The 144,179-nt window shown below is 38.7% G+C and overlaps 4 protein-coding genes and 1 long non-coding RNA gene across 10 annotated transcripts; 4 read left to right on the forward strand and 1 right to left on the reverse strand.

Moving 5' to 3' along the window:
• Positions 1 to 10,949: 10,949 nt before the first annotated feature.
• Positions 10,950 to 82,734, forward strand: LOC131012928 (intermembrane lipid transfer protein VPS13). Of its 6 annotated transcripts, none has more exons than XM_057940896.1 (50): positions 48,170 to 48,361; positions 49,116 to 49,338; positions 49,519 to 49,666; positions 49,850 to 49,927; positions 51,393 to 51,505; positions 52,014 to 52,107; positions 52,458 to 52,501; positions 52,977 to 53,045; positions 54,381 to 54,442; positions 56,410 to 56,614; positions 57,717 to 57,785; positions 57,887 to 57,966; positions 58,772 to 58,921; positions 59,659 to 59,722; positions 60,720 to 60,821; positions 61,239 to 61,427; positions 61,544 to 61,671; positions 62,448 to 62,598; positions 63,051 to 63,149; positions 63,270 to 63,371; positions 65,019 to 65,077; positions 65,206 to 65,308; positions 66,177 to 66,359; positions 66,434 to 66,547; positions 69,086 to 69,351; positions 70,027 to 71,546; positions 71,645 to 72,834; positions 73,921 to 74,046; positions 74,125 to 74,280; positions 74,439 to 75,035; positions 75,109 to 75,180; positions 75,276 to 75,740; positions 75,867 to 76,050; positions 76,135 to 76,383; positions 76,474 to 76,789; positions 76,874 to 76,990; positions 77,259 to 77,532; positions 77,863 to 77,976; positions 78,053 to 78,136; positions 78,542 to 78,592; positions 78,667 to 78,846; positions 78,957 to 79,279; positions 79,357 to 79,725; positions 79,809 to 79,872; positions 80,059 to 80,205; positions 81,020 to 81,124; positions 81,202 to 81,312; positions 81,390 to 81,494; positions 81,673 to 81,742; positions 81,827 to 82,734. In XM_057940896.1, exons 3-50 carry the CDS (start codon positions 49,570 to 49,572, stop codon positions 82,498 to 82,500), a joined length of 10,284 nt encoding a protein of 3,427 aa, XP_057796879.1. In that variant the 5' UTR covers positions 48,170 to 48,361; positions 49,116 to 49,338; positions 49,519 to 49,569; the 3' UTR covers positions 82,501 to 82,734. The 6 variants fall into 6 exon arrangements, with proteins under 6 accessions (XP_057796881.1, XP_057796879.1, XP_057796878.1 ...); XM_057940895.1 differs by having other exon boundaries at positions 49,116 to 49,189; XM_057940897.1 differs by lacking the exon at positions 49,116 to 49,338.
• Positions 40,808 to 41,967, reverse strand: LOC131012929 (uncharacterized). The gene is made up of 2 exons (XM_057940901.1): positions 41,616 to 41,967; positions 40,808 to 41,520 (listed from the first exon to the last, which is right to left on the reverse strand). The coding sequence occupies exons 1-2, from the start codon at positions 41,946 to 41,948 to the stop codon at positions 41,068 to 41,070; spliced, it is 786 nt and encodes a 261-aa protein (XP_057796884.1). The 5' UTR covers positions 41,949 to 41,967; the 3' UTR covers positions 40,808 to 41,067.
• Positions 82,735 to 102,265: 19,531 nt separating the features above from the next.
• LOC131012931 (uncharacterized) lies at positions 102,266 to 103,392 on the forward strand. The gene is made up of 2 exons (XR_009097528.1): positions 102,266 to 102,630; positions 103,162 to 103,392. It is a non-coding gene; the product is annotated as an uncharacterized LOC131012931 (long non-coding RNA).
• A 19,225-nt stretch (positions 103,393 to 122,617) lies between these two features.
• On the forward strand, positions 122,618 to 124,790 carry LOC131012932 (NAD(P)H dehydrogenase (quinone) FQR1-like). The gene is made up of 4 exons (XM_057940902.1): positions 122,618 to 122,812; positions 123,625 to 123,718; positions 123,804 to 124,066; positions 124,389 to 124,790. The coding sequence occupies exons 1-4, from the start codon at positions 122,715 to 122,717 to the stop codon at positions 124,618 to 124,620; spliced, it is 687 nt and encodes a 228-aa protein (XP_057796885.1). The 5' UTR covers positions 122,618 to 122,714; the 3' UTR covers positions 124,621 to 124,790.
• A 910-nt stretch (positions 124,791 to 125,700) lies between these two features.
• Positions 125,701 to 126,916, forward strand: LOC131007955 (uncharacterized). Its single transcript, XM_057934864.1, has 2 exons — positions 125,701 to 126,613; positions 126,714 to 126,916. Exons 1-2 carry the CDS (start codon positions 125,701 to 125,703, stop codon positions 126,914 to 126,916), a joined length of 1,116 nt encoding a protein of 371 aa, XP_057790847.1.
• Positions 126,917 to 144,179: the final 17,263 nt, after the last annotated feature.

Consider the following 144,179-nt stretch of genomic DNA (forward strand, 5'->3'; position numbering starts at 1 on the left):
GGTGAAGGCCTGCCAGTTGATCTTCCATGGAAGAAAGAAAAATAAAGATAAAACTGGGCAAAATGGAGGATCTCAACGAGGAGAAAGGACGAGGGAGAGAAAGATCAATACAAACGATACTTTTAATGAATGCAAATGACACTCTTAATAACAAAAAATGGTATTTTGCAAATGATACTTTGTATAAAAAATAATAATTCATTATAAATAATAATTTTAATGCATACGAATGACAGTTTTAATAACAATAAATGATATTTTATCTTATTGACCGAGGCAGAAAGGGCAAAAAGGAGTGGGTGGGGATTCTAAAGTTTGTTACGAAGGTAACGGACTCAACGTTGTGTGGGTGGGGATTCTAAAGTTTGTTACTGGGGTTTATTTTTTTCAAATTTTAATTTTATAATTTAAAATATGATTTATGCGTAATTGTTCTAAATTTTGGGGTTTGCATGTGCATGTTTTAAGTTAAATCTTCTGTAAATTGGTGCGTTTTATGGTGTATTTTATGCTTTGCAGGAGATTTAGGTTTTCGAGATGAAGAGTGCAAATTTTGGAGAGTTTGGGCTACGAATTACGTTTTTGTTCATACTCTGGCATGTCAGAGAAGTGAAGCCCTGCATGCCAGAGTAGCGAAATGGGAAGCCAGAGAAAAGCTCCAAAAGTTGCCAGAGAAATCGACAAGCCAGGCCAGCGAAGTCAAAAGTGAGACCAGAGGAATCAAAAGCGACAAAGGAATCATAAGCGCCAGCGGAATCACCAGTCAGAGAAACCGAGAGCCAGAGCGGAAGCCGTTCCACTGGCGAGAGCAGAGAAATCACCATTTCTCTGGCGCGACCCGTTCCCCTGGAAATAGCCATTTCTCTGGCGAGAGCGCGCGTCACAGCTGGAGAGTTGCCTTATTTTGCATGATTCTATTGCCTTTAGAGTTCTACTTTGCATGGCAACTTTCATGGCGATCCAGAGGGAATTGAAGTCTATAAATAGGGCCATACTTTTCATTGTAAAATATAATCCCTTGCCCTAATTTTTGGACGCCTTTGAGATCTTCCTTTGGCAGCCGAAGCTTAGGATTTACTTGCTTTCATAGTTCTTTATAGTTTTCGGATTCATTGTATTAAGTTAGATTTCAATTCAGTTTTTTAGTTTATTCTTGGATTGTGATTGAGTGTTACAATTACATGTTCAAGACGTTTACGGTATTTCGTATTTCAATTCAATTTATTTCGTTTAATCATGTTTACGTTTTTCATTCAAGTTCATACTTTCTTTTTAATTATGCACTTTAGCTTCACGCCTAGATTAGAAGTCTTTAAATTTACAAGTACTCCCTCCGTCCACGAAATGAGTACTCATATTTCCTTTTTTGTCCGTCCACGAAATGAGTACCCATTTCCCTTTTTGGCAAGTGTACCCCACACATCTCTTTAATTAATACACTCAAAAAGTGGGACCCTTAAACTATTCACACTATACTCCATACATTTCTTAAAACCCGTGCCGTCCACAAATGGGTACTCATTTCGTGGACGGAGGGAGTATTTAATTTCTTAAGTTAGGTTTAATTTGAGTTGTTTAAATTCTTGTCTAGGTTAAGTTTAAATTCAAGTCAAGTTTAATTTAAGTTCAAGTTTAAGTTTCAGTTTTTAAATTCAAACTCTTTATTGCTTTCTTTACTGTTTTTCCTACGATACTACTAAGAGCCCTTTAAGACTTTCCTTGAGAGATGACACTGGGTCAACTTACCATCACTAGGATGTCCTTGTTCTATTGCAAGTCAACTTAGAGGTGTTTCTAGTTGAGTCAAAATACAAATCTAAAGATGGTTAAAATAAAGTAACTTGTGAATCTATGAATCACAACTAAAACTATAATTCACAACCATTTCGATGCATTCACAACTGAATTATGAATTCACAATTGAATTACCAGCGTTGGTTGTGAATCACAACCAATAAAACTTGAATTCACAACCAACACTGTTTTTAGTTGTGAATTCACAACCAATATGAATTCACAATTTTTCTCTATTTCTCTCTCTCTCTCTCTAAATTTTAGTTTAAAATTTGCCTCTAAATTTCCTACAAAATCTACGACAGAATGCCAATTTTCTATTTCCTTTTAACAATTTCCTCTCACTTTCTATTATCCTTCCACATTTCACATCTCCAAACAAATAAATAAATAAAAACTAAATATAAAACTATACTATCTCTTTCTTTTCAAAGATTTTGAATACATATAAAAGCATCCACAACAGATCTCTCAAAATTTTACTCCTAAAAATACTTCTAAAGTCTTTCCTAAATTATTTTTAACCCATATTTTACAATTGCACACAGCAGCTCTCCTATTTTTCATTATCTATTTTATAAATTTAGGATTATATTTAGGGTTAATTGCCTATAAAATACTGAACTTTCATCCAATTCTGATTTTGCATACAAACTTTGAATTGTGGCGTGATAATTACCAAACTTTTGATTTTATCTGATTTTGCTACTAATCCAAATTCCGGCCAAATACCAAGCCAATATATAATATGGTGTGCCAATTTTGACATGGCGTATTTATTCTTGCGTGACAATTAGTTGGAAAAATAATATTTTTTATTTAATTTCTTATCAATAAACAAAGAACACAAAGCAAATAATTCAAATTGTCAATAATTTAATATATCAAATTAAATAATTTTATTTTTTAGTTGAATTAATTAATTGAATAAATTCAATAATAGAAAGGGGATTCTTCGAATTTAGGTGTGTCAGCCAAAGAACATTTTAATTATCAATAACTTAATATATCTAAAAATTATTTAGCTAAGTAATAAAGTTTATTAAATTTTCATTATCTAAAGATTAATTTTTTTATAAACTATATGTATTTATACTATTGAATGACTTCTATTTTATATATTGGAGTAATCAGTTGTGAAATAGTGAACTAGAAAAAATTGATTTAAACTTGAGAATTAAAAAAATACTATTATTTGATTTGATATATTAAGTTATTGACAATGTGGGTTATTTGCTTTGTGTTCTTTTTTTATTAATAAGAAATTAACAATAAATACGTCACGTCAAATATTGACACGTCATATATTGGGAACCCCATGAAATATCGTGTCTTGTATTGATGATATCAAAATCCTTAGGATTAATTTGTAATAGACTAGAACAGTTTGAACCCACGTGTTAGAGTTCGTTTCTAGTTTAGTTTGTGGTTCTGAAGACTGAAGACTGAAGAACTGAAGAACGAAGGACTGAAGACTGAAGACTGAAGTTACCAACTGAAGTATCAGTTAAAGAATCAGTCCTGAACTGATTACTTAATGCGTGCTCCGTGGACTCAGCGGACTGATACTAAAGTCAAGTATCAGTTAAACATTCTTCCTCGGACTGAACTTCCAACGTTCAAAGGAAGCCACGTGCTCACATAGTACAGCCGCATTAAATGTAGAGATCTCAGGATCATCCCTCTCTGCAGAGGTCATTCCTATTTGGTGGCTACTTTATCAGAGACGTCGCATCTCCTGCCCATCAAGACAGCCGTTCCCACCAAACAAGGAACCTCGAAGATTGAAGCCTCAGCCCAAATTCAAAAAGCTCTCCAACGGAAGAAATCTCGAAGACGTTCTCCGCCAACGGATCTATTCAGGATCTCTCCTATAAGTAGCGCTCGAGGATCACTTCAATCTTCACCGATTCAACGACATAAGCTGAAGCTCTGCCAAAATTGCTACTCAGCTCAAAGCTTAACCTCCCCAAAGCTTGAATCGAAGAAGAGAATTCCAAAGCCAAAAATCAGTCACTGTTGATTACACACATTCTCTTAGACTTTAGGCAAACCTCTGTTTACCCAGAAGCCTAGGTCAAACTTGCTCCAAAGAACTTGTTCTTTGAAGTATAGTTGGCAAGTTTTTCAAACCTCCTTTCGAGAGAAAGAAATAGAGTGTTTGAGTGGTAAAGGAGTTCAGGAAGGTACTCTGACTCCGTATAAGATCCTAGTGCAAGGTCGTGCTAGGAGTGAGAAATCCGACACGAGTGAAGTGTGGGTACTGAAGAGTGGAATCTTCAATGAAACGGTTGTGTGCACCCGGCAAGCACACGGTTCGGTTTGCAGTGCACCAGTTAAGCACTTGTGGAGTGGATTGTTGGTCTGATCAACCGACCGTGGATGTAGGAAAGTATTTTTCGAACCACGTAAAAGTCTTTGTGTTATTTACAGCTTTCAGTTTTTACATACTTACTTGTGTTCTTACTTTTGATAAACTGAATACTGAATAACTGCAAAGAGAAACCTAAGACTAACAACGTGCTCAACCGAGGCTATTACGAAACAAAGTTATTTCCGTTGCGTATGATATCAGTCTGACTGATCAATCCTCTGATAGTCAGGAAGATTTATATCATCTCTGTTTTAGCAAACTCGACTGAAGCCCTTACGTGCATCAGTTAAGTTCCAGTAACTTAACTGATAACTCCTTACTGAAGAGTTTTCAGTATCAGTCGTCAACCCTGTTGGTCAAAACTCATTTCAGTTAACAGGTGTCATTGTTTGCGTGTAAAGTTTCGCTTCGATCTCTATTTTTGAGATTCCTTGATTTTTAGAGGAAAGAAAAATAGCCCATAGGTGTATTCCCCCCCCCCTAGGGCTGGGAATCGGGTCGGGTTCGGGTACCCTACCCGAAAAAATCGGGTACCCGAACCCGAAAATACCCTAAAATCACTACCCGAACCCGACCCCGATTGTGAAATCGGGTACCCTAATACCCGACTCGGGTACCCGAGTCGGGTAATCGGGTACCCGAAATTACCCGGTCAAAATTGTCTATTTCAAGTCAACTGCTAAATTTGAAATCTGTATTAAAAAAAAAAAAAAAAAAAGAAGAAGAACGGCGGGGCGGCTGCTGCTGTCTAAATTCGAAGCTGTCGTCGGAGCTCGAGCATGGCTGCGGCGGCGAACGGCGGGGCGGCTGCTGCTGACTGCGGCGGCGAAATCTGGGCGAGAGTCGCGGTGGGAGTTGCGGCGAAATCTGGACGATGGTCACGGTGGGAGTTGCGCCGCCTCCCACGCCGGGCTAGAGACTGGAGTGGCGAGTGGGGCGGCGGGGCGGCGGGCGGGGCTGAGTTTGGGAATTGCCGATTGGGATGAATCGGATGATTTGGGAATTGGGGACTGGTGGGGATGGGCTGGACGAAACAAAACAGGAGCTCGGCCGCTGAAATTGGGGACTGGTGGGAATTGGGGATTGGTGGGGATGGGATGGGCTGAAATTAGGGTTGGGGCCGCTGGGCTGGGCTGGGGTTACTTTGAAATGGGAACGGGCAGTGGGCTGGGATTAATTTGAAATGGGAATGGGCAGTGGGCTGGGATTAATTTGAAATGGGAACGGGGGATTGGGAGTAATTTAAAATGGAGTATTAATTAAAAAATCGGGTAATTCGGGTATACCCGATACCCGATCGGGTATACCCGATACCCGATTTTTTCACACCCTAAATACCCGACCCCGACCCCGATCCCGAATTTTTCGGGTATAGGGTACCCGATACCCGATTTTTTCGGGTCGGGTATCGGGTACCCGATTACCCGATCCCGAAATTCCCAGCCCTACCCCCCCCATACACCTATTCGAGACCCTCCGGACCTAACATCATATTAGCCTGATATTTGATCGGAATTTGGATCAGTAGCAAAATCAGATAAAATCTAAAGTTTAGTAATTTTCACGCTACAGTTCAAAGTTTGTGTGCAAAATCAGAATTGGACGACAGTATTTTATGGGCAATTAACCCTTATATTTAAGGGGGTGTAAATTTATGATTAAATTTGAGGGGGTGTAAATTTTCTTGTGGGCCCAACTTAATATAGGTGATCTGTTGGATGATCATTTTATCTCACTTTTTATTATTTTAGCTCAAATTTAAAAGTGGGATTAATTTTGAGAGATCTGCTGTGAATGCTCTAAGGAGTCCAACAATTGTTGTCCTTTTCTAGGAATCATCAAATCCTTGGTCTTTAGCTTTTTTCATTTTTTTGATTAATTTGTTTTGTGACATTGAGGCATTATTACAGTAAGGTAATTTATACTGAAACAACATTACTTCACTTTTTTCATTTTTTTGATTCATTTGTTTTAGAAAAGGACAGTTGGGGTCATTGATGCATCTCACTCTTATTCTGAAAGGCTCATTCTTTTCAAATTTCAACTTGAACCTATACTTCACCCCATATAAGTTTATTGCTTTTCTTGCTTCTTTTGCATCACCAAACGTCATCCCTAATTGAAAATATCCTTGGCACCTTCTGCATTTTCTAAGTGATTGCCAATAAGCTCATATGCCTCTAACTCACTGCTACTACTATTTTCTCCGTGATTTTCAGGATTATGCTCATCTTCTTCACTAACATATCCCATAGGATTTACATATATGCTTTCAGGCCAACCATCCACTTCAAGCTCTATCCTTTCATTCAAATCTTCTTCAATCTCTTCGGCACCTTCAATTCCTCCATCACGACAACCCCATGCTTCATCCTCTATCTCTATCACTTCATAATCATCACGACCCCCCTGCTTCAATACCTCCACAACCATTACCATAATTCACCCTTTAAGTTGGTAAAATACTAGGCACTAAACTAATAGGCAGAGGCATCTCATCATCATCAATAAAGAATTCTATTTTATTTTCATTCACTATTTCCATATACTGTAAGTCTGTAAAGTCTTTCTACATGACTCTTCATCCTTAATTAGATACAAACCCTCTTCAAAATTCTTATAAGTGTCACAAACATATATCTCTTTAGGATTTGGGAATCCTAACTCAGAATAATGTTTCTTAATACGCTCGAAACTCATCAACTTCAAATCATCAACTAGAATGTCACGATCGAAACCATCAAAGCTCAAATTTTCTGTTTTATCCCAATATACACCAAAATGGGAAAAAAAACTACATTTTTCCGGAAACATGCAGTAACAAATATAAACAAGAAAAGAAGAAGTTTATTATCTCACCAAATCAGAGAAATCGAAGAGCAAAATCAGAGAAGTCTATAAATTTCGATCATCTCATTTAAACATGACAAAAGCTGAAAAATACACAAAGAAGATATTCAGGAAAGACTCACCTTTATTTGTTTGAGATTAATGCATATATGCAAAGCTTTGTATCATAACAATCTTCTACTTCGTGAATAAATTTATGAGTATGTGAAAGAGGGTTTTTGAGTTCTGCATTTGATATGTTTTGAGAAAGATGGGAAGATATCTATATGTCTCTTGAACTCCCGCTTTTATTTCTCATGCCTCTTTAATAATATAATTTTAAAAAAAAGAATCTTAAATCTGTTAAAGAAATCGTTTGTTTATGGAATTAATTATAATACTTAATGAACTTTGGGTGTTAGTTGCTATAGGTTAGGGGCTTAAGTGTAGTTGAGGTGGTAACGTTGGGGGTGTTCTTGCATATTAACCCTATATATTAAAAAAAAGTTGCAATGACTTTATTACTAACTATATAAATGGTTAATGGAATTATAACCAACCGAGGAGAGGTGGCGCAGTTGGGTGGGTTTGAATCTCAACGCCTACGCTATGGTGTCATTAAAAATATTATAGTATCAATTAAGATGTTATAGTGTAAATTTTAAATTAAGGGAAAAGGTGCAGATTGGCCCCCGAAGTAGTAGCCCCTATAGCGTATAACCCATCTTACTCACTGTGTGTGCAACTAAACCCCTGAACTCCGAGAAAAGGGTGCAAATTCCCCCCTCTGACCTAACGCCGTTAAGTGTCCGTTAACGTTTGGGTTTAATTGCACCCTCCACTTCAGGGGTGGATCTGCACCTTAATTTATTTATTTATTTATTTATTTTTATAATTTCAGCAATCCACCTCCGGCATCAACTTAACCGCCCTCGTACTCATCGATTCTGACTTGCACCTTGTCAGCTCGCACGCGCTCAATCTCTTGGTTGTCGACTGCCCACCGCTTACTTGCAGCAACGCCACCAGCTTCTTCACCGCCCCACACAACAGCATCTCCTCCAACACCTTAACCTTTTAGGCTTATCTTATTATATTAATTGTGTATATATTTATCTATATAATATATATTTAAATTTTATTTATTTATTTTTGAATAATTATTAAAACTCTAGATAATAATTACTCCCTCCGTCCCCAAAATAAGTTTCTCTTTGGGGACGGCACGGGTTTTAAGGAAATTAGTAAAGTGTATTGATAGTGGAGAAAAATATGTTATAATTAGTATTGGGAATGGTGAAAAGGTGAAAAAGTGTTATAATTAGTATTGGGAGTGGTGAAAAAGTGAAAAGTAAGAATAAATAAAGTATTATTAGTGGTGGGGTAGTTGTCCAAAAATAGAAAGAAAAAAAGAGGAACTTATTTGGGGGACGTCCCAAAATGGAAAAAGAGGAACTTATTTCAGGGACGGAAGGAGTATGATTTTATTTTTGGTTAATTTAATATTTGTAAATTTATTTTAAAAGAGAAAAAAGAATGGATCCAGGTTAGGACTTGAGACCCCGTGAATCTAATGGATATGGACATGAATCTCATTTTTTTTGGATCTAATGAATTTGGACCGGATCCTGACCTAAGTAAAAAAATACGGATATGGATTTGGACCAAGCAGAATTCGATCCAGGTCCACATCTCGAGTTGGTGATGCTGTTGCATGTCGGCGGTAAGCAATTGACGATTAAGAGATTGAGCGCGTGCGAGCTGACAAAGTGTAAGTTGGAGCCGATGAGTATGGGGGGCGGTTAAGTTGATGCCGGAGGTGGGTTGCTGAAATTATAAAAATAAAAATAAAAAATTATGGTGCAGATCCACCCCTGAAGTAGATGGTGCAATTAAACCCAAACATTAACGGACACTTAACGGCGTTAGGTCAGAGGGGGGAATTTGCACAATTTTCTCGGAGTTCAGGGGTTTAGTTGCACACACAGTGAGTAAGAGGGGTTATACGCTATAGGGGCTACTACTTCGGTGGCCAATCTGCACCTTTTCCCTTAAATTAATAACATTTTTTTTAATTCAGCAGCTTCAGCCATCTTCAATCTATAGCTGACTCCAAATTGAAGACAGCAACATAAGTTTATGATTATTGCACACATGAATTCCAATTCAGTGCTTAGCTCTAAGCATTTTTAATATCAATGATAACAAAAAAGCAAGAATTGTGATTTCGAAAGAAGAAAAAGAAAAAGAAATTCAGCATAGAATGGCAATGCCACTCTTAATTTGGTACATTCACAATCATATCCTCGTTGACAAGATTTTACAAGGAAAATAAACCCTAGAATTGATTCAACAAATTATGCAAACAACCTCAACAAGAACTCACATCATCCGTGGATAGTAACCACAAATTAAACAAAAATGGGAAAATAAAATGGACGCACACTACTCCAAACAGATAGGATGAAGATTTTAGAAGGCCCAGCCTAGGCCAGACCCGGTTTGCAGCAATTTTGCGCCGCCGCTGCCTCTTCCTCCGCGCGACGCGCCCACGACGTTGTCTCCGGTAGCGCACTGCCACCTAGCCGGCATTCATGCCCGTGCGACGGGATGTGGTTTCGAAAGAAGAGCAGCTTCATCATAGTCCACCGCCCACGGTGAACAAGTCCAGTTCCAGACAGTTTCACGCCGCCATCATGCTCTTATGGTCTTTGTCGGCACAGAGCTCCGGTGAGCGCGCAAGTCATCTGTGCGGAGAGACCGCGCTTGTGCACACAACACGACTCCGGCATGGCGTGTGTGTTGCCCAGCAACAACAGCCACCGCCATACCGACTTCGACTTCACCGGAGTGTTGCATTCTGAAGCGTGCCCTTGGGGAGTAGTCGGAGGCGGCGGTTCCCGACGTGTACGAGAGAGGGATGGAGAGAATGAGCTACAGCTGGTAGAGTTTAGAAAGAACAAAAATGTTTTTTTATATTTATATATACTAGGTCAACGGACTCGGTGCACGTCGGATCGGGTCGGGTGGGATCCGAGCTCATGGTGAGCGCCTAGTTTGTGCTGCGCGCACTTAAGTTTTTATCTTTTTTATAAACGTATTGTGACCAAAATTTATAATTTTACATGCATTTAACCGATGAAAAAGAAAGCTGGTATATTTAGAGGATTAAACGCTGCGTTTAATCCACAGCAGAGGATCCGCACCCAAATGAAACATGTAGCAGGACTACGCCTCTCTATGTTTCTGTTATGTTTCTTGAGCCCTACTTTTTATTAATTTATTTATTTTCCATTGTGTCCGCTGCTAGTAGGTGTCCGCGCCTTTTCTCTTTTTCTTTCAAGCTCTCCACATCTTCGCAACCCCCTTCTTCTTCCCCTCCGGCGGCCACTAGGGACCCCTCAGCTATGCCGAGGTAATTTTCTCCAGCCCCCGACTCCGCTTGCTGATTGTAAACTTTGGAACTTTAAATTAAGATATACATGATTGTTTCGAATAACACTATAATGTAATTCATTTTTTATATTTTTTTAAAACTTGTTCTTGTTAATATATGCAGTGTTGGTGAAAAAAAGTTAATCACTCATACTGGCTTGTAGTTTTCACCTAATAATAGTCTCCCCAATCGAACTGAGAAGAAGCTGAAAGAGAAGGAAACATAGAAATGATGTTTGAGGGATTGGTGAGGCAGTTAATATAGGGCTATCTGGGCAAATACATAAAAGACATCCAAAACGAGCAACTCAAGATCACCCTTTGGAATAGTAATTATGCTCATTTTCTTTAGTCTCTTTTCTGTAATAATTTGGAATGTCATTTTTCTCCTCGTTTCTTATTCCAATTGTTATATTGGAAATCTATTAGCTGCAAATGGAATTGAAGGTGGTTACCTTTTTTTTTTCTTTAATGATCGTGTCGTTTTAAAAAATATATATATTTGGATGCAGATGAAGTATTACTGGAAAATGTGGAGCTGATTCTTGAAGCCTTCGACTACCTCCGGCTACCGTTTGCTTTCAAACAAGGTAAAATTTTAAGTAGGGTTTTAAGCATGCGCTCTGATGAGCTTGAAAATTAACCTTGAATCTGACATGTTGTTCGGATGATTTATTTTTTATAAGAAACAAAGAAAAAGTCACTTTTAATGAAAAAAAGAAATAAGTAAAGGGACGAGGAATCAGAAAGTAGAACTTAAATGAGATACAACATACCACCAAAAGTCACATAGGATCCAATGCAAAGAAATACTTGAAATTTGTATGTTTTGAACCCACCATGCAACACTGAATCTAACCCACACTTCTCACAATTCTAGAAATGTATGTACTTTTTTTTGATAAATAAACAAATACCACTAGGCCAACACCCACAACGTTTCGACAATCACCCCCAATGATATGATTAGGTGTGTGGTGAGATAACGGCCTATTGGACCCTAGGGGGTCCTGTTGAGAGGTAATCCCCTCAAGATATTCTTTTGAAACTAGTCTTGAGAAAGTTCTTGAAAAGCTAGCTGAATGGAGAAAAGCTCACCTGTCAAAATCGTATTTCTAATTGTGCTTGTGGAAATTCATGCTGCTTTTAGTGGGACTCCTACGTTGTGTGAGACACAAACCAAAGCCCGGGGGGAGGGGGAAGATACACCATTAGGTTGGTTGGTGGATAGTATGACAAAATGGACAACATGAAGCTCATCACATGATTTGAGAGTCTGGGTTAAAAGAGGCTATTATATGATTCAATGAGGAAAGGCACTGGTATGCTTAGGGGTGTGCATTCGGTTTTTCGCTAAAACCCAACCAAACCAAATTTATATTTGGTTTCTAAAAAAAATACCAAAGCCAACCGAATTAACCGAAATTTTAAAAATTAAATCCGAACCAAACCAAGAAACCAAAAATAATCTGAAAAAAACAGAAAAAATCGAAAAAAAGGAAAAATTAAATTATATTTAATATATATATATATATATATATGTGGTGTGGTTCTAGAGAGAACTACATTATTTGTGAGAACGGGAGAACCATCAAATCTAATGCATCCACTGTAAAAATTAATGCATTCGCTGTTAAAATTAATGCACTAAAAAAATTTAAAAAAAATGCTCCCTTCAGGATTCGAACCCAGGATCTGCATTCATCCAACAAGATGATGCATCAACCGTAGATCTTGATGATCGAATGGCTGAAAATGGTTCTCCGGTCTTCTTTTATTTATGGTTCTTTCCTGAACCTCTCCCTATATATATATATATATATATATAGGGATGGGATCAAGTGAGAGCTACATCTTTTTGTGAGAATAGGGAACCAATCACAGCCCTTTATTTGGACATGAACAACGATTGTTCATGTGCGAACTGATGAACAATTAAATACATAAAATATATGAACAAAAACATATGAACAACGATGTTCATGGAGAACCGTGAACAAATACATAAAATACATGAACATAAGCACATGAACAACGATGTTCATGACTTAATGTTGAACAATCGTTGTTCATGTCCAAATAAAGGGTTGTGATTGGTTCCCCAATCTCACAAAAAGATGTAGTTCTCACTTGATCTCATCCACACACACACACACACACATATATATATATATATATATACTAGTTCAACGGACCCGGTTCACGTCGGATCGGATCGGGTCGGGTCGGGTGGGATCCGAGCTCTAGTGAGCGCTTAGTTTGTGCTGCGCGCACTTAAGTTTTTATCTTTTTTATAAACGTATTTTGACCAAAATTTATAATTTTACATGCATTTAACCAGAGAAAAAGAAAGCTGGTATATTTAGAGGATTAAACGTTGCGTTTAATCCACAGCAGAGGATCCGCACCCAAATGAAACAGGTAGCAGGGGAGTGCGGAGTGTGCCTTTCTATGTTTCTGTTATGTTTCTTGAGCCCTACTTTTTATTAATTCGTATAGCCCATTTAAATAAATATTCGAAGTCCAAATAATCAGCCCAGCCCAAAATCCGAGCTAATTCTAATTAATTCGGCCCATACGCCAAGTTATTAAGGCCCAATCGCATCAAACCCTACAAAGGGCGGCGACTTGGAGGAGAAGGCAAGGGAGGGAGACGATCCTGAAAATATCGGAACAACTAGGGTTTCACGGACGTCCCGGAGAAACCCTAGCCGTCAAGACACCACGCTATATAAGAAAACCAACTAGGTCACTCGACCTAGGCAGTCATTCGTACTCTCAGCTACTCCACCTATTCACGCTCTCAACTCTCTTCACTTGCTCGATCTCTACGCCTCCACGCTCTCACGTTCTGGATTAGGGCTTGCTCTGACCAGTCAGACAGACCAGCCAGACAGACCATTCCGACCGACGAGATTCACTATCTCATCTTTACTCTACTATTTAATCATCTTTACGCATTATATACGTTTTTCTTATCAATTAATCCAAATTGTTTGACTGACTTGAGCGTCAGAGGCCCTTCCATCGACACCCCCACCGGTGCTCCTTGAAGGGCTCTAACGTGTTTGTAGTTTCAGGTTGCTAGTGCCCGCCGACCCGGACGTGCCCGGCGTCCTATTCAAGTGATTGTTGGATCCATCCCTAACAATTTGGCGCCCACCGTGGGGCCCTAGCAATCAAGCGAATCAACGCACTTTCCGTAGATCTCTTCGAGCAACAATCATGTCTGATGGTCGTGACGGATCTGAAACTCCTGACGCACCCCACGTGGTTGCTCAAACCGATCAGGCTGACCTGGCCGCCCAGGTCGCCGCCCTGATTGAACAGATGAATCAGGAGCGGGAGAGATGCAAGAAGCTGGAAAAGGAGAACGCCAACTTGTATGACCGCCTCGAAGCTATGGAGCCCATCGAGATCGTCGAACCTCCCGGCTTCCGAGCCCGAGTGTCCTCCATGCAACCCTTGGGAGACACACCGATCAGTCGTAAGGACGGATCCAACCATCTCGTGATGGATCCGTCATCTTCGGTAAGAAGCCGTAATGTGGTAGGTAGTCAGACTGACCCTGGTCGTGCGACTTTGATTGCAGGTGTTAACACAACAACATCTGCGCTGGAGCAAGTACGGGAACTTGGTCAACTCAACCCAGACGCCAGAGCCGCAAGAACACTCCGACAAGATGGAACAACCACCACCGGAGGACAACATGCTCAAACCATCTTCACCACGCCGGGCGCAGCAGTGAGTAATGCCGCCGTTGGAGGCATACAACCTGCCTTACTGGGGCTCAACCAGACGGTCACGCCAACCCAAGTTAACCAACAGGCTGACGGACACGGTCCGAGGGAGTTCACCCAGGACCAGTTGTTTACCAATGAATTCGCCCAACCAACCACAACTGGCCCATATGCAATCACAGATGAAGACTTGGCGAGAAAGTTGGCGGAAATGGAGGCCTTGATTCAGTGAATCCCCGGTGTCCCAGCACCCATCCATAAAAGTTCGGAGAACTACTATGCCGACTCGCCATTCGTGGATGAAATTGCCTTGGTGGAAATGCCCATCAAGTTTAGCTTTCCGAGCATACAAATGTTTGACGGCACGACGGATCCGACCGACCACATCGCTCAGTACAAGCAAATGATGTTCACTGCCGCAATTCCTCGTGAATTAAGGCAGGCCTGCATGTGTAAGGGGTTCGATTCTAGTCTGACAGGACCGGCCCTCCAGTGGTACACTAACCTTCCAAATTATTCTATTTCAAGTTTTGCTCAACTAACAGATATATTTGTGCAGCAATATGCTAGTAGCAGGAAACTTGAAAAGATATCGGAGGATCTATACGCCGTGGTGCAGCAGCGTGGTGAATCTCTCCGAGACTATATCAGCCGATTCAACAAGGAGAAGGTGTCTATCACCAACTGCAACACCCAGACAGCGGTCACCGCCTTCCGAAAGGGTCTCCTGCCCGACTCAGACCTCTACAAAGACCTCACCAAATACCCTTGTAGAACAATGGAGGACGTGCTTGCCAAGACATGGGCACAAATCAAGTGGGAGGAAGATCAATACAGCCACCACCGATCTTCACCAAGCAGAAACTCTAGAAGAGACTCCAGGGTGGAAAGGAGGACGAGTGATAGGCGGTCTGAACCTTACCCGTCTCCACGACAAGACTACCGAAGGAGATAGTATGACCAACCCTACGAGACGCGACCACGTGAAAGGGCCAAGTTACCAGAGTACAACTTGTCTATCTCACCGGCTGAGGCAGTCCTAGCTCTCAAGAATCTAGGCAACAAAGTCAAATGGCCAGAAAAGATGAGGGCACTAGCCGACCAGAGAGATAGATCTAAGTGGTGCGAGTTTCATGCCGACCATGGACACCGAACGGAGGATTGCATTGCATTACGATTGGAAGTGGCGCATTTACTCAAAGAAGGCCACCTAACTGAGTTCCTAACAGAGAAGGGTCAACACACCCTCAAGCATGGAAGTGATAGACGAGACGAGTGATAAACATGCATTTTTACCTCTTGGTGTGTCATTTTTGATGCTTAGTTGTGAGGATTTTGTGTGTTTGATGGTCTATTTGAGCTTATATTCGTTTATGGTCAAGAACTTGTTACTTGCTTGTTTTTGAACGAATTTTCAGAAATAATGAAGCAGAATTTCGAATAATTGGCTGAAATACAAGTTTTATTTCGTCTCGATAGGAGTTCGTGAGCACAAACGGTTTGTAAATCGGAGTTCGGACGAGGGAGAACGAGCCAAAACAAAATCGCTCCGCAAAGCTGTCAGGAGTTCTGTTTCGTCACGCGGGCCGGCCATGCGGCCGCGCGACGTGGCCGCGCGAGTCGCCGTATTTCCGCCCAAAATTCGTTTTTTTAGCGATTTTGGGTATTTTTTAGAGCTACAAGACCTAGGGCATATAAATACTCCCCAAGAACTTATTCTCTGCACCTTTTATCATCTTTTATCATATTTTACTTTTCCTGAGAGCTGTGAGAGACTGAGAACGGAGCAAGAGCAAGATTGAAGATTCTCAACTATACTACGGTTTTATTGTTGAATGCTTATTTGTATTTTTGAGATATTGATTTTTAGTCATATGTCTATGTGTGGCTATAATCCCTTTTTCCCAGGGTTTAGGGAGTAGATATGATTTGAATTTCTAACTGTTTGATTCGATTAATTGAGATTGTTATTCCTTTTTATGTTCTTGTTATAATTGTTTGCTTTATTGATTGGCCACCAATTTAGCATAATCATAGGTTTTAATTTGAGATCGGGAGATGATAATTATTACCTGAACTAAGAACATAAAACACATTTATTTTAATTCTAAAGGGAATTGATAACTGTGAGGGCGTTAATCCTAGGAACTTTTAGGAGTTACATGTTAGAAGTGCGATCTAGGGATGGTAGCCTTGCATGTAATCAACGGTTTGTATGCCACGGGAGTGGGTATGAACTAACTTTGCGATTGCTTTAGGAATCATCTTATTAATTGAATTGAACATGTTAGTTAGGAGAATCTGTTGAAACTTTTACCTTGGGAAATCTTCTCTTATCTGTTTCTCTATTTCACAGCTTGATTTATTTTGTTTTCTGTTATTTATTTATTTATTTATTTAGTTTTAAAACCAAAACTCTTAATTTCGTTTGTCCAGATAGAGTAGAATAATTTAGGATAGGCATTGATAATAATTAGTCTATGTGGAATACGACCTTGCTTGCTACTGTACACAATTGCACCCGTACACTTGCGGCGTGTTAATAAAATAGCGAACAAGTTTTTGGCGCCGTTGTCGGGGACTGATTTTTATCAGTACTATATGTTAATTATTTGATACTAATCTGGATTTTTTTTTGTTTATTTAAATTCTGTTCTTTATTTTTTTTCATGTGGTCCTGATTTTTGGTTCTGAAGTTTGCTAGGTAGTTCTATGGCTACCGTAGAAGAAGTTCGTGCTCTCAAGGAGCAACTGCAGCGTTTGATTGAGGCGCAGGAAAACCGCGAGGTTCAAAAGCAGCCTCCGATCAATGAGGCGTTCACTCCGCAGTATCAGTACTACGAGCCTCCAAGAGTCAACGCAAACAATTTTGAGCTCAAGACTGGTTTAATCACGATGGTGCAGCAAAACCAGTATGGAGGCAAAGCTGTGGAAGATCCCAATGCGCATCTGGTGCAATTCCTGGAGCTGTGCAGCACTGTTAAGATGAATGGAGTCCCTGATGACATTATACGACTCCGCCTTTTCCCATTCTCACTCAGGGATAAGGCAAAGTCGTGGTATCAAACTCTACAGCTGGGAGCCAATCCAGTATGGGGGGACCTGGCAGATCTTTTCCTACGGAAGTTTCATCCTCCTGGGCTTACTTTGAAGTTGAAGATGGACATTCTTCAATTTCAGCAATTTGATGGAGAGACTTTGGCTGAAACATGGGAAAGATACCAGGAGAAGCTGAGGAAGTGCCCGTCCCATGGCTTTGATGAGGGGACTCTAGTGGTCATGTTTTACAATGCGTGTGGTGAGCGTTCGAGAATGTTTATGGATACAGCAGCTGGAGGTTCTCTGCTCAAGAAAGGGAGCTCGGAGGCAATGGAGATCATTGAAAGCATGGCTACTACAAGTTATCAATGGCCATCCGAGAGAGTTCAGTTGAAGAAAGTTGTTGCTGCGTCCAGCTCAGATCCCATGGCATTGATTTTGACTCAGCTGGCAGAGATGAACTCGAAAATCAATGTTATGACTGTTGGCAATTCTGAGCCAGCTGTAGAGATCCCGACAGGCGTAGAAGACGTCAACTACATTAATGGCAGAAACTACGGGAACTTTCAGCACGGGCAACAAAGCGGGTATAATAATGGACAACAGCTTCATCATGGAGGGCGTCCACATCCGAATTTGGCGTATGGAAATCCCAACAATGCAATTCAACCTCCACCAGGCTTCTCGGTACCCAATGGAATGATAAATGCAGAGAAGAAGCCGAATATAGAGGAGTTGCTGATGAAGTTCATATCCAAATCCGATGAGAGGATGGAAAAGCTAGAGTCCAATGCCGTTGCTGTGGGGACTCAAATGAAGATGTTCGAGACCCAATTGGGTCAAATAGCCACCGCCGTCAACAAACTCCAACAGTCGGGTAATCTCATAAACAATGCCAAGGTGAATCGAAAGGAGCAGTGCATGGCCATTGGAGTAAAGAGTGAAGTCACCTCTGAAGACAGCCATGGTTCTCATGAGATGGGGAAAAGAGAGCTCTCGTGGAGAGTCCATGAGGAAGGTCGACGACTTCCACCTCATCTGCGTCCGCCTGGGTGGATGCCGTTTCCCCAACGTCATTTTAAGATGGTTGATTTGCCAAGCGGGACTACACAGGAAGGGGCCATGACGGCAAAAGATGAGAGTGCACGGCTGATTGAGAAAAAAGCTGAGGAGGTCACTGTTGAGGTTTCTGGCAGAAAGAAGGAGGAAAAGCAGAAAGCTACTTCGCCAGCAACTGTGACTATACCATTCCCTCAGCGCCAGAAGAAAGAGAGGATGAAAGAGCGGCTCTCTAAGTTTTTAGAGATCTTTAAGAAGGTGAACATCAATATTCCGTTGGTGGAGATGTTACTAGAGATGCTGCAATATGCCAAATTTCTCAAGGACATAGTCTCACGAAAGAAGAAGTTGGGAGAGTTTGAGACGGTGAATCTCAATGAAGAATGCAGCGCAATCTTGCAGAGGAAGCTGCCGGCGAAGGTCAAAGATCCGGGTAGCTTCACACTTTCCTGCATTATTGGAGGCCAGCAATTCAGAAGGTCACTCTGCGACTTGGGGGCGAGCATCAATCTCATGTCGTTATCTATTTTCAAGCAGCTGGCGATTGGAGAGTTGAAGCCGACATCTATGAGGCTGCAGATGGCAGACAGGTCGGTCACCTATCCTCGTGGAATTGTGGAGAATGTGCTTGTAAAGGTGGGGGATTTTATTTTCCCTGCAGATTTTGTGGTTTTAGACATTGAGGACGACAACAAAATTCCGCTGATTTTGGGGCGCCCGTTCCTTGCAACGGGAAGAGCTTTAATTGATGTGGAGAAAGGAGAGCTCACGCTCCGAGTTCACGATGAAAGCCAAACCTTCAATGTCTATGAACCATGCCGCATCCACAAGGACGAAGTGCCCAAGAAAGTTAAAGATCCGGGCAAGGTAAGTGTTGATATTGTTAATACTTTTGATGAGGATCAGTTTTCTTGGCAGGACCCAGGTGATCAGAGTTCGCAGGAAGGGAGCATGACTGGCAAGAGTGGAGCAGGGAGCAGCTGTTCGCAGCACTGCTTGTACCAGCCTCCTTGATGAGTTTGTTGTTCTGTCGAGCTAACGACGTTAAAAATAACGCTTATTGGGAGGCAACCCAATTTTTGGTTAGTTTGTTCCTTTTTGTTTGTTTTTTGTTTTCGTGCCCCACAAATCCTTTTCAAACTTATTCTCCTTAGTGGTGAATAAGTTTGGGGGGATGTGTCTTTGTGGGTGCACTTTTTGTTTTGATTGTTTTTGTTTTGTCGTTGAGTTTGTTTTAGTCTTGCTTTGGTAGTTTCTCTGTGATGTTACCTTGATGATGATGTGAGTAGTGTAGAGATTTGTTGGATAACTGGTTCATGATGATTTCTGTTTAAAACTTGTGAAATTGCATGCGTTTGTGTCGATATTGTTGAGATTGAGCATGAATGATGAATGATAAGCATGGTCTCTGTGTGCTTGCAATCAATGAAATAAGCAATGAGATTTGAGCCTTGACTGTCATTATTTTTACAGTCTTATTTCTTATTCTTGAGTGATTGTTTGAGCATGCTTGTGTCTCACTAGAACTTGTCTTGGTTTCTCCCTCGAGGTCACATAGTGTGCTTAATAACTTTGAGATGATAGAAGGCCATCTTTGCTAGCCTATTTATCCCTTATTTGTCCTATATCTTTATATGATCCTAGTTCACCCCCTTTGAGCCTTATTTTTCCTTATTCTTTGATTTAGCTATGGGTGGGAGCTTGGAGATTGTTGTTATGGGGTAGTTGGTTTGTGGAGATGTGTGTTTATGAATTATATAATTTGATCTTGATTGAAAAAATCCTAGTACCCTACAAGTCGTTGAAAAAAAAAACAAAAGGAAAAGAAAGAGAGAAAAAAAGAAAAGAAAAGAAAAGAAAAAATGGGTACATAGGATGCTTTAGAAAGTCATAATATCATGAGAATTAATTATTGTGTTGTGATGGATTTTGTATTGGAAATTTGGTTTTTGTGATAGGTGGATGATTGTTGAGTTAGAATGTTATAAGGTTGGTGATTGTGCTACATTGAGGAGTATCTTTTAGTCACTTAGCCAAATATATCCCACCTTACCAAAGAGCCTACATTACAACCCTTAATGAAGACCTTTTTGATCTTGGTTATAAGAGCACACATTAAGTCGTGGAGAGGTGAGACGATTGACAAGCTTATGATTGAGTACTTGTTTTGCTTGAACTGAGTGTAAACACGTCCATATCTTTGATTGATACACTTGAGAGTTGAGAGTTCTTATTTTCTTTATCTTTTTGGTGAGGATTGCAAGTCATTGAGACCACAATTTGAAGTTTGTCATGAGTGTGATATCTTGATGATTGGAGATACAAATGCATGTTGGCAATTTTGTTGACAAATCTGAAGCCACAATGTTATCCACTTTTCTCTACGCTCTTGTTGATTCATTCTTGGTTCATCTTTGTTTTGTCCGAGGACGGACAATAGTTCAAGTTTGGGGGGTTGATAAACATGCATTTTTACCTCTTGGTGTGTCATTTTTGATGCTTAGTTGTGAGAATTTTGTGTGTTTGATGGTCTATTTGAGCTTATATTCGTTTATGGTCAAGAACTTGTTACTTGCTTGTTTTTGAACGAATTTTCAGAAATAATGAAGCAGAATTTGGAAGAATTGGCTGAAATACAAGTTGTAGTTCGTCTCGATAAGAGTTCGTGAGCGCAAACGGTTCATAAATCGGAGTTCGGACGAGGGAGAATGAGCCAAAACAAAATCGCTGCGCAAAGCTGTCAGGAGTTCTGTTTCGTCACGCGGGCCGGCCATGCGGCCGCGCGGCATGGCCGCGCGAGTCGCCGTATTTCCGCCCAAAATTCATTTTTTTTAGCGATTTTGGGTATTTTTTAGAGCTACAAGACCTAGGGCATATAAATACTCCCCAAGAACTTATTATCTGCACCTTTTATCATCTTTTATCATATTTTACTTTTCCTGAGAGCTGTGAGAGACTGAGAACGGAGCAAGAGCAAGATTGAAGATTCTCAACTATACTACGGTTTTATTGTTGAATGCTTATTTGTATTTTTGAGATATTGATTTTTAGTCATATGTCTATGTGTGGCTAGAATCCCTTTTTCCCAGGGTTTAGGGAGTAGATATGATTTGAATTTCTAACTGTTTGATTCGATTAATTGAGATTGTTATTCCTTTTTATGTTCTTGTTATAATTGTTTGCTTTATTGATTGGCCACCAATTTAGCATAATCATAGGTTTTAATTTGAGATCGGGAGATGATAATTATTACCTGAACTAAGAACATAAAACACATTTATTTTAATTCTAAAGGGAATTGATAACTGTGAGGGCGTTAATCCTAGGAACTTTTAGGAGTTACATGTTAGAAGTGCGATCCAGGGATGGTAGCCTTGCATGTAATCAACGGTTTGTATGCCACGGGAGTGGGTATGAACTAACTTTGCGATTGCTTTAGGAATCATCTTATTAATTGAATTGAACATGTTAGTTAGGAGAATTTGTTGAAACTTTTACCTTGGGAAATCTTCTCTTATCTGTTTCTCTGTTTCACAACTTGATTTATTTTGTTTTCTGTTATTTATTTATTTATTTATTTAGTTTTAAAATCAAAACTTTTAATTTCGTTTGTCCAGATAGAGTAGAATAATTTAGGATAGGCATTGATAATAATTAGTCTCTGTGGAATACGACCTTGCTTGCTACTGTACACAATTGCACCCGTACACTTGCGGCGTGTTAATAAAATAGCGAACAACGAGCGCAGAGAAGTCACCCCACCCAACCCGTCAAACCATGAGAGAACAATCAATGTCATTTCTGGCGGATCAGAGGTTAGCGGGATTACACACTCTGCTGCAAAGAGGCATACCAGGCAAGCCAGGTCTAGCTGAACGAGAGAAAGTATGACTGGTCAAGCTATGACAGACCAGCCAACCCAGACAATCAGCTTTCAAACTACGGAATCAGACAAGCTTCTTAACCCTCATCATGATGCTCTAGTTATTTCTATTTATATTGTAAATTGTTTAACGAAACGAGTGTTGATCGATAACGGCAACTCTGCCAATGTCATGTTTATTAATGCTTTCAGGGAGATGGGTTTGAACGAGTCAAACATAACTAGGAAGACCGCTGTCCTCATAGGCTTCAGCGGTGAGAGCAAGACAACCGTGGGGGAAATCGACCTTCCCGTCTACACCGAAGGGGTCAATTTGTCAACAAGATTCCTGGTGATCGATGCCCCTTCCGCATTCAACGTCATCCTCGGTCGCCCATGGATCCACGATATGGAAGCAGTCCCTTCCACCTTTCATCAAGTGGTGAAAATTCCGACCAAGTGGGGCGTTAAAGAGATCAGGGGAGAACAAAAGGACTCCAGAGCCTGCTACCAGACTACCATGAAGACAAAACATGCTCAATAGCAATTACAGAAAGAGGGTTCGCCCAACACCAAGACGGACCAGTCACCACAGCTAGAGCAACATGTGCAGCATGACCAACCAAACCAACCCGACAAGTCCGACAATCGAAAGCGGTATGCCAGCTTTGCTGAAGAAGAAGCTGTGGAGATAGACGAAATCCAAATCAATACAGACTATCCGGATCATAAAATTCGGATAGGGGCACAACTCGATCCCAAATTTAGAGAGAAGCTTATTTTATTCCTTACTGAGCATTATGACTGTTTTGCTTGGTCCCATGAGGACATGACAGGGATTGATCCGAGCATTATTGTTCACAGGTTACAGGTAGACCCACATTATCCACCAAGGAAACAGAAACGAAGAAAATTTGCTCCCGAAAGAAACCAGATCATCAATGAAGAAGTCACAAAGCTTCTACGGAACGGACTCGTCCGGGAAGCACATTACCCCGAATGGCTAGCTAATGTGGTGGTAGTGAAGAAAAAGAATGGCAAGTGGCGCGTGTGTATCGACTTCACAGACCTCAACAAGGCGTGCCCGAAGGACTCGTTCCATCTACCACATATTGACATGCTAGTAGATGCGACAGCTGGCCATGAGCTGTTGAGTTTCATGGATGCATACTCTGGATACCATCAAATACGGATGCACCCTGACGACGAGGAGAAGACGTCATTCATGACCAACATAGGGCTATGGTGCTACAAGTATATGCCATTCGGATTGAAGAATGCTGGAGCAATGTACCAACGCCTAGTCAACAAGATGTTCGGGAGATTAATTGGGCATACGATGGAGGTCTACATCGACGACATGCTCGTCAAGTCCATCCAGGCGAAGGATCATATTGATCATCTCAGACAAACATTCAGCATCCTAAGGAACTACAATATGAAATTAAACCCTACTAAGTGTTCATTTGGTGTAACTGCAGGAAAATTTCTAGGCTACATGGTGACACAAAGAGGGATAGAAGCCAACCCCGCTCAAATTGATTCAATCCAGAGGATCTCTTCACCGACGTGTGTGAAAGACGTCCAGAAGCTGACTGGGAGGATAGCCGCACTTAGTCGTTTTATATCAAAGTCATCCGAAAGGTGCAACCCATTCTTCAACACCTTACGAAAAGCCAAATCGTTCGAGTGGACAGAGGAGTGCGAATCCGCCCTACAGGAACTCAAGCAGTACCTAGTTAGCCCACCTCTTCTAGCTAAACCAAATGATCATGAAACCTTGCTGGTCTACTTGGATGTGTCCGATACAGCCGTGAGTGCGGTGTTGGTCAGGGAGGATGATGGAAAGCAATCTCCAATTTACTATGTGTGCAAGTCTCTTTTGGATGCAGAAACACGGTATAGCCAATTGGAGAAACTAGCTCTCGCATTGGTACACGCAGCTAGAAAGCCACGGTATAGCCAATTGGAGAAACTAGCTCTCGCATTGGTACACGCAGCTAGAAAGCTACGCCCTTATTTTCAGTGCCATCCAATCCAAGTCATAACCACCTATATCCACTCAAGGCCATTCTCCACAAACCAGAACTCTCAGTACGACTGACCAAGTGGGCGGTGGAGTTGAGCGAGCATGACATAACATTCAAGCCACGCACAGCTCTTTAGTCTCAGGTACTAGCAGATTTCTTAGTTGATTTTACTCCTAACCTTACCATGCAGGCCGACAAGGAACTCTGCTGCATGACCGAGCAACCCGACCAAGTCGGAGCGTGGAGACTATATGTAGACGGGTCCAGTAATATGCGAGGAAGTGGACTAGGTCTTGTCCTCATCTCCCCACTAGGCGACGTGGTGGAGCAGTCCATCCGCTGTGAGTTCAAAGCCACCAATAATGAAGCAGAGTACGAAGCCATGCTGGCCGGACTCGGACTAGCAAAGGAAATGGGAGTTAAGCGAATTAGCGTGTTCAGTGACTCTCAGCTCGTGGTCAACCAAATACAAGGCACTTACCAAGCCAAGGATGCTAAAATGGTCGCCTATCTGGGCAAAGTCAAAGAACTTCAGTCCAGCTTTGAGGAGTTCACCATAGCCCAAGTTCCGAGAGGAAACAACAGCCACGCAGATGCCCTCGCCAATCTTGGGTCGTCTATCCAAGCCGCAGAGCCCAAGACAATCCCGATCATCTGCCTCAAATGGTCTGCCATTCGGAAAGACAAGTGGTGAGGAGCAATATGTGCAGAATAGGGAGAGAGTACAAATCAGAGGAATCATTTTCGCCAGAGGAGCCGTATGGGTCAGAAGAATCATTCTTACCAGAGGGATTTCATCCATCAGAGGAATGGCTCTTGCCAGAGGAATCGCGTTCTTCAGAGAAGTCACCTTCACCAGAGGAACCACCTTCGTCAGAGGAGTCATCCGCGCCAGAGAAGACACCATGGCCAGAGGAGACGTCTTTGCCAGAGACGACGTGTTTGCCAGAAGAGTCATCTCCACCAGAGATTACATCGACAGAGAAGACGCTTTTGCCAGAGGAGACATTTTTTACCAGAGGAGTTGTTAAATGCGCGGGAAGGTCTCCCGCGTATTATCGAAATTACCAGCGTACCCTTCCACCACGCAAGACGCATGCACCGAAGATGTTTTTACTATTTTACCCCTCCGCTTGTAAATCTATAAATAGGGCCCGAGCTCGTGTACTGTGACTTACGCTCTCTCATATTTTCGAATACAATAGTTGTTTTCTTTCTCGTGCGAGGTTTCCGATCAGCTATTTTTACTCTTTCCAGCCTTCTCGACTAGGTAGAATTTTATGTTTTCCCTTTATAGATTTAGGTGTTGGTTACGTTAAGCACCAACTGGCGCCGTCTGTGGGAAGGCTACTGAATTAAGACGTGAGGTTACGGTCGCCGACGTACGCAGATCTGTGAATCCAATCGGATTTGCGGGCGTTGGCACCGATTGGTCTGATAATCCGGACACCCAGCTGTGTTTAATCGGTTAAATTATGTTTTCTGGTTTAAAATGTTGTTAATCTGCTGAGCTCTGCGTTGATTTGTGTTTTGGGTGCATGGGAAAAGGTGGCGACGGGCGTAAAACATGAATCAGGGGAAATTTACGTTTATTTACCGCTTGTTTGGGGTAGTTATCTGCGAATAAGGGGTTCTCTTGTAGAATTGAGGTTTTCTTCACCGATCTAATGTTTTGCATGAGGAAATTGTAATTGGGTGCTCTGTTCCGATTGTGTTCGTCGTTTCCTTCTGGATCCCCGATATTTTGGGTTTATGTTGCTTGTGTGTGGTTGTTTTGCGTGTTAATGCGATAATTGGGGGCGATCTTCGTGTTTTATCTTGTTTTCGGTGAAGCGTGTGGTTATTACTGTTAATTCATGGGTTTGCATCGATAATACGCCAATTAGTACTTTGCTTCGGTTGTGCTCGGGTTCGCGTTGTTAATCCGTGGGTATTCTTTGTTTGCGAGTGATAATTACCGTTACTTCCTATGTTTTGGCGACTAATCCTCGCTTTGTATCGTTGAATCGGGGGTGATAATCTGTTTCTGGTATGTTGGTTCTGTGCCGTGAGTTTACAGATGATTTTCGTTTAAGAGAGGGTATTTAGGGGTGTTTCTCATGTTTTTCGTGGCTAATCTTCGATTTCGATGGTTGAATTGGGAAGTTATGCTCTGTTCCTGATATATTGGGGTTTTTTGCTATGGATATGTGGGTTTTTGTGGCTCATCTTCGATTTCAAGGGTATTTATTGTCGATGACGCGAGGGCTTTACCTCAATAATATGATATTTAACACTTTGTCTTTGTTGTGATGAGATTCGTATTATTGTTTTGTGGACGACCTTCACTTATGGGAAACGATTATTCATGTTCTCCATGCTTTCCTTGACTAATCTTCGTATTATGGCAGTATTTGTTTTCTTACATAATTCATTTTCTTATTATGTTTAATGAATCGTGCTAACATACCTTCTGGTGGTTGCTCTGTTTGTACTTATCTCTGGGTATCTTGCGTCTGTTGGATTTTACTGAGGGCTCTGTTTTCTCAATCTATACTCGGGGTTTATTTCCCCGAGTGTAGAATTACTTGGAAGGGAATTTTTTAACGGTCTTCGTACCGGCGCTCGGGATTCTTTATTGGGTTTCTTATATCGGAACTCCCATCGGTAATGGAGGGTTTATTCTTTCGTCGTTAGGATTGTTTCTCACTTTGTCTACATGTAGGTACCATGGGATCATCAGATGCTCACCGCAACCTGGAGAAGGAGTTCGACTCCGCTGCTCTCACCACTGAGTTGCCTCCTTCATTGTTCACTGGCCTACAGGGCAATGCTACCTTCACTGCCCCACCAGGGTTTCAGGCTATCTCCGCCACTCCGTTGACAGGGTTGAATGCAAGCCTCCAGAGATCTGCTCTGGTGACTCCAGGATCTGACATGCCATGCTTAACTCCCGCGTCTGGAGCGGGACAACTCACGTTTGGGTCGATGGAACAGATGATGGCGCTGCTTCACTACTCCGCTATGCGTCAGGCACTAGGAACTCCCATGTTGTCCACTGTTCCCACTGTAGCTCCACTGGTGGGAACGGCTACTTTGCAGGGCACTGAGGCCCCACCTCCAGCTGCTCAGGAGGTAAACACTTTAGCAATCAACAAGCAGGCTGCGATGCCTTTGGAACTGCAAGGGGACCCTGCTGACAGGGAAGTGGAAAGAAGACCAGAGGGGAGCCGGGTCAGACTCAACAGTGTTGTGAGAAAGGAGAGGGTTGACGAGTCTGATAGTCAATCCGTCTCCCTGGTGTTCGAGGAAGAGAGACCGAGGGAGAAGGCTCGGTTAAAAAACCAAGTGTCTCAGCTGAAACATCAACTCCAGGATCTGGAGGAATCCCTGAGGGAGAAATCCCGAAGGGAGGACAGGGAACAAAGGTCAGGAAAATCGCACCGGGTGGAGAAGTCCCATCGATCGGAAAAATCGCGCTACACAGAGAGGTCAGAGGAAAGGGAGCTGGAGTATTCCTCTGGCAGACATGAATATAGAGTCCACAAGCGCCACGCTCGTGATGCGCCCAGAGACAGAAGGGAGCAGGGGAGGCATAAGGGGGACAAGAGAGCTAAGACATCAAGGCTCCACCCGATCAACAACCGCAGTCCTTTCTCGGACGATATCTTGGCAGATACCCTACCTAGAAGCTACAAGCCCATGTCACTGGATTACGATGGCACTACTGATCCGGAGGTACACCTCAATCGGTTTGAAGGGTTGGTTACGCTACACATGTACACGGAGGGCATTAAGTGCCGAATCTTCTCCACTACTCTTACTGGACCAGCTCAGTTATGGTTTGGGACGCTGCCCCCAAATTCCATTCACTCTTTCGAAAAATTACAGACTCGTTTTTTGCGGCAGTTCGCGAGTTCACGAAGGGTAGGGAAGTCAGCCCTTTCGCTGATGGATATTAAGCAGGAGCAGGGAGAAACGCTACGGGAGTACACAGCGAGGTTTAACCTTGCCGCTCTGGAGGTGCCAGAGGCAGAATCGCAAATTAAAAACTGCGCCTATGTCAGAGGACTCAGGCCGGGGATCTTTTTTGACGAATTACAAATTCGACCAGCAAGGGATTTTGATGACATCATGGCAAGGCTGCCGGGTTATCTACAGTTGGAGGATGCCAAAATGGCGAGGAAGGTGGAAAATAAGAAACACAGGGTCAAGAAAGCTGAGGAAGCACCCGAAAGATAGAGACAGCAAGATAGGGCCCCATTCAGAGGGTTGCCTCCCAGGATACTCCCACCCCAGGGAGGAATGCCATCTAATCAACAGCGCACAGTGAATGAAGTAACGCGGTTTACCGAATACACGTCCTTGAATAAACCACAAGAAGAAATTTTTCATCTGATAAAGGATCAGCCGTTCTTTAGGGCACCGGGGACCTACCGGACTGGGCCGCCGCAGGAAGGGCCTAACAATAAGTTGTGTGAATATCACAAGTCCTTCGGGCATTACACGAAATATTGTGGACACCTTAAGCACCAATTGGAGTTACTGGTGCGTCAGGGATATCTCGACCATCTCATTGACAGGGGAAATGAAGGTCAGAGGAGGACTGATCAGAGAGATCAGCGAGATCAGAGGGATCAGAGAGATCAGCGAGATCAGAGGGATCAAAGAAATAACCGGGATCAGCGACGAGAACAGGGGAACAACAACAGAGATCGCAGGCTTGATGACAACCAGGATAATCGCAGAGAGGGGGCAGACAGGCAAGCCCTTCCTCCCCCCCCCCGTATAGAAGGGAAGTTCACATGATTTGTGGGGAGAACGGGATGCCCACATCAAATAGGGCTAAAAAGCAAGTCGTCAGAGCAGTTAAAACAGGGTATTATCCTAAAAGGGTCATGGAGGTCACCAGCGCGGCAGAGGAGCCAGCAATCACCTTTGGAGCAGAGGATATACGCACACTAATGTATCCGCATGATGATGCACTGGTCATCACGGCGGACATTGCCGGCTGCATTATTCACCGCATTTTTGTGGATTCGGGCAGCGCTGTAAACATCTTGTATAAGGAATGTCTCCAAAATATGGGAATTAACGCTCATGTTGAGCCGACAAATGCTCCTCTGTTTGGATTTGGAGGAGAGATGGTCATGCCCCTAGGGTATGTAGAGCTGCCGTTGATTCTTGGCAATACAACTGCAGGCAACAAAACAAGGATGGTACGGTTCTTAGTGGTGGATATGCCTAAGCCCTCATATAATGTCATACTCGGCCGGCCTGCCTTGACAGCGTTCAAAGCGGTTATATCACTGTTTCATCTGAAAATGAAGTTTCCCATTGAGGGGGGAAGAGTGGGAGAAGTTTGCGGTGATCAAACGACATCAAAAGCATGCCACGTGCAAATGCTCACACAGTCAGCGGGGCAAAAAAGGGAAAGACGGACAGAGGGGTCGGACGCCCGGAAGAAGGGGAAAGTGGGCGAGGTGCATGCCCCAGCAGAGGAGCGCCAAGAGTTGGCGGATTTATTAAAAGACAGAGACTCCACAGAGAAAACCGCGCTGGTGTCCACTAGCGATGTTTGCAATATGATAGAGTTATTTCCAGGGAAAGAGGGTTTCCGGACTAAGATTGGATCGGCCATGAGTGATAAGGTCAGAGAGGAGCTCATTGGTTGTCTTCGGCGAAATGCGGATGTGTTCGCTTTCAGCACCGCAGATCTGAAGGGAATCGATAGAGGGTTGGCGGAGCATTGCCTCAACGTGGACCCTAAGGTTAAGCCGGTAAAACAGCGGACAAGGAATTTTGGGGCTGAAAAGGATGTTGCGATCAGAGAGCAGGTCTATGAATTATTGAAAGCCGGGCATATTGTGGAAGTGCAATACCCAGAGTGGATCTCGAACGCGGTGATGGTACCCAAGAAAACGAATACTTGGAGGATGTGCGTGGATTTCAGAGATTTAAATGCTGCTTGTCCAAAGGACCACTATCCTTTGCCAAGGATTGATCAATTGGTGGACTCTACTTCAGGATGCGCTCTGCTATCCATGATGGATGCGTACCAAGGGTATCATCAGGTAAAGATGAACAGGGGAGACATCGCCAAAACGGCCTTTGCCGTCTGTTGTGGAGTATATGGGTGGAAGAGTATGCCGTTTGGTCTGAAGAATGCAGGAGCCACGTATCAGCGGATGATGGAGAAAATTTTCAAAAAGCAGCTTGCTAAGAATATCTCAGTGTACGTAGACGATATGCTCGTACGGAGTAACAGGGCAGAGGATCATGTGTCTGATCTGGAAGAGATCTTCACAGTAGTCAGAGATCACAGACTCATGTTGAACCCAGCCAAGTGCACTTTTGGGGTCACAACAGGGAAATTCTTGGGGTATAAAGTCACGCCAGCAGGGATTGAGGTTAACGCCGACAAGGTCAAAGCTATTTTAGAAATGACACCGCCCAGAGGAATCAAGGAGGTGCAGAATCTGAATGGGCGTATCACTGCTTTGAGCAGGTTTATATCGCGATCGGCAGAACGAAGCATGCCGTTTTTCAAAGTGTTGAGGAAGGGAACCAAGTTTCTATGGACAGAAGAATGCCGAGCGGCGTTTGAGGATCTTAAAGTATACCTAGCAAAACTCCCAACTCTGACCAAGCCAGTTCCGGGAGAAACGTTGTATCTATACATAGCTATGGGGGAAGAGTCAATTAGCTCTGTGCTAATCAGATAGGAGGGAAGTCATCAGAGACCCATCTATTTTGTCAGCAGAATCATACAAGGGCCTGAGCAGAATTACACAGAGATTGAGAAGGCTGCTCTGGCAGTCATAGTCACGGCCAGAAAGTTGAGGCCCTATTTCCTTTCACACCGAGTGATAGTACGCACGTCTCTTCCCTTCAAGCAAGTTTTGGGGCGCCCGGATTTGTCGGGAAGAATGGTCAAATGGGCCGAGGAATTAGGGGAGTATGATGTAGAATATGAGCCGAGAACAGCAATCAAAGCACAAGCATTGGCAGACTTCATACAAGAAACAACTCGCCGTCCTATACCAGAGTTTTGGGTGGCCTTTGTGGATGGGTCCGTGACGAAAGAGGGATGTGGGATCGGGGTTTATATCACTTCACCAGGTTATGGGACATACCAGTTCGCCATCAAATTCACTTGTCGGTTATCCAACAATGAAGCGGAATATGAGGCCGTGGTCAGAGGGGCTCACATATTGTCAGAGCTTAAAGCCGAGTGCGTCATCATAAAGACAGACTCCCAGCTGGTTGCACAACAGTTCTCGGGAAGTTATAATATCAAGGATCAGAGGATGAAGGCGTACCATACCAAAATTAACGGAATGAAAGAAAAGTTCATGGAATTTAAGCTCGAACAGATTTCTCGGGAGGAGAATACGAAGGCCGACCTACTGGCGCGCATGGCTAGCGCAGTAGAGCAAACTTGGAGCGACGAGATTATTCTACTCTGTGATACCAGAGAGATGGAGACTTCGCAGGTGTTCTCGGTAGAGATCAGGGATGATTGGCGGGCTCCGATCATACACTTCCTAAAGACAGGGGAGCGGCTAAGCAGAGAGTCCAACCAGAGGGCCCGTTATGAGAATTACTGTCTAATCAACGATCAACTCTTCAAACGATCTTTCACTCAACCTTTGCTAAAATGTTTATCTCCAGAGGAAGCTAATTTTGCTTTGCAAGAAATTCATGCAGGTTGCTGTGGTGGGCATACGGGATTTCGGGATCTTGTGCGCAAAATTATCCGGGCCGGGTTCTATTGGCCTCATATCAACCAGGAAGCCAGAGAGTTCGTCCGCAAGTGTGAAGCTTGTCAGAGGCATGCCGGGAGAATCAACATACCAGGGGAACCCATGGGGGTCATGTATGCTGCTTGTCCGTTCGACAAATGGGGCATTGATATAGTCGGCAAACTGCCTACAGCACCTGGAGGGAAATGCTTTCTCATTGTGGCAGTAGACTATTTTTCTAAATGGGTCGAGGCTGAGGCTGTGAGCAAGATCGATGAAGTTACAGTGGAACGCTTTATCTAGAGGAATATCTGTTGCAGATTCGGAGTGCCACGAATCATTGTGTCTGACAATGGGACTCAATTTACAGGGTAGAGGATCGCGGATTTTTGTGATCGAATGGATATTACACAGAGGTTTGTCTCAGTGGCTCATCCACAGGCAAATGGACAAGTGGAATTAGCTAACAGGACCATATGTGAGGGAATCAAGAAGAGGCTAACTCAGAGCAGAGGGAAGTGGGTAGAAGAGCTGAACACCGTTCTCTGGGCTCACCGAACTAGTCCAAACGGCGACAGGGGAGGCACCATTCACGCTGGTGTATGGATCCAATGCGGTGATACCAGCAGAGGCACGACTAGAATCATACCGGATTACCACGTATGACACTGAGCACAATGAGGAGCTCCGCCGAGCAGAGCTGGACTTGGTGGAAGCACAGAGGGAGGAAGCCCGTGTCAGAGCGGCCAAGTACAAAGGCATTATCAAAGCGGGATATGACAAGCGAGTCAGAGTGAGGAAATTGTCAAAGGGAGATTTGGTTCTCAAGCGAGCTGATGCGTTAAAGGCGGTGGGTAAGTTCGAAGCCAATTGGGAAGGGCCATATATCGTCACAGAGGTTTTGGGAGGCGGCGCGTACATATTGTCGGATTCAGACGGCAGAGCTCTCCCCAGACCATGGAATATAAACACGCTTAAAAAGTTCTATGTGTAACTGCTGCCTAGCAAGAATGATCATTTGTAGACCGGATACTCTTTTTCCCCACAGGGGTTTTAACGAGGTCCGGGGCCATAATATCAATAAAACAGATATGTGGTTCTAGAGAATTCCCTGGTGTCGTTTTATTTACTTTATTTATCGTTTTCCTACATTACAAATGCTACTTAACATGTTCATGCAGAGCATTGCACATGTCACCAGAGGGGGGAGTAGGGTGTATACCCGTAATCCTCAATTTACAAATTCAAAATACAAACTGCTTCTTAGCAGGACAGGGGTGAAACAAATACAAAAATTGCTTCTTAGCAGGTCAGAGGGAAAACAAACATCAGAGATGAACACCCTTTCTTCCACGATCCAACACTCCGAGTCCTTCTTCGTCGCTGGGACACGCTCATCTCTCAGATCTACTTCAGCTCCACTCCGCGTCTATAGAATATCAAGCAAAACAACAAGTCAAAACGCCAAAGAAGAAGGAATACAGAAAAGGAGCAAACCAACGTCCAGATTCGGGGAATCAACGCTCAAATCTGGAGAAACAACGGCCAGACCCGGGAAACACGGCAATAACGCTCTCAAGCAAGGGAAGCCCGCTCATTACAACCACAAAGTTAGAGATCTGCACCAGAAATACAGAGGAAAAGGCGGAGCCTTTAGGGATGTGAATGTTCAGAGGGGAACTTCCCTTATTTGAGTGCTTTATAACCAAGATGGGAAAAAATACGGAAAGTAGGAGAGAAAGAACAGCAGATCTAGGGTTTGAGAAGAGAGCAGTTTGGGACGGCGGAAAAGAAATGAGGGAATTGTAACCTAAATCGCGAAGGGTGGAGGATATATATAGAGGCAGTATGGGGCTTAAGAAATGGGCTAAGGGGTAATGGGCCCGCACGAACTTATGGGCCGAAGAAGGGAGTAAGAAATAATTGGGCCAACATGTTCATAACAGAGTATTGCACATGTCACCAGAGGGGGGAGTAGGGTGTATACCCGTAGATCCCAATTTTTAAAATTCAAAAATCCCTTCTCAGCAAAGCAGAGGGATCACGCTCCGACAGAGCAGAGGGATCACACTCCACCAAAGACAGAGGGCAGCGCTCGTAAGCCGCGAAAGTTGGTCGTGCCATCCGGGCCTTCCATGCTCCGCGCAGAGATAACACTTAATCATAAGCCGCGAAAGTTGGTTGCACCCTCCGGGTTTTCCATGCTCCGCGCAGAGGTTGTTTTAACCGTAAGCCACGAAAGTTGGTCACACCCCCTGGGTTTTCCATGCTCCGTGCAGGGCGTTCCTGACAATCGTAAGCCGCGAAAGATGGTTGCACCCTCTCTAGGTCTTCCATGCTCCGCGCAGAGTGTTCAAGTTTGGATGGGAGGCAGCTTCGAGAGGAAGCAGCTTGGATGGGAAGCAGCTTAGATGAGAAGCGCAAAATCACTGACAAAGAAATTAACCAAACCCTCGTAAGAGGAGGCGGTGAAATCCCTAACATAAAGGTCAACCAAATCCTCGTAAGAGGAGGCGGTGAAACCTCTACCAGAAGGGTCATCAAAATCCTCGCCAGAGGAGTCATCAAAATCCTCGCCAGAGGAGTCACCAAAATCCTCGCCAGAGGAGTCCTCAGAATCTTTACCAGAGGGGTCAACAAAATCCTCGTCAGAGGAGTCGTTAAAATCCTCGCCAGAGGAGTCGTCAAAATCCCCGCCAGAGGAGCCATCAGAGGCCGCGACAGAGAAGTCATCAGAATCCTCGCCAGAGGAATCATCCAAACCCTCGCCAGAAGAGTCAACGGAATCCCCATAGCAGAAATTAAAGCAACTCCAAGGGAGGGGATCAGAGAAGCATCAACAACAATCATAACAAGTCAACTCAAATCAACAGGGGAAAGACGGAAATATAAACCCCACCTCAACAAGCAGCGAAAACAACACAAATAACAGAGATAAAAGAAGCAAGGATGGGAAAGAAATTTCATTAAAGCATGCCCAAGAAGCAAAGATGTACATCAAAAAACCGGCGGTAAGTGTTCAGTTGGTACAAATTAAAGAGTTACAAAATTTTCTTTTGATAAAGTCAGGAGAGAAAGGGGGAACATGAAGAGGGAGGAACAGAAGCAGCTTGAGCAACAGTAGAGGAGACAGGAGCAGAGGCAGATGAAACTGGGGGAGGAACACCACTGGCAGAAGCATGGCCAGAAACGGCTTTCTCTGTGAACACGGGCAACATGCCTGCTTCCTTCACTGGGGGAAGGCGAGTCCCCAAATCCAACAGCTTCACAGCCTCCTGCACATATAGGTTCTCATCTCGATACAGCTCAAACAGCTGGTCCACCGCGGCAGAGGAGGAGGCAGAGTCAGAGAAAGCTGAGGGTGCCAAGTCAGAAGGCAGGGGAGGCTCCATGCTGAATTGAGAAAATGTCCGGGTGCTCTTGCCAGTAGGATCCCGCAGCCGGTTCACAAAGCGTACTAGGGAAGCAGAGAAAGCAGGCATGTACATGGGCGCGGAGGGCAATGAGTCAGATCCAATCCCAAAAGTAAAATAGGGAATGGCCTTCTCCAGCACTGGGTACCACCATTCCGGTTTCATCGGAGAATTCGCAGGGATCCCCATCAATGCATTGATCTCCTCATCCTTGAGGTTATCCATCAAGGCTCGGAAATTCAAGGAAGAAAGTTGCTCCTGGGTAGCTTTCGCCATCTCCAAGGTTTTTGAGGCCGTATGTTCTATCACGTAAGCAAAGAGGGGCCCAAAATCCTCCAGGTATTCGGGAGTCTTTTTGAAAGCCCCTAGAGTGCCTTCCAGCATTAACCCTAAGAAGTGTTGACCTTGCGGAGACAGGAAATACTCCAGGCGCTGATCTCGTACCCCCAGGATATAAGCGCGATTCTGAGCTTCTGCAGATGTCTTTTTCCAGTCGCGCCGGGCTCCTTTGTAGGCCTGCTCATACTCCGCCTTGAACCTGGCAAGGCTCGCATGGCTTTCTTTAGTTGTTCTGGTCAATTCAGAAACCAGAGAGGACTTCTCTACTTCTACTTGAGCTAGCCGGGCCTTCAAATCAGTAATCTCCGCTTCAGCTTTACTCAGGCGTTCCACCACCCCAGCGACAGCATCATCACGCTTGGCAACGTCCGCTTGTTCCTTCTCTCTCTCTTTCTCTGCCACCTCGTAGTCATGGATGCATTTAACAGCCCCCCACATCCCCGACTCCACCTGCAAGAAAATAAAATGGGTTCCAACAAAACAATAAAAGGTTAGTAATTTAAAATTTTTTAACAAAGAGTATAAGATGCAGGATACCTGAAGAGCCAACCGGCAGAGCTGAGTAGCTAAAGCCGGTCGGGACAGCTTCTCCATTTTCTCTTGGTCCTTTGAGTGGACACGAGCTATCAAGGCATCAATCAATTCCTGCCCCGATAAACTCGAAATCGGCCCAGGAACAAGATCCTCTGGTTCATCAGCCGAGGGCACCACAGCTTTGCCCTTACCTTTTCCACCGGCCGAGGGGAGAACCTTAGAACCACCAGCTAACTTCTTAGCTGGCCCCTTGCCCTTGTCCCCAGCAGAGGGGAGAATCTTTACACCACCAGCAGACTTCCTTGCTGGCTCTGAAGATTTGCCGGCCTTTTTCAGGCCCTCCTGTTTCTCCTCCTCACCTACAGAGATTAGGGAGCCCCTCTTCCTTTTCTTCGAAAGCTCGGCAAGGGGGGCACCGGGAGCTGAATCGGGCGAAGGAACCTCATCAGTAATATCCACGATTTGGATATCTTCTTCACAGGTGCCAGCGGCATCACCAGCGCTGGAACGTCTACCCCTATGAACAAGGGCTCCCGCCTCAACTTCCTCCGCTTCAAATGGACGCGAGGCTTCCACATTCCCCTCTGGGATTTCAACTACAGGAGGAATAGGGGTCAGCTTGGCCCCAGTAGGCTGCTCCGAGGGATTTGTCCCGGAAGCAGAACCACCTGTGCCATGTTCCCCGCTGCCAGCAAGAGAGGGAATGTCGGGCAAATTGTCCCCACACTTGTGCCTCCAAGACATATCTGCAAACCAAAATTTCACAACATTAAAATCAGGGTAACAAAAGCTAATATGTTTTTTAATGTATATTTTTTACCTATTGATTTCTCTGGGTACAGGGGAAATAGACCATTGTATGCCAGAGATGAATTATTCTCAGCAAGGTACCTACAGTCTAGGGGCTGGGCCTTGTTCATAGCGTTAAGGTGGGCTATAATACTCTGGTCACGGGTAGAAGGGACCTCGGGAGAGGCCGGTTTATAAGTAGTGCGAAGCTTATGCCATTCCAGCTCCAAAACGTGATAATCGCGCCAGGTGCCGAAAAGGGTGCGCACATAACAATAATGCTTCAGGAAGCCCTTATCGAAAGAATTCAAAGAGGAGAGAAAGGTAGTAGGATGTTTTGGATGAGCTGCAAAGCTATACAGGGGACTGCCCTGCATGCGAAGGGTCTGGGTCTGACAGAACAGTTTTGCGGTGTCCCCAACACCGTGAGCCCGGCACAAAACATGGAAGGCATATAGCCTTCGGATAGCAGAAGGGGCGACTTGAAAGAAAGGGATGTGAAAATAATTACAAACATCGACCAGCAAGGTAGGAGGAGGGAGCCTTAAACCAGCATCTATCTGGGCTTTCCAAACAACTATCACCTTGGGATGGCGAAGGTTCTCGGGAGGCGTTGAACCCTTAGAGAAGGCCTCGAACTTTAAACCTTCAGGACGCCTACATTTGCTTCTCAATTTTTCCACCTCCGCGACACTAAGACGGGATGGAGGAACACTTTTGGGGGGTTGGGGGGTCTTCTTCCCCTTTTTCTTAGGTGGAGGGGGAGGGGGTGCAGTTTGAGATTCGTCAGAAACAGAGGGGGAAGGAAGATTTTCGAGATCTTGTTGCGAGGGGGAGGAAGATGAAGGGTCTCGGGCAGAAGGAGAGGGCGAGCGAGAGGGTTGAGGGGCGGAGGTGCAGGCCATGATGGGAAATGCCAATCCTAGGGTTTCTAACACGCTCAATCAGAGCACCAACAGTTATACCACTACGCTACGATTAAACACAAAATTGCAGTGAAGAGGATGCGCGAGTTACCTAGGCCAGAGAAAAGATGGACGGTAAAACCTGGAGCGGAAGGGTCGCGGGAGGATGCCGGAACAGTGAGGAAACCGCCGGAAAATGCAGAAAAATCGTTCGAAAAGCTTGGAGAAGAAGAATAGTGAAAAGTGGGAGTTCGAATCGACTAAGTAAAATTGTACGCGGGTAACCACCAGCACGCGGGATGAACGGCACGTGGCATACGGAAAAAATCAACGGATGAGGATTTCTACGGAGAGGCGAAAAGACGCGAAGATTAAAAAGTGACCTCGGGGTACGGGGAAAATACTGTAGACTGGGCAGGCATTTAATGCGAATGACGTCATCCACGCGGACGAGTCCTCTGACTAGTTGTACCACTCCAAAGTGAACTAGCCAGACCAGGGGGTGGGAGTAACAAAAACGCCAGAGAACAATTCACAAGGCTTATCTTTATTTTCTCATAAAATCAAAATGCTTATGTCTTTATGATTTACAGGGGTCAAGGAAAACAACAAAGCGTTGATGCTAATAATACACCACTGGTTGAACATGAAGAATACTCGGTTCAACCAGACTAGAGGGGGGAGTGGTTGGTGAGGAGCAATATGTGCAGAATAGGGAGAGAGTACAAATCAGAGGAATCATTTTCGCCAGAGGAGTCGTATGGGTCAGAAGAATCATTCTTACCAGAGGGATTTCATCCATCAGAGGAATGGCTCTTGCCAGAGGAATCACGTTCTTCAGAGAAGTCACCTTCACCAGAGGAACCACCTTCGTCAGAGGAGTCATCCGCGCCAGAGAAGACACCATGGCCAGAGGAGACGTCTTTGCCAGAGACGACGTGTTTGCCAGAAGAGTCATCTCCACCAGAGATTACATCGACAGAGAAGACGCTTTTGTCAGAGGAGACATTTTTTACCAGAGGAGTTGTTAAATGCGCGGGAAGGTCTCCCGCGTATTATCGAAATTACCAGCGTACCCTTCCACCACGCAAGACGCATGCACCGAAGATGTTTTTACTATTTTACCCCTCCGCTTGTAAATCTATAAATAGGGCCCGAGCTCGTGTACTGTGACTTACGCTCTCTCATATTTTCGAATACAATAGTTGTTTTCTTTCTCGTGCGAGGTTTCCGATCAGCTATTTTTACTCTTTCCAGCCTTCTCGACTAGGTAGAATTTTATGTTTTCCCTTTATAGATTTAGGTGTTGGTTACGTTAAGCACCAACAAGGAAGACCAGGTGGTGGAAGTATCACCCGAACAGACTTGGATGACCCCTATAATGGAGTACTTGAAGCATGACAAGCTACCCGACGATAGAAATGAAGCCCGCCGACTTAGGGCGCAGGCCGCCCGATTCTCCATTATTCAAGGTAAGTTATACAAACGTTCTTTTACCGGTCCATACTTAAAATGCATTAACCCTGCAGAGGCGAAATACGTCTTATCTGAGTTGCATGAAGGGGAGTGCGGAAACCACTCAGGTGGAAGAAGCTTAGCACACCGAGCATTAACCAACGGATATTATTGGCCTACCATGAAAGCCGACTCAGCCAACTACGTCAAAAGATGCGATAAATGCCAACGGTTCGCTCAAGTATCACACCTACCCCCGGAACCACTGACCGCCATCACATCACCATGGCCTTTTATGAAATGGGGGATGGATATCGTAGGCAAGCTACCTACAGCACCTGGACAGAAGGTATACATGCTGGCCATGACAGATTATTTTAGCAAGTGGATCGAGGCGGACTCATTCCACCAAATACGAGATAAGGAGGTCAAAAGCTTCATCTGGAAAAACTTGATTTGTCGATATGGGGTGCCAAAGGAGATCGTCACAGACAACGGATCACAATTCATCAGTGCAGAATTCCAAGACTTTTGTAAGTTTTGGAATATCAAGCTGAGCTTCTCCACCCCAAGGTATCCACAGGCAAACGGACAAGCAGAGTCTTCCAACAAGACCATCATGAACACTCTCAAGAAGAGATTGGAAAAGGCTAAGGGAAAGTGGGCAGATGAACTACCCGGCGTGCTCTGGTCATACGGAACGACCACAAGAACTTCGACAGGAGAAACTCCTTTCTCATTAGCCTACGGAATGGAAGCAGTCATACCCATCGAAAGTGAAGTGCCTACCGCCAGGTACGAGCTCACCACAGACACCGACAATCAAGAGGCTATGTGCCACGAGTTAGACCTACTCGATGAGAAAAGAAACAAGGCGAACATCAGACTTGCCTCATATCAACAAAGTGTTGCCAAACACTACAACAAGCACATTCGTACTCGAACATTCCAACCAGGTGATTGGGTACTCCGGAAAGTATTTCAGAACACCAAGGAAGCAGGAGCAGGCAAGCTCGCCCCAAATTGGGAAGGTCCTTTCCTGATCACTAAGGTAGTCGGACACGGAGCATACAAGTTACAAACGATAGACGGACGCGACATCAACAATAGCTGGAATGCCATCCATCTCAAGCAGTATCACGTCTAACTCTACACTCATTTACTTTTTTAGGTCTTACGAGACCCACCCAACTTACTACGCGATTACTGACCTTTCCATGCAGGTCAGAACTACATTTGGGCTTGATCCTTTAAAAGGGTATGTAGGCAGCTCTATGGAGCGTAGCCCCCCCCACCCCTACCAACCAGTCATCCCTACCATACATACTGCACATCAACTTAGAGTTTTTAGCTTAAGCAACAATTAGCCACACGCTACATTGAAGGGACAACCTCGTGTTACAACACATACCCCAACCAACTGAACCAGCCCTACATGCACTTAGATAAAATGGGGAATGAGCGTTACAGTCTGCACAACCAAATGGATCACAACTCGATTAAATATTAAGGGTAAAACCCCAGGAGGCCGGCCAAGCCGGAAAACTTCGAGTTACATAGTAGAGTAGACTAACTATAAGCTTGGCTATCAAACTAGCACAAGCTCATACTAGAGGAGAGAATACTAAGGAAAATCGTCCACATAGAGTAGACTCATAGGCACACAGGCCCGAAAGCTCTAAAAGTTAAGATATTATAAGTCTATTACAAAACCAAGTCAAGTTTGCAGATAATGAAGCACAATCATCAATCAGCAGAGGGGCCACCAGTACCCAAACCTCCAAGCGAAACAGCAAGATCCGCAACCTCGGCAGCCTCCTCAGCTCTCTTCTCCATCAGCTCGGCATAAGCCTCAAGCATCGACGCCGTGTTCCAAGTCCCAGCCCGACCGTCCAAGTAATCTTGAGCCATTTGGGCCCTAGCCTGGACCTCCCCCTCAGTACCGACAAAATCAAGCTTCTCCGTCAAAAATGAAACCGTAGAGTTAACGGCCTCAAGCTGCTCCTCCAAAGTCTTCGCCCGATCACCTGCTAGGCGCCCAACATCAAGCTGAGTTTGCAGCTCTACCTTCAAACGTGCAATCTCCTCATCACGACCCTTCAATATGTCGTCCAAATCAACCCGCTCAGTTCGAAGTTTCTTCACACTCTTCTCCAGCTCTCGGATCCTCTCCGACAAATGAAGCACGCCCTGCAAACCCTACATAAGCAATAGAGATAACATGAATCAGCAACTAGTCACCCACACTTGAAACAAAAGAAAAAATGATTGAAACTAGTATAACTCCTACTCACCAGAAAGATATGGTCGACAGTGGCATCAGGGGCACCAGACTTCAATCCAACCAAGGCATTGCGGTCCTCCGGCCAAAGTAACTTGCCCAACTCCTTGCGGAACGGGCGGACATCCGCATATGCAGAAGCATCAAATGGAAAGGTAAGACGAATAGAGTCACCAGCCCAATCAGCATCATCAACGTCGTCGCGCCTTCTTTCCTTGCCCCTTCGAACCGGCGAAGTAGAGACCGGAATAATAGGCGAAGCGCTGATCGGAATGACTGTCTCGCTGACCTCGAGATCACTAGAGTCCTCGGTCACCTTCTTCTTCTTCTTCCTTCCCGCACGCATCTTCTCCAACGCGGCATCGGGCCCCTTCATCTCAAACCGATAAGACTTCGACATGACACGTGCTGCAAAAGCCCGTTCATTTACCGTCAGTTCCAGTATGATCTGAGAGCCTTGTCGTCCGTATAAAGTTTCCAAAGACTTAGACAAAAAGACCAGACGAGGCGGAGGGCGAGTCGACAAGGAGACCGTACCTTCTGAAGTAAAGGAAGTGCCCCTCCACAGCGAACTTTGCCTCAAATTATCGTCAGACAAGATAACCCGCCAATCACGAGCCTCCTCGGGATAGCTCAAGATTTGCTTAAGTCTCTCATTGACACCCAACCGGACAGTAGGATAAGGAAAGCATTTCAGATCTACAAAACAATGAAAGAAATACTCATTAAATCAATGGTGGTAGACAAACATACAAATATAGTTCACTTCAACACTCACTACCAGAACTCCAAGCACAGGGTATCTCAGACCCATCAACCAAACCCAAAGCTTCATAAGGTATAAAGAAATACTTATTTTTCCACCTTGTATGTAAGGTGTTCGCACCCAAGATCAAGGGTAACTTGTTACCCCTAACCTTCAACATATACCGACCGACATCACCTGAATTAGATGTCAGATAGTAAGTCTCTGACACCTCAGCCACTGTAATATCAATGTTGTTAATTTCCCCAAACACCTGCAAAGCCATCAAAACATGCCATGCAGTCGGCATCAACTGACCAGGAAGAATCTTATGGTAGTCGCACACCTCGACAATCAATCTAGGAAGTGGGAAACGACACCCGTCTTTAAACATCTGAACATACATGCAGGTCCACCCGGGCAAAACCCAATCAGCTCGCTCAAGGCCTGAAGGAGAATGCAAGCTCACCCAGTCTGGTATGTCGTACGACGCCCAGATCTCTCGCAGGTTAGCCAACGTCACCAATGATGATTCATTCTTTTTAAGTATGATGTGACTAGGGCGACCCCCGTCAATCATATCATCGCTATCCACCCCGTGACCAGCCATGTAGTCAGGTGCCCCAGAGCAGTCAGCCATGCTCGGAGCCCTACGACTACAAGGCACCCCAACAGGCACACCATCATTATCTAAATCAACAACTCTACTCGACGACTCCATAGAAATTCCTCGACTACGAGACATGTCAACCAAGCTACCTAGAGCAAAGACGCCAACCAAGTTTACAATAGACACACACAAGAATAGACAAAAAGTATATATGGAGATATCATACGCGACTAACTACACATATCCTACACTACTAACATGATACATGTAGTGGCATTGGTAAACAAAGATGAAAGCTATCATATAGCGCCAACCCAACATGTTAAACATGACAATCACACATATACTCATACTTGAACAAATGGAGATATCATACGTGACTAACTAAACATAGTCTACAGTACTAACATGATACATGTAATGGCATTGGCAAACAAAAATGAGAGCTATCATATAGCACCAACCCAACATGTCAGACATGACAATCACACACATACTCATACTTGGACAAAATAAACACACCCCAAGAAACAATTATTTTACTATCTACTAGAGGGCCAACGGATCAAAGAAGAGTTACACAAACGACAAATCGATCAAAGAACGAAGCAAATAGATAGCATGCTTGGAATATTCATAAAGAGCGTGGTAGAATATAGAGACAATAAACCAACCTTCTCAAAGCTTCCAAAAATCCTCTCTCTACAAACTCCACTCCAAAAGTCCAAGAACTCCAAATAAATTGTGTGAAAATGAAAGTCTTCCCTTCTTTAACTCATTATATAATGCAGTATATTTTTGTTTCGTGGTAATTTTTGCAGGCAAAATATGAGGGCTATATATAAAGCTTTAGACGTGGAAGGAGCTGAATGCTAATAGGGAAAAATAAATTCAGGAAAGGAGCTGTCAAACAACATTTTCACTAGCACAACATTTGACATTTACATCAATGTACAACATAAAAAGACTACACTGCCCAAGCCACCTAGCTATACAAATCGATAGCCATGTCAGCCAAACATTACACTAATAAAGCTAACAACAGCAAGACTAGCTATGCTACCAGCTGCCATCCTGCCAAGAAAGTTAAACACGCCAATTCTCCAACTCCAAAGGACGGACAGCCTGCAACCCTCTTGGGCAGGAGGCCAACATGCCATCCAGCCTTGTTGCCATGCCTCGGGCAGGTGCCAGACACCATCCGGGCAGCAACCCCTCCCAGCCAAACCAGCCAAACACTATCCACACAACAACAGGAACCTCCAAATAGATTGGGCAATTCCCAAACCTGTCAGGCAAACACACGCTCATGCGACAGCCATACCATCCCAACAAGACAAATACAGATCTTCATTCATTCTTAAAATCAGGAGATTTAATAATAAAAAAAAGGAGAAGAAGAAGAAGAAAAAAGACAAAAGGAAAAGAATAATAATACTAAGGGCTGAATCACAGCCCGTCAAACACTTCCCCGTCAGAGATCTGCCGCCGCCACGACACCACCGCCGGAAGCCATTGTTGCCTCGACCGTCGATCTCCCCCTCGGACCGCCACAACAACCACATCAGATCTGGAAAGACGTCGCTCCCTCCACCTCGAGAAACGCCGCCGGCTCCATGAACGACCCACCGTCGCCGCCTTCGGCCGCGAATCGCCGCTCCCTCTCATCCCTCTCTGCCACTGGCAGACAACGTCGACGAAGTCGCCGACTGCAGCACGCCACTCGCGCCGCCGCCACCAGTCCTCGCCACCCGCTGCAAATATTGATGGGCTCACTCAGCCGTCGACCATGCCACGACGCTTGACGACTGATCGCCGTGGAAGAATAACAGCTATGCTCACACTAAACGCAGGCTTTGAGATCGCCTAGCCACGAATTAGACGTTGCTGCCCTCTCCAGAGTCGCCGGAGCAACCACCTCGGTCGCTGCCCCTCAAGGACGCCCGACTGGTTTCCTCTTCCCCTCTTTTTTCCACAAAACGGCGCCCCACTTCACATTGTGGCCAAAAAACCCTAGATACCCCATGTGGGCTCAAGAAAAATCAGCATCAATACTTGGGCCCTTAATGCCCAATAATAATCCAAAGCCCACGAAATTCTAAGGCCCACGAAATAATCAAAAGCCCACGAAATTCTAAAGCCCACAAAATTGCAGTACAATTAAATCGGTAACATATATTGGAGCCCAGACCACTTTGGGTATTCGTATATTATTTTAATTTTACTGATTCAGGAAAACTCCCATTCGAGAATTTACAACGAATTAAACTATTCAATAGATTTACTCTCTATTTTGATGAATATCAAACTAGAGAGTGGGGGACAAATTGTAGTGGGCAAAATTCGTATAGCCCATTTAAATAAATATTCGAAGTCCAAATAATCAGCCCAGCCCAAAATCCGAGCTAATTCCAATTAATTCGGCCCATACGCCAAGTTATTAAGGCCCAATCGCATCAAACCCTACAAAGGGCGGCGACTTGGAGGAGAAGGCAAGGGAGGGAGACGATCCCGAAAATATCGGAACAACTAGGGTTTCACGGACGTCCCGGAGAAACCCTAGCCGTCAAGACACCACGCTATATAAGAAAACCAACTAGGTCACTCGACCTAGGCAGTCATTCGTACTCTCAGCTACTCCACCTATTCACGCTTTCAACTCTCTTCACTTGCTCGATCTCTACGCCTCCGCGCTCTTACGTTCTGGATTAGGGCTTGCTCTGACCAGTCAGACAGACCAGCCAGACAGACCATTCCGACCGACGAGATTCACTATCTCATCTTTACTCTACTATTTAATCATCTTTACGCATTATATTCGTTTTTCTTATCAATTAATCCGAATTGTTTGACTGACTTGAGCGTCGGAGGCCCTTCCATCGACACCCCCACCGGTGCTCCTTGAAGGGCTCTAACGTGTTTGTGGTTTCAGGTTGCTAGTGCCCGCCGACCCGGACGTGCCCGACGTCCTATTCAAGTGATTGTTGGATCCATCCCCAACAGTACTCATTTCGTGGACGGACAAAAAAGAAAATATGAGTACTCATTTTGTGGACAGAGGGAGTACGCCATTCTAAAAAAAAATCATAAGTTTATATATATCTTATATATAACGATGACAACGTCAAATACACAAATTATATAAAACTAAGTCTATAATCTATGATCGTGAAATACACAAATTTAAGTGTATTATTTCAAAAGGTAGGTAAATTACAAAAATACAAAGTTTTGTAAATTAATAATTAGTATCATTAGAATAATGTTCTAAATATAACAATATGCACTGATTTAACTATATAAATAAATATGCTAACAATTCAATCATGTAACTAAATACTAGTACGACCTCCCGTGCAATGCACGGACCACGATATATTTATTTATTTTTAAAATTATAATTATGTAAAAATATCAAAATATCAATATTTATGAATAAGATTAATTGATAACAAAAAAATATGTTAATTTTAAATATTAGTATTTCACTTAAAATAGTTTAGAATAACAATATTATCAACTTAATGAGTATAATATTAAAATTAATGAGTATTGTAAAATAATAATTAAATATGTAGTACAATAATAATAATAATAACTATTTTTTTATTTACAAATTCATATTAAAATTAATACAAATTTCCTGCTCCTTAATTGTATTTAATTTAAAATAATTATAACTAAGCAATCATGTAAATTTTTTTTATCCCAAAAAAAATGACATCAACTTATTTTTTCACCAACAAATAAAAAAATAAAAAAGAGAGTGTTTTGGTGAAAAATTGAGTTGAGAGAAAATTTAGAGGTAAAATACTCCTCTTATATATTATATATAAATTAAAATTTTTATTATATCTTTATTTGTGCATGAATTAAATCTGATAACAATAAAATATAAAAATTTATTAATTTTAAAATTCAAGGAAACATATAGAATAATAACCGAATATTATATATAATATTGCTATTTGTTTTTTGACTTGGGGGAGTTGGGGGAGGGGGAGCAGTGAGGTTTGAACCCGGGACCTCACTGTTCATACACACGAGATTGCATAGCTTGGTGTCATCTTAGGGACATATATTATTACTATTAGTCCTAATATAAATTGGAGTTTGAATGTCCGTGTATTTAACTAAATCTATACTATATTAAAAATGAAGTTTTCAATTTGAAATCAATTTAAAAATTGAGTGACAATTTTGTAGTTATAATAAAATTGAATGTTTATGTTTATATTATATATTTTTATTTTTATTTTTATTTTCTTTAACTTCTTATTTGTTGTTACATTTCTTTCCAAAATTGTGAAATTCGATTAATTATAAAATATTATATATGCATATCAAATTAAAGATCACGATAAGAGTTTTAATATAATACTCCCTCCGTCCCTGAAATGGCTTCCTCTTTGAGGACGACACGGGTTTTAATAAAAAGTTGTAAAGTATATTGATAGTGGAGAAAAAGTGATATAATTATTATTGGAAGTTGTGAAAAGTGTTATAATTAGTATTGAGAGTGGTGAAAAGTGAAAAGTAAGAATAAATAAAGTATTATTAGTGGTGGGGTAGGTGTCCAAAAATGGAAAGAAAGAAAGAGGAAGTTATTTGGGGGACGTCCCAAAATGGAAAAACAGGAAGTTATTTTAGAGACGGAGGGAGTATATTTTATGAAAATATTTGATTAAAAATGTAAAAATTAAATTTGTTTAAATACTAAAGTTTTATAAATTTCTCTCTCCTCTCTCATCTATTTTGAATAAATATATTTTTAATTATTTTTAATTAGTATTTTATTTTTAATTTTTTAACTTATTTTTTATTTTTGTTTTTCATAATATCAAATTTTATAATTGTGAATTCTTTTTTAAAATTTTAATTCAAATATATTCAATTATAATTAAATTTTTATTATATTTATAAGTTATAAGTATAATAATTGAATTAGTATTAATTTTATATAAATATAAAAATAAAAAATATTTTCCGATGCATTGCATGAGATGCAAATGCTAGTTATATACTATTATGGAAAGATGGCAATTATAATAGAATATGGGGTATAATAATATTTTTTATTCCCCCAAGTCAAAAAAAATAAAAAAAATAAATAATATTTTTGTTGGGCTTAAGATTTTTGACAACATGAAAAATTGGAATTGGGCTGGATTAAGTAAATTAAAGCTGGTTATGCTAAAAATAAATTCTTTTCTGGAAACACTCTTACGCTAGAAATTTTATAGGAATATTTTGTTATTTTCACTTCTCTCACACCAGAAAACCGTCGCCCTCTCCGCCTCTCTCTCACTTTCTGCGTTTCTCGTAGCCTTGCATCTCTCTCACCTCTCACTCGGCGCCGCACGGATCTTCCCACCTTGCCTTCTCCGGCAGCAGCTGTAGCACGGTACGTCCCCCTTTTTCGTCGCTCCCTCCGCCTCGCCTCTCACTCGCCACCGCAAGGACCGACCGGTCCCGTCTTCTCCGCCAGCAGCTGCAAAATGGAAAATCAGCAGTAGCGCAGCAAGCCTCGAGAAGTTCACCTCTACAGTTGCATCAGTTCGCCTCTCTGACCTCCGCGGCTCCGAGTTGGTGCCTTAGGGCTTCAAATATCCCCCTTTTTCTTCTCGTTCTTCTCCATCCGCGATTTTTGAATTCTATTGTATTTATCTGCTATTCAAACTGTACCTATTTGTGGTTGGAGAATTTTGAATTTTTCTTTCTTTATTTTGTTTAAAAGAAGGTTTCTTGATATAATCCGATTTGAAAACTGAAGTTCTAGTTGTTTAGAGTTATGATGATGTTGGTTTCTGAAAAATTGAGATAGGAAAATTTGTTGGGCATCTTGTTGGTATAGAAATTGGTCGATTATTTTTGGCAAATTTGTGATTTTTGTGGTGTAAAGATGTGGAAGTGGAAAAAACTGCATAATTTATCAGTAAAAATAACTTCCTAAAATGGCGCCAAAAAGTTTACGTTAGAAACTGTGCATAAATCTTCTTCTTCCATCAACGCATCAAAAATCCAAACAAATAAAATCTCTAATATCCTTCCCTTCATCAGCATCGCTTCTTCACCTAATATATTACAGAGTCACTTTTTTTTTCCTCATTTCTTCTTCCTTAACTCGCTGCTTCTTCTTTCATCTTCTTCTTCTTCAGTTGTCGTCGTGGTTTTGGATGGTGTTGGTGGTTGCAGTAGCACTGACAGTGGCGATAATGGAAGACGGTTGTTGGTAAATTCAAATGCTCCGATGAGTAGAGAAACCATGATTGTTGTTTGATTGCAAATTTCATCATATTTATAGAGCCTCCAAACGTGGAGGCTAAGTATACTTGTCCTCCAAGAACATATCATGAAATGACAGATTAGTATATTTAAAAGGTATATTCTTGATGAGCAAGTTCTGAAAGAGTTGACGAAGGTTGTAATGTAGTGGATAATAAGATGATTGATATTACAAGTTGGTTAAAAGAAGGCTTCATTTTCCCGCCAAAATGCACAAATTGGCTCAGTTGAGCCTTTATATATATATATAGATAGATAATAGTCTCCCTGGTTCAGTGAATGGAATCGAACTGAGAACAAGCTGCAAGAGAAGGAAACATAGAAAGGATGTTTGAGGGATTGGTGAGGCAGTTAATATGGGGCTATCTGGGCAAATACATAAAAGACATCCAAAAAGAGCAACTCAAGATCACCCTTTGGAATGGTAATTATGCTCATTTTCTTTAATCTCTTTTCTGTAATAATTTGGAATGTCATTTTTTACCTCGTTTCTTATTCCAGTTGTTATATTGGAAATTTATTAGCTGAAAATGGAATTAAAGGTGGTTACCTTTTTTTTTCTTTAATGATCGTGTCGTTTTTTGAAAAAATATATATTTGGATGCAGAGGAAGTATTATTGGAAAATGTGGAGCTGATTCTTGAAGCCTTCGACTACCTCCGGCTACCATTTGCTTTCAAACAAGGTAAAATTTTAAGTGGGGTTTTAAGCATGCACTCTGATGAGCTTGAAAATTACATGAGCTACAGCATACCACCAAAAGTCATATAGGATCCAATGCAAAGAAATACTTGAAATCTGTATGTTTTGTACCCACCATGCAACACCGAATCTTACCCACACTTCTCACAATTCTAGAAATGTATGTACTTTTTTTTTTGATAAATAAACAATTAAACAAATACCACTAGGCCAACACCCACAACGTTGCGACAATCACCCCCAATAATATGATTGGGTGTGTGGTGAGATAATGGCCTATTGGACCCTAGGGGGTCCTGTTGAGAGGTAATCCCCTCTTGAGAAAGTTTTTGAAAAGCTAGCTGGATGGAGAAAAGCTCACCTGTCAAAATCTTATTTCTTTATGTGCTTGTGGAAATTCATGCTGCTTTTAGTGGGACTCCTACGTTGTGTGAGACAAAAATCAAAGCTTGGTGGGGGGGGGATACACTATTAGGTTGGTTGGTGGATAGTATGACAAAATGGACAACATGAAGCTCATCATATGATTTGAGAGTCTGGGTTAAAAGAGGCTATTATATGATTCAATGAGGAAAGGCACTGGTATGCTTAGGGGTGTGCATTCGGTTTTTCGCTAAAACCCAACCAAACCAAATTTATATTTGGTTTCTAAAAAAAATACCAAACCCAACTGAATTAACCGCAATTTTAAAAATTAAATCCGAACCAAAACGAGAAACTGAAAATAATCCGAAAAAAACAGAAAAAACCGAAAAAAAAAGAAAAAAGAAAAATTAAATTATATTTAATATTAAAATTATACTCCCTCCGTCCCCAAAATAAGTTCCTCTTTGGGGACGGCACGGGTTTTAAGGAAAATGGTAAAGTGTATTGATAGTGGAGAAAAATATGTTATAATTAATATTGGGAGTGGTGAAAAGGTGAAAAAGTGTTATAATTAGTATTGAGAGTGGTGAAAAAGTGAAAAGTAAGAATAAATAAAGTATTATTAGTTGTGGGGTAGTTGTCCAAAAATAGAAAGAAAGAAAGAGGAACTTATTTGGGGGACGTCCCAAAATGGAAAAAGAGGAACTTATTTCAGGGACGGAGGGAGTATATATATATAATTCGGTTTTTGGTTTTGTTCGGTTTTTATAGAACCGAACCGAATTCTTTTGAAAAATAAATTGAACCAAACCGAAAAACCCAAAAAAACCAAACCATATTTAATATTTCGGTTTGGATCGGTTCGGTTATTCAGTTTCTGATATTTTGCTCATCACACCTAGCTGTATGTTGTATGAGTCATTGCTTATTTCATTGCCAGTATCTATTGTTGTTTTTTTTTTTTTTGCTTCTCTTATTTGTTATTTAAGGATAAACCTGTCTACTTTTACCAATGCTTTTAGTTGGTTGTATGAGGTCTTATAATCTATCACGTGACGACCTCGATGTGGTTGCTTTTGTAGGCCGGGTTGGGAAGTTAAGCATCAAAATTCCTTGGAAGAAACTTGGGTGGGACCCGATCATTATCATTTTGGAGGATGTATATATTTGTGTCTCTCAGAGAGATGACAAAGAGGTAATTTTCTTTTTAGATTGTTACCATGAAAATTAGAGGCGTGAACATTACAAGTAACATGCTTTTCTCCAAGTCCTGAACCAAAATCACATTTTCCTCTGTATCTTTATTGATTTACTACTTTAGTTGTATTGATGGATGCTGGATGGTCATTATAACCGTTGATGAATTCCATTACATCACCAAGAAGCCCTAACTGAAATTAATTGACCCAGATAACGGAATTAGCAACGAACTAATGACAAAATCCTCGAACTGTGCTTTGATTAAGAGTGGTTGAAAGTGGGTGGTTCTGGATTGGCCCTTAGAGTAATGTAGAAGTGTTTGGAAACAAAATCAGAAGGGTTCCACCTACTTGTCAAGGTCTAGGAATCTCAGATACACATGATTGTTTAGGGAGGATACAAGGGGGATCTACCAGAATTTTCCAATAATCTCAATGATTTCTTTACCTTTTGAGTAGCGACTCACTTACAATTATTTTTTGTTGTTTTTTTGTTGGCTGCAGTGGGAAATGGATGCTATTAAAAGAAGAGAATATGCAAGCAAAAAGGCCCAGCTTGCAGCAGCCGAACTCGCAAAGCTATCAAGACGTGTATGTGGTGAGCATTTCGACTTTGATTTTCCGGGGGTCGCTGATAGAATTTTTAAATCCGTTAATTCTTTATTCCCATGTTTGTATTGAGTTTTTGGTTGTTTAGTGAAATATTCTGCAGAGTATGAGCAATTTTGGACTACACGAACTAATTATGCTTTTATCATCAATCATGATTACTTGTGGTGACCACCTTTATCTTCTTTGATGCATGATGCCCCATAGAAACTAGCATGTCATACAAAACGACTTCATGTTCATTTTTTCTCATTTTGGTTACTGTGTCAAGACTGTTTCCTGTCATCTTGAACATCTTTTTGGTTTAAAATGTTTCTCAGAAAAACATCTTTATTGCAGATAATCAGACTGGAAAATCTTTTATTTCATACATCACTGCTAAGGTACTATTCTGCTACCTGCGAGCTGGTGATTGTGTTTCATTCTCTGGTTAGAATATCTCTTTAACTTTTGGCCTTCATCTTGTCTTTTGGGGAAAATGAGCTTACTTTTCAGTGATTTATCTCATGAAGCAACATTAGCACATTCAATATCAATTAAGGAAGATACTCAGGACAAACTCAAACTTTTAAACTAATATGCTAGCTTCTTCTCATGAATTCTTGTTATCTTTATCTTTATCTCATTCATTGATATCATTCCTAATAATCTCATCTAATAAATGATGTTCTATCTTAGAGGATATTTGAGCAACCTATAATAATAGCCTTGATAATTTCACAAAGAGTCGGAAGATTTCAGTTTATAGGTCATATTTGACATTTACCATGGACTTTGCTTCGTAGTGCTTTATTTTTACTTTTGGCACAAGGTTTCAGTTAATATAATTTCCTATAACTTTCCTTCTTTCTGTCCAAGATTCTTGACAGCATCCAAGTATCCATTAGAAATGTTCATGTCCTCTACTGCGAAAAACAGAGTGCAGCGGTATGGTTTTTATCCCTCATAAACTAATGCTGTGTCCTTTTTATCCCTCACGACTCTGTACCTTCAAAGTGGATTATTATTATTATTATTATTATTTTTTTAAACATAATTACTTCATCTTTTGTGTGGAATATATTATTTGACTGAAAATCTTTTTTATGTCTCTCTATATTGCTCTTTTTCCTGCCTATACTTGGTATAGTGTTCTTAATGATTAGGCATGTAGACTTTATAGTGGATTGTGCCGTGTTCATTCAATCATTTATTTGTGTCTAATTTTCTCAGTCTGAATTAACACGAATCATTGCTCCAGCCTTCTTTGTCGTTGTTGTTTGAAAGGAATAGGAGAATCCTTGAGGATAGCAAATAAACTTTAGAAGAGGTGTGGGAAATAATAAAAATTTCGAGGCATCTAACTGTTTGGAGTTGTATTTGTAGTTAGGTTGATTTCACCTTTGGGGATATCTCATCCGTTTTTAATTCCTACTTATTAATTTTCTAATAAAATTTGTTTCTTATTAAAATAAAATAAAATTAAATGAACATATTGTTTGACTAAATTCATTGATTTTTGTAGAGGAGTTTGCAACTCAAGCATTCCACTCTTTAATACTAGGTTAAAGGAGACCAATGAAACATTTCTAGGTTTAAAATTTCATGGGCTCCCTTCTAGTATGCCCATTTATCCGGGGGCACCTTTTAGACAGGCATTAGAACAATATAGGTTTTTTTTTTTTTTTTTTTAATCTAAATCTCATGCTAGAATGGTGTTTCAGTTTCCATATAAGAATTTTTTTATCATAAGAATGAAATAGAGATGAAATAATGCAGAACTTATTTCATATTGGGTGGGCGCCTGAAAAAAGAACATTTTTTTTTATTGGATAAATAATTTTTCATAGATAGCATGACGGTGGACTTGAACCTTAGACCTTTGGCCTCAAACATTAACCACTCTATCACTAGGCCAATACACTGCACAAAGAAAAAAACATTATTTTGGCAAAGGGATCTTAAATTGCTTATATTTAGGTTCATTTGACAATCCAACTCAATGAGCATCTTGTTTTCTTCTCTTGTGAACTGATCGAGTGTTGACATGTTTCAATATTGTTTCTCATATCACTATCTGAGTGATCTCATATCACTATCTGAGTGATCTATGAGGACCGTGTCAATATCTCATTGCAATAAGAGTTCAGTGCTGATGATTGTTTCTCTTGATAGTTTGGAGCGAGTTTTAGTTTGTTTTTTTCGTTACATTCTTTGTATTTTATGAAATTTGTCATGAATTTCTAATGGTAATTTGTATTATTTGGACGTGTTGTTTTGCAGGAAGAAATATTATTTGGACTGAAGTTTTCAAGTTTGACAATTATGAAGCAAACTGCTTTCGGGTATCCTTCCTCACCTTGGATCTTCACTTTTGTTTAATTTGCATGAAAATGTGGTAGCCATGGCCTTCTTCATTAATTTTGAAGCTTAGTTTGGAACACATCGTAGTGACAAGCTTCATTGTTTTGGTTCAATGTTAATACCATTACATTGCGTTCCCCCCTCCCCTTCAAGAGAAAGAAAAAGAAAAGAAAGAACATTTATGTATATTATTCGGTCGGTTTGAGTTGAACTAATTTTTTTTTTTTAAATAAAAACCAAACCAACGTTTTTTCCCTTCTGTTTTTCTTTCCGGTTTTTGATATTAGCAACCGAACCTAGAACTGAACAGTACTAAAATTGAACCGTACTGATCGGAACTATTCAGTTTGATTGGTTATTTTTCGTTCTGGTCAGTTTTTGCTCTCCCCTAATACAAGTAATCAGCTGAGCTGTAAGTCTCTGGTGGCTTTCACCATAAAGGCGCTCTTATATCTAAGAGCTATCACATAGATTGTAATTTTCTTTTGTAGGGGTTCTCATATTAAGTTGACTGCAGGCTTAACTGAACCATAATCAGACACAAAAACCACGAATTTTAACAAAGATGAAAGTATATCTTGGTTTCAATCTTCCCCTTCTTTTGTTGCATCACTTCTAATTTTTGTTTGATTTGATTGAACAAACCCCAGAATCTTCTATACACTGTATATCTGTAGGTTCATATACATGTTCAACTAACAAAAACCTATAAAGAGCGATAAAAACGCCACCATGATTTTACTACTAGATAATACCTTGTTATATGTTTTCCTTTGGTAAAGTTGGGTAACATAATCACCAGAACCAAAAAGTTTGGGATTGACCTAGACATTATTTAATTCAGTTCTTATTTCACTTTCGCATTTTCTCTTGATTTAATTTTAGTTCATTCACTTTGTTTGCCAAATGAGCCCCTTGACTGAAAGCCAACGTTTGGCTGGCTTGCTACCTTGCTTTGTATTTTATTTCCCATGATGTGTCATTTGGGGGTTTTCCCTTGTGCCAAATCTTGCAGCATTATATGTTTCTTTTCTACCTTTTGGGGCTTGTGTGAGGTGATTAAAAGTGTGTTCTTGTATGTAGAGAAATTTCGTTGAGCTTCCCAATTTAACAGTTTGGCTGTTTCAAAATAATAATAATAATAATAATAGTAGTAGTAGTAATAATAATAATAATAATAATAATAATAATAATAATAATAATAATAATAATAATAATAATAATAATAATAATACGATGTATTCAAGTTAAAATGCTCGTATTTCTGATCATTATGGTTCAAAGGTCAAAGGTGCTAGCAGAGTTTGGGTCCTTTCCTTATCATGCTTGGGTCAATTTTGTCACTGATGTAGGATGGTATCGAGGAAGTAGTATGAGGGTTTTATGATTGATAATTGTTCTTATATTAGTCAGCTTGGGTGGAGAGGAATGGGTGGGGGGGTTTGATAATGGGAACAGTCTTTCTTCATTTATAGTGAGTGGTATGGTTATACGGAGTATTACACTTGTATCATGGGCTATAGAAAATAAAAAATAGTTCAATCATATGTTAGTATTATATTTATTTAGACATTGGAGTTTTGTCAATTAATTTGTATCAGATATAGTTAAGTTTAGAGTCATGTATTCTAGTTTGGTGGTGGCTTTAATTTGTGTGAAGTGGATGCTTTGTCCGCTGGTTGTAGTTATTAATGTAATGATGTTTCTGTTCTGATAAAAAGAGAAAGAAAGAAAGTCACTATAGTCTACTTGGTGATCACAATTTTATGCACCAGAGTGAGTGAAGCATTAAGCAATCATGTTTCAGACCTCAAGTTTCGTGGGGTACTAGTTCATACCGATGGATCGACAGTTGGCTCTTTTGGGTCCTTGTGGAAAGTTTAGAATTCAGACATTGTTCCAATTTTCTTTTTATTCTAATTTTGTGGATATTTATGTTTTCTTTCAGATCTACAACTGCAAAACTTAAAGGGGGTCAAGTCAACAAACTGATTGAAATTCAGGATTTAGAACTTTATTGTGATACCTCCGGAAAAGCTGGCGGTTCAAAGATGGAGAATTCCCATAATTCCAATATTATGGGAAGGGAAGAACTTGAGGATAATAAATATTTGTCAATATTAGCTCCGCTCAATGTATCAGTATCTTTGTCGGTAAGCATCTCTGGCTTGTTCTATCTTAGGTAATAATATTAATTATTGTTTCATGTTTTGCATGATTGAATAAAATGTAAGCCAACGCTATTCTTACATGGCTTTTCTTCTTATATCAGAAAATTGTACTTTAGATTGTATTTCTTATCACTATTGGGTTGCTCATTTTCATACCTTCATTTTATTAATAAAATCTACTTGTTTCTAATTATTTGCTATATCAAAACTTTTTATGCCTGATTGAGTTCTGAGTTACTCTTTATTTGAAACTTTTGCTCCTCATGGGTGTAACTTGTAACCACTCAAGAACCAGAGATACTCTTGTATGATCAATTTTTTATGCCTGACCATGTACTTTCGATTGTATTTCCATTCACTATGGGTTTCATCATTATGTCGTCATGTTAATCAATGAAGCCTACTTTTTTTTAAACAAAATTAAGAAATAAAAAATGGAACTTTATATGCCTGGTCGAGTTTTGAATTACCTTTTATTTGAAACTTTTACGTAAACTAGTAACCACTAGATTACTGGTTATATCTACTTTATTTGTGTTAAGATTTTTTTATATATATTGGTGTATCGTTTTTCGTGATGTTATATCTGCTAGCTAAAGCTGGATGGTTTAGCTACTACTGAAAGGAAATATGGTTGTTGAAAATTCAATTGCTTGTTGGAATTGTTATTAAACATGAAACATAGAGGATTTCCGATACATTTTATGTATTATCTTCTTTCATATTTGGTATAAAATATGTTTGTAATACCCAACAGAATTTTAAAAGTTTTACTGAAAGTGTCTCCTTGCGTTTTTCTTTTAATATTGTAACTGCAGTAATTTAACCTACATTAACAAAAATAAATAAATTCTTATGTGCACTCCCTAATGATACTATACATCAATCCTTAAATTTAGCTGTTCACTGTTTGTCTGTTGCGGTTATGAACTGACTAATATGATGATGATGATGATGTCTGGCATAGTATAACTATCTTCTTGAGTTCTTTTTCCTTTGTACCTATCTATGCTACAAACTTATTTAATTTATATAGGACACAATTATTATTACGTTTACATGAGCTTTCATCAATTTCATGTAGGTAAACAGGTCAGGGAAATTACTAAATGATGCTCCGCAGTATACTGTCAACATTGAGCTAGCTAGCATGGTACAGTCAATATTTGCTGCATTTTTTGCATGTAACTTGCATTCTTATCTTTTTCTTTATCTGAATCTTCTTGATGATTTCTTTAGTGTTGTGCTTTATAGGCTACTTCAATGGATGAGGATCAATTACAGCACATCTTGGCTCTTCTTGATTATGTATCTTTATGTCAATTGAGAGAGAAGTAAGCTTGCTCTTACGTTGTCATCTTTTTCTCAGTATTTGATTTGTAAGTGGCTTAGAGTAAGACAACAGTTTTTCCCTTCTTCCTTTTTTTTTTTTTTTTATAATGCTTGTATGTGAATTTGGAACTGGAAACAGGTTGTCACACTACATTTACTTTGAGATGTTTTAGTCCTGCAATTTAAGTATAAATTGAAAATGCAGGATGAACTTGAAAACTGTTCGAGATGAGATCTAAAAACCTATTCAATCAAATTCTTTACTATTTCTGCTACTTATCTAAACAGTTTATTTATTAACTACTTACATTCTTCTCTAGTTGGTTATGTTCATGTTCCTGTTATGTTTACGCCTGTAGTTTCTATATGTTACTTGTATACTGCGAGAAAATCCTGACAGTACCTATATTTATATTCAGGATATCCCTCAGCTTTGGGGGATATAAATCCCCAGAATATGTAAATTCAAATTCAATCTCATGTTACATTATCCTTTTCCGAAATTTTTTGCCCCTTTTATGCCTGAATCTACTTGTGCACCAATAGTAATTCATACATTTCTTAGAGATCTAGTTTCATTGCAAATTAAAAACAACTTCGACCCTAGTGAATTAGGACTAATTTGGGTTATACCTAGGCTGGGTCAAGATGTGCAAGTTGGGTAGTATATACTTTACTTTGTAGGGACCATGTTCTTTCCCTTTCTCATTCATATTTCCTCCCATCTGTTCTGTGGTCCCTTTTATTTGGCATTGCTTATCAAAATATGAACTGCTTTGATTTATTTTGTTATTTTTCATCTTGCAGTTATGGGGGCTATCGCCCTTGGTGGAGCCCTTTAAAGGAAAAACTCAAGGGATGGCAAAAGGCATGGTGGCATTATGCTCAAGAGTCTGTTCTTTCTGATGTTCGGAGGAGGGTGAGAAGAACTTCTTGGAAGTACTTCGGAGAGAGGCTGTAAGTTGACCTCTAAAAGTATTATTTGTAATCTTGTTAAGTGGAGCTGACTACTGAACTTGACCTCTAAAGTATCCTTTGTAATCTTGTTAAGCTACCCCCTTGAAGTAAATGTGAGTTATTTCTGTAAGGTTTAAAAATACAATTATGTGCATCAAAATATATATCTTGGAATGAAATGCATTTGAATTTGTTCATCCAATTTGTAAGGGAATAAATTCTTGCTAAGAATGAACCCTATGTAGCTAAAAATAACCAGCATCAATTGCGTAGACTTTGTGATTGGGCGCTTGTCAATGAAATGAGAAAGCTAATGCGAGAAAAGACCAAGGGAATTGATATAAGAGAAATCATATACTCCCTCCGTCCCTAAAAATTGTGGACCAAAAGAGATAGCATGGGTTTTAAGAAAAAGTATGGTAGTTGTGTTTAAGTGGAGATTGGGTCCCACACCTTTTTGTAAATAGTGAGAGGAAAAGTTTGTGGGGTTATTTCCAAATAAGGAAAGACCACAATTTCCAGGGACGTCCCGATATAGTAATAAACCCACAATTTATAGGGACGGAGGGAGTACTTTTTTCCATTTCTTCATGTTATGCTCCTGTGGTTTATTGCATTTACAGTGATATGAATATGTTTGGGTTATCATAAAAATGTGAATAATTTAAATGCTTTGAATTTTGCCTCGCATCTTCATTTTGAAATGTGTATATTAAAGTCTTTATGTTTAATGGCAGAAACTCTCGCCGGAAGTATGTGAACTTGTACAAGGCCAAGTTGAAATGCCTCAGACATGACCAGGTGAGATAGTATTGCGTAGACATAGGGAAATAAAATTAAACTTAAAAGTATCATGAACATTTTATTTTAAAATTAGCCAAAAAGAATTGAAGATTGAATCTTGGATATAAGCAAATAAAAGGCTAAGACCACTTTCCTCCTGTTTGACTTTAAACGGAATGACATTATGAAATTTAAACATTTGGTTGTTTCATTGTAGATGATACTCAGTTCTTTTTATAAACATTGTAATAACAATATCAATATTTGCCTTTATAAAGTAAATCACAATGTCCATGCTTTGTCAGTATGTCAACTCTATATAGTGATGGTGATTGCATTTTACAAGCTGAAAGTTTAACTGGGATCTGGTCATTCTGAAGATCTTGTTATCCTTGCTAACTTGGCTTTATCTTTCTGTGTCATCTTATGTTGGTAACTCTGATCCGGTTCGAAATTTGTTTTCACTAGCAATGTAAGCTATCTGTATGCCTGTGTTAATTATACAAACTTGTAGAAAAATAGAAGACTATGCACAAATTTTAAGAATAAAGAAAATGTACTTTTGGAAAACCTCTCACTGTATATATTCTTAAAATTATATATTGCTACTAATTTCTTGTAATTAAGTCATGTTTTCTAAACTAGCAATGAAGGATGTGTTAGTCTACCTGCTTTCCTAATGTAAATACAGACTTGTGTACAATGGAAGACTATACTCAAACTCTGTGATAAAAAAATTAATTTAGATAAATCATTTCACATTTTCCTAATTAAAGTTGTATGTCGCCACCTTTTTTTTGGAATTCTTGATCCATTTATGTTTGACTTCCAGAAGATGGTACCTCTAGTAGGATTGAGCTGCTTATTCCCTCTCGCTGTAGTATACTTCTTTTGCGTTATGTATTATTGAAGCCTTACAAATGATGCTTTCTAATCCCTTTTTTTTTAAAATCTCTTTCTGGTCTATAGCCTCTTGCTCCCTTTAATAACTGTTCATTCTGATTCCAATCATCAGATGATAGATGAAGATGTTCAGCGGGAGCTGGAGGAAATGGAAAAAGAAACTGATATAGACGATATTTTAAATTACAGAGCTGTTGCCGAACAGGAACTAGAGGTAAAACGAGCACTAATAAGTTTCTTCTATTTATCATCTTTCTTGTTTGCAATTAGCTTATAGTTTCATAGTAAGATCGTTGCCATCAGTTTACTGTATCTGGTATCTTATTGAGTCCTACTTCATATCTCATTGTAGTTGCAAGTTGCAACCATCTGAAATGCATCATCATCATCATCATCATCATCATTGCAGCTCGTTGCTCCCACCTGTGGATTCAGCATAGCGATACTTATTCTGCACGTTTAGCCAAGAATTAGAATGTCTTCCTTAACTATCCTGATCCAAATTTTGAACCACCCACCCTCCTTATGCCTTCCACTGACCATTTGAAAAGCAACTAGAGGAAAAACAGACACCTAATTGTTATTTCACTAGTGTAGAGTTCCTTGTAATTATGCTTCCTTTTTCTGGCAGGATTTCCTGGTAAAACCATCATCAAGGTATGGTAGCAATGGTGGAAACATGGACAAGTCAGTAGAAGATGATCAGCCTCCTAGCAAACCCCGTGGATGGTTGAATTGGCTGTCTTATGGGATGCTTGGAGCTGGGGGAACAGATGTCACCAATCAATTTTCTGGTGTCATTTCGGATGATGTGATCAAAGTATGAACATCGTTGTTCAATTCAATCTTTATCAATGTATAAGTTTGATTGAACTGCTGGAATATTAGACACGCATAACTTTGTTGGTGCTGAAGATTTGTCATATCTTTCTGAAGGATATATATGAGGCAACAAAATTCTATCCTGCCCCTGTCGTGGTTGGAGATTCTGCTATGATGGAAGAGGTTTACTTTTCTTCAGTGAAGATCAATATTTCTGATATTCATACCAAGCTTCGGAGCATGTACGTTAACTTTTTGTATTACTTCTGTGATGGGATTTTATAGTTGATACAATAGCTTCGTAAATAAGAGCTTTGCCTTTGATGATATATTTTGTGTTGAACTAAAATAAAATCTTGTAGGACTTCAGGGGAAACCCTGCATCAGTAGTACGTAGCTACTAAGTCTAGACATTTGTTGTCACTAGTAATTCATCTGTGCCCTTAGATTGGTCAGGCAGGGGTGAAAAGGTATCTAACAAGCCAGTCGACATAGTATGCTTTTCGAATGGTAGAAATTGAGCCAGCAGTTGAAGTCTGCCTTAATTAAGATACTTCATGCCACGTAACTTAGACCCGATTTGTACAAAATCTGTTTCATCGTTCATAAATTATTAGGTTGTGGGTGAGGACACGGTGAAGATTTCGTATGTGGGCGACACTGTTTCTCCTAAATAAAAATGAGTCTGATCTTGTTCTTATCTAATATTTTAGAATCTCTTTGCAGCATGTCATGTTTGCAGAGTAATATTGATGAGAAGTCCTAGTGGGTACAAATTTAAAGGAGAAAAAATCAGATCCTTGTCAATATATGTGATTTGTTGCATGGTAAGGGATGGCTGATTAGGTACTTAGGGGGTCCCATTTTGGTTACTTTGTCAATCTTGTATATTGATGATCTGTGATATTATCATCCTCCCTACTCTCTTGTAGAGGTAATACATATATATCTAATAATTGATTTTAATGTTATGGTGCGTCAAAGTAATATACTATATGTGATACTGGTGATCATTTAGGAAGCTGGGGCACAGTATTGCTGACTTGATGCTCACTGGGATTTCTATCGAGGCTAAGGTCTGGGAGCAATCTGCAGTAATTACTGCCTCTGTCAACTCCGCGAAGATGCTCAATCCATTCAACAGTCAAATAATTCTTTCCTCGAAGAAGGTCTGTATGTTCTTACTTCTCTGCCTTTATCATGGTTTTAGTAGCTTTTAATCTCATCTAGTAAAATTTCGATGTGATTTGACACGTATTGTGGAGAGGAGTATACAGATGTAGGATGACTTCAATCAGTCAATTTTTACTGGAGTTCCCTTATTTGTGACGTACAAATTAGTTTTATTGTGAGTGGAAATTGATATATGTCTGGTTTGATAAAGGCCGCAGTATCCGGAACTTATGTAATATTTATTGCTTCTGATCCTTCTAGTGAATCTGTCACTTTAGTTTTGATATCTTATTTTCTGTATTTGTATGTTGGAAGGGCTTGACTGATGATGTTTTTAGGATTTGCTACTTGAGTCACTGTCACTGACCAAATTGGTCATGCATATATTTTGGATGACATAAATTTATCTGATTTTTAATTCATTATAATAGAATTTGATTGTTCACAGATGAATTCAGAGGATGATATTTTTGAAAAGCAGCGGCCCTCTTTAGATATCAAAGTGGATATGCCCCCACCCAGTTCTGATATTAATTTGTCAGTGAAGGTTTTCCTATGCCCCTAAGCTCTCAAGTCCTTCATTTATATCAGATTGCAACAATATTGATCTAATATTCTATTATCTGTCTGTTTCTTGGGGTTAATGAATAGCAGCTTCTGTATTCAGGTGACGCTTAGTCCAACTGAACTATTATGTGATTCAGAGTTTTTGAAGAATATTTTGGATTTCTTAGATGTTCTACACCACATGAGCTTTCAACAACAGAGGGTAATATATGGCATCTTTAAGAAGTTCCTAAATTCTTTTAGCTTTACTTTGGATATTGCTCGACTGTTTGCTGTGTGCAAGAATATGATTGTCCGGTTTTACGGAAATATAATTGCTGTTGTACTCTCTTCATCTTTTTGCACTTTGTTTTGATAATATTGTGAGACTTCCGTGAGCTCCTTGCAATTGATGTGCCATTAACCTGTGGTTTTAAGTTTTCACTAACATGTCTCAATTATAAGGTTGCATCGGCATCAACTTTTACTTGATATTCTTTTATCTTTATATGGTATTAGAATGTTATGCATAAGAGGCCATAGATCTGACCTGAATTGTCTTTATTCATTTATTTACATGAGATTTGAGTTTATTTTATAGGAAACAAGAGTGTTAAAGGATGAGCTATTGAAAGTAATTTCCTTTAAGAGAGGATTACGGTGATTCATCCCAGACGTTTGATACTTGTGTTACTACTGAACCTCTGTTCTTACAGTTAGTTACTGGTTTTCCCTTTCCTCTTGTCTTTGTTCTGACTTCTGACAGTTAGTAACTTGTTATCCCTTGCCCTTTCCTGACACTTTAGTCTAGCTACTTTGAAAAGTTTGGTTCACATGAGCCCTTTGTATGGAATAAATGGTGTACACAAATAGGTTAAGTGACTCACAGTTGTTTAGATACTCACCATGTAATTGTCAATTATGTTTTTCCATGTTGCTGAGACGCCACAAATTTTGTTATTATGTAGACTCTCTACATTATATTTTTTGGCATACAGTGTGTGACAAAAATACTGTTTTAGAAGTGATTTCAAGGGACTTTTGTGCCTCTCAGCAAAGTATATATTACCTTAATCTACCAACAAAGAAGGAGCACAAGATGTGGTTTTGTGTATTCCTTTGACTACAAATTAGCATCTGAAGCTGACTTTTATTTACTTAAGTATGTAAAGAAGAGTTAATTCATCCCATTGTAACTTGTAAAATTTTTGGAAGTGGAAATGGAAGAAAGAAGATTAAACTGGGGAAGTATGTTAAACTACATTAAGGAGTACTTGTGATACCAATATATAGGAGGAGTGGAGTAGCAATGAAGTACCTTTCTTGGAGGTGCTGAGCTAGATCTGTGGTTATATGTGGGGAATTCTGATACCTCCATTAATGCTGATCCATTTCTTAATTCTCTATCATGGTTTCTGGACAAGATGAGCTCAATTATACCCCTTTTCTTGAGGGTTTAGCAACTATTAAGGCAATTTTCTTACTTTGTCCACAGCAGTTTCAGACAAATAAGTCTCAAATGTCACATATTCAAACCTTGATGACTAGAAAATATGAGACTTAATCAATTTAGAATGCTGCTCTTTATTTCATATGCGTTGATATCAGGAGAATGGTACTAAACAGTCTTCAGTATCACCAAATTTTTTTCATGACATATTGTGTTTTCAACACACCACTAGGTTAAGGTTCCACCTGAGCACCTGTTCTAACTCGTGTTTCATTGATCTTGTGGATTTGTTCACTGCTTATAACTGCCTATTTAACCCATTGTTTTACATGCAAACTAAAATGAATAAAAATGCTTTATCAGATGTTTTCTTTTTGTGAAACAGTGTTCTCACGATGTTTGCTTTTATTGTTATTTCAGATCCTTCTATCACTAAATGGAATTGATGATCTTAACTCACGACTTCTATCAAAACTTGAGTATGTATAGTGTTTGTAGGGTGCTCTGCTTAATATTTTCCTAGTTTATATTTTACTATATCTCTGACATGATACTTATTTTCATTCATCTCTTTGTTCTTTTGTTTTAAATTATATTTGTTTTGCAGCTACGTTCTATCAAATCGTAAGAAGATCACGTGGGATATAAATCTTTTGAATACTGCCATTAATTTACCATGGGGACATGCTAATATTGGAGGACATAATATGGTATCTATTTTCCATACATTTGCTATTGCTAACTTTGATGTATGTTCTGTTTTCCCCTTCTCATGAGTGGGTGATGGCAGTGATGCATCATCTCGACAATAGTTTTGAAATTCTTTCTGTCGCAAGTTTTATGTGTTTCTTCCAGAGAATAGAATTGCTTTTTCCTTTGTGTTGCCCCAACTTCACTTCCAATTCAAGTAACCTTGAAACATTATTTGATTATGGCTTCTACTCAATCAAATTAAAATTTTCGTTCTGAGAACTAATTATAAGATTTTACCTTTTCTAGTTCCATTTACAGGCGGGTAAAACCTAATCCTTGTACCTGATTTTTTCCTCATCCAGAAACCTTGGGCCATCCGAATTGCGTGATAATATTTTGATTGGCCAGTTAGAGTTAAGAAATCAAATGGGATGATAATTTGTTAAACATAGATAAAATAATGGGTAATACCTTGTCTCTTTGTATAACTGAAAACAATAAATATATTTTGTCTGCCACTGTTACTTTACAGATATGGACATGACTAGTAAGGAAACAATTTAGCCAATGGAAGATCCCAGAATTTCAATGAGCAGATACCAAAATTTGTGCGTAAAGTTATTGTAGTCGATCTGCCATCCTTACTGCTGGATAGTTCCCTTATTTGCTCCTTGTTGAATAGCATGGCCAGCTTTCCAGCAGTTTCCATTCTCTATCAGACCCATGCACTCTTAGCTTTAGCATTGTACACAAGCACTTATCGAAATTCCTGTTGGCGATTTGTTTCTGTACCTTTTGCTTATTTAGCATCACAGTTGAGTGATTATTATATCTGAGGAAATTTTATTGCTCTATTCTTTATTCTTAGTGGATCCATTTTGACAGGTTGTAGTAATAGCAGTTATTTCCTTCACATCCAAACCTGAAATAGACTCTTCTGCTTCCATCATGGGAGATACGTCTCAGCCTTTGCATTATGTTGGATCTGGTCCCACAGGAGATTCTGAATTTGGGTTTCAGTTTCAGAATCTCTATGATCACTTTGAAATCCTGATATCTGATACAGAGGTTAGGGTTTTATTCCGTCCAAGTTGATCTGTTGTATGGACAAGCAGGTTGATTTTAAATTTTACTTTTTGCAGATTAATCTAATCATGCCTTCTTCTGCAACTCTCCCACTCATTGAGAAATTTAGTGCTTCTGCAAACTTGGTATCCTGTACTTTGCCTGATGAACCAGTTCTAAAGTTTTTAGAGGTAAGTGATAATGTTGACTACATTACTTTTCAGTATACAGCCATGACAATATTGTTTCTTCAGTGGATAATTCCATTGTTACTTTTCCTTGCACTTTTTGATCTTTTTGGGAATAAATGTGAAGTGGAGATTCTCCATTATTACCTAAACAATTTGGCAGTAAGTGGTCACATTGTTTTTTTTTTTTTTTGAGGGGCGTGGTAACATTGAATTGATTCCTTTTGAGTTATTTTTCTGGGAATGGATTTTGTGCGAGACTCTTTGACAGCTAGTTGTTTAAGGCACATGCTTTCAGCTCAATACAGGTATTATTTGAAAATGCTTGGCTTTTCCAGTATGCCGTGGTACACCTAAAACACCATTATTCAGGAGGTTTCTTAGAAATGACAAGTTGCTAAATGTTGATAATAACTGCAGAAGGGAAATAAGCTATAATTTCATCAAATTAGGTAATGAAGTACTTACATATTGATTAATTTGAAATGGCTCTTAAGGCAGCATGAAAGTGATGATTAAATCTAGAATGAAGGGTGTGCAGCTCACTTAACAACAATTGTCTTCACTGCGAACATCATCAGATGCATTTGATAGGATATTATTTTCTTCGAAGTTTTCATATAATGCCCTCTTAGTGATACAGCACTATAATGAATCAACTACTTGGCGTCCATTATTGCTTTGCCTAGCTGACTCACCCAAATTGCTAAAAGATATTATATCCACTTATAAGCTCCTTAAACTTTCATTTCGCCAACAATGTGGGATAATGCACACTTGTTGGAGACACAATGTCCTTGTTGCACTCCTTTTTTTGCAGGACCGCCCTGGCAGTTGGCATTCCCATGGTGGCCCTGATACCATTCGTATTGCTAACTGGGGCTCTACCATAAAGTTATAAAAGGAAAAGAAAAACTCAAGCCATAAAAACAATTTGTCAGTTGTCCTACGGAGATAACATAGAAGGACAGTTGTAACAAAGCTACACTTCACCAAGGGGGCAATGGGCTTCCCTAAGTTTTCTGTCCTCCTAAAGATCATGTTAATGTGTATACGTAGGTAATGGGGTTAGTCTACTCTAAAAGTTGTGTAAAATATATATACATATTCAAATATTTTTATGTATCTCTATTTTTAGTAATTTCATAAAATTTCCAGACCCATAAACACAGACACAGACACACACACACACACACACACACACACACACACACATATATATATATATACACACACACATATAGGGAGTGGTTCAAATAGAAACTTCTTATTGTGAGAACTGTGAGAACTCGACACTGAACTCCACACTTAGTAAATATTGCGAATTACTTATAGGTTCAATACAATTACTTCATAGGTTCAGTGCAAGAGTTCTCACAATTTTCACAATAAGAAGTTTTTATTTGAACCACACGTTCTATCAAAAAACTTTGTGTAATGTTGTGAGGAGATATATTCCCATATCTTATTAATCCATATTGTAAAATGGTAGAGAAATCTAAATCTGTGTGCTTTGATTAAGGAAGAAAAGGAGAAAGAAATTGATGCTAACTGGCTTGAGGATAACTCTCGTGAAGCTCCAAAGTCACTACTGTCATGGGATTGATATGGATTGCTTGGCTAATGAACTTGGTAAAACTTGGGATAAATTTTAAAAGAGGGGAAAGGGAAATAGCTTTGGTGAGCATTTGATGCTAACTGTACCTGATTTTTTCATCTTTGTTCCTGTTGTTTTGTATGTGATGGGACTTGTAAAATCGGTATTTTTAAATCATGAGAATGCTGAAGAGTAACGGTGACTCGTAGTTGAATAATATAATATTTAATTCCCATCATCCCATGTTGAGCTTTTATATTAATCCCATCATAAGATTGACTTGGAGAACCTAATAATTTTTAAAATAGTATTACTCCAGCAGTTTTTAATGTGAGATGAAATAGCAACTTCAGCCAAAACTTAGGTAATATGCTCCATTTGTTGCAATGTGTAAAATGGACTGTTCATTCTTATAGTCAGCACCTTGTGCTCCATGTTCTAACGTAATGCATTGAAGTTGAGCTTAATGAAGAGGTATGTATTTGTAACAGGTAGCCTATTAAGAAACTTGATTTAGGTGACTCCACAGTCATCGTGAGCGTTGGTAGAGGCAATGCAAGTGATGCCATCATGTACACATGTAGTAGGGTCTACTAGAAAGTATCACGTAGTTTACGGAAAATGCATGTAGAGTGCGTATTTTTTTTGGTGCACTATGAGTAGCACATCAATGCTTGGTGATATGTGCAACCATTTCTCACATTTGGGTATCTTAAACAAGACAACTGTGTTAAAATTTTGTTTTGAATAAAAGCTGCTTCTAGCTTGTCTCAAAAGGGTCTATGTGCTGGCTGATTCATGTGGTTATCTTTTGTCTAAGCATAGAGAATGGGGATCAAGAATGAGGAGTGGATTATCCACCATTATTTACTATTAAAATATATATGTATAGATGTATATATATATTCCTTTTACATTTTTGATTTGTATTATTTTGCTTTTAGGCTCATGTGCAGGTACCATCACTTGTTGCTCACTTCTCTGCTTCTATTTATGGGGAAATTATGGGATTGATTTCGCAGTTTAACATTCTTCTTCCACCAGACTCCTCAGATTCAGTTAAACAAAAGTCGAATGGCTCAAAGGCCTCTGAGAATACCTGGTTCTCCGTTGATGCTAGTTTGGATGCAATTTATTTGCTGGTTAATCTTGAAGATAATTTGGCTGATGGATGCACACTGAATTTCAATTGTCAGAAACTAGGTGTTTGGTACGTTACTTTTGTTCCTTAGTTCTCTACTAAAAAGGAGATTGAAGTTAGTTATGTGGGTGCATGTCATTCTACCTATTATAGCCTTTATGGTACCTAGTTTTCTTCTTCACTTCATTTGCGAGTTGATTTTCATTTTTTCTTTTGTTATGATTGTGCATATTCTTGTTCATACGGTTCATTGGTTAGTGAGCAGTATTCCCAGTATTACGAATGCTTTCAAACACTGCATGTGGGTTGCCCTAACTTCGAAACAAAATGTTAAAATTGCAACCAGCTTTTGATGCTTGAGAAAAAAGTATTCTGCTAAAATTGTTAACCCTTTTAGACATAAATGATTGTAATTCTTGGTTTCACATATTCCTGCCCAATTGGAATGATTTGGAATGAAACGAAAATATTGCCTGCCACCCAAGTGAAAAGTGATAATAAAAACTGGCAAAAGTGTTTTCGAGTGCCTTTTGAATTACATGTAAAAAAAGGTGGACGTCTGAGATTGTTCTGGTAGAAGGTAACTGTTTTAAAGTTTTACTTTCATAACACCATGTTCAAAATCTGAGGTTGGATGTTTTGGTGGAAAGCTGGAAAATGTCTGGCACTCACCTGTGAAGTGTATAGTGGTTTATATGTCTGTCATTTGTGAATTATTTTTATGGATTATAATCTTGATTGTAGGTATGACCAAAGAGATTTTCCAGATTGCTGGGTTTCTCTGCAAGCTTGTCAGGTCACTGCTAGTTCCACTAAAGATGGTTGGGAAAGCCATGTGCTTTATTCAAGCATCCCGGGGTCTGGATCAGTAAATCAGCATAACATGAGTGTTGATGGTCAAAATGGATATTTTGAAGATGAAACTTCACTTGCTGCTCAGTGCATTTTTCTGCATTTTGAAGCTGTGAGAAATACTCCATGGATCCTTCAGAAATACACATTATGTGCGAGTGATTTTGAAATTCATTGCTATCCATTTATTGTCCAGAAGTTGGTTGGCTTCTTTGATGAAATAGCACTTTATGGAGAATCTAATTTTGATGGCAAGAAATACAACGTAGAAGATGAAAACTCGGCAGTATATGATTTTGAACTTGAGAAACATAGTTTTGCGAATGGAATTGGTTTAAATGAATCAGCCAACACCCCATTGGATCACATCCCTTTAACTACATTTGTGGATGGAAAATCTTTTTGTAACCTTGAAAATTTAGTTGATGATATGAGGCTCAAGTTCAGTGAAACTCTCAATTTGAGAGACCAGAAATTCAGACCCTCCAAAGTTAGCCTTCCAGACAGAACCATGGTGTTTTCCACGCCACCTAAAAATTCTAATCTTGATTCTGATTCTTCCATGCGTAATTTTATAAATAGGGATTCAGTTCTTGTCAATTTGAATCTTGGCAGCATCACTATGCATTTTCATGACTCCTCATGCATTATTGGAACTATTGTGGTGCCCTTGGCAAAATCGGTAATCACCATTTCCAAAGACATGTTGGATATAGTGTGTTCTACAGAAGGAGTGTTTCTTTCTACATCATGGTGGCCTAAAATAACTAATGAATTTCTTTGGGGACCCTTATCTTCAAACCTTTCACCTATTCTGACAATAAGTCTGAAGAAAAAGAACACCCCATTACAAAATTCACACAGTGAATTGAGTTTCTACGTCCAGCATGTCTCCTGCATGCTGCCTCCGGACTTTCTGGCTATGTTGATCGGTTATTTCTCACTACCGGATTGGAGCCCTTATGAACTAGTACTACCTACTGATACTATGGATATTCAGGACTCTATTACATTTAGTTTCGAGATAGTTGACTGTAGTGTGATTACACCTGCCGAGGATGATTTCTGTCGGTTGCTACAGATTGATATCAAACAGTTATCTGTTGCTTTCTCTGAAAACAGTGACAGAAGTTCATTAACCAAAAATATTCCATCCTCATGCTGCATTAGTGCTGGAAAATTCTCTGATAGAAATCAGTGTTTGGACTTCTTTGGATGTGACCTATCCCTATCTGTTTTATTGTTGGCAAAGGATGTAGTCAATCCCTTGGACAGATGCCAAAAACATGTCTTGGTTAGTTCGCTCACTGCAGATGTTTGGGTGAGAATTCCCTATTTTTCTGGGAGTGATTCAGCTTCTTATCCAGTTTGTATCATGGCTTTGGTCAGTGACTGCCTGATTGATATTGAAGGTATTAGGACTGTGTTATTACTTATTAATTAAATTTGATTCCTAAACAAATTTTCTCTGTTCTAATTTTTATTTTTTTTGTATTCTGTTAATTTACAGAAGAACGTACACTCGCTGGACTGGATGCACTGGGTTACGTCATTGATCAGTTCTCCTTGGTGGAACAAGAATCCAAAATGTTCACATACGATGTTGTGCAGTTTCTACAGACAAAGAAACAAATAATGGAGCATTCTGCGCTTCTGCCTAAAAGCTCAGATGTAACAACCAATGAGATGAGATTCTGCGTGAGGTCATTATCACTAAGATTACACCAGTTGAAAAGAGACTCAACGTGTTCTGAAATCATAGCGGAGGCTGAGATGCACTTCGTTTGTTCTTTATCATTGATTAATGGCAACCCCCACTTTTTTGATATCTCTTTCTCTTCTGCAGCACTATTTTCAATGCTAAACTCTGTTGCCCTTGCTGAATTTTCTTGTACTGATTCAGGCTCATCAGTCCTTGACATGATTCTTACAGTATCCAGACATGGTGAAAATGTGATAATTTTGTCCTTTCCTAGTCTGGATGTGTGGCTATATTTTCCTGACTGGAATGAGGTTATTGATCTACTTGTTTCATTCAGCAAGAAACTGTCTACACAGATATCAGGGGCATCTGTTGAAGGTTTGTCAAGTGTTACCGTTGATAATTGTCAAAGTGTGGCATCTGATAGTCAAAGTCATGTTCCGTTGGAGGACATCAGTGAGGTTGCTGGTTCTTCCATTTTAACATTAGAACATGTCGGCCTGTCTATTCATTTTCCTGCATTGGTCAGCAGAGATGCATATAACATGTTTGGAAGTCCCCATGTTCATGACTTGCCTCCTGGTGATGTTTGTGGTATTCCAAGTGGTAATCAGAACTGTTTTATTTCCATTAGCCTGCAAAGTAGATACAGCGAACTTGTTGGAGATGGCAAAAGTGTGAAACTTGCAATCAATTCTGATTGCACGAGTGCAGTGTTGAAGCTATTATCTGGAGACACTGCACAAAGTTGGCCTCTTTTCCAGTTATCTAAAACCTACCTTGAGGCAGAAGTTTTTGAATATCAGACTGAAAATCTGAGCATGAATTTGTTCATTCGTTCCGACAGTCTGGATTTGTCTCTCGGAAATCACATCCTATACCTCTTTTACTTTACATGGTTCGAGAAAGTAGAAAATACACCTTCTCAGTTTAATATCAAGAGAATGGAGATAAAAGCCCAACTAAGGAGATTGTCTCTACACCTAAATGACTGGAAGGTATATATCCAATGGCACTAGTCCTAAGTTAGTTACAATATTTGACTCTTATGTGGCAAGAATTATTTTCACATCTAATTGAAGAGGAAGATATACATCAAATTGGTTTCTCAAACCTCATCTGCTCCCTCCTTTCTTTCCCTTTGGTTTAAGAGTCAAACTGTGCTCCTGGGCATAATATACAATGTGAACGAGAATATCTATTAGATGGTTCGCAACAATTTTTTAGTTCTCCTGAACTTTCAATTCCAAATAACGCAACGCTGATGTTTAGGCGGAGTTCACTGGAAGGGGAGTAAGGTACTGATTCCTCTGAGCATTATGTTCTTTCTGCCACAGTGAAGTGGATGGCAGTGTCTAACCTAGTGACCCATAGGACACAAGTGAGAGTTGTTGGATTAAGGAACATGTAATTTTTGGAAAAGAAGGTAGGAATGAGTTGGGGGATTTAATTTTTTATAAAACATTAAATCATTATAGTAATCAGAGTCTTATTTTGATTCTTATTCTTAAAAGGAAATTAGATCCTAACTCAAAATGTTTTCTGTCTTCTTGGAGAATTGGAGAAAAATAAGGAACCTTCAGTTATGTGGTTATCCCTCCCACCCCCTAAAATTGGCATTTGTTATCAGCACTTCATAGCTTTTTAGACACTGCTGTATGTACAGAGTACTGGAAACAATAGACTTAACACGAGAAACTGTAACTCTTAGTGGCATGGAAATATCTGTTGGTTATCATGTACTAGGAATCGACCATAAGAACGTCTTAACATTTACAAACCTATATTTAAGGAGAGATCAAGTGATTTTAGGAGATTGATGAGACCTCCACTTCTGGAATGACTCAGACATGACAGTGAATCTTATGACATTTAATATTATGCCGCAAAAACTATTATTGATACTCCAATATGTTTCCAAAGTATTTCTGTTAAACAGATTTAGTTGCATCCGTTGATGAAATCCTTCCATTCAATTAATTAGATTTTCTAGTGGTTTTCTTATTATTTACTGATCCATAATGCAACATCTCTGAGTTTTCATGTCTTCTATTATTTATTTATCTTTTTGGGTTATGGAGCAGACTTCGAATGGACCGTTGCTGGAGTTTCTTGTGAGAAATTCAATTTTTTGGTCCACTGTAACTGAGGATGGAATTGAAGGATCTCTTGGGTGTGACCTTCAAGTGAACTACTACAACATTGACAAGGTAGAAAGATCATTTGTAATGTACTATTTCCTGACTATATAATCTTTTGGAACACTGTGGTCACTGTACAATTTATAGGTCTTGTGGGAACCTTTTCTAGAGCCTTGGAAATTTCAGTTGAGCATGAGCAGAAAAGAGGACGAGAGAGCTCTATTTAACGGCACTATCACGACAGACATCAATCTTGAATCTAAGACGCATCTCAATCTGAATCTTAATGAACCCATTGTTGAGGTACGGTCATTTTCTATGTTATTTGGCTTAGTAGAAGTTTAATATGATTGCGGCTACACATGTCAATTGATGGTATTGGCTGTTCATACAAATGTAGTGGCTCAAAATAATTCTATTAATTTGGCTTTTGCTGTCTGCTTTGAATTTGCTTAAAAAAGGTTGTCTCAAGGGCTGTTGAAATGGTCAAGGATGTGTGGAGCCTTACTGAAATGACTGAAAGCCCAGACCTGCCAAGTTCACAGATAACTAAAGGTGCAGGTACTAGAAGATATGCTCCATACATGCTGCAAAACTTAACTACTCTGCCCCTACTATATGCATGCCAACAAAAACTTGGGGCTGATGATTTGGATGTGTCCCCATCAAAAGGTGTCTTACAACCTGGTTCTTCTACTCTTATTTATATCAATGAATCACCTGAAGAACTCCTATTCCGATATAGACCAGTTCAATCTTCTGACAGACTCAACGACAAACAATTAGTTGAGGCAGCACATCGATTTGTTACTTTCCAACTGGAGGGTACCTCTGTACCATCTGCTCCCATCTCAATGGATCTTGTTGGCCGCAGCTACTTTGAAGTACAGTTTTTAAAATCTTCACATGTCCCTGAATTTCAAAGTGATGCAAATTCTATTAGAAATAGGATGAACGAAGGAAATGGTGGTTCAGATACAACTAAAGGGTTTGCTATTCCTGTAGTGATTGATGTATCTGTACAACGGTTTACTAAGTTGATGCGGTTATATTCGACAGTATGTTACTTTCTGACCCTCCTTTTAAAATTGCTTTTAGTTCTTCTGTCTTCTTAATAATTGCTGTTTTCAGGTTGTAATTTTGAACTCAACTTCAGTGGTGCTTGAAGTGCGATTTGATATTCCATTTGGTTTATCTCCAAAGGTAATCTTGCAAAACTTAGTTAGTTCCTAGTTTCGCTCTCATGTGGAACCGGGGCCTGATGTTTCAATTTAAGCTTCTAACATCTCTTGTTTCAGATTTTAGGCCCAATATATCCTGGTCAAGAGTTTCCTCTCCCACTTCACTTAGCTGAATCAGGCTGCATAAGATGGCGTCCTATTGGTGACTCATTCCTATGGAGCGAAGCTTATAATATCTCAAGTATCATCTCTCGAGATGTCAAGATAGGCTTTTTGCGCTCCTTTGTCTGCTATCCTTCTCTTCCTAGCAGTGAGGCATTTCGCTGTTGCATTTCTGTGAATGGTCAGTGTCTGTCTCCAGTGGGCTGTCGAAAAAGAGCATATTCTGCAATTGGTGTTGATAGTGGTAAACAGTGTCGAGATAGTCATATTCAATCCTCTGAAAATTTGGAGATACCAAGGAATAGGTTATTATATCAAGTGATGTTAACAAGTCCATTGGTGTTGAAAAATTATCTCATGAAATCGATGTCTGTGACATTAGAAGATGCTGGCGTCACACGTACAGCTTTTCTTTCTGAGGTCAGTGCATTTACCAGCTTGAGATCATTATCAGGGTTGTTCTATTCATTATTATATTTGATTTTTACGGTCCCTATGCTGGGGGACGCCTGTCTTAAATCTAATGTTCTTTAGTTTGAATTTCAGGTGGAAACTTCTTTCTACCATATTGATTCTTCTCACGATTTTTCAATAACATTCCAAATGCAAGGATTTAAGCCTTCAACTTTGAAGTATCCACGTGCAGAATCATTCAGCGAAAAAGCGAGATTCAGTGGAACTAAGTTCTCAGTGTCTGAAATAGTTAAATTTGAGTCTCAGTTTTCTAATGGTATGTTGAGATCTAGTTCCATCATATATCTAGCATGTCAGAATACTTTTGATTTAATTTAGAAACTTATGTGAAATGATGTAGGACCATTATACGTTACAATGGAGAAAGTGATGGATGCAGTCTCTGGATCTCGTGAACTATTCATATCTGTTCCTTTTTTGTTATTTAACTGTACTGGATTTCCTCTGGCTCTCTCGAGCTCTGGTAATGAAATGAAAGGATATAGCTGCATCGTTCCTTCATGCTATGACTTGGATGAGAAGAATGTACTTTTTAAAAAGAAAGATGGTCTTTCTCTTATCTTTTCTGATCACGATGTACCTGCTTCAGGTGATCTTCTTAATTCCACATACTGCTTAGGAAATTATGTTACTGATTCTTGTAGAGCTATTATTCCATTCGTTCATTACTTTCCCTCAGGTTCTACTAGTGAAGCAACTTTGAATGCATCTGATCTTGTAGAAAGTGGTAGTAAAAAGGTTTCAGCTTGCCTGTTTTCTCCTGATCCTGACTCGTATTCTGGAGAGGTTTGGGTGAAGCTCAGTAGACATGTGCCTTCTGTCATAGAAAATCTCCAAAAGTATTCATGGTCTTCCCCCTTTTCACTAGTTCCACCAACTGGTTCTACCAGTGTTCTCGTTCCTCAACCATCAAAGGTATCTGGTTATGTTTTATCTGTTTCTGCTGTGGCTGCACCATTTTCTGGGAGGACAAAAATTATCACTTTCCAGCCCAGGTATTGTCTTTACAGTCTACACTATTTGTTCAATTGATTCGTATATGTAGCACTCTGTTCACTTGATTCCCTTTCATTTTACAGATATGTGATTGTCAATGCTTGCACCAAAATTTTATGTTATAAGCAAAAGGGTACGGACTCGTCTTTTCACTTGGAAGCTGGAAAGCATTCCTATATTCAGTGGATGGATAGTAAAAGGTTTGATGCTCCATTTCATATTTGTTTCGGAAATCCTAATTTTACTGACAAGTAAACTTGAGTTTACAGGCCTGTAAGGTTCATATAGAATAGATTTCGTTTAAGGTTTGTGTCACTGAAGAGTTATTATCAAGATGTTCTCTATATTGTTACTCTTTATTTGTAATTTCCTATGCTCAAACCTATAATATGTGTACTACTTGGGAGGCTGATCCACGGTATGCATCATTGCTTATTGTTTAAATTTTATTTGGCCTCATATATTCAGGGAATTATTGCTTTCTGTTCGCTTTGATGAACCTGGATGGGAGTGGTCTGGGTGCTTCTTACCTGAGCAGTTAGGTGACACTCAGCTTAAAGTGCGCAACTACATGACTGCTGCTGTGTGCATGCTGCGAGTAGAAGTGCGCAATGCTGATGTTTCTGTTGGAGAAGAAAAGATTGTTGGGAGCACAACTGGAAACTCTGGGACAAACTTAATTCTTCTGTCCGATGATGATACTGGCTTTATGCCATATAGGATAGACAACCATTCAAGGGAGGTTAGATGGCACTTCATTTCATTTATGCTTTTGTAGTGATATTTTTTGGGAAAAATCAAAGAGCATAAGGATTACATCTACAAGTTTATGTTTTTGTGTATATCAACATTTTACTCTATCGATGCTGTATCTAAAAAAGTTAGAAACTTTTACGCATAACGCATTGTTGATAATATTTTCATTACTGGCTTTACTGTAATGAAAGGTTGGACAACCGAACCCTTAATTCTGGAAACTATCAAACTCCTGGATCGCGATAGTTTTATAAATTGCTGTGCATATTTTCTCTGCTATTCTAACTACTTAATACTATCCTTTGACACTGTGCAGAGGTTACGGATATACCAGCCAAAATGTGAATCTTTTGAAACAGTTATTCACTCCTATACATCTACTCCATATGCTTGGGATGAACCCTGCTATCCGCACCGTCTTGTTGTTGAGGTATGGTAATTTTGAGTCTTTGACCAGAATCAAGTGGCTGCTTTTCGGGATAAATCTCAGACTTCTAATTTTGCAGGTTCCAGGTGAACGCATTTTAGGGTCATATGCTATTGATGATGTATCAGCCCATTCACTTGTGTACCTTCCTGCAACATCAGAGGTACTATTTTATATGCTCTGATATTATCATTCCTCATAACGAACATGGCAGTAGTCCCTCTTGAAGATTTCAACTTTCATATTTGTTTTGTATAGACCTTTCATCTCATGATATTATAAATGGATCCTTTAATTTGTTATGAACTTAAGTGTGGTGGAAACTTTTCAAGTTGGATTCTAGATGAACCATGAAAACGTAAAATAGGCTGGCCTGGAATCATGAATTCCAACCCCAACGAAACAAAAAGAATACCCCAAACCTTAAGCCCTTGCTCAGTGGCTGACCACCTCCAATTTCTTTCACATTTTTTGCATCTGTTCCATCGATGATGCAAGTTAACGGACTGCCGGATAGGAAATTTGCTTTGATATTCTAATGCCTGGTCCTTTTAAAATTTTATTGCAGAAGCCTGAAAGAAAATTGTTGATATCTGTCCATTCGGAAGGAGCAATAAAGGTTTGTATATCAGATTCTGTAATTAGAATTGCATTTTTGCTTCAGGATATAATTTGCATCTCTTATTTTACCAGGTTCTCAGTATTATCGATTCAAGTTATCATGTTTTGAATGATTTGAAGAGGCTTCATGTTCCTCAGTTGAAAGATAATGGAAAACTGGCTCAAGAGTACGAGTCATTTGTTAATTACAAAGAAAAAGTTTCAGTTGACATTCCCTTCCTTGGGGTCTCTTTAATGAACTCTCATCCTGAGGTATCATATCCTGGAAAGTAATTCTTATGTGTCTCAGTTTTTTCAGTCTTAGTTACATTCCAATAACCATTTTAAATCGGGAGTACCTGTTTTGGTTTTTGGTTTTGTAGGAGATACTCTTTGCATCTGCTCAGAACACGAAGCTTACCTTTGTACAGAGTTTGGATCAACAACAATTTTCCTTCCAAATTGCATCATTGCAAATTGATAACCAATTACGCACAACGCCATATCCTGTAGTCCTGTCTTTCAACTCTGGAAACAAGGGAAATATGGTAAATGGGATGAAGCTTAAAGATAGTTCAAAACTTATCAGTGGAAGTACAAATCAAACTGCCACTTCAAGCTTGCATGAGCCAGTTTTCTCCTTAGGTGCTGCCAAGTGGAGAAACACTGAAACATCACTGGTTTCATTTGAATCTATTAGCCTCAGGTTCATGATATTTCTAAAGATTACTTCTAGACTTCACAAGGCCGTAACTCTTCATAATGTATTCCCTTCCTTTGCAGAATGGCAGATCTTTATCTTGAGATTGAGCAAGAAATTGTATTGAGATTGTTTGAATTCTGCAAAACTGTATCGTCAAGGTTGCAGAGCAGAGTTTATCAATATGTGGGCTCCACACAGAACTTGTTGTTCCCAGAATTGGACATCACTGGAGAAACCTCTAGAAATGCTCCATATTCTGCGAGATTGGATGAAAAATATACCAACAATACAGGTACTACTATCCTCGTTGAGGATCACAAAAGAAAGTATTTGCTGCCCCTCATCGTCCCTATTGGAGCTCCTTGGCAACAAATTCACCTTGCTGCACGAAAGCAGAAGAAAGTATATGTTGAACTGTTTGATATGGGGCCAATTAAGCTTACATTGAGGTTAGTTGATACTTGATAGGTAGTTTCAAGCCACATACCTTTATAAGATTATTGTAAATCTCAGGTTTCTTCTCTTCTCACAGCTTTTCTAGCAGTCCGTGGATCCTTAGGGATGGTGTACTAACATCTGGAGAATCTCTTATTCATGTAAGTGAAGAGCATTGAAGATGATATTAATTTCTCAACCATTTGATCTGAACTTTTTGGTCAATCCCTAAATGGCATGGTATCTTTTACATGACATGATAATATTAACTTTTTGGTCACTTGCATGATATTAGCAATTTTATTTGGCACTTCTATGTTTCGTAACTTATTGTATCATTTCCATAGAGAGGTCTCATGGCTCTTGCTGATGTCGAGGGTGCCAAAATTCATTTCAAAGAGCTAGTTCTTTCACACCAGATAGCTAGCTGGGAAACCTTTCAAGAGATCCTTGTAAGTCATTACACGCGGCAATTTCTGCATGAGATGTACAAGGTAATGTCCTACATGACCTTTTCACCTTTGCATGTGATTTGCAATCTTGTTTCTCGAGCCTCATTATTTCAGCCTAATTACTTCAGCCTACTCTTCTATTATATTCATTTGTTTAATTTTGATGGCACTGGATAATACCACTGTCATAGAAGCCATAGCAGTTGTGAGCAATAACCCTTCTTTTACACTTTACCTACAAAAAAAACACTTCAAACCTCAATTTAACTTTACTGGAGCACTCTAAGATAAATAGATCTTGTGGCAACGTTTTTTTAGGACAAAACACATGACGCATTCATCCGCTTTGACAAATGACATTTCACTTTACTGGAGCCCTCTAAGCATAAATAGATCATTTCTAATATTTTGCTTAAATTTATCTTCTGGATTGATATTTCAAAACCATGGAGTTGCTTCTCGGTGATTAGCGATTTCTGTTAATAACATCATTTTGCTCAAACTACATCTTTTATAAGCTTGACCTACTCTGCTTTCTAATCACACATGTCACTAAATGAACAGCTAAAGCCTGAAAAAAGGATTCTTACTTTTCTTTTTAGTTTAAAATGCATTCCCGAAAAAATGCTGAATGGACCATCTCTTAAGTTCTCAAGGATAGTTTTATTTGATCATAGAGACTCTGTGGCTTTCTTGAGATCAAAGTTAGGATTCTACAGCAGATGTTTCATGGTATTGTGTTGGAAATCCTTACCGATCTACTCCAGTCAATGAAATCATGGGAACCTTCGAAAACTTGTACTGCAATGTAGTTTTTCCATGACAATCAAGTTTTATTAGGAACATATAACTGCAGGTTTTTGGTTCTGCTGGTGTTATTGGAAATCCTGTAGGATTTGCTAGAAGTTTAGGTCTCGGCATCAAAGACTTCTTCTCCCTTCCGATATGGAGCGTTATTCAGGTATACTGCCCTAAATCGATATCCCGATTTCCCCCTAAGGAAGAAGAACAATGCTTAAGTTGAAATCTCTTTTGCAGAGCCCGGCTGGTCTTATTACTGGTATGGCTCAAGGTACAACAAGCCTCCTCAGCAATACAGTCTATGCAATAAGTGATGCTACTAGTCAATTCAGCAGAGCTGCACACAAGGTTTGGTTTGCTGGGATAGACGTGAGCGCATATACATCTAACTTGTAGCTCAATTGTAACATGTTCTTGACTTACAGGGTATTGTAGCATTTACATTTGACGACCAAACTGCAACAATGATAGAAAGGCAACAGAAGGGGATGTCATCACGCAGTAAAGGAGTTATAAATGAATTCCTGGAGGTGCTTTATACCTCTATTTGTGATCTTTCACTCTTTCATAGCTTGAGATGCCACTCATACTTCATTTCTCTGGATTGTGATATATAGAGAAATTGAATGAAGATTTTTTTAGGTTGATTTGGCTTGTATCGTTTTCTTGCATGGTCAAATTAATATCTTCGTTATTATGTAAATTTAGGGTCTCACTGGTGTGCTCCAATCACCAATCAAAGGGGCTGAAAAACATGGCCTGCCTGGAGTACTTTCAGGTACTGCTGTTAGAAAGAAGATTTATTTACCGTATATTGGACTGTTGGCTTAATGGAGATGGATTGCAATTGCTTTTCCTGCAGGTATTGCTGTGGGTGTTACAGGGCTCGTGGCAAGACCAGCAGCCAGTATACTTGAGGTGACTGGTAAAACTGCACAAAGCATCAGAAACCGCAGTAGGATTTACCAGATGGGGTACCGGTGTTTTAGGGTCCGTTTACCGAGGCCTTTAAGCACAGAATCCTCCCTGAAGCCTTACTCATGGGATGAAGCAGTTGGAACATACATTCTCACTGAAACCGATGTGAATCTGAGGGACGAGACACTAGTCATCTGTAAAGCACTTAAGCAGTGCGGTCAGTACGTGTTGATCACTGGGAGACTCATCTTAGTCGTTAGTTGCCCCAGTTTGATAGAGTCGGAAGGAGTTCCTGCCGATCCAAAGTGGGAGATACTATCGGAAATAGGTTTGGACAGTGTGATTCTTGCTGACAATGATGGTGAGGTGGTGCACATAGTTGGGAGTGGCTCGGATACTACGTCATTTAGACAGAACCCTATAAGAGGGAACGACGCTGCAAAAGGGAAGCTCTGGAACAGCTCTCACACACCGCTCCCTTTTCTGCAAACCAACTTGGAATTGGCATCCGAGGAAGAAGCAGATGATTTCTTGCGAGTGCTACGAGGTATGATCGAAAGCGGGAGAGAGCAAGGTTGGGGTGCCAAATATATTCTACACCAGAGCAATATCAGGTAGGATTTAGGATTGTCATAATTCACTTTAGCATTAATGTTAAAATCCTAGGTAGGTAGATAGGTAAATGTGAAATTCTGAGTCTTATATTTGCCTTTGCGCGTTGTTAGATACAGTTTTTGAGGACCTTGTTTGTAGTGTCATATTTATTGTATGAAATTTTGTAATGTAGGTTTGTGAGAAATTGTGCATCGTTGAACGTGAAATAAAAATTGAAGCAATCGGATTTTTTTTTCATTTACTTATTTTACTCGAGTTTTTTCCCATATTTCTCTTCACTCCTGATAATTTTGTTATTTCTCCTACGCTTTTATCACTTTTCTTGCCACTATTACCTTTTCTTACATTCTGCCCACCTTAATATCAACTTTTCTTAGCTCTCTTTTTTTTAGTTTTAAAAGCTAAAAAACCATCACATTTTTAAATTTTTTCAGTAACTAAAAATTCCAAAATTTAGCAACGGAAAGTACAAAAGTTTGAAATATTTGATCTAATAACAAAACAAAAAAAGAAGTTATAGAGAAAATAAGATACAAGTAAGGAAGGCACAGCTAGGGATGTAAACGAGCCGAGTTGAGCCGAATACTAGCAGGCTCGAGCTCGGCTCGTTTAAATATTCGGGTGTTCGAGCTCGGTTTGAGCTCGATTCGAGCTTTTATCTTGATGATCGAGCTCGGCTCGTCACCTACTTACTAAGCTCGAGCTCGGTTCGAGTTCGACTCGGGTGATGCTCGATAATGTCGAATTCGAAATCGAGCTCGAGCTCGGCTCGTTAGATGTTCGTATATATGATGTTCAAGCTCGAATTTGTTATAAATTTAAGAAAATCTTCTTAATTAATATGTTACTCGAGTTCAAGTTCGACTCGTTTAAGGCTCGTGTACTAACTCGATTGAAGACTCGACTGAAGGTTCGTGAACAGGCTCGCGAACATGTTCGCGAACAATCGAATTCGAACATGTTCGCGAACTCAACGAGCCGAGCACTGTCCGGCTCGAGCTCGGGTCGATAAAATTTTCGAGCTCAAAATCAGGCTCGAGCTCGGCTCGTTTATTATCGAATCGAGCTCCGAACGAGCTTTTTTCGAGCCGAATCTCGAATAGCTTGCGAATAGCTCTGTCCATTTACAGCCCTAGGCACATCAGCAAAATTGAAATATTCTCTAGCAGCAAATAAAAGTAATGGATTCTTTTAAAGGTGTGGAATCCTGAGGTTCCATGTCCGAATTTGCCCTACAGTTTGTAGTCATGGATCAAAGATGAAAAAGGTAGAACGAGCTTCATTTATTGTTTTTGGGGGTGTGGCTTTTATCTCAGTTGTTTCTTTGGCCTTTATAATTGTCAAATACAAAGGGAAAGATAAGACAACTGAAGAAGTTGATGAGCTGATATCGATTGTGCCGGAAAGAATCTCTTATTATGAACTGTTGCAAGCAACTCAACAATTCAATGAAAGCAATTTAATTGGCAGTGGGAGTTGTTGCTCTATTACCATTTTAATAAGAAATTTGTTTGGTAGTATTTAGTCTTGCAAGAAAATTGAGTGTGATATGTATTGAAACATTTACTTATAGATTGGCATCCAAGTAGACATGTTTCTACCTCACATCACTGAATCATTTTCTCGATCACCATGAACTGTTAAGATTTTCAAAATAGATTATGATATAAAAATTTGACGATAAAATAATGAGTCATTTTACCGAATTCTTACCAATAAAATTTTATAAAAGACAACATTGTTCTATTACCATTTTAATAAGAGACAACTGTTGCAAGTTCTATGTTTTTATAAAAGACAACATTGTTCTATTACCATTTTAATAAGAAATTTGTTTGGTAGTATTTAGTCTTGCAAGAAAATTGAGTGTGATATGTATTGAAACATTTACTTATAGATTGGCATCCAAGTAGACATGTTTCTACCTCACATCACTGAATCATTTTCTCGATCACCATGAACTCACTCTTTTATTAAGAAGAATGCAACGTTTTTGTATCACTGCCAGAAATCTTTTTCTTCACTATCATCAACCAAATACTAAATGCTAAGATATATCCACCTGATTTTGTGGAACTAGCTTTACAAATTCGTGTAAGATAATAAGAGAAGAGAATTCAACGAAGAAGAAAGTGAGAGCGGCAGTGAGTTTTTCCTCTAGATAATCTAAAATTAGTAATTCATGCTGAAAAGTTGTTTAACATGGTAAAAATGAGTTTATTTAAACTATTAATTGTGTTTTGTGTCCCTTACTTTCAGCGTTTTCAAGAAAATATACTAACTTCCGTTTTCTATTAAAAAATTTCCAACTGTTAAGATTTTCAAAATAGATTATGATATAAAAATTCGACGATAAAATAATGAGTCATTTTACCGAATTCTTACAATCTCTAGGTGGAAACATTTTTATAATGTTGCTCCACATAAGAATATACCCAACATGATTATTAATCATTCCTACACTAAATTTTGTATTGGAGGACATTTTTATAAAACGTTGAAAATTGGGGATTTTTGAATACTCTCTCCGGTTCCTAAAAGTATGCATTTATTTTTTACACGTCCCCCAAATATATGCACTTTCCTTATTCAAATATTACCCCACACATAATTTGGACAATTTTACCCTTATAGCTTACACTTATTACCCATAATGAACTTAACAATACCATCAAAGGATCTTAGTACACCAACTAAAGAAATATGTTAGGAAAAAAACAAAATCCCATTTCCAAGCTAACTTATTTTCTAAAACTAAAAGGATCTTCACACCACATGCCACCAAACTACTTTTTTTTAGGGTTAAAGACATAAAATTACAAACTTTGATTGAAATATATTTTTTTACGTACTTTCAAAATTCTATTCTTTATCAAAAACATTCATATTTGTTCAATTTTTCATTGATTTCATCTCTGGTGACCCTTAATTTTAGATGTGGCACTGATATGGATTCAACAATATAATCTAATATAACATTCCTAAACTCTAAAAATCACAAATAATCTTTCGATCCCTAAATTCCAAATAGTTTTTCCCCCTGAAATCGCTTTGCCTCCCGACGCCCACGCTCACCGGAAGCTCATCAGCACCAGCCCTCGCCCTTATTCCCCTTCCTCCTTCCGCCGGCCAGGGCCGGCCCTGACATTCCGGGGGCCCTGGGCGAAAAGGAAAAAAGGGGCCCCTATAATATTAACTATAAAATGCAATAAACTAGGAAACAATGATGAAATAATTAATAATTTCTTCAAGATCAAGCTTTTCTAATACCTCATGTTCAATGCACAAAATCGCTAATCCATTCAACCTTTCTTGAGACATAGTAGAACGTAAATATAAGAAATTTATGAAGGGCTCCTTTTTGAGTTTTAATCACCTCATCAATTCTTTTTCTTTTATTTCGTTTTTGACTACCCGATGCATATGTTCTAGGCAACATAATTCACACAATAAATTTCTATATGCAAAGCAACAATAACAATTAACAATTTCAGACAACTCCAAACAATTTTATGCACAACAATTTCAAAATCAAATTAAGCAATTAAACTAAAACTTGGAACAACACACCTATAATTAAATTATGCCCTTCTGCCGTGGAAGTTAGAACTGCCGCCCGCAGGAGCACCGGCGAGCACCGCCGCCGCACAGGTCGAACAGTGCAGCGAGCGCTCTGCCTTTGCGCCTCTGCCTCACAGGAACTGAACAGCGCAGCGAGCCAGCGGCAACAATCGAACAACCGTCTGACAGAGAGAATTGAGAGCGGACATCGGAGAGACGGAGAGTGATGACGACGCCGGAGAGAATTGTGAATTGAGAGCCGAGAGAGAGCAGAGAGAGAGAGTGCAGCGTGAGAGTCACTGAGAGAGCGTATTTCTTTTTCCTACCGTTAGACTTAGTATTTACTAACTTAGTGAAATAAAAAAAAAAAAATCTAGTTGGTGGGCTGCACACTTTTTCCTACCGTTAGTAACTTAGCACAATATTTTTTTTTTCTAATTGCTGGGCTGCACAGCTGCACTGTTATGGGCTTAGTAAATTTTTTTTTACTAGGGTATTAATACTTGGGCCCAATATTTTGGGGCCCCTAAAAATTGGGGGCCCAGGGCAATTGCCCCACTAAAAACACAGCTGGGCCGGCCCTGCCGCCGGCCTTCTCTTGCATACGCTCCCACGCCATCCGCCCATTATTGAGTAATCATATAATGTGGTACAAATAACATAAACTCTTCATTAAATTATGATTTATTCATAAAAACTATTTGACACGTATAAGTATAAGTATAATGCCATCTACATTGAAGCTCGTAGGCGAAATGTGCAAGCCACGTTCACTAACATCCCATGTACACACTTTGTGCCCACACCTCTTCAAATCTCAGTTAGAATGGAACACATCGAATCGTCCGTGTAACTTTTCGAGACTCATATTGCATGTTGCCTGTGAATCAAAAACTATAACACCAGATCAAGATTCACATATAAAGATTGCAACAACACATAATATATCCAATCAATCGGCAAAGCAAACTTAACGTAGCAGCATGCATGAACACCAACACACAATGTTTTACGTGGTTCGAGTCGTTTCCAATCATACATCAACGGGAAAGTTAACCGGAGATTTTATTGCTATCACAAGGGAAGAAGAATGAACCAATTTACACAAAGAAAATGAGCTCAAAAAACACACACTCTCGCAGTTTTCTCTTTGCTGCCTTTCTTTTCTCTCTCCTTAACTAACTCACAATAGAATTTCACTCACACACTAACACATAAACTAATGTGTATATATGTGGCTTGAGTAAAGCAATCTCAACCGTAATAGAGCAACCTGTGATAGGCTGTTCATTTGTAGTTGTAACAGAGCCGCTCGTTCAGCTCCACGTCGCCGCTCGAAACTGCAACGCCAGCCACTGCCACCCTACCCATGGACATCGCCGCTTCTGCCCCCAAAACCGACGTCGTCCCGGCAACCAAAAGACGCCGGAGAACGTGTTGAAGAAGAGTGCAACCGCGCAGAGGCGAGCACCAAGCAGTGATGGTGGTCCAGAGTTTTATAATTGTATATTTGTAAATTGTAGATCAATTTCTGTAATCATAGCTAATTTTAAACTTATTGAGATGATTTACGCCGAAGAAATGAAAATGATTTATTTTAATTCCAACAACATTTATTTTTCAAAAGCTTTAGTTATATAATACTTTTATGCATGGCATGTTATTTAATTTAACTATGTGATAATATATAGATTTATTCTATAAATTAGCATTAATTTATATATGATTTAAATTAAAGTTTACATTGGGCTTTAATTATTATATGGGTGAGCTTTTTAAAAATTTTCATTGGGCTAAATTCAAAAAAAATGGGAGAAAGCCCAAATTCCCCCACTTCCTCCTCATCACTGCTGCAGCAAAGCAAATCATCATCACACGTACACTATTTCCCCTTTAATTAACTCACACTCCACACTCAACTCATCACCAACTCTCTGCAAAACCCACACCAATTCTCCAACAAATAGGTCATTCTCCCCACTCCACAATCCTCAACAAATCACCACAAATTTTATTCACTCATTTTCCTCTGCATTGAAATCCAGCCGAGCCAGAATTTGATTTCAGAGAACAGCAAGTCGTAACTCTATACAAATTCAGCCTTCATATTTACAAACACCACAGTAGATTAAGCACCTATGAATTGAGTATGAAAGAAATCTTTTATATACGATGGATAAATGAAATAGAATGGAGTAGATACATGTATGAGCATGAATTCCTAACTGCTATTATATGTATGTTATTATATGATATTTACTGATACACCAACAATGAAAAAGAACGATTTGAGAAAAGTTTGAAGCTTTGAATCTCCTTTGTTTTCATACGTGCTGCGTTGAGTTGGGTTGATACTTGTGTATGTGTGTGAGTCGAGTGGCGTGGAGCTGCTGCTACACGTCTGGCCGGGAAAGAAGGAAGGGGGAGAGGGAGAATAGGGATGGCGATGGCGACTTCTGCTACTGGTCGCCGGGAATGGAGGCAGAGATCAGGGATCTAGGGCTTTCGGGCGGCGGCCTTACCGCCGTTCTGTACAGAGCGGGAGAGAGGGGATAAGGGGGTTGAGAGGGAAGCGGCTGTTGCGGCTTTGCTGCAATCGCCGGAAACCAGAGGGAGGCAACGGAACTCTTCGCCTTTGAAGGAGGGAGGTTGCCGGAGTTTAGTGAGAGAGGAGGAGTTTAGAGGTCGGTGCGTTGTTTGAGTCAGGGAGACGAGAGGCTTGAGTGGCTCCTCGCTGGAAATTTCAGGCGGCGGCGGCTCCTGTGTTGTGTGTGTGTGTGTGCACGTGGTTGAGTTCTGGAGAAAGAAAGAGGGCGTGCTGAGCTTTTCGATTGGAGAGAGAGTCGAGGGGGAGCCGTTGAGGCGACGCCGACTGGCTTCGCCGGAGGAAGCCGCGGCGGCGGATTTTTGCCGGAGAAGGGGGTGTTGTCTGCTTGTGTGTGTGTCGTGTGTGTGCGTGAGTGTTGTGTCTGTGATTTTATGAGGGAGAATGATTAGGGTTGGGCTTCATTTATTTATTTTTTAAAATGAAATGGGTTGATTTATTTTATTTGAGCATGGGCTGCCTACTTTTACTAATTGGGCCAAAGAATTAAGATTTGGGTAATTTTAAACACAGCCTTCAATTTTCTCACTATAATCCCATTATATAAAAAAAATAATAATTATAATTATACTTTACTGTGTGTGAAAATTAAAATTAATAAGTTTATCAAAATTACTTTGAAAGAATAACACATAATCTCTTCTCTTTATGGATAAATCTCTTCTCCATAGATATAGCCTCCAACTGAAAATATCAAGATTGAGGAAAATGGCAAATTTCGTCTAACTTCAAATATCATACTAAAAAATGAATCACGAACCACCATTAATGAATAATATATTGAACCATTTAATTTCCTTTCTGTGCAAATTAATGATAATGATTGAAATAAGTGGTGACATTTGCAAAAATCAAATGACAAAAGAATTTTTTCGTTTCTTGTCTGTGCAAAACTCTTGGGGATTCGAATTCGTGCAACAGCTTATTATCATACCCCGACTCATTGTCGTTGAAATCAGTGGATTTTGGAGTCGTCAGGCATGACATTGGTCGGAAGTTTGGGGAATCTGAAGACCATCGGAGATCCCAGTCACTAAGAAGCGCGTCGATTTCCTTTCAAATAAAGCAGAATGATTTTGTTTTTGAACTATATTTGAACTCACCAGTATGATATTTGAAATTCATAGGCACAATATGTCAATCTTCCTCAATCTTCGTCTATCTTCTTAAGATTTTGAATTGGGGGTTATATTGATGGAGATTCAGGATGGAGGTTATACGTGATTTATCAATAGATAAATTGTGCATATGTGTTATTCTTTCAAATTAATTTTGATAAATTTAATATAAATTTATAACGAGGGCTATAAGGATAAAATAGTACAACTATAATTATTTGTATTATTTTTTAAAATAAAGGGTTATAGTGAAAAAATTGGGGGATGTGTTTAAAATTACCTTTAAGATTTAATACAAGTAACTTTATTAATTAGACTCTAATGAAGTTTAATTAATTATTTTCTTTAAAGAATGATTGCATATTAATATTAATATTATTATGTGCATATTTAAAGTTGAGCATGGAATGATTTGCATTAAATATTTTTGCAAATGAAAATACTCATGATTTAAATTGATTTTCATAAATCCAATTATCAAATAAAATCGAGCAAGGATATTATTGGTGTCTTTATCTCAAGATTTTAGTTTTTAATTTTTGTTATTAAATTTTGAAAACCCAGCGTGATGAATAAAAAAATGTTTAGGACACTCACTGTTGAAGGTGACTTCATATCTCATTCATATATACAGGGATTTAGGTGTAAATACTTGAAGATGGAGGAGCAATCTGCAATAAGCTAAAGTCAGAATCTGTTTTAACAGACTTGTTGCAAGCAGCCAACTTGCAGGTTGCGTGGTGATCTAGTCTTTAGTTAGTTTTACCCAGATTTCTGTATATATACTCTTTGTAGATTAGAGTGTTAGGATTGATGAGATTCGGCTGAAAAGAAAGAGAGAAATCTAGAGAAACAGTAGCTAGAAAGTAGCTTGTGAGCTGTGAGATTTTCTTCTTTTGTTGCTGATTGTAACTTGTAAATTCTTGATTGATTCATAGTGAAAACTCATCTGTAGATGTGCTACTGTGGATGTAGATCTCTGTTGAGATCGAACCACGTAAAAATTCTTGGTGTCTTGATTCTTGTTTTTGGGTTTAGAGCATTCAAATATTTACTTTCAATTCTTATTTGTGAATTCTACTTTGCAAACTGAAATAAGAGTGTTGAGAGTTGTTGTTTGTTGGAGTGTTGAGTTTGTGTTGAGAGCTCGATTTTACAACAAAGTGGCGCCGTCTGTGGGAAACCAATTCCTGCGCTGAAGGAGAGTTCTTGCGAAGAAGAGAATCACCCTGAAATCAAGTTGTCTGGTGGCAAGAAGGATCTGTGCGAGTTCTTGTCAAAAGCATGGCGATGACTAAGTTTGAATCTGAAAAGTTTACTGGAAAGAATGATTTCTCCCTTTGGCGGTTAAAAATGAAGGCTGTTCTCACGCAGCAAGGGCTGCTGAATACTTTGGAGCCAAGCAAGATACCCAAGAAGTAGGAAGACAGTGAGAAGATTCAAGATATGTTGCAACGGCCACACAGTGCCATTATACTTAGTCTTGGACACAAAGTATTAAGAGAAGTAGCTCGGGAAGAAACTGTTGCTGGTGTTTGGGCCAAGCTAGAAGCTCTTTACATGACTAAGTCTCTAGCTAATAGGCTCTATATGAAAAGGAGATTGTATTCCTACAAGATCAGTGATGATAAAGGCATCTTGGATCAACTAGATGAGTTCAACAAGGCTCTGGATGACCTTGCAGACATTGAGGTCAAGCTAGAAGATGAAGATAAGGCAATATTGCTTCTAAATGCCTTACCTAAGTCTTTTGACAATTTAAAGGATGCTATGTTGTATGGCAGATAAACATCTATCACTCTTGATGAAGTGGTAAATGTTATAAAGTCAAAAGAACTCCAGAAAGCTGCTGATACCAAATCTGAGACCCCAAATGAAAGTTTGAATGTAAAGGGAAAGTTTCAGAAGGGAAAGTCAAAGAAACCATGGAAGGATAAGAAGAAGTCAGGCTCTCAAACGAAGTCAAAAGAGGAGGACTCAAAAGAGATAAGAAAATGTCACTTCTGTCAAAAGCCTGGTCATATTAATAAGGATTGCTACAGTTGGAAGAAGAAGCAAGCCCAGAAATCAAACTCCACTGATACTGCTGATATTGCAAAGCAATATCAAGAAGCAGAAGCTCTAAACATTATCTCTAACTCAACTGAAAATGATTGGATACTTTATTCTGGTTGTTCATTTCATAGGTGCCCTACTAAATCATGGTTTGTTGATTTGCAGATGGAGGATCTTGGCTCTGTAATTCTGGGAAATAATGAAGTTTGCCCAGTTAGAGGAAATGGCTCTGTCAAGTTAAAGCTTCATGATGGTTCTACAAGAATGCTGAATGAAGTCAGGTATATCCCTAGCCTAAAGAGAAACTTAATTTCTTTAGGTTTACTGCAGTCAAAAGGTTATGAATTTAAATCTGAAAAAGACTGCTTGCATATTATTAAGGGAAATAAAATCATCCTCAAGGGAATAAGAAAATACAGTTTGTATCATCTTCTTGCTTCTACTGTTATTGGAGAATCAGAACTTGTTGCTAATGATGAAGCTATTATGTGGCATAATAGGTTAGGTCAAGTTAGTAAACAAGGTCTTGCTGAACTTAATAAACAAGAACTTATTAAGATAAAAACTGATGATAGCTTAAGTAACTGTGAAGCATGCTTATTAAGTAAAAGCAAGAAGCTAGTGTATCATGTTGGTAAACATACTTCTATTGCACCATTACAATATATACACTGTGATCTGTGGGGGCCTTCTAAGACCACCACTATAGGTGGAGGAAACTACTTCATTTCTCTTATAGATGACTATTCCAGAAAAGTGTGGGTGTATGTTCTAAAGAACAAATCTGATGCCTTTGATAAATTTGTTCAATGGTGCATAGAAGTTGAAAATGAAAAGGATTGTAAGGTCAAGTGCTTAAGAACTGATAATGGGCTTGAATTTATCTCTGAGAAGTTCAATGAGTTTTTCAAATCAAAAGGTATTAAGAGACACTTGACTGTTCCTGGTAATCCTCAATAAAATGGTGTTGTAGAGAGGATGAATAGGACTTTACTTGAAAGGGTAAGGTGTATGCTTGAGAGTTCAGGGCTTCCAGCTAGATTCTGGGGTGAAGCTGTTACCACAGCAGCATATTTGATAAATAGATGTCCTTCAACTGCATTAGATTTGAAAACCCCTGAAGATAAGTGGAGTGGAAAGCCTGCTGATTACTCAAACTTAAGGAGTTTTGGCTGTCTTACTTATGCTCACATAAGACAGGATAAATTAGAACCTAGAGCCTTGAAATGTGTCATGATAGGATACCCTACAGGTATTAAAGGTTATAAACTATGGTGCATTGAGGTTGGAAAAGGTAAAGCTCTGATTAGTAGAGATGTTGTTTTCAAAGAGGAAGTAATACCATATAAGGTTAAGACTCCTGGTACTAAGGTGGAGGTGGAGCATTCTAAGAAACCTCCTGACCCTAATGAGAAAAGAGAATCTGAAGAAATCACAGAGAGAAGTGAAGTAAAAGAAGAAACTGACAACTATTCTGAGGATACAGAAAGCTCTCTCAGTTAATATCAGTTGGCAAGAGATAGAGTAAGAAGAGAAATAAGGCCTCCAGCTAGATTTGCACAAGCTGATCATATATATTTTGCTTTGAATGTTGATGAGAAAATAACCTACCAGGAACCAAGAAATTACAGAGAAGCTACTACTTGCAAAGATAGCCAACACTGGATTAAAGCTATGCAGGAAGAGATTGATTCACTGTTAAAGAATAACACGTGGAAATTGGTATCAAAGTCTAAATCTTAGAAATGTGTCAGTTGCAAATGGATATACAAGAGAAAAGTGGAGGTGATAGGAAACACTGAAACTATTAGGTATAAAGCTAGACTAGTAGCTAGAGGTTTTACACAAAAGGAGGGTGTGGATTTTAATGAGATATTTTCTCCTGTGGTCAAACATAGTTCAATCAGAATTCTCCTGTCTTTAGTTACTCAATTAGGATTGGAATTACATCAAATGGATGTAAAGACTGCTTTTCTGAATGGAGAGCTTGAAGAAACCATATATATATGTGTCAGCCAGAGGGATTTGTTGTGAAATGAAAAGAGTCACAAGTTTGTTTGCTGCAAAAATCTTTATATGGTTTAAAACAGAGTCCAAGCTAGGCAATGGAACAAGAGATTCGATGAGTTCATGGTGCGTCGTTTTACACCAAAAATATCCGCCAGTCAGCCGGTATGCCCACACTGCGCAGACAGTAGCAAGCAAAATCGTCTCCCAAGGGATCGGTGAGAATTCTCCTAAAATTCAACCTGCAAAGAAACTCAACTAAAACGAAATTTATGGGGAAAATTGGGGAAAAAAAACTAAAATAGAAATAAATAAATAAAATGTAAAAGAATTGCAAAGGTTCTAATCCTAAATAAATAAATAGAAAATTCGAACAATTAATAAAAGAATTCCAGCAATCAATTAAGTCCACCCTAGCTTAATTATTCCAATCATTGATGCAAATATAACTTTAATTCATGCAAGCAAACCAGTTATAACCACCGAAGACGCTTCTGACGTGATCTTATTTCTCCTTAATTATTCGGTAATTAGGAAGACGCTTCACTAATTACTACCCTAATCGACTGACAACCGTAAGAGACGCTCTATAGGTTTTTTGAGCCGACATCATTAATATCTAGAGAAACCCGATTCAAAACCAATAAACTCTGACGCAGGATTATTGAATTAAGACTGCTTTTCCCTTGACCCTGATGTGTCAATTTACCACTAATCAAATCTAAACCACAATTACGGATGGCCGATTCAATTGGCTGTATAATTAATTCCAGCCCACTAAATATTGCGCACTACCTAATGGATTAAAACAATTAATGACGATAAACACGGAGAATCACAGATACAAGCACAAAATAAAGTATAAGAACAAATTAGATCTCACAGAATAATCTTGCTAGTGCTTCCCTAATCGTTGCTGGAATAAAAGAAATTAGCTAGAACTCATACAAAAATAAATCAAGAAAAATAAATAATAAATAGCGAAAAAGAATAATCAAGAAAAGAAACTTGAATTAAAACCAAAGTTTTCGCCCCAAATATACTGCTCTAGAAATTGGCGTGAATCTGGTATATCATCTCCCTAATATATGCTAAGGAAATAACAAATAAAACCTAATCTAATCCAAAGTTGAAAGTGGCGCACAATAAAGATTTAATTAAGCCCACTTAAAAAGTCAAAGCCAGCCCAATATATCTTCTCGACAATTCAGCATAAATCCAAGTAAATTCGGACGTTCAGGCGGAATGGGCACACCGCACGGTAGACGCGTGCAACTTTCGTTCTTCATAGCTTAAGACTTCAAAACTCCACTCAAAATTAAGTCTTTTCTTCAAAATCTATCAAATACCAACAAAATTCATTAGTTCTATAATTAACTCCAAAAGATAATAATAAGCAGGAACTATGCATTAAAATTAACCAAAAACATTCAAAATATGTGTATAAAATACGCCCAATCAGTTCATGATGAGCATTGGATTTAAGAGATCACTACATGACAGATGTGTGTATCTTAAGAGAACTAAGGGTGGAAATTTGGTATATTTGCTGTTGTATGTTGATGATATGTTGATAGCAAGTAAGCTCATGTCTGATGTGAATGGAATTAAGAAAGCTCTTCGTACTGAGTTTGACATGAAAGACTTGGGTGAAGCAAGAAGGATCCTGGGGATAGATATAAAAAGATGCAAAGAAAAGGGTGAGCTTATGCTGTTACAGTCTGATTATATTTTAAAGGTTCTCAGGAGATTTAACATGAATGAAGTAAAAGCAGCTAGTATTCCATTAGCCCAACATGTAAAACTTTCTGAAGTTCAAAAGCCTAGTACAGAAGAAGAAGAAGCTGAGATGAGAAAAATTCCATATGCAAATGTGGTTGGGAGCATTATGTATGCTATGGTTTGTACAAGACCTGACTTAGCTCATTCTATAAGTGTGGCTAGCAGATTCATGGGAAATCCAGGAAGAGCTCATTGGGAAGCTCTGAAAGTTATCCTCAGGTATCTAAAGGCTACTTCAGATGTAGAAATTTTATTTAAGAAAGATAGTAATACAAGTGATGGAGTATTACTTGGTTATGTTGATTCTGACTATGCAACAAGCATAGATACTAGAAACTCTCAAACAGGTTATGTCTTTACTATGTTTGGTGCTGCTATTAGTTGGAAATCAATGCTTCAGTCAGTAGTGGCTTTATCTACTACTGAAGTTGAGTATATGGCTCTTACTGAAGCCATTAAAGAAGGTAATAGGTTAAGAGGCATGATACAAGAGCTTGGTCTGAAACAGGAAGTTGTTCCTATTCTGTGTGATAGCCAAAGTGCTATTCACTTAGCCAAACACCAGGTATTCTCAAAACATATAGATGTTCGATTACACTTTGTGAGAGATATTGTGGAAAAATGTAAAGTAAAGGTAGTAAAGGTAGGAACTGAAGACAATGTAGCAGACATGCTGACTAAGTCTTTGCCAGTTTCTAAATTCAAATTTTGTCTTAAATTGATTAAAGTCTGCTCTCTTACAGAGAACATCTTGGTTTACTAACTTTGTTGTTGTTTGAGTAGCACAGGTATAGATAAGATATGAGCTATGGAGTCAAGGTGGAGATTGTTGAAGGTGACTTCATATCTCATTCATATATACAGGGATTTAGGTGTAAATGCTTGAAGATGGAGGAGCAATCTGCAATAAGCTAAAGTCTTTAACAGAATCTGTTTTAACAGACTCGTTGCAAGCAGCCAACTTACGGGTTGCGTGGTGATCTAGTCTTTAGTTAGTTTTACCCAAATTTCTGTATATATACTCTTTGTAGATTAGAGTGTTAGGATTGATGAGATTCGGCTGAAAAGAAATAGAGAAATCTAGAGAAACAGTAGCTAGAAAGTAGCTTGTGAGCTGTGACATTTTCTTCTTTTGTTGCTGATTGTAACTTGTAAATTCTTGATTGATTCATAGTGAAAACTCATATGTAGATGTGCTACTGTGGATGTAGATCTCTGTTGAGATCGAACCACGTAAAAATTCTTGGTGTCTTGATTCTTGTTTTTCGGTTTAGAGCATTCAAATATTTACTTTCAATTCTTGTTTGTGAATTCTACTTTGCAAACTGAAATAAGAGTGTTGAGAGTTGTTGTTTGTTGGAGTGTTGAGTTTGTGTTGAGAGCTCGATTTTACAACACTCACTAAGACATAAGGTTAGCTTTACGAGACCTATTAACAATAGAATTTCTTGTAGACTTTGTGGACCAAAGGGATTAGCGATGCTTTCCCAATACAAGTTTCTATGTTTATGATCTTCAGGCCAAACCTAACCAGGTGGGCTTACTTTCTAAATATATGAATATGATTGAGTTATTAAGCTCTAAATATTTCAATGAAATGCAAGCTGTTTATCCAATAAAATATTTTTGTGCACTCTACTCTATTTAAGGCTCGCATAAGTTAATCAATCGAGGTTCTCTCTTGACCTAACACGTTATTTGAGAATTGTGTACACCTATTAGCTGACCTCTCCATCGGGCACTAATCATGTATGAGGCGTTATAAGGGTGCTCGACGGGATGTGTTCCGGAGCATTGTGTCCCAAATGGGAACTTGACTAGGTTACGCCCTCAGTTCAAGTAAGCAAGAGTAATGGATCCGTCGGTGGCTAAAAGGTTCGGGATCACAGCGAGTAACGGAAAGAGAGAGTAACACATGTGCGCACAAATGAAATAAATTATTTTAGCATGCTTAGAAGTTCTTTCAATTTAAAACCTTCTAAGTTATGTCAATTATGATTAAATAAACTGTCTTTATGAAAATATGAAATATTTCAAAAAATGCTTGCCCACTGAGTACATTAGTACTTATTAGCCCAAATACTTTCAAATATTTTCAGGTTGGTTGGCTGGTGCTGACGGGACTGAGCTGAGGCTAGAGTTTAAATTCCTATTTAGACTTCCGTTGTAGCAATAACTCTTATATGTCATCTGTTTCCTTAACTTAAGACTTTCATGTTAGTTTTAGAATGATATCTCTGATCGAGCTTAAACACTTAATTCTTAGTTTTATGCTAATGAATACTGGTTATCAGAAGCATGAAACAAAACTTGTGATCCAAAGGGGTCTAGCCCGACTTGTTATCTCATTATTCAGGTTTCAACAAGGATTTTCCCTTGTGTTATTTCTCTGATTTGGTTGCATCTCGATTGTATTTATTCCTTCAAGAATTGGGGTGTGACAATTTCTGAATATTTTTTTGGTCATGTTCATTGAAAAAGATGTGTTTCTACAAGTTCTCGATGATGAGGTTGTCAATCGCTTTCAACAAATGAAGACTCGTCGAAAAAAAAAGATAACTATGTCATTTTCTTTTACACTTTGAAGTATATAACTTTAAAACTAAAAACTGTTATTGATTGTACTACTTTTATTATTAAGTACTCTCTCCGTCCCATCTCATCTGGCCTAATTCTTTTTTGGCATGGTTATTAAGGAAAGTAAGATTGTAATTTAAAGTAAAGTAAAGTATTTGGATCCATATTTATTATAGTGCAAATTCATTACTCAAAAAGGAAACAGGCCAAGTCACATGGGACAGTCCGAAAATGAAACTAGGCTAAATATAGTGCGACGAAGGGTGTATTTTTTTTTATGTTTATGATTATGTTTATATTGACTATTATGTTTATAATTATGTCAATATATTATGTTTACTTAATTAGTTTAAATTTAATGTTTTAAACTAGTTTTAAACTATGATTGATTTAATAGTTGGATATCTTTATGACTTATTTATGTCATGCTTTGAGCCAAGATGTTGATTATTACCTTTAAATCAAAGTTAGTATTTGAGTATATTATTTAAAAGTTGATGTCTTTTAAAATCGTTTTACAAGTGCTTTGAAAAATTATTTCATTTAAAGGATCTACTTCTTTTAAGTGCTAATATATCAAAGTACCCATTTTCTTATAACAAAAATAAATTTTACCCACTCAAATTAAAACTTAAAATTTTACACACTTTTTTGTTGAATGGACTAAATTACCCTTCTATATAAATGGGCAAACCCTAATTTTCTTTCATTCTCTCATTTCTCTCTCTCTCTATACACGGCTGGCCCTCTCTCTTCTCCCTCTTTCTCTCGATCTTTCTCTTCCAAGCGGCGCCGCCGCATGCTCCCACGGCCACCGTCAACTCCGTCCTTCACCACGCTGCCGCCTCAGCACGGCCACCGCCAACTCCGTCCTTCACCACGCCGCCGCCTCAGCGCCGATTTCTCTCTCTCTCGATCTCTCTCGATATCTGCTTCCGATCGCGTCCAGCGGAGCCTGGCCTCGGCCGCGCCGCGTCGCCCCGTCCTACACCACGCCGTCGCCCCGGATCTGCATCGCCGCCGGATCTGTAGCGCCCGCATCGCAGAGGCCGAAGTCTCTATTATTTTACTAAGGAAAGAGACGGGGGAGTTAAGATCGGCATGTCCATGACACCGCTTAAAATGGATGCTTTTGCAGCTGCCTTCCACCAAAAATCATACATCAATAGCAGCTTGTAATCTTTTCTGGAATTTGACGTCTTCGATTATTACTAAGATTTCCTAATAATTCTTGATCTACTTGTTTGCATCATAAGTAGTTGCTGGATCTATATCACTTTACTAGTTTGTTTCATAACATTTTGTATTGTAATTCAAGAAGAAATATAATCACGAAGAAAATAATCGCGTGAAGTCTCTGGTGATTTAGTTTTTGATTTAGTTTCCTGATTTGGGGAAATCATGCCCTAATTTGAGATGAACTTGGGGCTTTTTTAAATTTTTCTTATTTTGGGGATTTTTGACGTTTACAAGCGATATATTTCGTTTCAAGAAAGGAAATGTAATAAATTTTCTGCATAAGCTTTGCTTTGATTGAATACTAAGTATATTGGATCACAGATTGAAGAATTTGATGAAAATCGCTCAATTTTGTACAAATATTCTTGAATTCACAACCAAGTTTATGTCACAACTGAATTATCGGCGTTGGTTGTGAATTCACAACTTGAAAAAATATTGATTGTGAAATCAAGTTTTATCGGTTGTGAATTCACAACTTGAAATAGTGTGGGTTGTGAATTCACGCGAATTCACAACTAACACTATTTATAGTTGTGAATTCAAACTTTAAAACTTGAATTCACAACCAATACTTGTTATTCAGTTGTGAATTCGAGTTTTAAAGCTTGAATTCACAACCAAAATTTATTTTGGTTGTGAATTCACTGGTTGTGAATTCGTGGGTATTTGTAAAAAATTTATATGCAAGGGTAAAATGGTCAATGTGGGTATTTTTTTAAGTTTTTATATTAGTAGGTAAAATTTATTTTTACTATATAAAAGTGGTTATTTTCAAAATCCACTCTTCTTTTAAATTGTTTTAGAAATATACGTTTATGTAATAAAAATTATTTCCACATAATTTATTTCTATAAAAGTTAAAGGTTAACACCTTAATTAGATTAGGGTGTTACATTTGGTATTTAACATGAACTTTAAAATAGTTATAAATACATGAACTTTAAATTTATTTAATTTTTGACTTACTTTTCATTTTCTTTCAAATTAAAATTGACTTGGAATTCTTGAATCTGCACGTAGACAATTTCTTGCTATTAATCTTCACCAATCAATTTTTGGCCCATATTTTTATATTATGAATTTTGCTTTTTGAATGATGAAAATGGCTTTTTGAAATCCCCAAATTTTAAAGATGAAATTCGCTTTATGAATTCGTGAAGTTTGTAGATAAATTTTTATCGTTCACTTTCATATTTTAATTTTGGGTTATTTTCCTCTAACCAAAAACAACATCGTCGTATATCAGCGCCGAATTGTCCACGCCAAGATTAAGGTATTCCAAGTCTGTCTTAATTTGAGAAAATGAAAAACGAGTCAAAAATTTAATAGAGTAAATATATAAAACTGTCCACTTTCATATTGTAAAGATAAAAAATGTCCACTAAGATAAAAATAATAAAAAATGTCCACTTTGTGGTTGAAAGGACGGAAATGCCCCTCAGCCTAAAATAACCCATTTCATCTCCTCTCCCTCTTTCACGGTGTCACAGCCCAACCTAAGCTAGTGATTAGTTAAGTCGAGAAAAAGTGTGACTGAAAACAAAATAAGAAAATAAAAAAGAAAATAGGTCTCAATAATAATCACTAACCTGCTTAAACAATAATTTACCAAAATGTTTGGTAATCATAAGCAATCTTTTTTAAAACTCAAAAGCAGACAACTCATAATACATAACGATAAGTTGTCTAAGTATCAAGTGACATAATTCTGTAAGCTATTAGTTTGAAATCTTTGCAACACATCAACAAAGTAAAACGCACTAAGCGTTGCAGCGGAATAGCTTAAATGGATTACATGTATGAAGACATGGAATCCTGAGCCTAATTTAGTACTTATATATCAAAAGCTTTGCTCTGCTGACATCCATCTGCATCACAGCTTAACCTGCACATTTAGAAAACATATGCAGGGCTGAGTACTAAAAAGGTACTCAATGGTCACATGCCGAAATAACTTTAAAGCTTGCTCTTAGAGCTATATATTGAACTTGCCATCTCAAGCATCACACAGGAGTTTTATATAAATAACCTGTGCACGCCAAAACTATAACTACGCATCATGTAACCTTGTGTTGAGAAGTAGGCCTCCTTCTCAAACACAGTGATCGGCCCAAAGGCTCCCGATCACAGTGACCGACCAACCCGCTCGATGACTCACGGTCACAACTATGTGCACAAACCCTTACTGACATCTCGCTTCAGCATAGGGCCGATATCGTCTATCTCTCGTAGATGGTAACATACAAGCTCATAAAATAATTTGGCAAGTCAATAACTTTAATATAACTTCATTCATATAATAACATAATTAAATAGTGTTCACTTCACATTTTGAGTTTAGAAAGCCCACCTGATCGTGGTCTGACGATCCAGGTAATTCTGAACTATAGATTCACCTTCTTTTGTATATGACCTTCAATATAGATTAACTAACTAAGTAAATAACGAGAAAATAATATGGATTTAACTTAAAGAGTACGTATGCGGGTCTTAAGGTGATATTCCTATTTGGAATTTATGGACTGAAGACTAATTGCTATTTGACAAGCTTATCAACAAATGCCAACATAGATTAAAGGTCCAACTATATAAATTAATCTATCATCTAATTTATAATCATAAGCTTTTTTTTTTTTTTTAAATTTGTTACAACCAAATAAAGGAAAAAACCCACTCACACTCTAGTTCCTAAGGTGACTCGAACCCCCGACCTATTGGTTGGAGGGGAAGCGTCTTACCAACAGACTGCGCTTCATCGTCTTTATAATCATAAGCTTAATTTTAAAATAACTCAGTTAACTTAAATAAATTAAAAGCCTTATACTCTTCCTTTTAATAAAAGGAATCAAATTAACTTCTCTCTCTTATTTCCTCACGCACACATACATATACATTCTCTCTCTCTGCGTTACTTCTCCCTCTCTCTCAGCTCTGTCGTCTCTCTTTCTCTCTCCCTGTCTCCGGCGACCGTCGCCGGCCTTCGTCGCCTCCGGCGCGGCGAGGTCGGCCTCTCCTCTCCCCCTTTCCTTTCTTTCCATTTCTCTTTTCCCTAAGTCTCAATCCCCAAATTATAAAATCAAAATCCTAGGGTTTCTACCTCTCTTCATCCCCTCTGGAATTCGTCTCTCCGGCGAAGCCTGCCGCCCCGCCGTCATCTCTGTCACGCCGCCGCCTCTTCTGACTCAGGTAAGTCCCTGTCTCTCTCTCTACTTCTGTCTCTGCTCTCTCCCTCGAACTCCCTCTCTCTCTGCCCTCTCTCGATCTCTCGCTCTCTTTCTCTGTCCAGGGCGCGGCGGCCGCCGCAAGCCACGACGGCGCTTGCAGCGCCGGTGCTCGCCGCCGCCTGCCCCGCTCCTCTCTCCCTCTAGCTCGTTCTGCCTTTCTCCCTTCTTCCTGCTGTCTGTCTCTATCTCACACTCTATCTCACTATCTCTCACTCAATCTCCATCCCTATCTCTCGCTCAACCTCCCTCTTCCTCTACTGTCAGTAGCCACCGCGGCCGCCATAGCGCGGGCAACGCCGGCGGTCACCACCGCCAGCCGCGCCTCTGCTTTGGTGGCTCACGGCTGCTGCTGCTGCTGCTAATCCCGCCTTCTTCTTCTTCCTTCCCTCTTCTCTATTTCCCAATTCAAAATCTTACTCCAGCTAACTTCCAATCTAATTTCTATTTCAGCTTTAACATCACAAACTAATGAATCTCTACTTGTTCTATTCAGGAACCGAGGTTTCAAGGGATTACTCAGAGTGACAGTCGTCTACTGCTCAAGATTCAATTTTTATATGATGTAAATCTGTTTATTTATTGATTATCGAGAAACTGGGATTGTGTTGCTGAATCTGAATAGAATAGGGATGTCTGTAGCTTATTACTATTACTACTGTTTTCACTATTTTTAACTGTTATTAAGTACATAAGGAGAAAAGAAAGACTACCTTCTTTATACAAACGGCACAAGCTGCTGTCGACGATTATAGATGATTTGCTTTGTTGTTTGGAATTAGCAGAATGGGGAAAAGATGAGACTACTGTAACTCACCATATTTATAATCGTTTGAGTCGGTTAAATGAAGTAGCTGGGTGGAAAGGTGAGAGATACGTGTTAAATCACATGAGACGGGTTTCTTTCATATAATAGGTGATGCCTCAATAGCTTATCTGATCTTTTGATTCTAAACTGAGAATGAAACTCACATTGGGTATTAGCCCAAATAAAAGGCTATTGGGCTTTATATCACTTCTCATCACCCTCTCTTGGCCCAAGTAACAGCTATTGGGTTTATTAAAACTGAATTTATAACCACTAACTGGGTTTAGGTTTCAAATAAAGTTATAGACCCAAATAATAGCACTATTGGGCCGAAGCTAAATTTATATAGAGATTGGGCTTATTAAAACTGAATTTATAACCAATAACTGGGTTTAGGTTTCAAATAAAGTTATAGACCCAAATAATAGCACTATTGGGCCGAAGCTAAATTTATATAGAGATTGGGCTGCCTATATAATAATATATATACTGTAGTGAAAATGCCGGGTGTTACACACGGTTTCACTCTCCCTCCCCCCCCCTCTCTCTCTCTCTCTCTCTTCCTTCGAGCTCAGATCGCCGGCGAAGCGCCGCTGCCCCGGCCTCGTCGCCTCAGCCATCTCCTGCTTCACCCCTCGCCGCGACTTTAGCCTCCCATGTAGAAGAGCATACCGGAGATGTAGAGAAGAGACGCGGAGAGGAAAATCCCCTGGCGCTTGAGGAGGAAAGAGAGCAGGATCCAGACGAGGCGCTGCGCGAGCGTCAAGGGCGGCGGGCGGCCCGATTTGGAGCCGCGGTGGCGGTAGCGCGGGGAGCGACTGAGCGGCGACGAGGGCGGCGATTGGGGGCTGCTTTGTCCGCTGCTCGGGAGCCGATTGTAGGCGTGCATCGCGCTTTTCTTCACATCATAGCAATGATGATTGTATAATTATTTTCCAAAACGGAAGAATGATTCAAATGGTGATTATGATGTTAGAGAGGCGTGGTGGTCTGTGTGTCTGTAGAGAGAGAGAGAGAGAGAGAGAGAGAGGAGCTGTAGAGGTGGTGGTGGGGCACGTGACGTGAGAGAGGGACGCACGTGCTTGGAACAATGGACAGACAGGAAAAGATTTTGATTGTATTAATGTATTGATAATTAATTAATATATTTAACTGATATTTTGAGAGTGTATAGATCGATTGAAAGGTAAAGAGATTTTCGACAATTGATTAAAGTTCTTGAATTCACAACTTAAATGTTCTTGAATTCACAACCAGCTCGATGAATTCACAACTTAATATTCTTGAATTCACAATTTAATGTTCTTGAATTCACAACTAAAACTCGAATTCACAACCAAAATAAATTATAGTTTTAATTGTGAATTCAAACTTTAAAAACTCAAATTCACAATTACTTAAATTCACAATCAAAATAAATTTTGATTGTGAATTAAATTCTAGTTGTGAATTCGTCTGATTGTGAATTCACAACCAAAAAATTCTGATTGTGAATAATTCACAACTAAATTTTGGTTGTGAATTTGACTGGTTGTGAAATGCAGAATTTTTAAAGGGGTAGTGTTTAAAGGTAAAATGAAGTGGACATTTTTTAAATTTTTAATGTGAAGGGCATTTTGGTAACAGTGGACATTTTTTAAGTTTTTTATTATGGTGGACATTTTTTATCTTTACAATATGAAAGTGGACATTTTACAAATCCACTCAATTTAATAACTTTAAATATATTTATAACTACATTTTAAAGTTGATGTTAAATACCAAAAATGAATAAAATTTATGTATTTATAACTAGAATTTAAAGTTCATATTAAACATCAAAAAGTAAGTAAAGTTCATATATTTATACACCAATTACCCTTTCTAAAATAAACAAGTACCTATTTTAAGTAAACAAATAATTTCAAGGTCGGTCGAAATTTCCCTAGCAAGTAATAATACATTTTCTTTAACTATTTGCATGACAAAATCTATATAAAATTAAGATATTTCTAACTTTATAAAGAGTGAAAATTTAAAATGCCCTATTCCTTAAGTTAAATGTGAAAAATGCCCTCTTGTACACAATCTCTTTACCCTCTTTTAGAGCAACTGCAGTGGTGCCCCGATAGGGGGGTCTCGAGTCACCCCGCCCATCGGGTCGCCCACTGCAAGCGAAGGCGCCTCGATGGGGTAGGTCCCGATAGAACAGGGCAACCCTGATAGATGTTTTGGCCAGGCGCGTGTTTTACACGCGCCAATTTAAAAAAAAAAAAAAACAAATTTGAATGAATTGGGTTGTTGCCATTTGACCGTTGCTGCTTTTGTTTCATATTCACGATCATTTGACCGTTTGATTTTGTTAGTGTTGCTTCCTTCAAACTTGATGTGACACACTGTGTTTAGGAAACACACCAGTGCACACAGAGAAATATTGCAACAGAAATAAAAATGAGAGAAGACACAAGCAGATACAAAAATTCTTCAAGTTATAAAATATAACTTGAAGATGCCTCATGGCAAAATGACTAAATCGAGAATGAACAAATCACGTTCAATACCTTTACAAGACTTTAGGTATTAACACATGATACTCTCACTAAAAAACAAAAACTGGATTCAAGAGTAATACTCTGAAACCTTACAAAATAAAACAACGAGTGTTGACTCTGATGTTATCCCAACATACGGATTCACACTCGTACACAATTGCCCTACATGGCTTGATTTCTCTCTGTAAGCTCTAGACAGACTGAGGGAACTTCCTCAGCTTTTATAGACAACTCCAATCTTGCTCTTCAAGGCTGAAAACGTGGTTGCAAGAAGTGGAGTAGTGGAGGTTGAGGTAGTGGGTTTTATCCATGATTTTAGGAACTAACTCCCTCAACCCCTTCTCTTCCTTTCTCCATGTTTCCTATCTTGTAGGAACTGATTTTGACTTTGTTTTAAGGCCTGCAAAAATGTGATGAAAGGCAAAACAAAATAATACTGGAGTTAAAAATTAACTCCAACAAACTCCCCATTTTTGCCTTTCTTCACAAAACCAATAAACCTTTAAATCTCCCCCGAAATGGATGTTCTCCCCCTGCATTTGTACTTCTTGAAAGAGCAATTTGCACCATCCAGAATTGGTGGTCGCATAAATCCGAGATTGTTGGACTCCATGTTGATGCAACTATTCTGATAACGAGGATCACACTCAGTGTATCGAGTGACTGCTCTGATACCACTTGTTAGTGTTGCTTCCTTCAAACTTGATGTGACACACTGTGTTTAGGAAACACACCAGTGCACACAGAGAAATATTGCAACAGAAATAAAAATGAGAGAAGACACAAGCAGATACAAAAATTCTTCAAGTTATAAAATATAACTTGAAGATGCCTCATGGCAAAATGACTAAATCGAGAATGAACAAATCACGTTCAATACCTTTACAAGACTTTAGGTATTTAACACATGATACTCTCACTAAAAAACAAAAACTGGATTCAAGAGTAATACTCTGAAACCTTACAAAATAAAACAACGAGTGTTGACTCTGATGTTATCCCAACATACGGATTCACACTCGTACACAATTGCCCTACATGGCTTGATTTCTCTCTGTAAGCTCTAGACAGACTGAGGGAACTTCCTCAGCTTTTATAGACAACTCCAATCTTGCTCTTCAAGGCTGAAAACGTGGTTGCAAGAAGTGGAGTAGTGGAGGTTGAGGTAGTGGGTTTTATCCATGATTTTAGGAACTAACTCCCTCAACCCCTTCTCTTCCTTTCTCCATGTTTCCTATCTTGTAGGAACTGATTTTGACTTTGTTTTAAGGCCTGCAAAAATGTGATGAAAGGCAAAACAAAATAATACTGGAGTTAAAAATTAACTCCAACAGATTTTATTTTATTTTTTTTTTATTTTTTTTTCCTTTTTTATCTTCTATAAATTTGCCTATCTTCTTCTTCTTCTTCACCTCTTTCCACACTCTTCTATCTACTCTCTCAATTTATCTCAAAAAAAAAAAATGGATCCATACAATTCTAATTGGTACGACTCAAATTGGGTTTCCGACCTTTCCGGCAGAGATGATTATCATCCCAATTTGGTGGGTATCAAGTTGGAGGAGAAACCTCGTCCAAGCGGCGACGAGGAGCCACCGGCAGCCCACAGTGCGTCGAAGCCCAAGAAAGGAGGACGGCAGAAGGCTATGGCCTTCAAGGAGAAGGCGCCGGCGAGAGAGCCGGAGGAGGGAAGGGCCGCTCGACACACATACACCCTCGAGGAGACGAACCTTATTTTCCGTGTTTGGGCGGAGGAGACGAACGACGCCATCCGGGGTGTCGATCAAAAAGGCGACGCCTACTAAGGCCGGATTCTTGACCGCGTTAATGCCCTCCTCGGCGCCGCCTTCAAGTCCCGCCAAATAAAGGGACACTTCGCCCGAGTGGCCCAGGATGTGAAGTTGTGGGAGAATATTTAGGTGGAGGTTTGCGCGAAGTGGCCTTCCGGCCATTCCGACTACATGCTCCAACAAAAGACCCAATTCATCTTCCAAGCAAGGAGCCCAACTAATGGCCCCTTCAACTACTGGAATGCATGGAGGATGCTCCACATCAACCGGAGGTTCAAGTCCATGTACCTTGAGGGCGACGTCCATTCCTTAAAGAGGACGAAGACGTCGGAGACGGGCGACTTCACTACCTCGACGTCGGGCAAGGAGATCACTTCTTCCCGGCCGATTAGAAATAAGGTGGCGAAGGCGGCGGCGAGAGCGGTGAAGGGGAAAGGAAAGACTTCGTAAAGCTCTGGGCCTCCACTGGAATACATGGAGAGGATGGACAGGTCGGACGAGAACATCAAACAAATGATGACCGAGGTCGCCAAGTCGAACGAACTCAAGAAGCAAATACACAACGACCGGATTTTATTCATGAATACCGACGGCATAAATCCAGAAACTCTCGCTCTCCACAAGCAGCGTTGCACGAAGATTATCGCTAGGATGAGAGAAGCTGGAGATCTTTAGGATTTTATGATTTTAGTTTTTAATTAAGTAATTTTAAATTATGTCTTTAGGTGTTTTTTTTAATGTAATCTTTAGGATTTTTAAGATTAATGAAGTTTAATTTGAAGTAAATTGTGTTATTTAAATTTCTACAATTAAAATTAAATGAAAAATATAATAATCAAAACTAAAAAAGCAGGTCAGCTATCATGTCATCCTATTGCAGCCTCACTTATCCAATGTGGTCCCCCCTCTATCAGATCATCTATCAGGTCACCCACACTGCTGATGCTCTTACATAAATATATATAAGATCATCATCTCTTACCTAATCTCATGATGTACACTTGGTAGGTACCTTTATCTCGATGTTTGCAATTTTTGTTTCCTATTATGTGCTCAGCAATCAATTTTCTTAATCAATTGGTTGTTTTTTTTCTCCAAATTCAGTTTGCTGTGATTTAATTTAATTTTACAATGAATTATGGCTCATTAATCTAAATAAAATATGTAATTATTTTCTATATTTATTTTTCTTTCTTAATTAAAAAAAATATTTGGGCAATTATTCCAAAATTAAGATATACTCCCGGCCATCTGCCCATAAAACGAGTCTATTTTTGTCATTTTGGGATGTCCAACAAAATTAATTCATTTTCATTTTTAATTTATCCCTCAAGCTTCTCCATCCTCTCATCAGACTTGGAGATAAATTTCATTAGCAACTCTTCCATATTTTGCCTCTTCTCCTCATTGATGACTCCATTGGTGATAGAGAAGCCTGGTGGAGCCTGGAGCACGTTAGTCGGATTCCCATAAGATAAATTGGGATATGGGCGCCCTCCATGATAGAACTGTTGTCCACTCTGATTGTTTCCATACTGTCCTATTTGAAATCCACACTGCTAACCTCACTAGAAATTCCCGAAATTCACATTGTTGACAAAGTATGCATCTTTCATCATCATCAGGTTTTCCACAGCTAGCTCAGGATTAGCAACAGTCAAAGCATTTATCTTGGCATTCAGCTCCGCCAGCTGAGTAGGAACTAATGCCATAAGATCAAAGCTGGAAGCAGCTACAACTTTCTTCAGCTGAACTCTCTCTGATGGACATTGGTAACATGTAGTGGCCATGCTTTCTATGATCTCCATAGCTTCAGAACTTCCCTTCTTAAGCAAAGAACCTCTTACAGTTGTATCCACGAACATCTTGGTGCGCTCTCCACAAGCGTTATAGAACATAACAACTTGTGTGCCTTCATCAAATTCATGGTTCAGACATTTTTTGAGCTTCTCTTGATATCTCTCCCATGTTTCTACTAGCATCTCTCCAACAAACTGCTGGAATTGAAGAATATCCATCTTTAGCTTCAAAGTAAGATCGGAAGGATGAAACTTTTGCAGAAAGTGGTGTGCCAGGTCCTCCCATGCTGGATTGGCTCCCAGCTGTAGAGTTTGATACCACGGCTTCGCCTTATCCCGAAGTGAGAACGGGAAGAGACGAAGACGTATAATGTCATCGGAGACTCCATTCATCTTCACAGTGTTGCACAATTCCAGGAATTGCGCCACATGCTCATTAGGATCCTTGACTGCTTTGCCTCCATATTGATTTTGATGTAACATAATAATCAGACCAGTCTTCAGCTCAAAATTATTCGCGTTGACTCTTGGAGGCTCCTGATACTGATACAACGGAGTGAAAGCTTCATTGATAGGAGGTTGTTTATGAGCATCAAGATTATCTTGTGCGTCCAACAAACGCTGCAGCTGTTATTTTAGAGCACAGACTTCTTCATGTGTTGCCATTGATCCTAGCTTGACTCTGTTACTATAACTGTTGTTACGACGGCAATAAGCTTCAATCTCAGGATCAAAATCTGCGAAAGGTAGACTCCAAGATCTTGTGTTCATGCACTACCTGGCAAATTCTAGAGCCAAAATCAGAACTAAAAGAAAAAAATAAAGAACAAAAATAAAATAATAGAAATAAAAATCCAGATTAACAATTCACATATAGTATCAAAAATAAATCAATCCCCGACAACAACGCCAAAACTTGTTCGCTTATTTATTAACACGTCGCAAATGTACGGGTGCAATTGAGTATATAGGTAAGTAAGGTCGTATTCCACAGAGTTTGATTATGATTAACTACTACCCTAAAATGTCTTTCTCTATCTAGAAAACAAATAAAAACTGGTTTGGTTTAACGCAAATAAAATAAATCAAGCTGACTGAGATAAACATATGAAAATAAAATATCTCAAGGTCAAGGTTTCAGTAGATTCAGATAATCCAACAAATTCAATTCAATAAGCTAAGATAAATTTTCCTAAGACAATCTCAATTCTAGTCTATACCCACTCTCGTGGCATACAAACCGTTGATTACATGCAAGGCTACCGTCCCCGGATCACTCTTAAACATGCAAGGCTATCCGACATCGACAGGTCCGTTTCACTCACATTCATCGTGAGGGAAATCAGTCTGCTGACTTTATGGCGAGGAAAGGACACCAGGCTCAAAAGTTGACCACTTTCGACTATGTTACTGCTCCTCGCTATTTTCTTGCTATGGTTAGGATGGTTCAGTTTGGTTATCCTAACTTTAGATTCAGATGTCATGTTGATAGTTAGTTTGTTTTGACTTGTTTTTGGTTATTTTTTTTCTGATGTTCTGTTGGCCTTTGGTTGTAGTCACTTTTGGGCTACAATTTTGTTTGGTCTTGCTCTGTCTGATTTCCTTTTTTTTCTGTGGTTTCTATTGGGCGTTGTCACTTTTGGACAACGTCATGTATTGGATACTGGTTGAGTTTTTTATTTACGGGTTGGGGGTCTGCTTAACCCCTCACCACTGGGTGTTTTTTTTAATTTAAAAAAAAACACTCCTTAGGATTAATGTCCTCACACTTATCTCTAGATCTCTTGCTATATTGACAAGTACTCCCTCCGTCCCAGGCCAATAGGCTCGTTTCTTTTCGGCACATAGATTAAGAAATTCACTTTTTGGTAGTTAAATGTGGTGTGGTTCACCAAAAATTAACCTTTTAAGAGTAGTCCCTTATGAAAAGACTAAATAGTACTCCATTATTGTTACTTAATAAAGCCTTAAACATTTCCATATTAAGACTGGGCCTATTGGAGTAGGACAACCTAAAATGGAAAATGAGCCTATTGGAGTGGGACAGAGGGAGTATATTTTATGTTTTTAGTGTAAGCAATAATTATCATCTCCCGATATCAAATTAAAACCTAAGATTATGCAGAATTGGTGATTAGACAATTAAGCAATCAACAGGCACAAGAACATAAAATGATAAATAAATCTTGAATTATTGAATCAAATAAAAGTCAGAAAATCATCATCTGTTTACTACCTAAACCCTAAGATAAAATTGTTCTAGCCACACACACACATATGAACTAGAATAAAAAATATTAAAGGAATAGATGAACATTCAGCAAATAAACCGTAAGGAAATCTGTGAATCTTGAGTTCTTGCTATTCAGGTCTTCTCAGTTAGGGCTGGGAATCGGGTCGGGATCGGGTACCCTACCCGAAAAAATTAGGTACCCGGTCCCGAATAAGGAGAAAAACTGAATCCCGAACCCGAACCCGAACCCTAATACCCGAGTCGGGTATTCGGGTACCCTAAATTACCCGATCAAAGTAGCAACTTTCAAACCCATACAAAATTTCATTTTTTTTTTGCTCAATTCTCAAACCAAGATAAAAAAAGAAGCATATCTGTTTATTTAAAAAAAAAGAAAAAAAACAGCGCCTGTTGGAGCTTGGAGGTGGTGCGGCTGCTGCGGGGCGAAGTCCTAGGCGGCGGCGAAATGACGGGAACGACTGGCGAGGGTCGAGGGTATCGAAAACGGCTGGGCAACTGAGCAAGGGTCTCGTCGTCTCGGGCCTGGGGGCGACTGGCGAGGGTCGCGCTGTCGCGGAAACGGCAACGGCGGGCAGGCGAGAGGCGCTGGGAAACAGGGAATTTGGGATTCTGGGAATTAGGGACTATATTCAGACCGTCTGATTTCAATTTGAAACTTTAATTTCTGATTTTTATACAATTTAAAATACATTTAATTAAATATTCGGGTATTTCGGGTATACCCGATTGGGTATACCCGATACCCGATATTTTTATACCCTAAATACCCGATCCCGAACCCGACCCCTAATTTTTCGGGTATAGGGTACCCGATGCCCGATTTTTTCGGGTTGGGTAATCGGGCACCCGATACCCGAATCCTATCTTCCCACCCCTATTCTCAGTCTATCTCTGTAGCTCTCAGGAAAAATAGATATTGATAAAAGGTCTCTTCAATATGTTTTTGGGAAGTATTTATATGACATAGGTCTCAAAATATTGGTTAAAACCGTGTAGGATCGAAAAATAGCTGAAAAACTAAAAAAAAAATGCAAAAATCGAGCTACCAGACGGCCCGAGATGCGGCCACACGACCCGCCCGCGTTCGTCGCCAAATTACCCGTGGTCAGGACTGTGATCGCGGCCAGGATCGTCGGGTCATGACAATTTTGCGCAACAATTTTGTTTTTGTCTGTTCTCCCTCGTCCGATGTCCATTTTCGATCCTTTCGCACTCATGAACTCGTATCGAGATGAACTTCAACTTCCATGCACATCATTATATCATATTAAGCTTCCATATTCCTGAAAATTCGTTGAAACAATAAGGAAGTAACAAGTTTTCAACAATAAACCAATATATATTCAAATAAACCATCAAACACACAAAATCCTCACAATTAAGCATCAAATATTACACACCAAGAGGCAAAAATGCATGTTTATCAGGCTCCTTTCCTTGGTTATGAAATTCCGCTCATAAACAGAGCTTGCCCACTAGCAAAAAGCTCCGGCGAGGTTGGCGCTGCCATCTCTGAAATTGGCGAAGCAGTGGCTATCGTCTCAGTGTCGTCGGAGGAAGGCTCTCTGCCTTGACGAACAAGCATTCAGCCTCCGTCTAATTCCAAATTTCTCATCGATGAAGGTTCGGTCCCCAACCTCCTCCTCCGTCTAAATTTACCGCCGCCGCTGCTGAGGGGCCGATGAGTGGTTGTCACCTCTCGCTCTCTCGTTACCTCTCTCTCTCTCACTCTCAAGGATCGATTCCCCCTTACACACAAAGAGAACAGAGGCTGAGCCCTAGCTCTCTCTTGGCTCCTTCTCAATCTCTTGCTGCTGCTGCATTTCTCCGGCGAGTAGGTGAGGGCCTGCCGCCTCCGTTGCTGCTGTACTCAAATTCTGAAATAATTAGGGATCATTAATCTGTCATTTAGGGATTATTGTTGAACACAACCATGTTGTTCCTTAATTTTATTTTAAATATTCATTCAGCAGAAAATTGAAATTAAAATTGATAACCAATTAAAATTGTCATATTCAGTTTTTTAGTGTAAAATGAACTAACTCAATAAGAAGGATTAATAAAAGATTAGAAGTGTAGTTAAATGGCTATAAATTTTTTAATTAATTTTTGTGTCGAAAAGATACCGAATTATTAGACCAGAGAGAAGATCTCGTCCGTATGATTGATTGTTTATCTTTCATGTCATACTACTCACACCTAATCTGACTTGCTTTCTAGTAAGTATAATTTAATTAAGATGTCATATTACGTCATGGATCATCATATATATAAATAAATAGGTGGAATAGTTTTGTGTGTATATGTAATTACTTGCCGCTGACTTTATTTTGATTGGCCTTTAATTCACGCAAGGTTTCGTACTAATTTTGGGGGTGCTTTCTTCATTCGATTTGATTTTATGTATTTCAAACTTGTCATGAAATAGACACCATATAGCTTATTATACTAACCACCACTATCGATCGGAACATTTCATGAAAGTACTTATATATTTCTTTGCCATGCGCAGCCAATTAAATTCTATTCATTTCTTGTCAATTCGAAATTAACCAAAACAATCACGTATACACGCGCATTAGGGATGGCAATGGATCCGAGACCCGGTCCAGATCCACGGATCCAGACCCTTTTCTCCGGATTTGGACTTTGCAAAATTTGGACCCGGCGGATCTGGACCGGATCTGGACCACTCTCTAAAAAATCGGATCCGGATCTGGAGTAGTTGATATAAAACTCAGATCCGGTCCATGGAACCGGTTATATTTAAATATATAATATTTTTATTTTTAATAATATGTAATATTTTTAATTCTCCAACCCTAAGCTCATTTTTATATATTTTTTAGCTCATTTTTATATATTTTTTTCTTTTCTTGTTTATGTTTTTGATAAGTAAAATGTATTTATTTCATGAAAACGCAATATATATATACAAATAAATTGATAGTTCTAATTGCGAGTGAAACTAGGCACGAAACATGTTTATGCAATTTAGCACCTGTGGCTGGAGTAAACCTATCCTGGCATGGGGGGGAGAGAGTAGTAAACTAGTAATCATGGAAGTAAACAAGCTGATCTTACAATTGACAATTAGAAGATAGTTAAATGTAATTTGATGTAGGAAATATATTTAAGTATTGCTTATTCGAAATGTTAATTTTAGTCACAATTATCTTAGAAAAGAAAATAATATGGATCTGGGTCTGGACCCGAGACCCTGTGGATCTAATGGATCTGGGTCTGGATCCCATTTTTTTGGATCCAGTGAATCTGGATCGGATCTGGATCTAAGTTAAAAAACATGGATCTGGATCTGGACCAAACGGTCCAGATCCGGCCCATTGCCATCCCTAACGCGCATATGGGCGAAATCGTTATAGTATAAAACTTAAGAGTGTGTTTACTTAGGAGGAATAATCTTAGAGAGTATTTGGCTGAGCTTATAAACTTCTTAAATAATTTATAAATTGTTTAGAAGTTTGTTAGTTCCTTCAAAATGTTAATGTTTGACAAATAAGTTTTTAAACAATTTATAAGCTTTAAAAGTAAGTTCTTAGAAGCTTATAAGCTCTCCAAAAAATAAATTCATTTACCCAACTTATTTTCTCATTATCTTATAAGCAATATTCATTTTGTAAAAATAAGTCAACTATAATTTTTTATTTTGATTATATATCAATTTAATTTCATATATTTTCGATTTTTCTCTTTCTAACTAAAAAATTTTCTTTCTCTAACAAAAAATTGTCTCTCTAGCTTATAAGTTCAATTATCCAAACACTTTGACAACTTATATAAGCTTTTATGAAACTACATTTTATAAGCTGTTGAAACATCTTATAAGCTCTTGGAGCTTATAATCTCTTTAAAATAAGCTTAGCAAAACACCCTCTTAATTGATAGATAAAAATAGTAAGGCTAGTCCCTTATTTACTTTGATGGATTAAAACTTTAGGACATTCCAATGCCCTTGATTATTTCTATAATTTTAAGTCTTTAATTAGTTTTGTTTGATTCTTATTCTATTAAAACAGTGAAATTGAAGAAATCCTACTATTAAGGATAAAAATATTCAATCATGCATCTTATCATTTATGTAAAGTAAACGCTTTCAGTAGAGTTTTAGACAAAAAGAAAAAGTGTAGAGATAAAAATGTAAAATAGTTAATGTATCAAAATAATCATTTCCTCATTATAAAGATAAATTAATAGCCTAAATGATAAAAAAGAACTGAAATAGCTATATTTGGCTCAAAAAATTATTATTATTATTATTATTATTATTATTATTATTATTATTATTATTATTATTATTATTATTATTATTATTATTATTATTATTATTTCAAACCTAGAGAAAAATAGGGTTGTTTAAATTAAAACACACAATGTTCGGTATTGTCAAATGAGATCCTCTGTCCCAAATGTAGTGTATACCACTGTGTACCACTCTTAATTTCTTTATGGGTTAATGGCAAAAAAATACACGAACTATCACCGAATTTGCAAATTGCACACGACCTTCAAAAATAGCCTTAGAATACACCACCTTTTAATTTTGTTGTAATTTGCACATGCGTTGACCATCCCTTAAATCTTAGATGACGCGTCTCCCGGAATTTGCAAACGTGGACACACCGGCGATCATACAAAACAACGTCGTTTTGTGAAACTTTTTTCAATTAAAAAAAATTTAAAATTAAAAAAAGAAAAAAACGATGTTGTCAACCTCCCCCCCTCGCCGCTCACCCCTTCTTCTCCAAATCTCGGCTGCCGCCTTCCTCCTAGGCTAGCGAACCGCCCAAATCCAGATGAGGCATCGCTTCTCCAAATCTCGGTCGCCGGCTTCCTCCTGGAAGTGAGGCTCAGATCTGGAAAAACCGAAAAATAGGCAAGAGGAGAAGTAATTGGTAGTGAGGCTCAGATCTTGAAAAACCAAAAAACAGGCAAGAGGAGTTGCCGCCATGGCTGCAAAACCCGGTTGCATTAGATCTAGAGAGATAGAAATGCCCTCCGAGTTTGCCCCGCCAATCCGCCTCCATGCTGGACCCAACTCAGAGAAACTCATCATCATAGCCTCAAATGAACCAGAATCGTAGCGTTACAGACAGACAAAGATCAATAAGGCAATAACACTATACGTGTTAAGCATTAGTTATGCTTGAATGCTTGCTATACACACAATCTCGCACACACTGGATAAATCCAGCGGGTTGAGTGTGGTATAAACATAAAGGGTGGGTGATTCTATTCACTTTGATGAAATTAGGGGAAATCATCGGCAAACAGAGAGGGGCAACTACCAGATACCGAGCCTCTCCGCTTCCCTCATTTTCGACTTAGGATTTTAGTGAGAGGTTTTGAAATTGTTGTTTATCCACAAACTCTAGAATTAAAGATGCAGACGAGAGAGAAGGGAAATTAGGGCCGGGCTCAAGAAAGATAAAGAGGTGGTCTTGGTACAATCGGATGCAAACGAGAGAGAAGGGGGAGCAGAGGTAGGGACGAGGCGAAAACAGAAAGGAGAGGGAGATGGGGTGGCCGACGGCGGCGACTTCGCCGGAGCAGGTAACAGCGTGATAGAGGGAGGGAGGAAAAGAAAGAGACCGATGAGAGGGAGTGAGAAAGAGAGAGAGATACTTGAGAGAGAAAGACGTCCAAAATGACGTCGTTTTGAATGCGTGTATTGATAGCCTGTAAAAAATGCCACACAATATGCCATGTAATGTCCACGTAATCATCGGTCAAACTTATTCCTCGCTGAAAATTTCGCTGTGTGCAAATTATAACAAAATTAAAAGGTAGTGTATTCTGAGGCTATTTTTGAAGGTCATGTGCAATTTGGAAATTTGGTGATAGTTCGTGTATTGTTTGGCTATTAACCCTTTCTTTATAATTTTTAGGGTTAAGGTGCAGATAGACTTATGTAGTATAGACCCCTATAACGTATTGCTCTCCATACTCACTGTGTGTGCAAATAGGCCCCCAAAGTCCGAAAAATTATACATTTAAACCCTTCTGACCTAACGCCGTCCTACTCCGTTAGTCATTTTTTTATTCGAATTGTGGGGCCCACCTTTTTTTCTTTCTTTTTCTTCATCTACCTTTAGCCTTCTCATTGCCTCTACTCCATAAAAACAACAAGTCAAACAAGACCAGCAACCAACATTAATGACTAAACCTATTACTCAAATTCTCGCATCAATTCTGCTGCTCTCCCTCTGTCGAATCTCCACCGGCAAACCCAACACCGCTGTGAAAAGTGTGCTCTGCAACTCCGACCCTTTCACCATCAGCTTGGCCTACGTCCTCGCCCAACTGGAGAGTGCCACGCCGTCGCGCCGCAGCTACGATCTCCGCAACATCTCTCCCTACCTGAACGCCTTCGCCTACGGCCACGCCGCCTGCAACCAAAATTTCTCCAAACGACATCGTTTTAAATTCCAATTTTTAGTTATAAATATTAATTAGACTTTATAATATAATAATAATTTTTATTTTATAAAAAATAATTATAAAATAAAAAAGTTAAGAATAGAACATGGTGGTACACACTATATTCTAGGACAGAGGATCCCATCTAGTTATTTGTGTATATCTTTTTCGGCCGGCAGCTGCATGTACCTGGACATTGATTACTAAACATTTTGGGACAACTCATTTTGATGGCGACTTTGTAAACTATTTCACCAGCCAACTGATCCTATTCTTTTTTCTTTTCTTTTCTTTGCAAGACTTTATATAGTATGGTGTGGTTGTGAAGGTTACATTTATATACGTATTTTAATAAAGAATGTTTTGGGGCCCTGGGGGCGGGGAGGAGTTCAAACTAAAATGTTATTTATAAATCAAGATTATATTTATTAGATACAAACAAATCACATAACTCATTATTTATATTAATTGTCATTATGACCCACAAATAATTATCTATTTTTTCATTTAAAAAATATATTTATTTCTCTCTTTTATTTTTATGACTATATCCCTCCGTCCCAATATTGTTAGCTCGTATTCCTCTTTAAGTAGTCCCATGTAACATGGCTCTTTCCCATTTTAGCCATAATATATTAAGAAAGAATTAATAACCTAATAAGGTATATTATAAAATCTAACCCTAATTTTTACCCCCCACCTGATACTCTTTTGCACTATGTGCAGCACTTCGCGTTGCAAACCTTAATTCTGCTTCGCCCTCTTCGAGTTGCAAACCCTCATCCTCGCGCCCAAGGGCGGAGCCAAACTTTCGATTTAGGGGGTCCAAAATTTTTTTGAAAAGAAAATTAATAATTAAATAAATAAATAAATTAAATTAAAAATAAATAATAATCAATAACACAATTATAATATTATTTAAATTACAAAAAAATACACTTTAACAGATTTTCAAGCACATATTCATGTTACAATGTATTTTGCAATAAAATTACTAAATATTGAATATTATATATAGAATACAGGATACAGTCTCTTTCTAATTTGGAGAAATTTTTAATTGAAATGGTACGAAATGATGTCGTTTAGGCCTCAGAAAAACGTCGTCGTCTTTACTAATCCACGTAAGTTCCATTTCAACACTCTAGCGATCGAAAAAAAAAAATTGGGGGATGAAATTGCAAAACTTGAAAAAATAGTGATTTAATTCGTCATACTCAAAAGACACTAAAATTGCAAATGCAAAATAGTTCGTGATTTTATTTTCCAAAATTCCATGAAACTTTGTAACGCAAAGTGACTTTCAATATCAAATTCAAAAAATAAATCTCTAGGATCCAATCCAAGCATGATACGCATAAATTAATTATGTGTTTATTTATTCTAAACGTCTTAACTCTAAAACTTACATATCAATTACAGTATAAAATAGCTCAATAAGATAATGATGTAGATAAAATTATATATTTTTTAATTTTAATATAAAATTACGAAAATATCCTTGTATTTTTGAAAATCTCAGTGGGGCCTAGTGACCCCCCTGCCCCACCCCTAGCTCCGCCCCTGCGTCGCGCCACCCTCTTCCTTCTAGTTAGTCGTGATGAATCCCTCATTTGGTTGGAAAGGATACGTGAGCGACGAAATCTTTTTGAGCGATCGAGGAATCTATAGGTTTGTTGGCAAAATCGGAGGGTTTGGTGGCTGAATCAGAGGCGTGGTGATTCCGTTCGGAAGCCCTTCGTGGGATGTTGGCCATAACTCATAAGGGTTTGAGCTTTTCCTACTTGAATCGTTGGGTTTTTACTTATTTTGTTTGAGATGAAAATTGATCGAAATCTGATATGCATTGTTCTTTGTAAGATTTTAGTTGTACTAAATTGAATCTTGAATATGTTGCTTATGCTCATTGTTTTGGAATGGAACAGAGAATGCAACAATTTTGAATTTTGATTGGCATTTGATGGAATCACGGAGGCAGATGGGGGAAGCAAAGGGATGGCAGCGCGCCTCCTCTACTGGTCTCAGCCACCGACGACGGCAAAACTTTTGAGAGGAAGAAAAGGTTTCTACTAATAATATTTTGAGATCAATTAAAAATAACATTAATTATGTGTGTCAAATATTTTAAGTATCTCCTAATTTAGTTTTCTGAATACTCGTACTGTAAAGAAACAAGTCATGAATATTAGGATAGAGGAAGTATTTTCTCTCTCATATTTTATGATAAAATATTTATTTTTAATATTTATTTTTTGATAAATTAACAGTATTAAATAAAGAAATTTAAATATCGCGCAACAGAAGACTTGAATTTAAGACCTTTGATTTTAGGCATTAACATCTTACCGCTTGACCAACCCACGCAGACACTTATTTTTAATAATTCAGAGAAACTCTTACGATTTGATGACAGCACTAATCGTCATAATGGTTGAAACACGTTAATGACTGCTAATCTATTGTGTTATTCCACCTAGTCAAGTTCCATCACCCTAATTATTTCAGATGTTTGGAAAATTGCACATGAAAGTCTTTTTCTACAAGTGTGTACGTTTCTTGTTTTGTGTTTCATGTCAAAGTAAAAAGGTTGAAACTTTTAATAATGACTATTCGGTTATACACAAATGATAATATAACATTTATATATAATTGGATAATGTCATCTATAAATGATATTATAACTTTTTAAAAGCGAAAAAGTCAAATGACTATTCGATATAACATTTTAAAATGTTATAGTGTCATTTGTATAACCGAATAATGTTATTTACAATGTTATAGTGTCATTCATACGCAGTATCATTTGTATAATTAAATAGTGTCAATTATAAATAATGTCATATGTATAATTGAATAATGTCAATTACAAGCAGTGTCATTTGTATAATCGAATAATGTCGTTTACACAGTTTGAATCAGAATGCGAGTTCAAAGCAGAATATGAGTCAGGATGTAATTCGATTGTACAACACAATTTGTTGTACCCAAGTTTTTGTGAACAAGCATGCGTACCGAGGATTGCTATTAAATGTGGTCCCCTTGTTGAGCTTATTTGAATTAAGCATACTCACCATTTTACCATAATTAAAAAATCGTGAAGTTAAAGATATTATATATAACCTTCTTATTAAACTAATAAAATCCCAACTATTTTGTGGAATGTTGACTATAAGATGGTCTGTGTCTTCTATTATGGGCGATACTTTATTTTTAAGAATAAGGTTACTAGGTTAGTATTCTCTCTCTAAACAAGAAAAAAAAGGAATAATGCGGTTAGCATTATCCCGAATAAATATAATTTCATTCAAAAAGGCTGTTCTGAAAAATATTGTTTCAAGCTTTAGATATTTAGTCAAATATTTTCAAGTTTAAATTCTCCATTAATATAAAATTTAATTCACCAGTTTCTTCATATTACATCAATATTGCCATTACTAATTAACAAATACTCGATCTAATTAAATACTCCCTACATTCATAAAAATACTCTCTTTCGTCTCAATATCTCATAATAAGTGTCCTAATTTTCGTTTTTAGCTGTGTGTTTTAGTTCTAAAATAAGAAAGTGGATATATTCCACCACCTTTTACCTTATTACCTTTAATCATCGATCTCCACTTTAATTTTATTCATCTCACAAAATAAAAGTGGGCTCCATAAATTTTTATTTTTTTACTCTTGTTATGGGACAGATGGAGTATAAAATAGTAAGTTCATCATGAATTTCAATAAAATTAGTACTCCCTCCGTCCCAAACGAAATGTCATGTTTCCTTTTTTGGCAATACATTCTCTCTCTATACTTAATATTTAAATAATTTCCACCAACCCACTTTATCTACTTTATACACATTTCTTAATCTCCGTGCCAAAAAGAAATAGGACATTTCGTTTGGGACGGAGGGAGTATATTTTTTGGAAACATTAAATAAGACAATTATTGTAAGAGTATGTTATATAGGAAGTCGTTAACATAAAATTTGGAACTTCAACATCTCAAACAAATTCATCTATTTAATATCTATTTATATTATTTGATCCATTTATTCCATTATGGTGCTAGAGCAAGCCAAGTAAAATCAATCAATTAAGCAACCACCACTTTGATTTTGTTACCCCCAAACAAAAAGCCTTTCCCTGCCATAATTAGTAGAAGCGGAGAGAGCAAAAAAATAACGAAACTATTGACATCATATTATTTAAAAGACTACGTAATCTCTAATTATTACTCAAATGATGATGATAAGCATGACCTCAACTACCAAAGCATCTAGAATCGTATTTATTTTGGAAAATGTTTAATTATAAAGCTACGTACGTTTTTTAGGCAACTAATGAAGGCACCAAATATTTAACGTTTTTTAGACAGCTAATCAAGGCACCAAATATTTAGTCAAATCTTCTCTCTCCAATGTGGGCAATATATATAAATGGCACATCCCAACATTACATTCATTCACCAACTACATCACAAAAGATCCCAAGAGAGAGAAACTCCTTCCATTGCAATGGCCAAAGTCTACATAGTGTATGTTAACTATCTCATATTTTCTCTTTTTTCAATTAATTGTGTTCATATATATGATCATAATAATCATACTATGTGAACTATGCTTTGTACTTCACTTTGCAGTAAATTTGATGGCACATGAAAGTTGGCAGAGTGCTCTGTTTCTTGATTTCCATCCATTCTAAACCATGTTCTTCAATAACCTTTTCCAAAGTGGAAAATTTGTCTATGTTTGTTTCTTTAAATTGCCAAATCGGAATTCTGCTATCCCCTTTAAGTGATTTGATGTTTTTGAATTTGATCGATCATGCTCATGCTGGATTCTTGTGTGGATTTTCTAAAAAGTATAATTCTTTAAAGTGAAAGTTCTTGTGTGCTTCAATTAAAATTGTTATCTTACATATGATGTGATTGTGTTTGAATCCCTCCCATTTCAATTAATTTAGGCAAATCTAGACCTTAATTTCAAGTTTGGTATATAAATGTCACAGGAAAAATTGGATGATTCGAGCCTACAAAAGCTCTGTTCATGTCCAATTTAATTAGGATGTTTATTATGTTTTGTCCACACACACATATAGGGAGATGCATTGATATTCTCTTTCACACTACAAGTGTGAAGTTTCTGAGCTTACCTAGTTAATTTGTGATTGATTTTTGCATTCTAGTTCTAGTCAAGCAATCATATATGGCCTTATAGTATAATACAAAAGTTCACTTTTCTGGGCATTTTGATAATTTAAGATAGGTCATAAAAAACTAAAACTAAGAGGGTTTGAGTTTTACAAGTGATAACATAATCCTAAAAATCTCATGTTGTTAACGTATAGTTACTATTCCACATACGGCCACGTCGAGAAGCTGGCACACGAGATCAAGAAAGGGGCCGAATCCGTCCAAGGAGTGGAGGCCAAATTGTGGCAGGTTTGTCACATTTGAAGATTTTCTAATTCGAATTTTCGGACATTTAATTTGAGGTGAAGGTGAATTTGACCGTGCAATCGGACAGGTGCCGGAGACTCTTCCAGACGAGGTTCTTGCGAAGATGGGAGCCCCGGGAAGGAGTGATGTGGCCGTGATCACCCCGAACGAGTTGACTGAGGCCGATGGCATTATATTTGGCTTCCCTACTAGGTTTGGGATGATGGCTGCTCAATTCAAGGCGTTCTTCGATGCAACCGGTGGCCTGTGGAAGACCCAGGCTCTGGCGGGCAAGCCTGCTGGGATCTTCTACAGCACCGGGTCTCAGGGAGGTGGACAGGAGACTACAGCGTGAGTTATAGATACAATGAATCTATGCAGTCGCATTGTTGCTGCTCACACATTAGTTAAATATGATTTTTTATTTATTTATTTAATTTATTCTTATAAATAAAAATGTATTTAATTATTTTACTATATTATTTATAGTTTAGGTGTTTTTTCATGTTTTTTTATTTTATTTAAAAATAAATAAAAAAAATTACAAAACAATTACTGTAATATGAACAATACAGTAAAATAATTAAAAAAAAATTTATTACAAAATAACTCAACTATAATTTTTTTTTAGTTACATTATATATCATTCTAATTGCATCTCTCTTATGTGCAGATTGACAGCGGTTACACAGCTCACTCATCATGGGATGATATTCGTGCCGATTGGCTATACGTTTGGTGGTGGCATGTTTGAGATGGAGAATATTAAGGGTGGCAGCCCTTACGGTGCGGGAACATACGCCGGAGATGGCACGAGACAGCCTTCAGCAATCGAGCTCGAACAAGCTTTCCATCAAGGGAAACACTTTGCAGGCATTACAAAGAAGCTCAAACAAACTGCCTAAAATCACCATGTCATATTGCATTTTCTAGAATTTATTTGTATTTCATCAAATTTCTGTTTTGAATGACAGATTCCGCTATTTTGAGGTTTGTAATGCATGTCACACATATATCATAATGTAATATAAGATGGCTTCTTCTATATAATTTGGAAAACTCGAATTCGGATTAATTTAATGGGTAAATGTATGGAATGAATCTGGTTTTAGAATCTGTACTGGGCCACTTAAATGAATCCAAATTGTATTGTTTTCGGGCCTTAAAATTAATGGGCTTACAATAGGTCTGAATACGAATATTTTAAATATAAGATGGCTAATTTTCTTCATAGCCTTCATTTACTTGGTATAGTCCGATCTAAAATAATTATAAATTTATTATATTTTTCTATAATTTACAGCTCCAAATTAAATACTAGCTCATAGTCCAAATTAAATACCCAACACACATTATTAACATACAAAACTGTCTGCAATTTATGTTTAAATCGATATTTTTGACGATAGTGTGCGCGCTTCTCGTCTGTTAGATTCTGTGGAGAAATTTATGCCTTTTGATTTTTCGCAAATATCAGTGAGAAGATACTCTTAGAGCATCAGCATCGCTGGGTGCGATGGCCGGATCAAACCCGGCCTATCGCACCCAGCGCCGTTGCTGCACCCGGGAGCGAAGGGAGGGGGGCGTTCGAACGCACTCGGGGCATGGCTGGAGCGAAGGAAATGGGTGAGACACACGCGCCCATTTCCGAAATTAAAAAAAAAAATCGAATTAAAAAAAAAAAAAATTAAACGGTCATTTGACCGTTGAAGCCAACGGTCATCTCGGCCAATTTTTTTTTTTCTTTTTTTTTCCTTTTTCACCTATATATATTCCCTTCCTCAATCACAAACACTACATCAAACTACTCATTTTCTCTTCAATTCTTAAAAAAAATGTCTTCATCCACCAATTCTTCCAACAATAATTCTTCCTCAAATTCTTCATCCGACGAAGAAGTTCATGTTGATCCCGCACAACTTCCTCATCTTCCCGATCCTACTCAAGCCCCCGATTTATTTTTTATGAGATGTGCTGTGAATTTTATGACAGTGGCAAGTTCATATCGTTTCGATCCACCTCCACCACGCCCGAGGAAGAAGCGGACAGTGGTTCGTCGTGACCGTGAAGGTGGAGCCGAGCGCCTCCATCGCGATTATTTTTCTGTCGAGCCTGTTTATGGGCCACAATTCTTTCGCCGTCGATTTCGCATGAGCCGGGAGTTGTTTCTACGCATTGTCAATGCGCTAGAAGTCGATCCTTACTTCCAACAACGTCCGGATGCTATTGGCCGCTTAAGCTATTCCCCGATCCAGAAGTGCACTGCCGCTATTCGACAATTGGCATACGGAACTTCTGCTGATTGTTGTGACGAATATCTCCGTATAGGAGAGTCGACGGCGTTGGAATGCTTGAAGAAATTCTGCAAGGCCGTCGTTCGTATCTTTGGCGGCACGTATTTGAGGCTGCCAACAACTGCCGATGTGCAACGCATCACTGCAATGCACGAAGCCCGCCATGGGTTCCCGGGAATGTTGGGGAGCCTAGACTGCATGCATTGGGGATGGAAGAATTGCCCCGTGGCTTGGCACGGCGCCTACACTCGAGGGGATCAAGGCGAGCCAACAATTATATTAGAGGTCGTTGCTTCACAAGATTTGTGGATCTGGCATGCATTCTTTGGAGTCGCTGGGTCCAACAACGACATCAACGTGCTCCACCAGTCCACGCTATTCAACGATGTTTTAGCGGGGCATGAAGCGGCTGTGCACTTCCTCGCCAACAATTCTCACCACACTCGAGGATACTACTTAACAGACGGCATCTATCCGGACTGGCCGGTATTCGTGAAGAGCTTCCAGTTTCCGAACGATGAGAAGAAGCGGAGGTTCAAGGTGATGCAAGAAGCTGCAAGGAAGGATGTGGAACGAGCTTTCGGTGTTCTTCAGGCTCGGTGGGGTATAATTAAAGGACCGTCGCGTTTGTGGAAGGTGGAGCAAATGAGTTTGATCATGTTTGCATGTAATCATATTGCACAACATGATCATTGAGGATGAAGGTGGAAATGCAAGTAATTTTGACGGTGACGACGGCGAGGGACCAAGTTCTACTCCTCAAACACAATTCAATTCCAGAGCACCACCGGAGTTCGCCGCCTATTTGGCACGGAATGCAAGCTTGAAGGATGCACGATTGCATGCTCGCCTCCGCGATGATTTGGTTGAGCATATATGGGCACGCTTTGGTCCGGTTGACCCGTAGTTCGACGGCTTTAAATTTTTCGAAAATTGGATGTTTTAAATATTTGTTGTTTTTTATTTTTATTTGTAATGTTTGGATTTTTAGTTGAATGAATTTTATGTTGTTAAAATTGAAGTTATTTAATTTAAATTGAAAAAAGAATAAAAGTAAAGAGAAAATGAAATTAAAATCTATTGAACCCGGGCGGGTGCAATACCATTTTTGGAGTGGGTGCAATAGAAGTGGGACCATGTCTATTGCACCCACTCCGGGTGCAAGCATTGTGGATGCTCTTAGAGAGTGTGTGGCTGAGCTTATAAGCTCTTTAAAATCACTTATAAGATGTTTAGGAGCTTCTAAGTTCCTTCAAAGTGTTTGATAAAATAAGCTCCTAAAGAACTTATAAACTGTCAAAATAAGCTCTAAGAGCTTATAAGCTCCCCAAAAAATAAGTTCATCTACCCCAACTTATTTTCTCATTATCTTGTAAGCAACACTCATTTTATAAAAATAATTCAATTACAATTTTTTATTTTTATCATATATCATTTTTATTTCATTTTTCATCGATTTTCTCTTTGTAATAAAAATTTTCTCTCACTAACTAAAAATTCTCTTTTTAGCTTATAAGCTCAACTACCCAAACACCTCGACAACTTATAAGCTACTAAGAAACTACATCTTATAAGTTCTTGAAACATCTTATAAGCTCCAAGAGCTTATAAGTTATTTCAAATAAGCTTGGTCAAACACCCACTTAGAGGGTGTTTGGCAAAACAGCTTATAAGCTCCTTCAAAGTGTTTGGCAAAATAAGCTCTCAAACAGCTTATAAGCTCCAAAAATAAGCTCCCCAAAAAATAAGTTCCTCTACCCCAATTTATTTTTTTATAATCTCATATGCAACAATCATTTTACAAATATTTTTCAACTATAATTTATTATTTTCATTATATATCATTCAATTTCATTTTTCTTCGATTTTATCTCTCTAAAACAATATTTTATCTCTCTAACAAAAAATTCTCCCTCTAACTTATAAGCTCAATTATCCAAACACTTTGACAACTTATAAGCTCTTAAAAATTACATCTTATAAGCTCTTTAAAATAAGCTTAGCCAAACACCCTCTTAATTTTATTTGTCAACCAGCTCATGGCTCTTCTTCTGCATGCCAGTAGAGGTGCCTGCATTTTTCTTTGTTTCTTCTCTTCTCTTTTTCATCATTGTGCCTTGGCTCCCTTGACTTGAAGCCTTTGTTTCATTCCTCCAAATTCATAGTACTATTTTTTGTCCTCCATTAAAATTTTGAATTTGTATCATTAAATAAATAAATTTAATTAATATATGTAAAAATTAAATTGTAATTCAATATAAATAAAAAATTCTATAATCAATCTTTTTTAGTAACAACAGTGTACATTATGAAGGTTAATTATAATTCTAAAATTAAATTCAAATTTTCTTACATAGTAGTAATAATAATATACAAAATAAACTGTGATTCACAACAACAACAACAACAACAACGACAATAATAATAATAATAATAATAATAATAATAATAATAATAATAATAATAATAATAATAATAATAATAATAATAATAATAATAAACACAACACAAAATACCTACTGATAATATAAAAATAATAGAAATAATATTAAATATATAAGTAAGTAAGAATCCCAAGAATGAGGAAAAATAGTACCTAAGAAAAATTAGGGAATAAGAATCCTATTAATACTTTTTAATATAAAATAAATAGAAATACATAATTTAAAAAAATTTAACATTAAAATTAAGGGGAAAAATTAAAAAATTTAAATAAATAATGTTCTTAGTTTCTAGGAAAGTATCCATACTAAAAACAAATAACAATTATTTAATATGTTAAACTTTACATCAGAGGCGATTTTTGTACTAACCATACTGAAAATCAATAGTTGTCCCCCAAACATAGTTTCAGTAACTTATAGCGAACATTAAGTATTTTGGACGGAATTATAAGATGCAAATTCGAATCTAAGAAGATCTAGAACGAAATGATATGAATTTGTACCATTCGTTCCAAGATCTATCGTGTCACCCGGAGGAATGAAAGGGGCCAACGCGACCATTATCCCTATCCTGCTATCTGTACCAATATCTGTCTTAGCAAGTATTGGTACTATTGGTGTGAATGAAACCATTAGCACTGTTTGTGCTACTCTCCCCGAGATCTATCCAGCTAATGTGAGGAACGAGTGGTACGAAAAAATAAATTTGTTGTTACCCAATTCTTCACTGATGCCTCTGCACAATGCTTTCCTCTAGTGCAAGAAAGTAAATGAAAAGGGTTAAGTATCAATTTAGCCCCTAACGTAGAGGCCCATGTAGCCAATACAACCCTATCCGCAGGGGTGTCTCAACTAAACCTCTAAGGTCCATGTTTTGCGTCAAGTAGACCCCTCCATCTAACGGAGAGTTAACTCCGTCCGAAATTCAATTTTTTTTAATTTTTTTAAAATTAAGATTTTCTGAAGAAAAATATTATTAGGGATGGCCGCCGCCTCCGGTCAAACCAGCACACAGCGGCGATTAAGCCCCACGCCCTCCGTCGTGCCGTGCGTTGCCGCCGGACCCTGCGTCCCTCACCGCCACCAGCCTGACTTCGCTTCAAACTCCAACTAGAAGCGGTGAGAAAGACCGACTGGATCTGGAAGACCGGCCGACAGGGAGACTGGATCTGGAGGAGCGGCTGGATCTGGAGGAAGACCGGCCAACAGGGAAGACCAGCTGACTGGATCTGGAGGGTGCAACTGCCGACTGGATCTGGAGGAAGACCGGTCGAAAGGGGGAGGAGTTGCGGGCTGTCAAGGAGGTGAAGGACAGAGGTGGGGCGGGGGAAGCCTCGACGACACGACGTCTATAGGTGGGGGGAGGGGAAGATATGAGGGTTTTGGGGGAGTTGTGGTGTTTCTGCAACGGTGGGGGCAAGTCGGAGAGAATGAAGGGCGCCATTTTCTCCGGCAAGGCTCCGGCCATGGCAAAAATCAACGACGGCAGCATGGGCTTCCTGATCCATCGCAATCTGCTCCTCACAACCCACGCCTATGCCGGGAATCTGAGACCGGCAATTGGGAACTCAACGGCACGGTGTTGTCAGAGACATTATGAGGGTGGAATCTTGGCCTAGGCGGGAGGAAGCCGATCGTTTTGAAGCTCCAATTCTCGATGAAATGGAGCTCCGTGCTGCCCTCGGTCGAAGCGGAGAATCCCACAAACATGAGGTCTTTTAGAGTTGGAGAGATCAATGTCGACGCTCAACAATGGCTGCTCTGGTTTGAAACTGGAGTAGCTCAAGAAAACCTCCAATTTCTTCTTCCCGCTGGTGTAATCGATCCATGATGTGATGACGTTGCCGCTCTTCAAATCGACGGCCCAGAGCATGGGGTTGGCGGTCTCGATGGAGATCAAGCTGTCGATGTCCAATCCGACGTGGTTCTCGTCGGGATCGTCGAAGTGGAGGTCGAGCTTGGTGTCGAATTCGACGACGATGAAGCGGTTCTTGGTGAGCTGGGAGGAGTTGACGAGGCCGAGGTAGCCGTCGGGGCTGCCGGAGGTGCGATTGTTGGGGGAGAGGAAGAAGGTGAGGCCGTCGCCAAACGACGTCGGATTGAGATTGTGGATGGAGAAGGAGATCTGGTGGAGAAGGAGGCCATCACGTTGGTGTCCAGGTCGAATAGGGTGATCGGGTCGTTGAACTTCGAAGATGGTGGGCCCCACGAATTTTTATATATATATATTACAAACGGAGTTAACGCTCCGTTAGAATGAGGGGCCAATTTGACGAAAATTATAGACTATAGGGGTTTAGTTGAGACACCCCTGCGGATAGGGTTGTATTGACTACAAGGGCCTCTACGTTAGGGGCTAAATTGATACTTAACCCAAATGAAAATGATGAAAAATGAAGATTTAGTTTAGAGATTTAATTAGATTTGGTGTTAGTTGTGAGATTTTGCATATTTCGCATTGATTTGCTCATTTGATTTGTAATTGTATTGTTTGGAAAATGTGGAAAATGTTGATTTGAATTTTGTTCAACAATTATGCTTGAATTTGTTGGAACAAATTGCAAGTCTATAGTGATTTTATTGCATCATTTTTGTGGAACGATTGGTACAAAATGACACATTCTTACCATTCGTCCCAAGTGCTAACGCGACAAGAATTTGAAATAAGACGGAATAACACAAACTCAAAACAATATTTTATTCATCTTCTTCATTTTACAACAAATCTAGCAAATATAACACAAACTCAAAATAATATTTTATTCATCTTCTTCATTTATAAATAGAAGTACAAATCTAGTAAAATAACTTAAAATAAAATAAAATCTCGCAAATATAGCTATATGTCAAAACTAAATCTAAATGATTTTAAATGGATTTTACTGGTTGCGCCGATGAATCATCTGGGAACCAGCACGTATTATGGATGATGCTAATGACCGCGTTGGCCTCTTGACACGATAGATCTTGAAACAAATGTCACAAATTTGTTCCGTTCGACCTAAATCTTCTTGGATCTGTATTTACATCTCATAACTCTCGTAGATTTGGAAATCCTGAAACTCATAGATATCAAAGAAGGGAAGTATATCTAAAAAAGAGAATGTAAATGGTGGCGTACGGGTGAAATAAAAAAAGAGGTCGTCGAAGAGAGAGAAAGAGAGCAACTCGACCACGATTAGAGCTATAGCGGCAAAGCAACTAGGGTTTGAGAAAGAGAGTGAGAACTAGGGCTGTAAATGAAAAGAGCTACTCGCAAGCTATTCGAAATTCGACTTGAAAAAAGCTTGTTCGGAGCCCGATTCGATAATAAACCAGCCTGATTTTGAGCTCGAGATTTTTATTGAGTCGAGCTCGAGCCTGACAGTGCTCGGCTCGTTGAGCTCGCGAACATGTTCAGATTCGATTGTTCGCAAGCCTGTTCGCGAACCTTCAGTCAAGCCTTAAACGAGTCGAACTCGAGCTCGAGTAACATGTTAATTAAGAAGATTTTCTTAAATTTATAACAAATTCAAGCTTAAACATCATATATACGAACATCTAACGAGTCGAGCTTGAACTCATGCTCGAATTCGACATTATCGAGCATCACCCGAGTCGAACTCGAACTGAGCTCGAGCTTGGTAAGTAGGTGACAAGCCGAGCTCGAACACCCGAATATTTAAACGAGCCGAGCTCGAGCCTGCTAGTATTCAGCTTGATTTGGCTCGTTTACAGCCCTAGTGAGAACAAAGAAAAAAAGACCCCTTATCTTTATACGAACAAGAGAGAAGGACGAGTGTAATTCCGTCTAAAACACTAAAAATTGGCTATATATATTTATTAAAATAATAATGACTGAACAACTATTGATTTTCACTATCTCCGATGAATATTTTTCACCATTAACACTTTAATCATAACTTACTTATTTTTAATTCATTTTTTATATATCATATATCAAATTTAATGTCATTTTATGATCATTCATTTAAGATGTATAATTTTTATTTATTTTTCAAAATATAATTACATGAAATGATAAGATAGAGAGAGAAAGAGATTAAAATTATAAATTGTGCAGTTTTTTTTTCCTATGGTAATTTTGAATTATTTTTTTGTTTCGGGAGGCAAAAAAAAAAAAAAAATGTGTTTCGGTGTGGTAATTTTTATTTCAGGGTTAACTATATATATTTTTGCAATTCTAATTTATCTTTTTCACTGAATTGTGTTCTTATATATAGTATGGTTGTAAAAGGTATTTTTCAGAAAAGAAGATGTTAGATGTAATATCTAATAACACCTGATGTAAAAGAAATAATTATCAAAAGAAAGTAAATCGTAAATATAAACGCAAGACTGTCAATAAAACTTTGCATGTGGATAAAGCAAAATACTTTTTCAATTTTGTTAAACTTCAAAAGGAAGTATAATGAAATGTTTGACATGATTAAAGCAATGTAGCATAGTATCAAAGTGAAGATTTTAGTTAAAGGAATTCTCTTTCAAGAAAAATCATCACTTGTCAAAAGATGCTTTTACTTTCTAGTATTCAATCAATTCTTTCCTCTTCATCCTCTTATCATATTTAATAAATATATTTTGTATATTTTTTTTTTGGTAAAAAAATAAGGAATGACCAGGATTGTATATTGTCATAGTTTTCCACCCTTATAAAAGAGAGAAATATCACAACATGAAGTGCAAGCATTTCATTTTTCCTATTAAAAAATGATATTTTTTCAGATAAAAATTAATTTGGTGGAGCAATATATACTTATATACAATATAATTGTTTTATTCAATAATACTATGTGACATTAAATATATCTTGATTCTTTTTATAAAGTTTTTTGTGTGGACGTCACTATAAGAAAACGGTCATTATATAAATAAAATAAAAAAATAAAAAATAAAAATAAAATATTAACGACCAAATATTCGGTCGTTAAAAAATTAAAAAAGTAAAATAAATAAATTAATTAATTAAAAATTTAAAAAATATATTAATGATCGATTTTTATGGTCATTAAAAAGTAAAATAAAAAATAAAATAATATTAACGACCGAAAATTCGGTCATTAAAAAAAATTAATTAAAAAAATATTAACGATCAAAAATTTGATTGTTAAAAAAATAAAATAATAAAAAATTAATTAACGATCGAAATTTCGGTTGCTAAAAAATAAAAAAAAGATCGATCGTGAAATAATCGTTTGGCCCGCTAAATTAACGACTGAAAAATTTCGGTCGTTATATATTGTGCTAGCTTAATTGGATGTGACTACCCTCATACATCACATTTAAGGACGTTCTTATATATGACTAGGGATATCAAAAAGCCCAAAACCGATGGATCGACCCGAATAGACCGATAAAAAAGGAGGGTTAGGGCTAAAAAATTTTAGCCCGAAAAATTTTTTAGCCCGAAGAACCCAAACCGAAAATAGTCTGACGCCCGATAGGGTTGGCCAGAAAATCGAATGGGTTGGCCCGATTAACCGAATATTTTCTTAATAATTGACTTTTAAACTTTAATACTTTACTTTTTAATTCGATAATAACATTTTGATGCTTTTAGAATATGTTTTGATTTTTTCCAACAGTTAATAACAAACATCTATCGTATAAAAGTCAAAGAAAGATAGTCATTTATGTTAAATCTATATACAATTTTTATCGAAATGATGTTAAAGTTAGATATTATGTAAATTTACGTTAAAATAACACTAATTTTTGTATCTAAAACAAGGCGAAATGTCTTGATTTAAAAAGCACGACATTTTTTTTTATTAAAGGAGTATGATTATCTATATAAAAAAAATAAACATATAAAAAAATCGTAAACTTGGGGGCCCGAATGGGCTAGCCCGAATCCGAGTGGGTTAGGGTTAGGGTTGAAAAAATTTAGTCCGAAAAATTTAAAAATCGACTAGCCCGAAACCGAGTTGGTTGGCTCGATTGACATCCCTATATATGACCGCCTTAATTTAATTATTTATTTTTTAAATTGAAATGGGATAAATATAAATATAAATATATATATATATATATATATATATAGAGGAATGGGATCATATAGATCCCAATACTTATAATAGATCCCTAGATTCAAATCTTGACCACACATTTATGACATGTGGCGCATCAAGATGGTGACACGTGGCAAGGAGCTTCCAAGCATTCCAAGGCAAAATCTGGAGGGGTAAAATTGGAATGTAATTTTCGGATTTAATAATTAAAAAAATATATATATTTTTTTAGATTTTCTCAAAATAGATATATTTTAGATGCATAAAGTTTTCACATGAAATGCATAACTTTGAACAGAAAAATGCATTTAATTTTTCCAGTTTTGGTAATTTCACCACCCCACCCCATACCACCCCCCAATCCAGCCCACACCACCCCCCAACCCTCCCCATTACCACCCCCCAAAAATAGGCATGTTTCACATGCATATAAAATCAAACAAAAATGCATAAAATTTTCACATAAAAATGCATTAAATTATACAAAAAATGCATTTCATTTTAATAAATCTGGTAGTTTCGCCACCCCACCCCCCCACCCCAATTTTTTTTTTCAAAAACTGATTTTCTGATTGCTGGCCCACCCCCACCCCCACCCCCCCCCCAATTTTTTTTTTTTTTAAAAACTGATTTTAAAAAAATAATTTGGGGGGTGGGGTGGGGGGGTGGGTGGGGGGGGGGTCAGTGGTCAGAAAATCAGTTTTTGAGAAAATAAAAAATAAAAATAAAAAAATTTTGTGTGTGTGGGGGGGGGGGGGGGTGGGTGGGGGGTAGGGGTGTGGTCAGTGGTCAGAAAATCAGTTTTTAAAAAAATAAAAAAAAAAATTCTTTTTTGGGGGGGTGGGGTGGGTGGGGGTGTGTGGGGGGTGGGGTTGGGGTGGGGTGAAATCTTATGTATTTTTATATGAAACTTTATGCATTTTTATATGAAAGTTTATGCATTCTCGTATGAAACTTTATGCATCTAAAATATACCTATTTTGAGAAAATCTAATTTTTTTTTTATTTCAAAAATTACATTTCAATTTTACCTCTCTCCAGATTTTGCCTTGAAATGCCTTGCCTCGTGTCACCATCTTGATGCACCACATGTCATAAATGTGTGGTCTAGATTTGGATCTACGGATCTATTATAAGCATAGGGATCCACCGGAACCCAACCCTATATATATATATATATATATATATATATATATATATATATATAAGAGCGATAAAAATCATATACCAATCATTCGTGACTGATTAGTTCAGTAATTTGGAAGATGAAACTTGTTATAGCTATATAATATATATATAGGGAGAGGTTCAAATAAGAACCACTAATAAAATAAGAACAGAAAACCATTTTAAGTCATTCGATCATCAAGATCTACGGTGGATGCATCATCTTGGTGGATGGATGCAGATGCTGGGTTCGAATCCTGAAGGGAGCAAAAAAATTATTTTTTTTGGATGCATTAAATTTAATAGCGGATGCATTAATTTGTATAGCAGATGCAGTAATTTTATTGGTTCTTATGTTCTCACGATAATTGTGGTTCTCACTATAACCGCACCCTATATATATATTAGAGAATTGAGAATAAATAACTACCGTTAGATTAACATGATCATGTGGCCACCATTTTTTGCTTTTTCTAATTCAAACCGTTTAAATATTCAATTTAATTATTACTCCACAATTTCCTCCGAATTCCGTGCTGCCAACTATGTATTCAAATAATTCACATATATGGCAATTTATAAATATTCGAATAGTTTTAGTATGTTTAGTTAATTTAATGAATAATTATATGAAATTAGTGAATACAAGGAATATGTTAAAAGAATTTGATGAACACATATTAAATATTATTTTAATTTAGTAGAATAAATAAATGGTTATCATGAATAATACATATTATTTCATATACAAGTGAATAATATTTTGACAACAAAATTACGAATATCTGAATAAAACATTTCGAACAAAGCGTAAAAAATTACGAAAATCTAAATAAAATATTAGAATTTTCTTGCTGATATAAAATATTTCGAACAAGCATAAACAATTTACGAATACCTGAATAAAATATTTGAATATTTTTTTGGACAAAATATTTTACATATAACTTTTCGAATAATCATAACAAAATAACATTCATGTTTCTTTTCGAATGAGTCCTTGAAGTTGCATATTTTTTATATTATGTGATACAGAAAAATTAAGATTAGCATAAAAAATTATCATGCGTATAGATATAATTCAAGAATAAAAAAGGAATAAAAACAAACCAAAAATAAGACTTGCTATATCTAAGGGACGGTTACCGAAAATAACAAGATTTGGTCAACTCCTAAATAGATTAGGACGGTTACACACAAATAAATTACCTAGTAACCTTTAATTTAATTTGAATATAAATTAACACTAATTATCCAAACCGTTAGATCTGCTATATCTAAGGGACCATATTAATTCTCTATTCTCAAAAATATATGCATTCTCCATGGATCCATTCTCTATTTGTATATATATATATGTAATGTATACACACATATATTTGTATTTTGATTCCACACTTGCAAGATTTAATTTCCGAAAACTCCAAAAGATTTACTAACAGTTGGTTGTTGTCTTGTTGATCACTTAAGCTTATGATTGATACTTGTGCTGCATGCTGTGCATAATGTGGTGGTCGATCTTGTTTATTCGCGTAGAATCTCCATTCACCAAAATCCACCTTATATCTCCAATCTCCAATTTGCTCCCAAGAAGGATCGAACCCGGGTCACTTCACTTAAGTGAGGACCCGGTGGCCAATGGGCTAAGCCCCCTGGTTGTCAATAACATGTAATGATAAAGAAAGATGTAAATCACAGAAAGAGTTTAATGTGGTTGGGTGTCGCTCCTACGTCCACGATCCCAATTTAACATGAGAATCCAGTTCATCTTAAGATTCCTTGTTTTACGGCTGTAAGTCAACCAATCAGTCAGTTAACATTTGATTGATCCACAGATTAACTGGACGTGCCCCAAAATCTTGATTTGCTTTTAGACTGCGAATACTGTGCAGCTTACTTGTTTTCTACTTTTAAAAACTAACCTAATGCCTAAGGTAAGTTAAGATTGTTGGAAATACAAGCTTGCGGGCGTTTACAATGTAGCAGAAATATAGAAGATCATAATACAAGGACAACTGTATTGAAATTACAATGAAATAAAGAACAAGAAAACAGACGAGACGAGGAGGATCCTCTGTCCGCAAGACGAGATACGCCCCGGTAGTGTTCTCAGTTTGGTGTATCGTCTCTAAAGATGAAACGACTTCGTCTCGTGGGTAGCAGCACCGCAGACCAACGAGCTCCGGCGAACTGGAACGAATCAAGGACAGAGCTATGGACTATATGAGTGCAAAGTGAAAAACGTGAATGCAGGATTTTTCTGAGTGTTGGATGCATGGAGTGGATGTCCTATTTATAGGTACAGTCCACTTTATGGGGGAGCCTGCAACATTAATTCATATTGATGGAATTTAAGTGCTATTGGGGAGTTAGAAGTAACTCTCTCCCGTCCAATAATGACGGCAGTTACCAAGTAACTCCCTATTTCAAGTATCTAACTTTAATTAATTATTTCTCACTCACCGAAAATCGGTTTTGAGTAAATAAATATGCTACGATCATCTACTCGAAACGTAGATCAATCTTGTGCCATTTAATTCTGCTAAATTAAATATTTTCGATACTCAAAAATTAGTCAAACATTGGTCAATACAAAACTAATTTCCTACAATCCCCCACATGAGTGGAAATAGCCAAAATGCATATGCAGACACAAGCTCTGTTCTCAAGAGACCTTAGTGAATTAGAATAGGTGGTTTGTAGCCTTGAACCATCCTTAGTTAATATTATCGGATATACTGGTGAATTGGTACAACTTGATGTCTTTGAACCATTTTTCCTTCGTGTATACCGAGACAACAGTATTAACACACTAACGCCTTAACCTCATTCCGTTCTCATGTTTTTTCCTTTGCGGGCCCTGGACAGCTCCTTGGATTCATAAGTGTTAGATCGATGCGGCCCCCACATCTCACTTATATAGGTGATTTTTTACCGAGTATCCTGCTATACTTAGCCTCTTAGAGGTGTTTTGGAATCATTAAAAGTAAAAGACTTAACCTTACCACTAAGCAGGTTTCAACACTCAATTGCTCTTCTAGGGAATGCAAGTAGTCGAGTGTTCTACTCGGACTCTTATAGCTTAGTTTTCCCATTGAACCAAGTTCTTGGGATCTCCAGTCATCATGGTTGGGTTACCATTATAATTGTCCTTATTTTGTGGATTTTACACTAATTCCCTCTAGCAATTTATACATTTGATCTCAATTTAAAGCTTTAGTGAGCGAATCAGCCAAATTATCCTTTGACTTTATGTAGTCAATCGAGATAACTCTACTTTCGATCAAATATCTTACGGTATTATGTCGTCGACGTATGTGTCAAGACTTACCGTTGTATAACCCACTTTTTGCCATACCAATAGTTGCTTGGCTATCGCAGTTTGTCATAACTGGCGGCATGGGTTTAGACCAACATGGAATATCTTCTAAGAAGTTTTGTAGCCATTCGGCTTCTTCACCTGCTTTGTCCAAAGCGATAAATTCTGATTCCATGGTGGATCTAGCAATACATATCTGTTTTGTAGATCTCCACGAGACAGCTTGTCCCCCTATAGTGAACACGTAACCACTCGTTGATAACGAGTCTTTCGCGTCGGATATCTAATTAGCATCACAGTACCCTTCAAGTACCGGGGGGGGGGGGGGGGGTATCCATGTAGTGTATTCCAAAGTTTAGAGTATACTTTAAGTATCTCAAAACTCTCACAAATGCTTTCCAGTGTTCCTTACTTGGATTACTTGTATAACGACTCAACTTGATCACCGGGTATGCAAGGTCAGGTCGAGTGCAATTTGTAAAACACATAAGACACCCAATGATTCTTGCATAGTCTTCCTGTGCAACAGAATCACCCATATTCTTTTTCAAGCGCACATTGAGTTCCAATGCAGTTTTTGTAGGCGCTTTATCAAAAACATTGAACTTTTTGAGCACTTTCTCGATGTAGTGAGATTGTGTCAATGTTATTCCATCAGCTGTCCTGGGAATTTTCATTCCAAGGATTACGTCAGCCAACTCCATGTCTTTCATGTCAAAGTTCCATTTCAACATGTTTTTCGTATCATTGATAATACGAATATTACTTTCCATAATCAACATGTCGTCAACATAAAGACACACCATAACATATCCGTTATATGTGCTTTTGATGTAGACACATTTATCACATTCGTTAGTTTTGAAGCCATTTAACAACATAATATTGTCAAACTTCAAGTGTCATTGCAACGGCGCTTGTTTTAATCCATATAAAGACTTTACTAGTTTGCATACCTTCTTTTCTTGTCCAGGTACTACAAACCCTTCAAGTTGTTTCATATATACTTCTTCTTCTAGATCACCGTTTAAGAACGCATTTTTAACATCCATTTGGTGTCTCTCAAGATTGTGCAAAGCAACAATCGCGAGAAGCACTCGAATGGAAGTAATCCTCGTCACTGGTGAATAGGTATCGAAAAAATCGTACCCCTCACGCTGCTTAAATTCTTTAACGACTAAGTGCGCTTTATACTTGTCAGTTGATCCATCTGCCTTATATTTCCTTTTAAGGATCCATTTGCATCCTAAGGGTTCACAATCTTCTGGTAAATCAACCAGCACCCAAGTGTGGTTTTGCATAATGGAGTCAATTTCACTCTGGACTGCTTCCCTCCAGAGTAATCCATCAGGTCTAGAGAATGTCACTTTAGTAGACCCGGGCCCTTCATCTAACATGAAGGCAATGTATTCTGGACCGAAGTCCTTAACAATCCTGTCTCTCTTGCTACGTCTCGGTTCTAACACTTCGGGATCAGAGCCCGGTCTCTTTCGCGATTCGGGTACTATCTCAACAGGATCAGAACTCGTTGTTGCTTCCTTAGTACTATTGCTAGTACTAGCTTCTTCTTTTTTCTTGTCTTTATAAGGAAAGATATTCTCAAAATAAACAACGTTATTTGATTCCATCGTCATTCCCACAGTCATTGTTGGTATGTCTAACTTGTGAACCAAAAAGCGATGTGCATTGCTGTTCAGTGCATACCCAATAAAGATACAATCGATTATTTTAGGACCAATTGTAACTTATTTGGGTGGAGGCACTTGCACTTTAGCTAGACACCCCCATGCTTTTATATATTTGTATGAAGGCTTTCTTTCTTTCCATAACTAATAGGGAGTGACTTCCCTTCGCTTGAGTGGAATTTTATTGAGGATATAATTTGATAATATTCCCCCACTTGTTCTGAGGTAACCCAGAACTAATCAACATGAGATTCATTATCTTTTTAAGAGTTCGATTCTTGCGTTCAACAACTTCATTAGATTGAGGTGAATATGGAGCAGTTGTTTGATGGATTATACTTGCATAATTCCTCAAATGGAGCTACATATTCTCTCCCTCTATCGTTTCGAACCATCTTAATTTAACCGCCTAGTTGATTCTCGGCTTCAATTTTGAAGTTTTTGAAAACTTCAATAGCTCATTTACTTCTTAGAAGATTAAGATAACAATAACTTGTGCAATCATCAATAAAAGTGATAAAGTACTTTTTACCACCTCGAGTTTGCACAAACTTTAGATCACATACATCTGTGCGAATTAATTCTAAAGGTTTGGTGCTCCTTTCAACGGAATGAAACGGAGACTTTGTCATTTTTGCTTCAACACAAACTTGACATTTGTTTTGAGTGTTAAACTCGTTTATTTTTAGTAAATCCATATTTGCTAATATTTTTATAGCATTTAGATTCACATGTCATAATCTACAATGCCATAAATCACAACACTCAATCAAGTAAGAAGAAGTAGTAGCATTTTCATTGATAGTTTTGCCAGTTACACGCTTAACAGGTTGAACATTAAGTTTGAAAAGCCCATTGGTGAGAAAACCCCTACCAAAGTACTTTCCAAACTTGGTTACAACAACTTTCTCGGACTCAAACACTAGTCTAAAGCCCTTATCAACTGGTATGGATCCCGAGATGAGATTCTTGCAGATGTCCGGGACATGCAGCACATCCTTCAAGGTGATCTTCGTGCTGGATGACAGCTTGAGCACCACATCACCAATCCCGGCAACCTCCGACGATGCTTGGTTGCCCATGCTAAGCTTCCTCCCTTCAACATGCTTGTAGGTTGAGAAGTGTCTCTTGTTGGAGCATACGTGCACAGTTGCGCCGGTGTCTATGAACCAAGTACCTTGGTTTTCAACGAGGTTGACTTCCTCGGTGATAACGGCTGCCAAGTCATCTTGGTCCCAATCGTCGAAGTCCTTCTCGACATTGGGCATGCGGCCATAGCTCGTCATGTTGGACTCTAAATCTCCAACGATTGGTCCGTACATCGACCCAATGGAACCACTGGAAGTGGAACCATACGTTGATCCAAATAGTGTAGGACCAACACTTCCCGTTCCATTCCCGGATCTTCCATCTTCTCCAAGGCTCATGAAAGGCGTTGGAGCAGGATCATGTGAAACATGAATGTTCATATCAAGGAGTCCACCAAAGAAGGTGGAGGCAGCAACATTGGTGGCACCAACTACTGATGCATTGGTGGATGTGGTAGGAGCAACCGTGTCGGTAGTGGCGGTAGTAGCAGCAGCAACGGCGGCGGCAGTGGAGTTGGCAGGAACAGACGACATCTCCAGCAAAGGTGTTTAAGTTTCAAAAGTATTAGATTCAATTAGAGTTCAACACTAATCTTCTCTAGTAAGCTTATCTCGTCTTGCGATTGTTGGAAATACAGTCTTGCGGGCGTTTACAATGTAGCAGAAATGTACAAGATCAGAATTACAAGGAAAACTGTATTGAAATTACAATGAAATAAAGAACCAGAAAACAGCCAAGTCTAGGAGGATCCTCTATCCGCAAGACGAGATACGCCCCGGTAGTGCTCTCGATTTGGCGTGTCGTCTCTAAAGATGAAACGGCTTCGTTTTGTGGGTAGCAGCACCCAGACCAACGAGCTCCGGCGAACTGGAATGAGGTGAGGATAGATCTCTGGACTATATGAGTGCAGACTGAAAAATGTGAATGCAGGATTTTTCTGAGTGTTGGATGCATGGAGTGGCTGTCCTATTTATAGGCACAGTCCACTTTATGGGGGAGCCTGAAACATTAATTCCTATTGATGGAATTTAAGTGATGCTGGGGAGTTACAGGTAACTCCCTCCCGTCCAATAATTACGGCAGTAATGACCTCCCGTCCAATAATGACGGCAGTTACCAAGTAACTCCATATTTCAAGTTCCTTACTTTAATTAATTATTTCTCACTCACCAAAAATCAGTTTTGAGTAAATAAATATACTACGATCATCTACTCGAAACATAGATCGATCATGTGACATTTAATTCTGCTAAATTAAATGTTTTCGGTACTCGAAAATTAGTCAAACATTGGTCAATACAAAACCAATTTCCTACAAAGATAAATAAAAATAATTCCAACTAGGAGTAGTCTATTACGATAAAGAATAATGTTTGAGATTCATACTACTCAATTTCTAGAGAAATATATCTCTGAAGAATACCTAGAAGGATAGTGAGAAACTTAGTGTAGGAGTTTTGTTTCTCTTCGGGTTACAAATGTTGCCTTGAAGAGCTTGAACTCTTGCTTTGAGAGCTTGAGAAAATATTTCTGCAGCATTTTGTTCCTTATGTGTAACCATTATTCATCGGGAGAGAGTCTTCGAGTATATATAACTTTGATATTTGAATAGAACCGTTGAAGAAATACCTTTAGATATCTAAGCTTTGATGTGACTTAAAATCTTCTCGTTTAACTCATCTTTCGTTGCTTTCGGTGTTTTGCACAGTACAAGAAAATACGCTTATAAAGACCGATATTTTTGGTCGTTAGAGTAGCAGCTCTAACCACCGAATTACAACTGATATATATATATATATTTTTACTCCTAACGACCGAAAATATGATCGTTAGATTTTTTTTTATATATAAAAATATACTTACTGCCTTTATTTTGGTAGTTATCTTTTTTGTTTTGTTTTTTATTTATTAAATCGTAAGTTAACGACCGAAAACCATCAGGTCGTAAGGTTTAACTTTTTTTATTTTATTATAATTTAATGACGGATTAAATGATCATTAAGGTTATTATTTTTAATTCGTAATATTAACAACCGTAATATAATGGTCGTTAAAGTTTGTGTTATTTATATTTTATTTTAATATATTAACGATCGTATAAAATGATCGTTAATAGCATATTATTATTTATTATTATTTTTTCTTAAGGTAACGACCGTGATAACGGTCGATGTTTATAAATAATTAATGACGTTTTTCTAATTTCAGAGACTGATTTTTTGGTAGGTTGATTTGAAGAACTTAACTAACTTTAACTAACTTTTAGGTCTTAGTTAGATATAGTTTAGCTATATCAGTCGATAGGTTACTTGGACCATTTAGGTTGAATATTTGATTAGATAGATTGAATGTATATATTGAAGGCATGCAAATTTTATTTCATTCGATGTGTCGTCAGTGAGGTAGAAGCGAGTAACATGTTTTTATTTATATGATCAAGCACGATTAATTGTGT

The sequence above is a fragment of the Salvia miltiorrhiza genome, chromosome 2, assembly GCF_028751815.1.
Source record: "Salvia miltiorrhiza cultivar Shanhuang (shh) chromosome 2, IMPLAD_Smil_shh, whole genome shotgun sequence".
NCBI classification, from domain to species: Eukaryota; Viridiplantae; Streptophyta; class Magnoliopsida; order Lamiales; family Lamiaceae; genus Salvia; species Salvia miltiorrhiza.

Excerpts from the sequence above, each read along its gene's own strand:
- LOC131012929 (XM_057940901.1), bottom strand. The coding sequence starts at position 41,948 with ATGCGTGCGGGAAGGAAGAAGAAGAAGAAGGTGACCGAGGACTCTAGT. Across the intron at positions 41,521-41,615 it reads CTGTCGACCATATCTTTCTG|GGTTTGCAGGGCGTGCTTCA; the intron begins GTGAGTAGGAGT and ends TTGCTTATGTAG.
- LOC131012928 (XM_057940896.1), top strand. The coding sequence starts at position 49,570 with ATGTTTGAGGGATTGGTGAGGCAGTTAATATGGGGCTATCTGGGCAAA. Across the intron at positions 69,352-70,026 it reads TGTCAGAAACTAGGTGTTTG|GTATGACCAAAGAGATTTTC; the intron begins GTACGTTACTTT and ends TCTTGATTGTAG. Across the intron at positions 81,313-81,389 it reads TCAGCAGAGCTGCACACAAG|GGTATTGTAGCATTTACATT; the intron begins GTTTGGTTTGCT and ends CTTGACTTACAG.
- LOC131012932 (XM_057940902.1), top strand. The coding sequence starts at position 122,715 with ATGGCACATCCCAACATTACATTCATTCACCAACTACATCACAAAAGA. Across the intron at positions 122,813-123,624 it reads ATGGCCAAAGTCTACATAGT|TTACTATTCCACATACGGCC; the intron begins GTATGTTAACTA and ends GTTAACGTATAG. Across the intron at positions 124,067-124,388 it reads GGTGGACAGGAGACTACAGC|ATTGACAGCGGTTACACAGC; the intron begins GTGAGTTATAGA and ends TCTTATGTGCAG.
- LOC131007955 (XM_057934864.1), top strand. The coding sequence starts at position 125,701 with ATGACAGTGGCAAGTTCATATCGTTTCGATCCACCTCCACCACGCCCG. Across the intron at positions 126,614-126,713 it reads TGTTCTTCAGGCTCGGTGGG|GTGGAAATGCAAGTAATTTT; the intron begins GTATAATTAAAG and ends TTGAGGATGAAG.